This window comes from Dryobates pubescens, chromosome 31 (assembly GCF_014839835.1).
Source record: "Dryobates pubescens isolate bDryPub1 chromosome 31, bDryPub1.pri, whole genome shotgun sequence".
Classification (NCBI taxonomy): domain Eukaryota; kingdom Metazoa; phylum Chordata; class Aves; order Piciformes; family Picidae; genus Dryobates; species Dryobates pubescens.
In genome coordinates, this window is record NC_071642.1 from 1,768,574 (window position 1) to 1,903,204 (window position 134,631).

At 57.2% G+C, this 134,631-nt stretch overlaps 5 protein-coding genes across 9 annotated transcripts; 2 read left to right on the top strand and 3 right to left on the bottom strand.

Annotated features, from left to right (window-relative positions):
* Positions 1–324: 324 nt before the first annotated feature.
* DUS3L (dihydrouridine synthase 3 like) lies at positions 325–7,834 on the top strand. 2 transcript variants are annotated; one of them, XM_054175354.1, is made up of 13 exons: positions 325–383; positions 893–1,214; positions 1,843–2,427; positions 3,063–3,104; positions 3,212–3,364; positions 3,999–4,115; positions 4,474–4,539; positions 4,628–4,738; positions 5,242–5,338; positions 5,847–5,922; positions 6,671–6,859; positions 6,945–7,073; positions 7,683–7,834. In XM_054175354.1, exons 1-13 carry the CDS (start codon positions 334–336, stop codon positions 7,753–7,755), a joined length of 2,010 nt encoding a protein of 669 aa, XP_054031329.1. In that variant the 5' UTR covers positions 325–333; the 3' UTR covers positions 7,756–7,834. The 2 variants fall into 2 exon arrangements, with proteins under 2 accessions (XP_054031329.1, XP_054031330.1); XM_054175355.1 differs by having other exon boundaries at positions 353–424.
* A 5,080-nt stretch (positions 7,835–12,914) lies between these two features.
* Positions 12,915–15,042, bottom strand: LOC104309485 (la-related protein 6). The gene is made up of 3 exons (XM_054175435.1): positions 14,897–15,042; positions 14,439–14,649; positions 12,915–13,892 (listed from the first exon to the last, which is right to left on the bottom strand). Exons 1-3 carry the CDS (start codon positions 15,040–15,042, stop codon positions 12,999–13,001), a joined length of 1,251 nt encoding a protein of 416 aa, XP_054031410.1. The 3' UTR covers positions 12,915–12,998.
* A 3,649-nt stretch (positions 15,043–18,691) lies between these two features.
* On the bottom strand, positions 18,692–57,248 carry RFX2 (regulatory factor X2). 3 transcript variants are annotated; one of them, XM_054175304.1, is made up of 18 exons: positions 57,114–57,248; positions 38,865–38,977; positions 36,429–36,518; positions 35,779–35,858; positions 34,304–34,571; positions 30,107–30,181; positions 26,923–27,104; positions 26,309–26,428; positions 25,533–25,648; positions 25,073–25,191; positions 24,048–24,160; positions 23,576–23,727; positions 22,933–23,030; positions 21,754–21,903; positions 21,075–21,283; positions 20,048–20,201; positions 18,932–18,974; positions 18,692–18,801 (listed from the first exon to the last, which is right to left on the bottom strand). In XM_054175304.1, exons 2-18 carry the CDS (start codon positions 38,967–38,969, stop codon positions 18,692–18,694), a joined length of 2,184 nt encoding a protein of 727 aa, XP_054031279.1. In that variant the 5' UTR covers positions 38,970–38,977; positions 57,114–57,248. The 3 variants fall into 3 exon arrangements, with proteins under 3 accessions (XP_054031279.1, XP_054031277.1, XP_054031278.1); XM_054175302.1 differs by having other exon boundaries at positions 38,865–38,974; positions 57,114–57,206; XM_054175303.1 differs by lacking the exon at positions 30,107–30,181 and having other exon boundaries at positions 57,114–57,219.
* Positions 57,249–67,577: 10,329 nt separating this feature from the next.
* On the top strand, positions 67,578–82,076 carry ACSBG2 (acyl-CoA synthetase bubblegum family member 2). The gene is made up of 14 exons (XM_054175336.1): positions 67,578–67,719; positions 71,300–71,364; positions 72,185–72,426; positions 73,129–73,217; positions 73,573–73,693; positions 74,549–74,629; positions 75,105–75,254; positions 76,058–76,234; positions 76,911–77,092; positions 77,795–78,028; positions 78,589–78,806; positions 79,547–79,686; positions 80,386–80,632; positions 81,706–82,076. Exons 1-14 carry the CDS (start codon positions 67,616–67,618, stop codon positions 81,828–81,830), a joined length of 2,175 nt encoding a protein of 724 aa, XP_054031311.1. The 5' UTR covers positions 67,578–67,615; the 3' UTR covers positions 81,831–82,076.
* A 9,132-nt stretch (positions 82,077–91,208) lies between these two features.
* On the bottom strand, positions 91,209–126,602 carry MLLT1 (MLLT1 super elongation complex subunit). 2 transcript variants are annotated; one of them, XM_054175341.1, is made up of 12 exons: positions 126,537–126,602; positions 120,846–121,026; positions 115,831–115,913; positions 105,613–105,756; positions 103,556–103,681; positions 102,132–102,677; positions 97,372–97,459; positions 96,528–96,639; positions 95,162–95,261; positions 93,993–94,064; positions 92,776–92,847; positions 91,209–91,596 (listed from the first exon to the last, which is right to left on the bottom strand). In XM_054175341.1, the coding sequence occupies exons 1-12, from the start codon at positions 126,546–126,548 to the stop codon at positions 91,468–91,470; spliced, it is 1,665 nt and encodes a 554-aa protein (XP_054031316.1). In that variant the 5' UTR covers positions 126,549–126,602; the 3' UTR covers positions 91,209–91,467. The 2 variants fall into 2 exon arrangements, with proteins under 2 accessions (XP_054031316.1, XP_054031315.1); XM_054175340.1 differs by lacking the exon at positions 126,537–126,602 and adding an exon at positions 125,962–126,000.
* Positions 126,603–134,631: the final 8,029 nt, after the last annotated feature.

Below are 134,631 nucleotides of genomic sequence, written 5' to 3' on the forward strand. Positions count from 1 at the left end.
CCCTGAAGAGCCAGAGCAAAGGACGACAGCAGTGCCCCCTCCCCACTCAGACAGCCCCCAGCACGGGGCAGTCCTCGAACACCCCTGGGGCAGAGCTCTCGTTCTCCCCACACAAGCCCTGAGAGCTCAGGGTCTCCCGTAGCCGGACGGACACAGCTCAGCTGCGCCGCGGGGCTGCCGGCTGCGAGCAGCACAGCAGAGCCCTCGCGCCCAGCCCCACCGCCCGCCGCTGTGAGCCGGCCGGGCCGCGGCCGCGCCTTTTATACCCGCCCTCGGGCTCGCGCCCGTCACGTGGTCCCGCCCCGGCCTTGCGTCACCGCCGCGTGCGGCAGCATGGCGGCTCCGGCGGCGGCGGCGGCAGGCGTGGCGCCGGTCCGCGCCCGGTGAGTGCGGGCCAGGGCTGCCCGGCCCTCCCTGACCCCCGGTACGTGCCCAGGGTCTCCATACCCCCCCCCCCAACCCCTCTAGTGCGTGCCCAGGCCCCACCATAGCCATCCCTGTGCCCGGCACCTCCGTAAAAGCCTCCACCCCCGGTCCGTGCCTGCCCCCCCATCCCGCCGTTACACGTCTGGGGGCTTCCATCACCCCCACGGTACGAATCCGGCTCCTCCGTGACGCTTGGTGTGCGCCTGGGCTTTCAGAGCTGCCCCCGGGACGTGCCCAGCTCCTCCATAGCTGCCCCTGGTATCTCCCCGGGGCCTCTGTAACCAGCCCAGACATGTGCCTGGCCTCTCCGTAACCACCCTCCCAGTTTGGGCCCGGTTGCTCCATTCCCTCGTCTGCCCTGGTCCTGTGCCCACCCCTGCCATCCCCCCCCAGCAGCCCCCTCTCCCCTGGCACCTTACTCCAGCCATCACGGGCTGGGGATCACACAGGTGCTGTGTCTCCAAAGGTTCCTCGCCACCAAGGAGCAGTTCCATGCCTACCTGCGTGCCAGGGGTGAGCCTGATGGCCAAGCAGAGGCTGAGGGCGAAAAGGAGAAGGAGCAAGAGGCCAAGGAGAAGAGAGAAGAGGAGGTTGGCAGCTGCCAGAGCGAGCCCCCAGCCAAGCGGCTGAGGTCGGAGGACCCTGGTGAGGATGGGGAGAGCCAAGAGGATGGAGCAGAGGAGAAGGAACCTGTGGAGAGGAAGCGAGCCCGGGGGCAGAACAAGAGCAGGCCCTGTATGAAACCCAACCACTATGAGCAGAACAGGCTGTGCCCATCAGTAACACAGGTAGGGCATGGGGAGGGGGGGGCTGATCTCTTTCAGGGGGGAACTGGGGGCTCCTCCGGCTCCGGGGCTGTACTTGCTTTAAGCCTAGGAAAGCACATGGAAGATGGAGCCTCACTGGGACAAACTCACAGGAGGGAAGGTGTGCCAGGGTCAAACCCACCTCTGTTAGGTGTCTGTAAAGCAGGATGAGCTGAGAGGGACAAGTGAAGCATCAGCTTCCTGGGGCTGTTGAGCCTGGAGAAGAGCAGCCAGAGAGGCTGTGAAGTCTCCTGAGAAGAGCTTCCAACCCCCCCTGGCCATTGTGATGCTGGGCAGGCTGCTGTGGGCGCCCTGCTTTAGCAGGGGGTGTGGACTGGATGGCCTCCAGAGGTCCCTCCCATCCCCACCATGCTGGGATTCAGGGACTGCCTGAAGAGGAAGGGCTGAAAGGCCTCCTCGGTGGCCGTGCTGCTGCCCTTCGGCAGCACGCTCCTGGGATCGTTCCCTGGGGAGCGCTGGGTGCTGTGCAGAGCTCTGCCTCTCTCCTGGGACAGGCAGAACCAGGCTCACCTGAGCTGTGCTGGAAGGTGCAGGTGTGCCCAGGCAGGGGGGGGGCAGAGGCTCTCACCCCTTCTTTCCCCCCTTGCAGGGGTGTGCAGAGAAGTGCTCCTTCGGCCCCCGCTGCCGCTTCCTGCACGACGTCGCCGCCTACATGGCCACGAAGCCGGCAGACCTGGGCAGCAGCTGTGTGCTCTTCCAGACCTTTGGGCAGTGCAGCTTTGGGGTCACCTGCCGCTTCGCCCAGGCCCACCTCGGCCGCGGCTACCGGAACCTGGTCGACGCCGAGCTGGCCAGGCGCTGGGAAGGGAAGGTGCTGGTGAGGAACAGCCTCCCCAAGGAGCTCCAGCACCGGCTGCGCAAGAGGAGGTTTAGCTTCAGGAAGGCTGAGGAGTACCTCCGAGCTCTGGCCAAGCCCCCTGGGGGTGGTGAGAAGGGAGGCAAAGCCACAGGGAGCTCTGTGGAAGGGCAGGAGCTCTCCAACTGCACGGCGCCCCGGGAGAGCCTGGGAGATGGTCTCCGGTGTCCTGTGCTGGCAGAGCAGGGAGAAGATCCCGAGCCAGGTGGCTTGCAGAGCCCTGACCCCACGGGCAGTGAAGAGGTCTCCTCCATCAAAACAATAGGCCCAGTGACAGATGAAGATGTGATAAAGCTGAGGTCGTGTGAGAAGAGGAAGGTGAGGCCTTGGTTGCTGCTGCTGTCCCTCCTGTACCTGTTGAGTGGTTGAGATTGTGCCTGGGAAAGAGGCAGAGGCTTGGGCTGGGTGAGAAGCAGGCAGAGGACCGAGCTGCCTGGGGACCACATTGCTGTCATGAGGGGAAGGATGCAGGAAGGTGAATTTGTGGGGCTGTGGTGGTGTCCTTGGAGGGCTGAGGACCAAGAGGAGCTGCAGCCACTTGCAGATGAAGGAGGGTTGGAGCTGAGCTGTCAGTGAGAGTGGGAGTGCCCTGAGAGCAGAGTCGGGGCTGGGGCTGCCTGGTTCGTGTTGAGACCATTGCCTCCTTCCCCTCCTCCTTACCTCCTTCCTTGCACCCATCAGCCAGCTCCACCCCTTGATATCTGTACCTGCTTTGAGTGTTCTCCAAGCTGAGCAGGGAGCAGGGTTGGAGCAGGGTTGGAGCAGGGAGTCTCTGGTTCTTCAGTCCAGATGCTGCTCCTCGTGGGGTAGTTGAGGTTCTCCGCTGGTGGTTTCCTGCCTTCCCCCCTGGGTTTTACCCAAAGCAAGGGACAAAACTGCCAGCTGGACTGTCTTCCTGCTTAGCCACTGCTGGTTCAGCTCCTCTAACATGCTTCTCCATCCTTGTTTTCCAGTTGGAAATCCAAGGCAAGCTCTACCTGGCTCCACTGACCACGGTGGGTAGATAATTCTCTTCCCTTTTGCCAAAGCAATTTGGCCGTTGCCGCGCTGGGAAGGAAGCAAAACTCCTGACCAAAACCATCTCTGTGCTGCCCCTTCCAAGTGTGGGAACCTCCCTTTCCGAAGGGTCTGCAAAGGCTTTGGGGCTGATGTCACCTGTGGGGAGATGGCTGTGTGCACCAACCTGCTGCAGGGCCAGGCCTCCGAGTGGGCTCTCCTCAAAAGGCATCACACCGAGGACCTCTTCGGGGTGCAGGTGAGTGCTGGCAGCTTGGCAGCCAAGCAAGTGAGCACTCAGCCAGGAGTGGGGGCAGCTGCTGCTCACAGATTGTCAGGGTTGGAAGGGAGCTCAAGGCTCAGCCAGTTCCAACCCCCCTACCATGGGCAGGGACACCTCACACCACAGCAGGTTGCTCACAGCCACCTCCAGCCTGGCTGCAAACACCTCCAGGGATGAGGCTTCCACCACCTCCCTGGGCAGCCTGTGCCAGGCTCTCACCAACCTCATGGGGAACAACTTCCTCACATCCAATCTGAACTTCCCCATTTCTAGTTTTGCTCCACCCCCCCCAATCCTGTCCCTCCCTGACACCCTCAGAAGTCCCTCCCCAGCTTTCTTGGAGCCCCCTTCAGATCCTGGAAGGCCACAATTAGGTCTCCTGGGAGCCTTCTCCTCTCCAGCCTGCACAACCCCAACCCCCTCAGTCTGTCCTCACAGCAGAGCAGCTCCAGCCCTCTGCTCCTCCTCGTGGCCCTTCTCTGGACACCTTCCAGCACCTCCAGATCCTTCCTGTGGTAGAGGCTCCAGATCTGGATGCAGTACCCCAGGTGGGGTCTCAGCAGAGCAGAGGGGGAGGCTGCAGCTCATGCATCCTGTCCCTCTTTGGTAGCTGGAGGGAGCCTTTCCAGACACCATGACCAAGTGTGCAGAGCTCCTGAACCAGACAATTGAAGTGGACTTTGTGGACATCAACGTTGGGTGTCCAATCGACCTGGTCTACAAGAAGGTAAGGAGCAGGTTCTGCAGCCTGGTTTGCTTCCTTCAGGAGGTTTTCCTCCTTTGCTTCAGCCTGATCAGCTCCTGCCAGTCTGATCCAGAGCTCCCAGTTCATTCCTGGGCACTGAGCTTCAGCAGGCAGTGGTTTGCTGTCTCTGCCTGGCCGCAGGCAGAAGCTGGGAGGGCAAAGCTCTCTTGGGCTCTTTTGTTGTCAAAGCTCTTTGTCTGCAGCCCTTTTCCCTCCTGAGGTGCTCCCAAGTCTCACCTGCACCTCCTGGCTAGAGAGCTGCTGTTGAGCAGCTCTGAGGAGGCTCTTCACTCTGCATGGAAGCCAAAAGTCTTTGACTCTGCCACTTCTTGTCTGGCAGGGAGGAGGCTGTGCCCTCATGACCAGAGCCAACAAGTTCGAGCAGATCGTCCGAGGGATGAACTCGGTGAGTGAGAGAACCTGCCAGGCACCGAGAGAGGAGCTGATGGAGCCACCTCCTGCCTCAGCCTGGCCTCCCTCTCCTGTTCCTGCAGGTGCTGGACGTGCCACTGACCGTGAAGATCCGGACAGGGGTGCAGGAGAAGGTCAATGTGGCTCACAAAATCATCCCCAGGATCCGGGAGTGGGGAGCGGCCATGGTCACGGTACAGGGTGCTGCTGGCTGGGCAGCTCTGCTCTGCATGGCAGCCTGGAGCATGCTCACCTCCCTCCCCCACAGCTGAGCAGCTCTTCAAGAGACCTTTGACCAGCTGTGTTCTGTATTTTAAGTGTTTTCTGCTACTGCCAGAGAAAAAAATTCAGGAGAGGATTTTCCCAGGTGCTCCTGAGCCACATCTCAGCCTCCTCTTCCCCAGGCTGACCACCCCCAGCTCCCTCAGCTGCTCCTCCTCAGCCCTGTCCTCCAGACCCTTCCCCAGCTTTGTTGGCCCTCTCTGTCCCTGCTCCAGCTCCTCAATGTCCTCGTTGGAGTGAGCAGCCCAAAACTGAACCCAGTACTCCAAATGTGGCCTCCCCAGTGCTGAGTCCAGGGGCACAATCCCTGCTCCTGCTGGTCACACTCTTGCTCCTCCAGGCCAGGATGCTGCAGGACCTTCCTGCAGTGCTCCTGTTCTGCTTCTTCCTCCTCACTGTGCCTTCTCCTGCCCAGCTCCACGGCCGCTCCAGGGAGCAGAGGTACACCAGGAGTGCAGACTGGGAGTACATTGCTGAGTGTGCCAGGGCAGCAAGCCCCATGCCTCTCTTTGGTAGGTGTTGCTCTTGCTTTGCCCCTGGGACTGAAGGGGTCTCCTGTTTGTCTTCAAAACAGCTAAACCCCAGGCTCCCAGGGAGCTGGGGGAAGGCTTGGGGGGAAGCAGCAGCTCCTCTGCAGCCCACATCTGCCTCTGTGCTTGGGGCTGGGGGCGATGGGCACTGAGCACAGGAGGGGAAGGTGCAGGCTGGGCACAAACCACTTGGTTGACAGCAGGCAAGAAGTGCTGTCAGCACAGGGCCTTGGGCACCGTGGCACAGACAGCTCCCAGCTCAGCCTTCAGGGTAGGAGCTGGGAGTGGAGAAGAAGAGAGGAGAAAGTCTTCACTTCCCTTTCGAGTGGAGCATCCAGCAGAAACATCCCTGGGAGGCTCTAAACAGGAGCTCCAGAGCTTCCTGGGCCACTGTGTGCACTTGGAATGCTGTCCCATGCCTGCTTTAACTCATTTTGACTTGCCCTCATCTGTCACTTTGACCTCTGGCCTCTCCCTTCCTCCTGGCCAGGGAACGGAGATATTTTGTCCTACGAAGATGCTAACCGAGCCCTGGAGCTGGGGGTCTCAGGAGTTATGATTGCCAGGCAAGTGGCTGCAGTTCCCTTTCTCTTCTCAGCTCTCTCAGTGCAAGAGGGGGAAAAAAAAAGGAGGGATTTAACCCCCACCCAAACCCCTAAATAAAGCCAGAACAGGAGAAGCTTCATCTGCATCAGGCTGTGGCTGGGTGAGACACCAGAACAGGCTGCCCAGGGAGGCTGTGGATGCCTCCTCCCTGGAGGTGTTCAGGGCCTTGAGCAGCCTGGGCTGGGGGGAGGTGTCCCTGCTCAAGGCAGGGGAGTTGGAGCTGGATGATCTTGGAGGTCCCTTCCAACCCAACCCCTCCTGTGCTGCTCAGCTGAAATCAGTTTGTGTCTGTGGGAACTAACAGCAGCTTCCTGTTGGAGCCTGGAAACAAACCTTCCAGCAGCACTGGCTGGCAAAGAGGGGCTGGGAGCCTCTTAAATTAGCTGGCATCTTCAGGAGCATCAGGCATGGGAATCATGGAGTGGTTGGGCTTGGAAGGGACCTCCAGAGATCATCCAGGCCAACCCCCCTGCCAGAGCAGCATCACCCAGGGCAGGTCAGACAGGAACACAGCCAGCTGGGGCTTGAAAGTCTCCAGAGAAGGAGACTCCACAGCCTCTCTGGGCAGCCTGCTCCAGGGCTCTGCCCCCTCACAGCAGAGAAGCTTCTCCTCATGTTGAGGTGGAGCTTGGTGTCCATTGCCCTTTGTCCTGTTGAGGAGAGCCTGGCCCCTTCTGGAGTGACAGTGCAGCTGTTCTGTGCTTGCAGAGGGGCACTCATCAAGCCCTGGCTTTTCACTGAAATCAAGGAGCAGAGGCACTGGGACATCTCCTCCAGCCAGAGGTTTGATATCCTCAAAGACTTCACCAACTATGGCCTGGAGCACTGGGGGTCAGACACGCAGGGAGTGGAGAAGACCAGGAAGTTCCTGCTGGAGTGGCTCTCATTCCTCTGCAGGTGACTCTTGCTGGCTGAGAGGAGCTGGGCCAGGGCCAGGCTGCAGTGCTGGGGGCAGCAGCACAGCTCCTGCATTCCCTTGCAGGTACATCCCAGTTGGCTTGTTGGAGCACCTGCCTCAGAAGATCAACGAGAGGCCACCTTACTACCTGGGGAGGGACTACCTGGAGACCCTGATGGCCAGCCAGAACGTGGAGGATTGGATTAAAATAAGGTAATAAAGCCTTGGAAGTAACTGCAGCTGCCAGGAAGGGACATAGCAGAGCCCCCCAGAGTCCCTGTGCCTGCATGCAGCCTCCCAAGGAAGGGTAGAGAGAGGAATTGGTTGGGTTGGAGAAGCCCTCTGAGAGCATCCAGTCCAACCAGCAGCCCAACACCTCCATGGCCACCAAACCATGGCCCCAGGTTTCTTGGGGGCTGGGGACTCCACCACCTCCCTGGGCAGCCTCTGCCAATCCCTGACCACTCTTGCAGCAAACAAATTTTCCCTCATCTCCATCCTCCCCTGGCACAGTTTGAGGCCAGTTCCTCTCCTGGGGAGCAGAGCCCAACCCCCCCCTCACTGCAGCCTCCTCTCAGGGACTTGCAGAGAGCAATGAGGTCTCCCTCAGCCTCTCCTCCTCCAGACTAAACACAACCCAGGTCCCTCAGCTGCTCCTGCCCAGCCCTGCTCTCCAGGACACCTTCCCAGCAGCTTCACCAAATCCCAGCGTGGTTGGGGGCTGGAAGGGACCTCTGGAGGTCACCCAGTCCAGGTGTACTGAGCACAAACCTCTCCTGGGGTTGTGGTTCTGATCTTGGCTTTGTTCTTTTCTTTCTCTAGTGAACTGCTTCTGGGACCAGTTCCTGCAAACTTCACCTTCCTGCCTAAGCACAAAGCAAACTCCTACAGATAGGGCTGCTGAGGCCCTGCTCCCTGGCTGCAAGTCAAGAGGAGGCCTTGGGGCTGGGATGTGGCCAGGAGCTGCTCAGCAGCACCCCACAGCAAATAAAGTTGTGATGTTTTTAAGGCTGTGTTTGCCTTCACCCCTCCACCATCAACCCCTGCCACAAGTTCCACAGCAGCTGGCTGCAGTCTCACAGCCAGAGCTGCCTCACTGGCAGGGAGGGATCTGCTCAGGGCCAGGATGCAGGCCAGGACTGAGCTTTGGCCTCCATTTGTGGCAGGAGCTGTGCCAGCTCCTCCCCACCACACACAGCTCCTAGCAGGAGGCCTTGGTTCCTGCCAGGATGTCCCAGCCTGTCCAACCCCCCTGCAGCAAGAACTTCAGGGTGCCCCAGGGCAGGTTCAGGTTGGCCATGAGGAACAATTTCTACTCCAGGAGGGTTGTCCAGGCCTGGCCCAGGCTGCCCAGGGCAGTGCTGGAGTCTCCATCCCTGGAGGGGTTTCAAAGCCCTGGAGATGTGGTGCTGAGGGCCAGGGCTCAGTGGTGCCCTGGCAGTGCTGGGCTCAGGGCTGGGCTGGGTGGTCCTGGAGGTCTCCAAGCAGAAGGGTTCCCTGAGGCCATGGATCCATCCTCCTGTGACAGCATCCAGGTCACAATGGGCTGGAACAGAGCAGCCTCTATATTGCCTGCTGGGGGACCCCAGTCAGGCACAGAGGGAGTGGGCAATGGAGCAGCCACCACAGCAGCTCCCAACCCACAGCCTCAGGGCCCCCCTGGCCCCCCAGAGCCTTCAGGCTCCTGGGGTGCCCCAAATCCTCTGCCCCCAGGGTAGGAACCCAGCCCACCCCCAGCAGCCTGGGAGCACTCCTGGGGACCTGGGCAGAGGTGACCCCCAGCCCTGGCTCCTCTCTTTCAGGTGCAGCCAGCCTGTGCCCCCTGCCTGGGCAGCAGCAGCTCTGCCCTGCAGCAGGGCCATTCCTGGTGGAGGTGGCACTGCAGGCCCCCCAGGTCCCCCAAGCAGGTAGGACTCCCCCTGCCCCTCTGCCCCCCCAGCCCTGGCACCTTCCCCACAGCAGGCAGCAAGCCTGGGCCAGCATCTCTGCCCCCACCTGGGTGCTGTGTGCCCTGGACCCCACTGCCCAGAGAGCTTCCCAAGTCCCTGGTGCCATCTCTGCAGCTTCAGCTCCTAGCAGCACAGCTCCTCCCTGCCCTGCAGCCCTGTCCCCTGCCACAGCAGCCCCCCCAGGGACTGCCCTGGCCCCCAGCTCCCCACAAGCCTGGCGCAAACCTGGGGGCTGTTGGCCCTGGGGGCTGTTGGCCATGGGGGCTGGCTTGGGGGGGTGGCCCTGCAGGGTGCCCCCACCCAGCATGGCTCCTTCTTACCCCCACAGGTCTGCAGGTGGCTCCCTGTGGGCACATCTCTGCCTCCTGCTTCTGCCAGCTGCAGTGGGTCATGAACCTCCTGCCTGCTGTGGCCACCATCCAGCCTGTGGTGGCCACCTTCCAGCCCGTGGTGGCCATCTCTGTGCTCAGCTCTGCTGCCCCTCCTGTGCCAGCTGCTGCCCAGGGGGATGCTGGGGGCTGGGGGGACCTCTCAGCCTGGGCAGTGCCACTGACTCCCCAGGGCCAACTGCAGGAGCCCCAGAGGAAGAAGAGGAGAGTGAAGGCTCCAGCCCCCACAGAGCTGCCAAGAGCCCTCCCCAGGGCCAGGCCTGGGGAGGGGCTCCCTGCTCAGATGAGCAGCTCTGGCTCTGCCAGCTCCTTGGGCACAGCCAGCACCACCTCCCAAGGCTGTGATGTGCCCCCCAAGTCCTCTGCTGCTCCCTGTGAGCAAGACCCTGTGGCCTCAGGTGCCCAGGAGATGGATGACCTCTACTTGGAGTGGCTCCTCGAGGAGCTCCTGAGCCAGCAGGAGTTGAAGCCTCTCAAGCAGGAGCCCCAGGAGCTGAGGGCAGATGGGGAGGAGACCCTGCCCCAGACCCAGCCTCCAGTGGCAGAAAGCAGCAGCAGGGTCCCAGACCCTCCCCTGAAGCCCCAAGCCAGCAGAGACCTCTGGCAGCAGCCCTACCTCTGTCCCAGCCAGAGGGGTCAGAGCAGCAGCAGCAGAGACCCTCAAGAGGTCCCAGCAAGGAGAGGACAGCACAGAAGCAGCAGGGAGGGGATTGGAGACAGCAGAATGTTTTGAGTCCTTTTCTTTGTACCTTCCCTCTCGGTCCTCCCATTAAAACCTGCTTCTGCAGCACTGCTCTGTGTCTGGGGGGAGGGGAGGGGGGCTGGGGGGCACCAGCAAGCCATGCAGGCAGGGTGGGATCGTGGCAGGCAGGTCCTGCCTGACCTCCTGCTGTGCCAGGGGGACCCCCAGTGGGGGGAAGGCAGTGGGGGATGTGTCTGCCTCGACAAAAGCCTTTAACACCATTTCCCACAGCATCCTGGATGAACTGGGAGGGAGGGAGGGAGGGAGCTGGACTCTTCTCCCAAGTTACAAGAGATAGGAAGAGAGGAAAGGGCCTGAAGCTGTCCCAGGGAAGGGTTAGATGGGACATTAGGTCTCTCAGCCTGCCTCAGAGAGGTGCTGCAGCCCCCTCAGCACCCTCATAGCCCCCACTGGGCTCTCCCCAGCAGCTGTTCCTCTCCTAAAGCAGGGAGCCCAGAGCCACCCTGCACTCAGCTCCCACTCACAGACACCAACCCAGCTCAACAGACAGGAAACAGCCTCAGGTTGCCCCAGGGGAGGTTTAGGTTGGCCATGAGGAGCAATTTCTCCCCCAAAAGGGTTGCCAAGCCCTGGCCCAGGCTGCTCAGGGCAGTGGTGGAGCCTCCATCCCTGGAGGGGGTTCGAAGCTGATGTGGTGCTGAGGGCCAGGGCTTGGTGGTGCCCTGGCAGTGCTGGGCTCAGGGCTGGCCTTGGAGATCTCTTCCAGCCACACCACCTCTGTGACTCTCTGCTTCCATGCCTATGGCAACAGCCACATCACAATGGCACAGAGCAGGGAGGGACACAGGCAACCCTTATAGAGCCTCCTGGGAGACCCCAGAGAGACAGAGGACCACCACCCCCAGCTGCACCCCACCACTACCTCCCTGGGGACACAGCAAGCATGGCTGAGGTGCCTGAGGAGATGCTTCCCAAGGAAGCCTCCATGCTCCTCACTGACTTCCTGGGCACCACAGGGCTCAGTCCTGACAGCCTCCCTGGCAGCTCCATGCCTGCCAACGTTGGTGGCACAGAAAGAGAGGGGACAGACCCAGCCCCCCCAGGGCTGCCAGCATCCACCCCTGGCTCTGAGCCTATGCAGGGGCATCCTGCTCAGATGAACTCTGCCTCTGCCCTCTCCCTGGAGACAGCCTGCAGCAGCAACACCTCTCTAGGCTGTGATGTGCCTCCCAGCCCATCCACTGCCCCCTGTGACCAAGCCCCTGGGGACCTGGACAACTACCTTGAGAAGATGCTGCTTGGTGAGGAGGCATCCAAGTTTTTTGCCTGGTTGCTGGATGAGGTGGGGCAGAGCCAGGATGGTCCCAACAATGAGCACATGCCTGGGGAGGAGCCTGGTGGCAGCGGTGCAGCCATCCCTGGCTGTGATCTCACCTCACTGCTGCTGCTGGATGAGGTGGGGCAGAGCCAGGGTGGTCCCAGCAACCACCACATGCCTGGGGAGGAGCCTGGAGGCAGCGGTGCAGCCATCCCTGGCTGTGATCTCACCTCACTGCTGCCGCTGGATGAGGTGGGGCAGAGCCAGGGTGGTCCCAGCAACCACCACATGCCTGGGGAGGAGCCTGGTGGCAGCGGTGCAGCCATCCCTGGCTGTGATCTCACCTCACTGCTGCTGCTGGATGAGGTGGGGCAGAGCCAGGGTGGTCCCAGCAACTACCACCTGCCTGGGGAGGAGCCTGGTGGCAGCGGTGCAGCCATCCCTGGCTGTGATCTCACCTCACTGCTGCTGCCTGAGGACCCCCCCAGCTGGCTCCTTGATGACATCCTGAGCCTTGAAGAATTCAAGCCCCTCGAGCAGGAGCCCCAGGTGGAGAGGGAGGATGTGGAGAGGGAGCTGCCACCACCCCAACCTGAGGTGTCAGGAAAGCAGAATAATAGGAGGAAGAGGAAGACAAAGAGGAAGAGGAGGCAAAGGTCTTCATCACAGCCTCCCAGGAAGCGCAGGACTCCAAGGAACACCCCAGGGGCAGAGAGGAGGGATTAGAGCCATGGGAGGGCTGGGACAGAGATGGAAGGCAAAGGGAGGATTTGGGGGGTAGGCTCTGGGTGGTTGTGTTTGTACCTTTCCTCTTGTGCTCTCCATTAAAAGTTGCTCCTGCAGCACTGCTCTGTGTCTGGTGGGAGGGGAGGGAGCTTGGGGGGGCACCAGCAAAGGACTCCTCAGAGCTGCCAAAGCCCTGCTGAGCCCCAGAGCTGTGCTGGTGAGTACCAGCTGGAACCAAGGCTCACCAGGGCCAGGTCGCTGCCAGCCACTGGGGCAGGCAAGGGAGGGGTGAGGGACTTGCCCTGTCCCTTTTGACACCCCCAGCATCCTCTCCAGCAGGGACAGGGCTGGCTGCAAACCCTTCCAAGCCTCCCCACAGCCCTGCCCACCCTCAGCTCCCACCACACTCAGCTCCACAGCCTGGCTCTGCCTCCCTGCCACAGCCCAAGAGCCCCAAATCCCCCCAAGGAGCAGCCAGGGAGGGAGCTGCAGGCCAGGCAAGGATCCTCCTGCCCTGCTCAACCTTCATCTTGTGCAGCCCCAACACCAGCAACAGGGAGAAGGAAGAAGAAACAAAACCCTGCCCTAGCCAGAAGGTGCCTGAGAGCTTCATCTCTTTATTGGCCATTTCCCAGCCCAGCTCCACAACCTGGGGTCGGTGCAGCCACCGGATCCATAGGGAAGCAGCCGCAGCATCCCGGCTCCGGCTGCAGCAGGGCGAGGTTCGGGGCAGCACCCCGGTGCCAGGGGTCGTGGGGCTGAGCCCCTTCCTTAGGACAGTCCCAGTGACATTGCCGGGGCGGTGGGAGCCGCTCTGGCGCCCCCGGGCAGCTGCGGCTCCCTTGCCGCCGGCAGGATGCGGTGCAGCTCCCCTGCGCCCTGCCTTGGGCATCAGCCTTGCCCCAAAACAGTCCTGTCCCCGGAGCAGCTGCACCACCACCACCCCTACCCCTCAGGGCCACAGAGAATTATTCTGCTCACGAGAAGGAGGAAAACAAAAGAAAAGCAAAGAAACGAACGAACAACATCCTCAAAGCCAGCCGTCAAGGAGCCTCAGCGCCGCAGGGGGAGCCCTCCTCTCCCGAAGCTGCTGTAGAAGCCCATGGTGCCGTCGGGGCCGAGGGGTTCGGGCGCCTGCTTCACTGCCGGCGGTCTGCCAGGAGAAGGGTGGGCGGCGAGAGGGGAGCTGCTGCTCCAGGGGGCCCAGATGCTGCCGCTCTCAGCGCCGGAGCTGCTCGAGAGCTGGGGGAAGGCTTTGCTGAGCGATCCAGAGAAGCTTCTGGGCTTGAAATCATCGCCAGGCCAGGTGGGTGATGGGGGATCCCTGCTCAGGGTAGGAGGTGACAGCTGCAGGGCACTGTCTGACCCCAGGGAGCTGCAGAACAGGGAGTCGCTGCTGTCACAGGCGAAGGTCCTGCCCGCTTCAGGCATCCTCCCGCCCAGCCGCTCCTCCGCCGGCGTCTCCCTCTCGGCCCCAGGTTTCTTCTTGAAGCCCTTCCCGCAGAGCTGGACCACTCTGATGCTCTGCCCGCCGGGGTAGCCGTGGGGGCCGAGGTCCTCCAAGGCTCTGCGGGCGCTCTCCAGGCTCTCGTACTCCACCAGAGCGCAGCACTTGCTCAGCATCTCCGGGAAGAGCTCCAGCAGCTTCCGCACGTCGGAGGGCGGCTTGCGGCCCGGCCGCAGGATGCGGATGGAGGCGATGGGGCCGAAGGGGGTGAACACCCTGGTGATGGTCTCCAGGAATCTCCTCTGGAACAGCGGCAGCATGCCCTGATCCTGGAGCAGCAGGTCCCAGGCCAGCAGCAGTCTGCTAGGGGGGACGCTCAGCAGCGACTCGGGGATGGGGGTCCGGCGCCTGACTTTGGTGCCTGCCTCGTTCACCTCCAGCAGCTCCGAGAAGCGGAGGGCGTAGAGCGTGAGGCGCCAGTCCCGGGTCAGGTACTTCACCTGCGGGAGAGAGGGGCCACAGGGTCCCCATGAGCCTCCCTAGGCAGGGACCACCCTAAACCCACCCCCCAGGCAGGCTGCGACCCAGCAGGCTGGAGCCGCGGCAAGGCAACATCCTCCTTCCTTGTGAGCATCCCTGGGGTGGGCAGGAGAAGGTCCCTGGTGCCCCCTGGACGCTGTGGGTCTTCTCTGTGGGTCACAGGAGCCAGCAGTGCTTCCCTGCAGGGCTTTGGGTGAGCTCTCCCAAAGCAGCCCCGGGGGGCCATAGGCAGAGCAGGGGAATCCAGCCCTGAGGCTGCTTTGAGGACTTGTCCACCCCTTCCTCAAGCACCCTCCCTGCTTGGAGAAGTGCTGCAGCACATCAAAGGCAGGGAGCAGAGCCCAGCTCTGCACCACCAGCACTTCAGCAGGACACAGACAGCCTGAGCAGAGCCCTGGACCTTCCCATGCACCCCAGCAGGGAGCCAGAGCACACCCAGACCCCTGGGGAGCCTCTGCCTGAAGCCCACTTCCCACCCCAGCCGGCCAGCACTGCTGGCTCCCTACCTTCTTGAAGGAGGTCAGCAGCTTGATGCTGACAAATCCCATCTTGTTCTTCTGGACATGCTTCAGGAGGAAAGCATCCTTGGCCAGGTTTTCGTCGGACAGGTAGAACTCCACCTGGGACACGATATTCTGGACCAGCTGCAGGTCGGTGGTGGAGCATTTGCTGCTCTCAGCATCGGCTCCCCGAGCGCTGCCGCCGTCCCCAAAGCACCTGGGCAGAGCAGCAGGGACACAGCTGTCAGCTGGGGGCTCCCGGGATGTGGTTTCAGGCCCCAGCAGCGCAGGCACTGAGGAGACCCCAGGAGCATCAGCTCCGCCCTGGCGCCGGGGCAGCAGCCTGCGAGCCTGGCAGCGCCGGCGCTGGGCCGCGGCGCAGACCCCGTCTCGGGCAGGGGACACTTCCCCCTGGGGGCAGCGGCCAGGGCCCGGCCCCCGCTCGCACGGCGGCCGCCACGTACCTGCTGAGGCTCCGGCGGCGGTCGTGGCCGAGCAGGCGGCTCCGCGCCGGGAGCAGGTGCAGCGCCGGGACGGAGGGCACAGGGCTGCTGCGGCTGGGCTGGGAAGGAAGCTCTAAGGCCACCCGAGAGCTTTGTGATGGCAGCATCCTTCACGACACAGGACGAGGACGTTGCTGGGATACTTTCTGGCCGCGGCCAGCCCCCGGGGCAGAGTCCTGCTCTGGGCTGCAGCCCCCAGCCCAGGGATGGAGCAGTGAATGCAGCTTGTGGCTGTGTCCTTAACTGCTGGGAGGGTGAAAAAGTCTGACTCTACATCCTGGAGACCTGCAAGAGCAAGCTCCAAACTTCCCTACCTCCAAGCTAAGGCTCCTGGAAGACAAATTTGGGGGGGGGGGGGGGGAAGGGGGAAGAAAAGCTAAAAAAAAGGAAAAACAAAAAAGGGGTTAAAAAGAAAGAAAGAAAAGAAGAAAGGCAAAAGGCTCTGAGCCCATGCAGGCTGCTGGTTTATGAGAGCAGCCACCCAGAAAGAGCTTCAGGGGGTGGTTAAGGGCCTGCCCCCACCCACACCCACCAGGTGAAACCAGTCTGGGGGTTAAGTGGTCCCAGCTGAGGCCTGGGGGCAGCCCCCAGGCAGGGGCAGCAGTACCACTACCACCAGTACCCTGTGGTACCCCAGGGGGGGAGTGAGCTACTGCCATGAGGCATCTTGGCCTGTGCCTCAGTTTCTCTGTCTTGCACATGGGGTGCAGGGTTCAGCCCAGGGCACTGCTGGGGCTCCTGCTGCTGCCAGGGTGACAGGCAGAGGTTGTTCTTCCTGCAGAAGCATCCCACACCCCAAGGAGAGGCAGCAGAACCCCAAGATGAAGTCCAAGGTGAAGCCCAGGGCAGGGCATGAGCCCCTTGAGAGGGGCTGAGGCTGTGGGGCAGAAGCCCACAGCTTGAGTGGGAGAAGGAGGTCTGGGGGTGAAACTCAGCCCCACTGCTTGAACCATGGGACCAGGGAATTGTTTGGGTTGAAGAAGACCTTTAAGCTCATCGAGTCCAACCCTGGCAGCATCTCCTCCGTGGGCAGGCTGGTCCCTGGTGGCAGCTCTGCAGGTGTCCCCTGCCCCCAAACCTCCCCCCAGCCACACAGGGCTGCTCCTGGCGAGTGCCAGGCTGGGCCACACTGCCCAGTTTGGCTCTGGGTCACAGGCACGGTGCCAGACTGCCTCTGGAGGGTTGCACTCTCCTGGTTTGCCTGGGGCTGGTGTCAGCCCCCCTGGCCATCCCCACCCCCTGCCACCCCTCATCCTTCTCTGCTGGTTGGGAACCGTGTGGTGGGAGGGAGGGAAAGTGCTGGGCTGAGCCCCATGGGCTCCTGTGGGCAGCAGGCCAAGGCAGGTTCAGGAGTTCAGGAGGTTCAAGCCCCTCTGACCTGCCCTAGGGAGGCCACAGCTGCAGGACTGGGTCCAGTTCTGGGCTCCCTGGTTCAAGAGGGACAGGGGACTGCTGGAGAGAGCCCAGCAGAGGCCACAATGATGCTGAGGGCCCTGGAGCAGCTCTGTGAGGAAAAGCTGAGAGCCTCCTCCCGGGGCTGCTGAGCCTGGGGAGCAGCATTTTCACCCCTAACAAACTCCCCACTCTCTGTGCTGCTTCTGCCTTCTTCCAGCCCCTTGGCCACAACCTCTTGAGCTGGAGTGTGCTGGGCAGATCCTGCCCCTGCCCCCAAGGCTGCAGCATCCACCTGGCCTCCTGAGGAGAAGAAAAGGGACCACGACAAGTGGGGTGCAGGCCTGAGCATCAGGGACACGTTTATTGCTGTTCAGGTGTAGCTGGGAGCTGTGTGCACATGGGGAGGGGGCTTGGTGCTTATCCAGGCTCCTCCCAGGCTGCTGCAGAGCTCCAGAGCAGCTCCATGGCGAGGAGAAGGTGGCCAGGGTGGGCTGGCAGCAGCTGCAGGGAGCAGCCAAGGCAGCAGCTGAAGCTCAGCTCACACCGGGTGGGAGCAGGGGAGGTAAAGACTTGGTTGCTCAGTTGGGTTGGGGTCAGCAGGGTGTGAAGCGTGGGCTGTGCCCCAGGGAGGACTCTTTGTGGTTATTTACAGCCAAACCCAGCTCCAGCTTCCTCACTTGGCTCCTGCTGCCTGGGTAGGAGACACTGACAGACAGACATGGCCCTGACAGACAACAGCACAGGACAGGAAGGGGGCAGGAGGTGCCACTACACACACACACACACACACACACAGAGGCTTTTGACTTGCCATTAGCTACATGGAAGTGCCCCAGCTCCCTCAGTACCCTTGGGAAGGGGTCTCTGATGCCCTGGGACAGCAGATTCTCTGATCTGCAGCTGTCCAGGAGACCCCTGGAGGAGCTCACCCCAAATACTGCATCACCAGACAGCAGGAGGACAATCGAAGCTCTTTCTGCCCCGGCCTTTATTCACAGAGACATCTCTGCCCCAGGGCTTTGTGTTTGCAGTTCCCACCCCCCTCCTCCTCTGCCCCAGAGGCCACCCCAGCCCAGACCCCCCGGGGGGGGAGATCCAACCCAGCCAGGGCAGAAGCTGCCCCAGCTCAGCCTCGAAGCAGCCACCACTGCTGCCAGGAGGCTGTGGGAGGAGGTGAGCTGACAGCCAGGGAAAGGTCACCCTGGGCACAGCCAGGCCTGTGCCAGCCTCTCCCTGCTGCTTCTCCAGAGCCTGAGCTGTGCTGCCCTGCCTGGAGCTGGGGGGAAGTGGGCACCTTGCCCACCCTAAGGCACTGCAGTCGCACACCCTGGCTCCAGGTGCAGCCCTGTGGGCAGCTGCTGCCACCTGCAGCATTGCAGCAGGACAGAGCCAGGATTTCACAGATCCCAGGACCAGCTGCCCTCTGCCTGGGCACCCTGGTGAGGCTGGGGATGGCCCATGGGCAGCCATGGGCATCAGAGGGCAATGTGACCAGCTGCTGCTTCCCCAGGGTCCTTTGGTATCTCGAGTTGGCCTGACAGTGTCCTGGGAGCTTTTGTGGATGCACCACCAGGCTGGGAGACACTGGAGCAGGTGGGAACTGTGGTCAGGTAGCCCCAGAGCACGGAGGTGTCACTCCTGGAGCACACAGGTGTCACTCCCAGACACATGGATGGCACCTGGAGCGCAGAGGTGTCACTCCCAGAGACATGGATGGCACCTGGAGCACACACTGATGTCACCTGGAGCACACAGGTGTCACTCCCAGACACACAGCTGCCCTACTCTGCTGGGAGCAGATGGATGTGCAGCCTGGAGCCCCCTCCCCAGCTGGCTACAAGAGCCTGTCCTGTGCCCCCTGGTACAGATGATTTGGCAGGGTCAGAGCCAGGACAGGCTGCCTTGAGGGGCTGGAGGAGGGCCAGGTGTTTCTCTTTCTTCTTGGGCACTGCTTGGTTCAGGTTTGGATCACAGTGAAGTCTGAGAAGGTGGGGAAGGAACCCAAACCACCTTCCCTGGAATAAAAAAACAAAGCCCCCTTTGCCCACCCGGCTCAGGCTGGGGAGGAGGGCAGCCCCTGCCAGCCAGGCACACCCCCCCAGGGCTGCCCACGGAGGCTTCCACCCCTGGGCAGCAGATGTGCGACCTTCACTCTCCAGCCAGCGGAGCAAAGCAGGCAGCCAAGCTCACCCTGCCCCACCACCTGCCCGGGCTCCCCCCAGAGCCCATCCTCAGACACAAGTAAACATAAAAGAGAAGCTAAGAGGCACTAACGACGCACAGCCAGGAGGCTCAGGCTCGTCACCGCCAAACCCGGCCCCGGCCGTCCCCAGCCAGCCACGGGGGAGCAGAGTCGCCGGCTCAGATCTCCTGCAGCGAGTGCCCAGGGTCGCTGCGCTCTCGCTTCACCAGCGGCTGCCCCGCGGCCCGCGGCTGCACCTCCGCCTCGCTGCCCAGGTCGCTGATGTCATCTGCAAGGGACAGCGCTCAGCGTCACCGCCGGCCGCGGGGCCGCAGCTGCCTGTCCCCAGCCCCCCCGGCAGCAGCTTCCCCCTCCCGCCGCACCACCCCGCGGGACTTCCCCCGGGGGAGCAGAGCTACCTTTGTCCAGCAGCGCTGGGGACAGGGACGTGAGGTCACCGAACTGAAAGAGAGAGGAGTCACAATGAGTGAGGCTCCCTGGAGCCCCAAGGGGCCAGACCTGCACGCTGGCATCCACCTGAAACGGGAGCCAGGCTCTGCCCAGGGGTGCCCAGGGACGGGACAAGGGCACAAAGTGGAGCCCAGGAGATGCAGCTGAGCAGGAGGAGAAAGTTGTTTGGTGTGAGGCTGCTGGAGGCCTGCAGCAGGCTGCCCAGAGAGGCTGTGGAGTCTCCTCCTCTGCAGAGCTTCCAACCCCCCCTGGGCAATGAGCTCCTGGGCAAGCTGCTGTGGGAGCCCTGCTGGAGCAGGGGGTTGGAGTGGGTGAGCTCCAGAGGTCCCCTCCAGCCCCCAGCATTCTGTGACTGATTGTGTGATGGATTGTGACTGAGTGACTGATCGTGTAATTGATTGTGTGATTGATTGGTTGTGTGATAGTGTGACTGTGTGGCTGTGTGATTGTGTGATTGATTGGTTGGTTGTGTGGTTGATTCTGTGATTGTGTGACTGTGATTCTGTGATTGTGTGATTGGTTGGTTGTGTGATTGGTTGATTGATTCTGTGATTGTGTGATTGGTTGTATGATTGACTGATTGTGTGATTGATTGGTTGTATGATTGGGTGATTGATTCTGTGATTGTGTGATTGGTTGGTTGTGTGATTGGTTGATTGATTCTGTGATTGTGTGATTGGTTGTATGATTGACTGATTGTGTGATTGATTGGTTGTATGATTGGGTGATTGATTCTGTGATTGTGTGATTGGTTGGTTGTGTGATTGGTTGATTGATTCTGTGATTGTGTGATTGGTTGTATGATTGACTGATTGTGTGATTGATTGGTTGTATGATTGGGTGATTGATTCTGTGATTGTGTGATTGGTTGTATGATTGATTGATTGTGTGATTGATTGGTTGTGTGATTGGGTGATTGATTCTGTGATTGATTGATTGTGTGATTGGGTGATTGATTCTGTGATTGATTGGTTGTGTGATTGATTGGTCCGTCTGTGTGCCTGGCTGTGTGTCCGCGGCAGGCAGGGGCGGGGCCGGGGCGGGGCGGGGGCGGGGCCTCTCACCTCGCCCATGACGGCGATGGGGGTCTCGCCGGTGGCCCGCGCCACGCGGTGCTCCACCAGGTAGAACATGTACTCGTCGTAGAGCAGCCGGATCAGGTGGAAGGAGCCGAAGCTGGCGGCGCTGCGCAGGGTCAGGTCCCGGATCACCATCGAGCTGGGGGCGACAGAACCGCTGGGCTGAGCCCTGCGCCCGGGGCTGTGCCCGGGGCTGTGCCCTGCGCTGTGCCCTGCGCCCGGGGCTGTGCCCTGCGCCCGGGGCTGTGCCCTGCGCCCGGGGCTGAGCCCTGCGCCCGGGGCTGTGCCCTGCGCTGTGCCCTGTGCCTGGGGCTGAGCCCGGAGCAGGCCACGCAGCTGAGCCGAGGGCTGGAGCTCGGACCCCAGGGAGCTGGGGCTGTGCAGCCTGCAGAGGAGAAAGCTCCAGGGGGACCTCAGAGCTGCCTGCCAGGGCCTGGAGGCGTCCTGCAGGAAGGCTGCTCAGGGACTTTTGCTGAGGGGGTCTGGAGACAGGCCGAGGGGGAAGGGTTTGGAGCTGAGGCAGAGCAGGGTTAGTGTGGAGCTGAGGAAGAAGCTCCTCAGTATGAGGGTGGTGAAGACTCTGGCACAGGCTGCCAGGGAGGCTGTGGATGCCTCCTCCCTCCAAGGCCAGGTTGGATGAGGCCAGGAGCACCTGAGTCTAGTTGAGAGGTGTCCCTGCCCACAGCAGGGGGGTTGGAGTAGCTGAGCTCTGAGGTCCCCTCCAACCTGAGCCATTCTGGGGTTCTGATGGGATTTTGTCACCCTGAAGATGCTGTGGAACTCAGTGCTCTGCTCCTGCCCCTAACCCATGAGTATCAAAGCACTCCAAGAAGCTGATGGAGTATCCTCTCCCCATCCTGTAAGGATACAGGAGACACAGTGCTGCCTTCTCTACCTGGGCACAGCAGCAGTTAACCAGAGCTGCATGTGGGAGTGAAGACCTTGTCCTTGGCTTCTCCAGGAAGGCCTAAGCCCAGTGCAGAAGCACTTCCAGCTGGGAAAGGAACTGTACCTGTAGAAAGACCACTTCAGCAGGAACTGCCTGGCTGCCTTGGGGAAGCTGGGGCTGCCCTCGTGGTGCTTCAGGACCTGAGTGACGACGTTGTCCAGCCAGCTGGCCCACTGGTCCAGAGAGCTCTGCTGCTGCAGGGTGAGCTTGAAATCCTGCTCCAGCTTCTGCACCATGCCTTCCTCACACTGGCACACCCACGAGGCTTGCTCCTGCCCAGGGAGAAGGGTTGACAGTGACTCCTGCCACGCCTGTTGCATCCCAGCCCAGGGACTCAGCTTCATTTGGAGTCTACCAGAAGGGCTCCGGACCGGCTCCGAACCACAGAATGCAGCAGGTTGGAAGGGACCCCCCAAGGGCATCTTTGTCCAAGCCCCCTGCAGTCAGCAGGGACAGCTCCAACCACAGCAGGCTGCCCAGGGCCACATCAAGTTTGACCTTGAATGCCTCCAGGGATGGAGCCTCCACCACCTCCCTGGGCAACCTGTTCCAGGGTCTCCCAACCCTCACTGTGCAGAACTTCTTCCTGATGCCCAACCTAAACCTGCCCTGCTCCAGTTCCAAACCATTGCCCCTGGCCCTATCCCCACAGGCCCTTCTGAACAGCCCCTCCCCAGCCTTCCTGGAGTCCCCTTCAGATGCTGGAGCTGTGAGGTGCCCCAGCAGCAGGTCCCACAGCTACCTGCACGTTGGCGAAGTCGACGCGGTTGAGGTCGCTGAGCATCTGGTTGATCTGGGAGGTGTTCTGCAGCACGGCACGGGCAGCCTGGGCCAGGTGGTTGAGGGAGGTGTATCTCCTCAGGGTCTGTGCAAAGGCACTCACCACCCCCACCTGCAACACAGGACACCCTCAGCAGGAGGCCACCCACCTAGAAATGCTCCCTGGGTGCTGGGCTCAGGCACTCAGGGCTCAGCTCAGCTGGGGAAAAACCTTTCAGCTCCTCCAGCCCAACCACTCTCTGTCTGCCAAGGCTGGGGCTAAGCCATGGCCCTCAGCACCACAGCTCTGCAGCTCTGAAACCCCTTCAGGGATGGGGATTCGACCTCCTGCCTGGGCAGCCAGAGCCAGGCTTTGAGAACCCTTTCAGTGAAGAAGCTTCTTTGAATGTCCAACCTAAACCTCCCCTGGGGCAACCTGAGGCCATTTCCTCTCCTTCCTCTCCTCACCTGACACTAGTGAGAAGAGACCAACCTCCTCTCAGGGAGCTGTGGAGAGCAATGAGGTCTCCCTCAGCCTCCTCCAGGCTGAACACCCCCAGTTCCCAGTTCAGCTGCTCCTCCCCAGACCCTTTCCCAGCTTTGTTGCCCTTCTCTGGACCTGCTCCAACTCCTCAATGTCCTCCTTGGAGCGAGGACCCCAACACTGAACCCAGGATTCCAGGTGTGGCTTCCAGGTGTGTCCAGTCCAGGGGGACAATCCCTGCCCTCCTCCTGCTGCCCACAGCACTGCTGCTCCAGGCCAGGCTGCTGTTGGCCTTCTTGGCCACCTGGGCACCCCCTGGCTCACGTTCAGCTGCTGTCACCCAGCACCCCCAGGTCCTTTTCTGCTGGGCAGCTTTCCAGCCACTCTGCCCCAAACCTGGAACACTGCATGGGGCTAAGTTCATTCCACCCCTCAGCCTTCTAACCTGCTTTCAGAGCACTCCATCAGCTGCTTCTTCAGCTTACAAGTTTCCAGCTCCATCCTTCTGCCATCACTCCCACCCCTTCTGATGGGGGCTGATGCCACCCCACTAGCCCAGGGTAAGGTGGCCAGAGCCCAGCAGTGACCTCCAGTCCCTCAGGAAAGCTTCTCCATGCACAGACAGAGACTTCAGATCCCACCCCAGAGCATGCTGCTGCTGCTGCTGCTGCTGCTTACCTTGATCTGCACGACCTGGGGTGGGAATTCACTCATGGCATTCATCAGCCACCCCTCCAGGCTCTTGGCAAAGTTCCGGATGGCTTGGGTCAGGGTGCCTGCAAAGAGGCTGCAGGTGAGCAAAGCCTCTGCCACAGCACCCTGGGACATCCCCTCCCAGCTTGGGGCTGCTGTGCACAGAGCAGGGCTGGGCTGGCTGGCTCTGAGCAGGGAGGAAGCAGCTGGGCCCAGGCCTGTGCTCCAATCTTCCTTCTTTGCTAATGTTACTTAAACTGTCCTTGTTCTTTCTGTTCTTCTCCCAGCAGCCCAGCATGCTGCTGGGGGCTGGAAGGGACCTCTGGAACTCACCCACTCCAACCCCCCTGCTCCAGCAGGGCAGCCACAGCAGCTTGCCCAGGAGCACAGTGCCCAGGGGGGGTTGGAAGCTCTGCAGAGAAGGAGACTCCACAACCTCTCTGGGCAGCCTGCTGCAGGCCCCCAGCAGCCTCACACCAAAGGAGTTTCTCCTCCTGTTCAGATGGCACCTCCTGGGTGCCAGTTTGTGCCCACTGCCCCTTGCCCTGTCCCTGGGCACCACTGAGCAGAGTCTGGCCCCAGCCTCTTGCCCCACTCTCCCCAGGCCCTTCAGCTGCAGGACACTCACTGGGCACCGGCCTGAGCACGTCTGGGATGAGGATCTCCACCAGGGCCTGGTACAAGATGTGATCACAGCTTCTCATCCATTTGAGGATGGGTTCATACTTGCACAGAGCAATCAGCTTGCCTTTTGGGAGGGTCCCTTCATGTTCTTCTTCACTGCAGGAGGAGGAAGAGGAGGGAGGCAGTGTCAGCAGCAGGTTTGCCCTCAGTGCTTTCACTCTTCCTAACTCTTCTCAGCAGAAGTTTCTTTCATTCATGTTTGAAAGAGACATGAAAAGTTTCCTTCCAAAGGCAACATCTGATCCTCTGGACATGTCCTGTCTGACTCTGCCAGCACCTCTCCATCCATGGAGATGAGGTTGGACCTCTCTGGCTGCCACTTTCCCACCTCCTGAAGCCGAAAACGCTTCGTGGAGCTTTAAAATCTCACCCCCAACACCGAAGCCTTTGGAGGTGCCCAGGGCACAGCAGCTCACCTGGCTGCCAGGGCTGCAGAGCCATCACTAGATGGTGTTTTGGGATTCCAGAAGGACTGCCACAGCTTCTCAATGTAATGGAACTGGAGATTCATGACAACATCCAAAGTGGCCTGGCAATAAAGAGCAAGGTCTGGTTAGCTGCTCTGCTGCCACCCTGAGAGATGCCAGCTGCTGCCACTCTGCTTAAATAATGGAGCAGAAAGGGCCTAGAATCATGGAAATGTTTCAGTTGGAGAAGCCCTGTGAGATCACCCAGTCCAAGCAGCAACCCAACCCCACCATGGCCACCAAACCCTGGCCCCAAGTGCCATGGCCACAGGTTTCTTGAACCCCTCCAGGGCTGGGGACTCCACCACCTCCCTGGGCAGCCTGTGCCAACCCCTGACCACTCTTGCAGCAAGGAAATTGTTCCTCAGGTCCAACCTAAGCCTCCCCTGGCACAATTTCAGGCCATTTCCTCTCCTTCTATCACCTCATCCTAGGCTCCAGCCTCCTCTCAGGCAGCTGTAGAGGGCAATGAGGTCTCCCTCAGCCTCCTCTTCTGCACACTGAACCCCCCCAGCTCCCTCAGCTGCTCCTCCCCAGCCCTGTTCTCCAGACCCTTCCCCAGCTTCCCCACTGGGGATCTTGTCCTTGAAGTGAGGGGCTGAAGCAACTCCAGATGGGCACCAAGCTGTCTCCTCTTTTCCAGGGGACCTGCAACTCCACATCTCTGGTCTGCTTTAGTCTCTAGAATCAATGCAGGAGACTCCTGCAATGTTTCTTGAGGCACAAGATCAGCTCTGACCAACCTTCCCCTCCCCTGCTGCAACCTGAGGCCATTTCCTCTCCTTCTATCACCTGATCCTAGGGAGAGGAAACCAATCCCCACCTCACTCCGAGCTCCTGCTAATCAACAAGGCCTAAAAACCAGGTCACAGGATGCCCAAGTGACATTGAGTGCAACCTCTGAGCTGCAGCATGCAGCTGATGGTGCTGGGTGATGGCTCACAGCAAGTCCCAAAGCCAGGGGAGGTCCTCACCTCGCAGTGCCTCCGGTAAAGCAGCTGCAGAGTCTTCACGTCGTTCATGGTGACCCCTTCCTGGACCAGGACATTCCCCAGATCAGGGGCTGGGAACTCAGGGAAGACATGGGTTACATCTGGGCACCAAAACAAAGAAGATTGGGAGAGGTGGTGAGAGTGTGGAGCACTGAGGCAGGACTGGGGCTGGTGCAAGGGGATGCCGTGGTCGGGGCCACCTCGGGCACAGCGATCCTGGAGCCAGCGCTGCAGATGTGGCCTCAGGTTTCAAAAGCTGAGGAGAGCACAGGCAGCAGGGTCTAAACCACAACTCCAGCAGCTATGGATCATGCTGGAGAGCTGGCAGAACAGCAAACAAATGCAGGACAGCCAGGGCTGGCCTGCAGGGGGAATCCTTCCTTCCTCTTAAAGCTCCAAGCCTCGACACGAGCTCCCTGAGCCACCAAAGCAGCCTCCTCACCTATGAATTGCTGGTGGTGCTGACTCTGAGCAGCCACTGATTGCTCAGGGGTAGTGTGCAGGTTGCTGTTGGAGCCACTCTCTGCCACCCCATCCATCTTCTGAGCTGGTCTGTACCTGCATGGAGAGCATGGTTGGGATTTCCACAGGCACAAGCAAAGCATGGTGTCCAGCAGGGAATACAGCAGGGGCTGCATTCAGAGGGCTTCTTTCTGCCACTTACTCCAGCAGAGGGGAAAAGGAGAAGCTCCTCTTGCAAAGTGCTCCCCAAGGCAGGGGCTGCATTCAGAGGGCTTCTTTCTGCCACTTACTCCAGCAGAGGGGAAAAGGAGAAGTTCCTCTTGCAAAGTGCTCCCCAAGGCAGGGGCTGCATTTGGAGGGCTTCTTTCTGCCACTTACTCCAGCAGAGGGGAAAAGGAGAAGCTCCTCTTGCAAAGTGCTCCCCAAGGCAGAATTTAGGGTTGGGAAGTTTGCTCAAGGTGCCAGCACAAAAAGAGAAAATGGGAATCCCAGAATGGTAGAGGTTGGAAGGGACCTCTGGACATCACTGAGTCCAACCCTCCTGCCAAGGAAGGTCACACAGGAACACATCCAGGTGGGTCTGGAATCACCCCAGAGAAGGAGGCTCCACAACCTCCCTGGGCAGCCTGCTCCAGGGCTCTGCCACCCTCACAGTGAAGAAGTTTTCCCTTCTGTAGCATTCTTTGGGAAAGGTCCCCTGCCCAAGGCAGCCCTGGGGGCACCACTAGTGAGCTCCAAGGTGCTGGCAGCACCTACCTCTGCTTCTGGTGGATGGGCTGCTGCCTCATGGCCATGTACTGGGTGTCCTCCTGCAGGCGGTTCAGAGGCGACTCAGGCTTGAGGCGGATCCCATAGTAATGGTATTTGGAGTTCCCCCTGGAAGCATCACCACAGAACTGCTTCAGTGCACATTCCCCAGTGGAAAGGGCTGGGATGTGTGGCTCTGCAAGTGACTCTGGGCTTGCAGGGCACCCTGCTCCTCTCAGCACACCTGGGGCTGCTGCCAAGTGCTGCGTGAATCAAAGCATCATGGAATGGTGGTGGTTGGAAGGGAGCTCCAGAGCTCACCAGGGGCACCTCCCACCAGCCCAGCTGGCTCAAGGCCTCATCCAACCAGGCCTTGAACACCTGCAGGGAGAGGGCATCCACAACCTCCCTGGGCAGCCTGTTCTCCCCCACCCTCACTGTCAACAACTTCTTCCTCACCTCCAATTTAAACCTCCCCCTCCGCAAGCTTCAATCCTTTCCCTCTCACCTTATCACCTCAAACCCTTGTAAAAAGGCCCTCCCCAAGCTTCCCTGCAGGCCCCTCTCAGGCTCTCAGCAGGTGTGGCAGGAGGGGCAGGAGGGGGGTTTGTTTTGACCCCAACCTGGTTCCCAGGCGGCGAGTCCTCAGCCCCATGAACACCGAGCGGATCAGCTTGCCGAAGGAGGCAGCGTTCACTGGGTCCAGTTTGTGCTCCTGGCAGTGCCTCAGGTAATGGTTGTAGAGAGAGCTCCTGGGAAGGCTGACACCTTCTGCTGTCTCATAGTTGTCCAACAACCACTGGAGCTTTAAGGGTGGAAAAGACAAATAAACAGAGAGGAGAAAAGTCTAAAGAGGCTGGAAGGAGCTGCGGCCCAGCAGCCGGCGACGCTTCCGAGAGCTCATCTGACACTGAGAGGCCCAAGAGAACTGGAGGCTGGGTAATTAATTGGTAGAAGTTAATTTAGAGCACTCATCTGGGTTGGATTCCAAGCTCCCCCAAAAACTACTCAGCCAAACAAACCCACTCTCAGGTTCTTGCAGGAGCTTTCCAGCAGAGTCCCCCTGCTGGCTCCGAGTCCGCCGTGGGTGCAGCTGCAGCCTCAGAATCACAGAATCAATCAGGTTGGAAAAGGCCTCAGAGCTCAGCAAGTCCAGCCTGGCACCCAGCACCCCCTGACAACTCAACCATGGCTTCAAGTGCCACATCCAGTCCTTTCTTGAACACCTCCAGGGATGGGGACTCCACCACCTCCCTGGGCAGCACATTCCAGTGGACAATTACTCTCTCTGGGAAGAACTTTCTCCTCACCTCCAGCCTAAACCTCCCCTGGCACAGCTTGAGACTGTGTCCTCTTGTTCTGGTGCTGGTTGCCTGGGAGAAGAGCCCAACCCCCACCTGGCTACAACCTCCCTTCAGGGAGTTGCAGAGAGCAAGAAGGCCTCCCCTGAGCCTCCTCTTCTCCAGGCTAAGCAACCCCAGCTCCCTCAGCCTCTCCTCCCAGGGCTGAGCTCCAGACCCCTCCCCAGCTCTGTTGCCCTTCTCTGGACACCTTCCAGCAGCTTTCCTAAACTGAGGAGCCCAGAACTGGACACAGGACTCAAGGTGTGGCCTAAGCAGTGCTGAGCACAGGGCAGGATGACCTCCCTGCTCCTGCTGGCCACACTGTTCCTGATGCAGGCCAGGATGCCCTTGGCCCTGGGCACACTGCTCCTGCAGAGCCAAACTCCCAGCTGGAGGAACTTGTGGTTTTCCAAGAAGAAAGATGCTGAGACACTGCCTTAAAGAGGAAGAAAATGGAAAGGGAACCAACCAGGTTGCAAAGTCCTTATGGCTGAGAGGATTGGCATGGCTGCAGCCTTTCCCTTCCCAGGCCAGTGAAGGGTTACCAAAGCAACCTGGAAAACCAGAGGGGGTCCTTCCAGCTGTCAGGACTGGCTGCCTGAGCTGCTTCTGACATTTCTGTCGAGGCAGGTTTGCAATTAATATCAATTATTTATCCCCAGCTGGTTGGAAAGGGCAGGCCCAGCACACAACATCAGCACAGGAACTGACAGGCAAAGAGAGCAACCCCCCCAGTAACCTTCTTTTGTTGGCCAAATGACTTCAGTGCCAATCAAATAAAGACTGAAGAGAATCTTGGAAGGGAGGAGATGGACCAATGGACTCCAACCAATAGCCTGGGGAAGAGCACTTTGGTTGTTCTTAGGGAGGTTTGGGATGAGCATATTGCAGACCTCCCTCTCCATCCAGCCCTGCATGCACAGGAGGCACAGCTCCAGCAGCAGCAGCAGCTGCAGCCACACCAGATCAGTGGCAAGGCAGAAGTGGGGTTATGGATCCCACCAGCCACCAGCCCCAGCAGCTCCTCACAACAGAGTCCAAGCACAAACCTGGGCCTAGAAATCAGTGGGATCTAAGCAGGCACAAGGATGTAGAGGTTGGCACATGCCTGAGTGTCTTCCACTCCTGCTCCAGGATCTGCCTCTTTTCCCAGCCTCACAGACTGCAGCAGGTTGGAAGGGACCCTCCAAGGGCATCTTGTCCAACCTGCCTGCCCTCAGCAGGGACAGTTCCAGCTCCAGGCTGTCCAGGACCACAGCAAGTCCAATCCTGAACGTCTCCAGGGCCTCAACCACAGCCCTGGGCAACCTGTCCCAGGCTCTCACCACCCTCATAGTGCAGAACTTCCTCCTGATGTCCAACCTAACCCTGCCCTGCTCCAGTTTCAAACCAGTGCCCCTGGTCCTATCCCCACAGGCCCTTCTGAACAGTCCCTCCTGCAGGCCCCCTTCAGATACTGAAATGCAGCTCTAAGCTCTCCCTGGAGCCTTCTCCAGGCTCAACAGCCCCAGCTCTTTCAACCCCAAAGATTCACCACTTGCACCTGGAGAACTTCTGGGGTCCCAAATCCCCCACTCCATTACTTGAGCTCTGTCTCAGTAACTCTGAAAATACCTCCTGAGCTGTGCAGTGACACAGAAGCCCTCCTGACACCTGCAGTGACACAGAAGCCCTCCTGACCCCTGCAGTGACACAGAAGCCCTCCTGACCCCTGCAGTGACACAGGACTCCTCCTGACCCCTGCAGTGACACCTCTGGCACCTCTCTCCTTTGAGTCACTGTCAGTGCAGGGATTTCCTCTCTCTCAGCCCAAACCAAGACCAGCCTCACTCCAACCTCCTGCTGCTTCAACAGGGCTTGAATGAGACCCCTCAAACCTCCCCCCAAGCATGTGCTCACTGTTAAGTGTTACTGCATGGGAGCCACACAGCAGGCTGCAGAAGGCTCAGCAGGAGAGTGGGAACTGCACACAGAGCAGGGAAATCAGGGGCAGAGTGAGGAGACAGAGGGCTAGCAAATGGATTCAGCACAGCATTGCACCAGGTGTGGTCCTCCTTGAGGCATGGAAAGAGCAGGAAAGGCTTTCAGAGGAGCAAGGCTGTTGGGATGTGCTACCTATGGGCTCTGTGTCATAGAGTCACAGAATGGGAGGGGGTGGAAGGGACCTCTGGAGGTCATTCGGTCCAACCCCCCCTGCCAGAGCAGGGTCATGCAGGAATGCATCCAGGTGGGGGTGGAATCTCTGCAGGGAAGGAGGCTTCCACCACCTCTCTGGGCAGCCTGCTGCAGGGCTCACACCAAAGAAGTTTCTGCTGCTGTTGAGGGGGAAGCTGCTGCGCTCCAGGCTGCTCCTGGCGCTGGGCTCTGGATGCCACTGGGCAAAGCAGGGGGTGGGGAGGTGGGGAGGGGGGAAAAAAACACCCCAGAACTAGAGGAAAGGTTGTAAATGGTGCTGGTCACTTACATGGCTGTTGAGCAAACTGCTTTTGTGTGATGTAAGGCCTTCAGTTTTTTGGAGGTTTTCAATCGCCATTTCAAGCTACAGAGAAATGTGCAGAGGAAGGGGGGAGGGAACAAAAACAACAACCAAAGAGGGGGAAACAAAACAAAAAGAAAGGAAATCAGAGAGTTAGCAACAGCCAGGCTTGATTGTCTCTTTCATTAATAGTTGAATGATTAAATGCTTTCTGCCCACAGGCAGGGGAGAGAGGCAAACAGATGAGGCACAGCCCCCGGGGGGCGAAGCTGCGGAGGAGTTATTGGCTGGCATGCAAACATCGCAGCAAGGGGCACTGCCAGGGGGCAAGAGCCAGGCCAGGGGGCTTTGGGTCTTCCACTCCATGCAGTGCCCACTTCAGAGCATCACAGAATGGCTCAGGTTGGAAGGGACCTCAGGGATCAGCTACGCCAACCTCTCCCTGTCGCAGGCAGGGACAGCTCTCAACTAGACTCAGCTGCTCCAGGCCTCCTCCAGCCTGGCCTTGGGCACCCCCAGGCAGGAGGCAGCCACAGCCTCCCTGGGCAGCCTGGGCCAGAGTCTCACCACCCTGGTACTGCAGAACTTCTTCCTCAGCTCCACTCTAACCCTGCTCTGCCTCAGCTCCAAACCATTCCCCCTTGGCCTGGCTCAGACACCCTCAGGAGAAGTCTCTCTGCAACCTTCCTGCAGGATCCCTTCAGGCCCTGGCAGCAGCTCTGAGGTCCCCCTGGAGCCTTCTCCAGGCTGCACAGCCCCAGCTCCCTCAGCCTGTGCTCACAGCAGAGCTGCTCCAGCCCTTGGATCACCTTTGTGGCCTCCTCTGGGCTCTGTGTCCTTATGCTGGGGACACCAGAGCTGGAGGCAGGATTGGTGCTGGGGTCTCACTGGGTTGAGGAAACTGTTCAAGCAGGAGGTGCTGCACCATGAGGAACCAAAGGCTGCTTGCTGATGCAGCCTGCAGGAAATGAGTCAGGTGGTGGAGGGAGACATCAGCTTCCTTCCTGTGCTCAAGCAGCAGCACAGTGCCCCTCAAGCAATGCCTCTTCTACTGGCACAGCAACACTGCCTGGCCTCTGGGCACTTTGTCCCATGCAGAAGGGACAGAGCAGCCAGCCAGCCTCACACCTCCTGCACCAATACTCCAAGGGAAAGCTTCAGAGCAGCCCCCTGAGGATCCACTCATGGAAGGTCTCCAGAAGGCAGAGCCTAAGAGTGCTCTGCTGGCACTGCCACTGCATGGCTCTGCTCCAGGTGCTGTTTCAGCCCATTGGGAGGAGCAGGACAGGTCCAGCAGAGCTGGGAGCTGAGGTGCCTTAAACACTGGAAGGTTTTATTCTAGGCTTTACCAAACACCTTCAGCCTCCTGAGGCAGCTCTGACACCACTGCTAATCCTGAAGCTCTGCCTTGCTTCCAGCCTCCCCTGGAGACACTCTTCTTGCTTTCAAGGTCTCAGTGGCAGCTCTGCCTCAAGCCTTCCTCAGGAGACAGGACAAGGGGGAATGGTTTGAAGCTGAGGGAGAGCAGGGTTAGGCAGGAACTGAGGAAGAAGTGCTTCAGTACAAGGAGGGTGGGACACTGGAGCAGACACATCCCTGGACTGCCTTCAGGCCCTGCAGGCTTCACCCTCCTGAGCCTCTCCACAAGAGCCACAGACATTTTGTGTCACAACACCTGCAGAAAGTCCCTTCCTGCATGCAAGGGAATGAATTGATTCCAGAGGCATTCTCCTGCAGGTCACTTCCTGGGATCTTTCCTTGCTCCATCTCCTGTTAGACAGCTACAAACCAAATCTGTCTGTGGGACAAGACACAAATCCTCCCCAAGCTTTTCACCTTGTGCTCATCACCATGGAAATAAAAGCCACACACAAACCCCAAAGCCCAGAGTCAAGCTGTGCAGCTTTGCAAGGTGCAGTCCCACGCAGGGTGACAAGATCAGCAGCTCCTTCCTCCAGCAGAACCAGCTGGAGCAGAAATTCAGATGCTCTGATGCCAGCTTCCAGCCCTGGACAGTTCAAACTCTCTCACACACAACTCTCATAGCAGCAGTGAAGCTCAGCCAGCCCAGCTCCAGCTGGAATTTTCTCTTCCACCTCAAGCTAAGGACCCCTGCCCTGCTTCCACCTAAGGCAGAGCACGTTTACTCCAGGACCAAAGGCAACCCCAAGGCACAAAGATGCCAAAACCATCAAGGCAACCTCCTAAAAGTCTGGGGGAAAAGGAAGTCCAATCTAAGCAGCCCAGACCTCACAGATTCACAGACTGCACTGGGTTGGAAGGGATCCTCAAAGCTCATCTTGTCCAGGCAGCAGGGACAGCTCCAACAAGAGCAGGGTCACAGCCAGTCTGACCTTGAATGCCTCCAGGGATGAGGCCTCAACCACAGCCCTGGGCAACCTGTTCCAGTGTCCCCCCACCCTCCCTGTGCAGAGCTTCCTCCTGATGCCCAACCTAAATCTCTCCTGTTCCAAAGCAGTTTCAAACCACTGCCTCTCATCCTATTCCCACAGCCCCTTCTGAGCAGCCCCTCCCCAGCCTTCCTGGAGGTTCCCTTCAGATACTGAAATGCAGCTCTAAGCTCTCCCTGGAGCCTTCTCTTCTCCAGGCTGAACAGCCCCAACTCTCCCAGCCTGTCCCCAGAGCAGAGGTTCTCCAACCCTCTGATCATCTTGGTTTCTCTCTCTCTTGTGTTTGGGGCCCCAGAGCTGGACACAGTACTCAGGTTGAGGTCTCACCAGAAGATGTCACCTCCAAGAGTGCTGAGCAGGGAACTTGCTCCTGGTTTTCTCCCTGGGTGCTGCTGGTCCCATTTTCCCATCCAGCCACACACCCTGAGTTACACCCACAAGTATCTTTACACACACAAGTCAGCCAGGAAAGGGAGGGGAGCAGGGTCCCAGAGACTGAGCTGCAGGCAGCAGCTGCTCCAAAGGCCTGGTAGGTTCTCAGATCCAAGGCCTGGTAGGTTCTCAGATCCAAGGCCTGGTAGGTTCTCAGATCCAAGCCCTGGTAGGTTCTCAGATCCAAGGCCTGGTAGGTTCTCAGATCCAAGGCCTGGTAGGTTCTAGCTGCAGAAAGGCTTTTTTGGGTTAAGAGTTGGACCCCTCTACCTCCCCCCTCCCCAACACCCAGAGTTGCAGCCTGTGCTTCTGGCCACCTGGCACCTTGGTTGACAGGATTCAAACAATGCAGAGCTTGGAAACATTTCTGATTTGATCAACATCAGCCCTAAAATCCATTTTCTGTAACCTGGACAGAAGAGACAATGGTGTAGGAGATAGAGACAAAGGCTCCTTGGTTGCTGTTCACTTGGCACCACCATCCTGGCATAGATCCATGGAATGGGTTGGGTTGGAAGGGATCATTTCACTCCAACCCCCCTGCCACACCTTGGGTGCTCATCAGCCACTGTGGCAGTAATGCATTTTGCAGGGCTCTTCCCAATTAAAAAGCTGCTTCTGAGTTTCCTTCTTGCCAAGCCCAGTGCTCAGACCTTGCCCTCAGCAGGAAATGGAAGTGCAGACAATTGGTTGGAATTGGAAAAGTCAAAATGTGGCTCTTGGGGGGGGGGGGGGGGTATAAAACCCCCAAAGGCCTGGGGATTGGGGGATAAAACCCCCAAAGGCCTGGGGATGGGGGGAACAAAAACCCCAAAGCTTGGGGATGGGGGGAATAAAACCCCCCCAAAGCTTGGGGATGTTCTTATCTCCAGGGCAGTGAAATCTCAGTGATCCCCCAAAGAAATCCAGAGCATGGGTTGGGTTGGAAGGGAGCTCCAAAGGCCACCCAGCCCAACCCCCCTGCAGTCAGCAGGGACATCCTCCACTAGAGCAGGTTGCTCAGAGCCTTGTTGAGCCTCACCTTGACTACTTGGCAGGGATGGGGCCTCAACAACCTCCCTGAGCAACCTGCCCCAGCACCACCCTCTGACGGCGCAGAGCTCAACTCGCGACGAGCCTCTGCCCGCCAGCGAGAGAGAACAGCGCAGACCCCCCTGGGAGGGAGCAACCCACCCCCCTGCGGTACACCAGTGTCTGTTCTGTCCCTGCTGTTTGCCAGGCAAGTTACACAGAATCACACAGAGATAAAAGCCAGGGAGGTTCATTTGGGAAGGGTTGTCCCAGTTCCCCTGGGAGTCAAATGCTCGGCCCCCTGAGCCCCCAGGCCTGCAGGGCTACATACCGTTGCTGGAGAGGAGCGTGAAGTATGTGACAGAGAATGTCTAGTGTTTTCCATCCCCCCATGAATGAGATAGGCTCCTGAGCTGGAGAGGATCTGACTTCCCCCAATGTCCATGGTGATGCCCACCATGTTGTGAGAGGGAATGGCTGTAGGAGAGGATGTCGCTGTAGTCACCTGAGCTCCTCCACCTCCCTGGGCTTCGAAGTAGGAGGCGGCGCTGCTGGGGGCGTAGAGCCTCGCCTCGCTGCTGTACGAGTAGGTGGCTCGGCTGGAGGGGAACAGCAACAGGGCAGGAGTCAGAGCAGCACTCACAGCACCAGAGAATCACAGAATCATGGAATCAGAATCACAGAACCATGGAATCAGAATCACAGAATCATGGAATCATAGAGTCATGGGATCAGAGACTCAGAAGCATAATCATTGAGTCATAGAATCATAGACTCATGCAATCAGGGACTCACAGAATCATGGACTCATAGAATCATAGACTCAGAATCATAATCATTGAGTCATAGAATCATAGACTCATGCAATCAGGGACTCACAGAATCATGGACTCATAGAATCATAGACTCAGAATCATAATCATTGAGTCACAGAATCATAGACACATGCAATCAGGGACTCATAGAATCATGGACTCATAGAATCATAGAATCATAATCATTGAGTCATAGAATCATAGACTCATGCAATCAAGGGCAACGAGAATCAACCAGGTTGCAAGAGACCTCCAAGATCATCAAGCCCAACTGATCACCCAACCCTAACTAATTAATCAGACCAAGGCAGTGAGTGCCTCATCCAGGCTCTTCTTAAATACCTGCTGCCCAGGGAGGTGGTGGAGTCACCATCACTGGAAGGGTTTAAAAGGAGCCTGGATGAGGCCCTTGGTGCCATGGTTTAGTTGATCAGATAGTGCTGGGTGAGAGGTTGGACTTGATGATCTCAAAGGTCTTTTCCACCCTGGTTAATGCTGCATTCTGTACTCTGCTTTCACCTCCAGGGACATTGACCCCACCACCTCCCTGGGCAGCTCATTCCAAGGGGCAATCTCTCTTGCTGGGAAGAACTTTGGATCAGCTTCCCCCAAACCCAGACCCCCTCTCCGTGGCAGTAGGCTTTGCTCTGCTGCCCCCTGTGCTGACACAGATTTTCCTTCTCTTCTAATGCTGTTACTTAAACTTCCCTTATTATTTCTGTTCTTAGTACAGAATCCCCAAACCCCAGCATGCTGGGGGTGGGAAGGTCCCCTTCAGCTGTGGAAATGCAGCTCTAAGGTCTCCCTGGACTGGAGTCTGGCTGGAACTGCCCCCCATGCACACAGCCTAGCACAGGCAATGCTTGCTCCTCCTCTTCCTCCTGCTAACGTCGGGCAGTGCCAGCTGCAGTGCCAGGATGGAAGGAGCCTGGGAGGACCAAAGGTCTGGGGTGGGAGCAGGGCCCTGTTACAGCCAACAGGAGACTCTTACATGGTTCCATTGGTATAAACAGCTTCTCCTCCTTCCACATACTGGACCTGGGATGGATAAACGTGCTGCACCGACTGCACCTGCAATGAGCACCACAGCCTGCAGTTACTGCCTCAGAGAGCCATGGGATGGGCTGGCTTGGAAGGGACCCTCAGGATCAGCCAGTTCCAACCCCCTTGCCATGGGCAGGGACACCTCCCACTAGCCCAGGCTGCTCAAGGCCTCATCCAACCTGGCCTTGAACAGCCCCAGACAGGAGGCAGCCACAGCCTCCTGGGCAGCCTGTGCCAGGCTCTCCCCAGAGTCAAGAATTTCTTCCTCATCCCCAGTCTCAATCTCCCTTCCTCCAGCTTCAATCCATTCCCTCTCATCCTACCACTACAAGCCTCTGTCAAATTAAAAGCATCCATCAAATCTCCCAGACCAGGAAAGCCACAAAGGTCCTTCCTAAGCTTTAAATATGTTGAGAGGTTCTTTTGCCATCAGGCTAAGAAAGGGAGCAAGAGCTGGAGAAAGCTGCTTGCAGTGGTCTCCACTTCTCCAACTGCACAGAAGCCTTTAAGGGCCTGGGCTTCCCTAAGCAGCTCTCTGGCACACTCTCAACTGCCCTGTGGGGATCCCTGTGAGGTTTCTCACCCTGGAGATATTACCTGTTGTGGAACCTGCTGCACTCTGGGGACAGAGATCTGCTGCATCTGTGCTCCTTTGGGAGCAGAGCCTGCTGCTTGCACCAAAACCCTCTGAAAGAAGAAGAGACAGTGACACACTCACTTCCAGGCTGTGGCACAGGAGGCTTTCCCTCCCAGACCCTCATGGAAACCTTTGACACCTCCAGCAGCAGCAGCTGCACCCCTGAGCAACCCTGCAGCCCCCATCCTTCCAGTGGGACCTGCACAGGAGCCCAGCCTGAGCCCAGCACCCTCTGCTCTTGGTGCTACACTCAGCACTCTGAGGTTGGACACACATCTTGTAGAGTGCTCAGCACCTTGCAGATCATAGAATCCCAGCATGGCTCAGGTTGGAAGGGACCTCAGAGCTCAGCTATTCCAACCTCCCTGCCATGGGCAGGGACACTTCTCAACCAGACTTGGCTGCTTGAGCCCTCAACCAGCCTGGCCTTGAGCACCCCCAGGGAGGAGGCAGCCACAGCCCCCCTGGGCAGCCTGTGCCAGGGTCTCACCACTCCCATACTGAAGAACTTCTCCCCCAGCTCCAGTCTAACCCTGCTCTGCCTCAGCCTCAAACCACTGCCCCTTGGCCTGTCTCCAGACACCCTCAGGAAATGTCATCTCCTGCTTTGGCCCAGCTCAGCTCCTTGGGCACTTTGGCACCTCCTGCTCCTGCTGCCTCCCAACCAAAAGAATCACTCAGCCCCAACCTGCAAGGTGAAGCCATCCTGCTCACACAGCCTTTGCTCACACTGGAAGGCAGAGCAGAGACCAACACCACCAAAGCCTCCAGCCTCACACCAGTCATGCTGCCAGCAGCTCATCCCTAGTGCTCTCTTTGTCCTGCTGGTGAGAAGGGAAGGCTCTGGACACTCCTCCTCTTCAGCAATCTTCCACCATATTCTGGCTCTTCCTTAATCCATGGAGTTCCACCTAAACTTCCACCTCATGCCAACAGCACTGACAATGGCTGGAGGGAGAATTTCAGCATCCAAAGCTGCTGGATCTTCTGAGCTTCTTTCAGGATGTTGTCACAGCCACATTCCCACCAGTGACTGATGGTCCCCAAGCTCCTGGACACCAGTGACCAGCAGGGTCCACCCCATTCCAACACAAACAAGAGGAGTCCCCCAGGGAAACTGAAGATGGGAAGGGTGAGAGGTGACAGAGAGCTGGCCAAGCACAGAGCCAATCACACCATGGCCATGGCCACATCTCCTGGAGTGCTCCCACCAAGTCCTGGGGTTTTAACTGTTCCTTCCCCCCAGGCCTCCAATGGCAGCTGCTTCTGCTCCCTTGGGAGCTGGAGCAGGGTGTAGCTGAGCTGTCCCCAGCCACCCCTCCAGCTTCCTGCAACAGAAACTTCTTCTGCCAGTTCCCCAAAGGGGCTAAAAAGGAACCAGCTTTACTTAACCCTTCCTGTTTTGCACCAGGCACTTTCCATTCATCAGCTGAAGTTCTCTCCTCTCTCCTATCAGAAGAGCTCCCAAGTGCTTCAGATTGATGTCTATGAATTATGAATCCTCCTCCTCAATTGCAGATGTCAGGATCCACCTACCAAAGGAAGAGGCCAGCACGTGGCTCCTCCAACCCTCTTCTCTGCATTAGTTCTCCCTCCACCTCTTGCTTCTGCAGCTCTCTACCTCCTCTGCAGAGCTGCTTTGCAGGACTCCTTCCTTGCCTCCTGGCTTTTTTACTGCCACATCAAATAGTGACAAGAGAGGTTTGCAGTGAAGCAAGCATCCCAGAGGCATGGAGGGGCTTCCCTGGGTCACCAAGCTCCAGCCTCAGTCCTGTGTCTAGAGGAGATCCCCATGGCCTTCAGCAGCACACAGTCACAGCTTCACAGACTGCAGCAGGTTGCAAGGGACCCTCCAAGGGCATCTTGTTCAACCTCCCTGCACTCAGCAGGGACAGCTCCAACTAGAGCAGGCTGCCCAAGGCCACAGCAAGCCTGATCTTGAATATCTCCAGGGATGGGATCCCAACCTGTTCCAGGGTCTCCCCAGCCTCACTGCGCAGAGCTTCCTCCTGATGTCCAACCTAACTCTGCCCTGTTCCAGTTTCAAACCATTTCCCCTGGCCCTATCCCCATAGGCCCTTCTGAGCAGTCCCTCCCCAGCCTGCCTATAGGCCCCTTCCAGACACTGAAATGCAGCTCTGAGCCCTCCCTGGAGCCTTCTCTTCTCCAGACTGAACTCTCCCAGCCTGTCCCCATAGCAGAGCTTCTCCAGCCCTCTTTGTGGGTCCCCTGCAGCAGGTCCATCTCACTCTTGTGCTGGGGATCCCAGAGCTCACTACCTCAATGAGCTGATTACCAGCTCTCTCCCTCACATAAAGGCCTGGATGAAAATCCCTCTGGCAGGCAAGCAGGTCCCTTCTCCATGGCAACAGCATCCCCAGCTGCTGGCACCTTACCTGCTGCGAGGCTGGCACCGGCTGCACCACCGGAGCCTGGGCTGCTGCTGAGGTGTGAAGTGCCACAGAAGCTGCTGAGTCTGATCCTCCCTCTGAGCTCTGCATGCTCACTGCTGGAGGGGAGAGAGCAGAGGGGACAGATCAGCAGGGGGAAAGCAGAGCCACACACCCCAGAGGATGCCCCAGGAAGCAGAGTTTGACAGGAACAAAATCCCAGTGGAAGATGCAGGGGAAGTGTGAGGAAGGGAGGTAGCTGCCTTCCTACACCCAGGGCTCCTTTTAGGCTCTAGAGCTAATTTTAATACAAGGATTGTGTTAATAAAAAAAGAAAGTTGCACAATTGTTCCCCAGAAAGGAGAGGGAAGGAACAGAAAATGCACTTCTAAATATAACCAAAAAGCAGGGTTGGAAAATGATGGTGTCAGAGAGGGGACAGCTGGGAGGCTAAGAGCAGGTTTCAGAGGTGATTTGTTTCTCCCCCTCTGCCTTATCAGAGCACCATGGAATGGCTCAGGTTGGAAGAGACCTCAGATATCATCTGCCCCAACCTCTTTGGAGGTTCACAGAGTGGGCTGGGTTGGAAGGCACCCTCAAGATCAGCCAGTTCCAACCCCCCCTGCCACGGGCAGGGACCCCTCCCACCAGCACAGCTTGCTCAAGGCCTCATCCAGCCTGGCCCTGAACACCTGAAGGTTGGAGGCAGCCACAGCCTCCCTGGGCAGCCTGTTGTGTGGTGAGAAGGGCCCTGCTCCAGCAGCTGATGTTTCAGATAGGGCCAAGTTTAAGGCTCTGGTTGCTCGAGGTGGCAGCCGCTGGCAGCCGGAGCAGCGCCTCCGTGGAAGGCCTTGCAGAAACCTGCGTGCCAGGTTGCATCACCACTGAGTGAATCAGGCAGATAAGGAGGCTGCTGTGCCTCTGGAAACCTTCTGTTTACACACAGCTCTCTTGGTATCCAAGCAAACAGTAGTGACAGGAAAGGAAATACAGAAAAGAGTCAAAAAAAACCCACCCCAAACAACTCCTAGCTTCTGGGTGCTATTTCTGGCTCTGCCACCAGCTTGCTCCATGACCTTCAGCAGGATGCTTTAATTTCCCCACTCCTAAAAAAGCCACAATTGTCCCCCTAGGTGAAGAACTCCCTGCCTGATCTCAGAGGGCTGTCAAAGTCTGAATGCATTTGAGAAAGGCCAGGAGTAATCTTACAAGCCTGCAGGGCTGATAAAAACTCCACTTGTCACCGGTTCATTCAGAAGCCACCTTGCCTGCCATGTAAATAGCCTGGGCTTTGTTCATCCCTCCTGCTCAAAGCAGCTCCAAAACGCTGGGGAAACAGAGATAAGAGAGGGTTTGAAAACATCCTCCAGATTCAGCCTCCCAGGGAGAGGGAGGGGGGAGGGCTGGAGAAGAGAAAAGGAGAGGGCAGCACAAGAGCAGCACACAGCCAGCTCCCCGTGAGCAGCATCCTCTGCAAGGGGTCCCTGAGCTGCCAGACAGAGCAGGAGGGATGCAAGGGAGCCCCCTGGGAGTGAGAGGGGTGCCCCTGGGTGCTGGGCCCATGCCCACAGAGCTCTGCCATGCAGAGCAGAGGGAGCTGCAAGTGTTTTTCCACAGAATGTTTTAACGTAAACCCTGAGCTCCTGAGAGCTCAAACAGCAAAACGTTTGGGAGCTAAGCACCCAGCCCTCCAGCTGCAGCTGAGCCCAGCCAGAGCAGGGAGCCTGCTTCACTGATCCTGCCTTATTTGCCAGAAGGTCTAGGCAGCTTCTCCTGCCCCCTCTGCTCTGCCCTGGGGAGACCACCCCTGCAATACTGTGTCCAGTGTGTGGCTCAAGAGAGACAGAGATCTGCTGGAGAGAGTCCAGTGCAGGCTATGAGGATGACTGGGTGCAACTCCCCACTCCTGACCTAAAGGAGGGGTGGGACTGGCACCACCTTGGCTCTCATGAGGCATTGAGGTCTTGCATTTATACCTGAGGTCTGGTGTTTACCTCCCTTTACTCTTTGAAGGTGGGAAGAAGCAAAACAGATTAACAACCTTAACAGGAACAAATTCAGTGCACCAGAACCAGAGGGCTGGAAGCCATCCCCTGTGGGGACAGGCTGAGAGGCTTGGGGTGGTTCAGCCTGGAGAAGAGAAGGCTCCAGGGAGACCTTAGAGCAGCCTTCAGTACAGGGAGAAGTTGTTCAGGAGGAGGCTGGGGAGACTCTGGCACAGGCTGCCCCAGGGACAGGCAGGTTGGATGAGGCCTTGAGCAAGCTGGGCTGGTGGGAGGGGTCCCTGCCCATGGCAGGGAGGTTGGAACTGGATGGTGTTGAAGGTCCCTTCCAAGCCAACCCATCCCATGGAAACAATCAGGGCTCACAGCCAGCCACATTGCCACCTCCAGTTTGATGCCACAGCCATGGATTTTCCACAGGTACCTTGACATTCCCTGCAATCAGTGGGAAGCTTGGAGCTGAACTGATCCAAGGAAGCATCTCTGATCCACAGCATTGCTCTCCAGGCTCCAAATGCAAACCCAAGCTTTGTCTTTTCTCTCTTTCTCTCCCTTTGTGTGCTTGGGGTTTGTGCATTTCTTGCATGCCTTTGAGAGGAAGGTTCCCATATGCAAACAGTTATTTGGCTCCTGGAACCTTCGTTCAGGTTTGGCTGGCTGGGGGCTTAGATAAATAGCAAAAGCAGAACCAGCACTAAGTGAATTCAGGAGGAAGAAAAATGCAGTTTAAGCAGCACATTTTCTATGGGCTCTGAGTGGTATTTGCTGCCCTGACTACAGCAAAAAGAACTGGGGAGGGGTTTGGACATTGAATAGATTCACCACTGAGACTCAACACCCTCCAAAGTGCCTGCAAGTGACAAAAGGAATGCAGGGAAGAGTGGACTTGGGCTTTCTTTGCTAGCTGATGCTCACTATCCACCAGCTTCACCCACCACACTCTCTGCCACATTTATGTGACTGAAGAAACCCTCCTGAAATAGTTTCCATCTCATTCAACATTTTTAGCCCAGTGTTTATTTAACAGTTTGCCCTCAGCAGGCATTAGCTGTGCTTGGACCTGCAGTGGTTCATTCATGGAATGGTTTGGGTTGGAAGGGACCTTCAGCATCATCCAGTTCCAACCCCTAGCCATGCACAGGGACACCTCCACCAGCCCAGGCTGCTCCAGGCCTCCTCATCCAGCCTGGCCTTGAACACCTCCAGGCAGGAGGCAGCCACAGCCTCCCTGGGCAGCCTGTGCCAGGCTCTCCCCACCCTCACCCTCAAGAATTTCTTCCTCCTCCCCAGTCTCAATCTGCCTTCTTCCAGCTCAAAGCCATTGTCCCTCATCCTAGCACTCCTAGCTCTTACCAGAAGTCCCTCCCCAGCTCTCCTGCAGCCCCTTTCAGGTACTGGAAGGCTGCTCTGAGGTCTCCCTGGAGCCTTCTCTTCAATCCTCCATTAGCCTTGGATGCTGTCAACCAGAGATAGCTGAGAAGTAAACCTGAGGAGACAACTTCCTTATGGTGAGGGTGGCAGAGCCCAGGAGCAGGCTGCCCAGAGAAGCTATGGAGTCTCCTCTGGAGCCATTCCAAACCCACCTGGATGCATTCCTGGGTGACCCTTGCTCTGGCAGGGGGGGATGGCTTGGAGTGGATGATCTCTGGATCCACCTCTGCCACTCTGTTGGTTTCACTGCTTCAACAGGCAGAGAAGGCCCCACAGAGCCTGCCCCTGATTAGGTTCAATTAATTCCAACCAGAAGCTTGGCTAAGTGCTCCAGTTACCTGGAAACACAGATAAACCCCAAACACACGTTCCAAGGGCAGCAGCAGAGCTGGGCTTGGGTTGGTTGGATGCTGATTTATTTATCTTCTTTTATTTATCAGTTTTTTTCTCTCCCCTCCTCCCCCCCCCCCCCCCAGGAACCTGTTCCTCATGGAAAAATACCAATTTGGAAATGGCTTTTATTAGCAAGTTAATAATACACCAAAATACAAATAGACACCCAGCCTTGGGTTAGATTTCATGGAATCAAATCAAGTTTATATATAGAGGGAGAGACAAAGGATTGCTGGGGAACAGCAGCTCACTCGTCTTTGTTGGGTCTTTAAAGGTAGCTTTGAGACAGGCAGGAGTGAGCAGGGAGTGCTCCTCTGCTGCCTGCCTAAGCTGCAGTTTCCTCAGGAGCCAGCTGAGGTGGAAGAGCAGGAGCCAGGCTGGTTGGAATGTTGCTGGCAGCAGCCCCCAGTGGGTAAATCCCAGGTGTGAGGAGCTCAGATCTCACCAGGGGCAAATGAACGTTGGGAAGCTCTCTCCTGTTCCAAAACCTGTCCTGTTTTCTTGCAGGGTTAATAATGTGAGTGCTCTCCAGGGCTGGATCCCTCAGAGCTGGACACACAGTTATAGACTGCTTTGGGTTGGAAGGGACCTCCAGCATCATCCAGTTCCAACCCCCTGCCATGGGCAGGGACACCTCTCACCAGCCCAGGTTGCTCAAGGCCTCATCCAGCTTGGCCTTGAACACCTCCAGGGAGGAGGCAGCCACAGCCTCCCTGGGCAACCTGTGCCAGGGTCTCCCTACCCTCACTCTCAACAGTTTCTTCCTCATCTCCACTCTCAATCTCCCTCTCCCAGCTCAAAGCCATTGTCCCTCATCCTGTCACTCCCACCCTTGCCAAAAGCCCCTCCCCCCCTTGCCAAAAGCCCCTCCCCAGCTCCCCTGGAGCCTCTCTCAGCTACTGGCAGGCTGCTCTGAGCTCTCCCTGGAGCCTTCTCTTCTGCAGCCTGAACTCTCCCATCCTGACCCCCACAGGGGATATTCTCCACCTGGCTCTGCTCATCTTTGCAGCCTCCTCCGGACCCACTCCATCCTCTCCCCACGCTCCTTAGATCAGAATAGGATAGGATAGGATAGGATAGGATAGGATAGGATAGGATAGGATAGGATAGGATAGGATAGGATAGGACAGGACAGGACAGGACAGGACAGGACAGGATAGGATAGGATAGGATAGGATAGGATAGGATAGGACAGGACAGGACAGGACAGGACAGGATAGGATAGGATAGGATAGGATAGGATAGGATACAACAGACCAGGTTGGAAGAGACCTTCAAGATCATCGTGTCCAACCTCTCATCCAACACCACCTAATCAACTAACCCATGGCCCCAAGCACCCCATCAAGTCTCCTCCTGAGCACCTGCAGCGATGGTGACTCCACCACCTCCCCGGGCAGCCCATCCCCGTGGGCAATCACTCTCTCAGCGCCGCGGGGGAGCTCCGCTCCTCTCTGCCACCCTTGCCGGCCGCACTCCTCCGCCGCACGGCGGGGCAGGGCCGGCGCCGGGGGCTGCGGGCGCGGGGCGGCGGGGCCGGGCCGGCGCTGTTTGGGGAGCAGCAGCGGTTGCCGAGGCGACGCCGTGCGGTCCCCTCCCGGGTCCCGGAGCGTTGCCGGGCGACGCGGGGAGCGCTTCCCAAACCAAACAGCCCCATCCCCGCCGCCAGCCAGCACTAAATATGTCAGCGGGTATTTTCAGAAGCCCGGGAGGACTGACAAATAATTTCTTTGCTATAGTAACCAGGGGGAGGCAGGGGAGGGAGCTGTGCGCGGCTGCGGAGGGGAAAAGGGGGAGGGGGGGGGGGGAGGGACTGCAGGGTTCTGGGGGCTTTGTTTTGGTTTCGAGTTGGGTTTGTTAATTGTCACTGCAGAATAAACGGATTACAGAGGCTGTCTTCAAAGCAGATGCCCAGGAAGGGAGAGTTCTTTGTTGCTGTTGTTGGTTGGGGTTTGGAAAACAAAACATGACGAGGGAGTTGATCTCCCTTCGGAGAGGCCAGGAGCTGGCTGGGAGGCAGAGAGCTGTGCTCCCAGTTCTTCCCAGTTTGTAGCCCAGTGAAGCACCACAGAGCTAGCCACAAACATACTGATCCTGAGCATCCCCAGGCAGGAGGCAGCCACAGCCTCCCTGGGCAGCCTGTGCCAGGCTCTCACCACCCTCAGACTGAAGAACTTCTTCCCCAGCTCCAGTCCAACCCTGCTCTGCCTCAGCTTCAAACCATTCCCCCTTGGCCTGGCTCTAGACACCCTCAGCAAAAGTCTCTCTGCAGCCTTCCTGCAGGATCCCTTCAGGGATTGGAAGGCAGCTCTGAGGTCTCTTCTCCAGGCTGAACGACCCTGGGGACATTGAGCAACCAAGTCCAGCTGAGAGGTGTCCCTGCCCAAGCCCCATCCCTGGAGGTGTTCAAGGCCAGGTTGGATGAGGCCTTGAGCAACCTGCTCTCTGGTGGAGGTGTCCCTGCCCCTGGCAGGGGGTTGTGTTTGGATGATCTTGAAGGTCCCTTCCAACCCAACCCATTCCATGGCTCTGTGAAGAGGAGAAACACAGCAGAGAGATGCTCCACGGCCATGGGAAACTGCTTTAAGCTCTCTGCTTTGCTTTTGTTTTTTCCCCATTAAAACTGGAGGCAACTGATCAGAAGCAAAGATTTACAAACACCCAGGAGGATTTTGAGGGAAATAAAAGACTAGAGGGAGGCTTTTGTTGGGCTGGTGGCCACAGATCATTGTCCAGGGCACAGTGGTGTGATCCAAACCAGAAAGGTTCTGCTATGCTTGCTAATCACCACTAAGGCCACACGCTGTTGTCACAGGCTCTCCCAATTCAATAGGAGCAGACTTTGGTCAGGATTTGTCCCTCCAATGCTTAAATCTAAGCTTTGGGGTCCCATCAGTTCAGCCCCACAGTGAGCAAGGGCAGAGCTGCTCACTGAAGCCGCTGGCTTCCAAGAGTGAGCTGCTTTTAGTGCTTCCTTTGGTGCTCCCCTGGGGTTCATCTATGAATGGCACCAGGACAGAAGTGCAGCCACACAGCCAGGGCATGGCATGCAGAAATTACTCATCCACTGATGAAAAAAGTCACAGGCCAGGTTGGTTTGGGCTCTGAGCAACCTGATCTAGCAGGAGATATCCCTGGTCACTGCAGGGGGATGGACTAGATGGTCTTGAAAGTCCCTTCCAACCCAAGTCACAGAATCAGAGCAGTCTGAGTTGGAGAAGCCCTCTGAGATCCTCCAGTCCAAGCAGCAACCCAACCCCACCATGGCCACCAAACCCTGGCCCCAGCTGCCATGGCCACAGGTTTCCTGAACCCTTCCAGGGCTGGGGACTCCACCACCTCCCTGGGCAGCCTGTGCCAGTCCCTGACCACTCTTGCAGCAAAGAAATTGTTCCTCATCTCCAACCTAAGCCTCCCCTGGCACAATTAGAGGCCATTTCCTCTCCTATCATCTGAGACTAGGGAGAAGAGACCAAGCCCCACCCTGGCTCCAGCCTCCTCTCAGGGAGCTGCAGAGAGCAGTGAGGTCTCCCTCAGCCTCCTCTTCTCCAGGCTGAACGCCCCCAGGTCCTTCAGCTGCTCCTCCCCAGCCCTCTTCTCCAACCAGAGATGAACACAACCAACTTTTTGCTATCTCTGCTCTCACTCCAGTGCCAGCCTGCAGAGAAAGGCAAACTCACTTGCCCAGACCCTCTCACTCCTTGGTCACTCCACCACATTTCCTAGAGTGCTATCTTTGCTGGCTGTGACCCAACTCCTATCAGCTCGTTTCAGAGCTGCCCTGAGGCGCTGTTCCTTTCGCACTCCTCTTATTGCTTCTTAAGATGGGCACATTAAATCCAAGATTCCTCTCATTCCACTCCTCCCTGCTAAGTGCCCCCCACTCCTGCTTTAATATGCTAAAAAATGACTGCTGGGATGGAGAGGAGAGAGGAAAATGGAGAGCTGACCCCTCCCAAGTGGGGATGCTGGGGGGATGGGGGGCAGGGGTTCAGGGCTTTGGGTGCTGCAGTCCTGTGCTCTCAAAGAGCTGAGAAAAAGGCTCTCCAGCTCCCCAGCCTCTGCTGAGAGCACACTGCAAAGAAGAACCCGGATTCAGAAAGGCACCACTTCCACCCAGCCTCCTTGTTTCTATCTCCCAGGGGGCTTTCATCCAAGCTAAGGCTTTAGATGCAACCACAGAGCTGCTCAACCTCCTCCTTCCTTTCTTCTTTCTTTTCCTTTCACTTCTTTCTCCTTCCTCCCTCCTTTACTTCTTTTCTCCTTCCTTCCTCCATTTTCTTCATTTTTTCTCCTTCCTTCCTCCTTTTCCTTCATCTTTCTCCTTCCTTCCTCCTTTTTCTTTTCTTTCTCCTTCCTCCCTCCTTTTTCTTCACTTCTTTCTCCTCCCCTCCCCTTTCCCTCCCCAAGACTCCAACACCCATCCACTTGCAGCAGGAGCTAGGTGTGACTGCAGCAGCTCTTTCCAGCCCCCAGAGCAGCGGAGTGCAGAGGCCCTGCATGGCTAATGATCTCCAGACTGTGACAGATAAACTCCTCAAGAGAAGGAAAAAGTTGCTTGGAGAGATTTATTATTTCTTTTCCCCTCCTATTCCATCTCCAGAAATCACCCCCAAAAAAACACCCCAACCAACCAAAAACCCAACCCCCCCAAAACCTTTCAACACCTCCTCCCTGTGGCTACAGCTTTCCAAGTTGCATTTGAAAAGCCGAACAGGAAACCCAGATGGGGGTTGGAGGGGTGGGGAAATGGCTGGAGATGACCTGACAAGAGCTTAAGTGTCCATCAGTGGGGAAATTCCAACACCTCCTCCCTCCTCTCTCTTCCTCCCCCTCCTCCCTCCCCCCACCCCCCAAAAAAAAAGGCCTGCACCGGGTCAGATTCCACCAGCAGCCCAAGAACCCAGCTCCAACCACATTCACTCAGCTCTTTTGATTCTCTTGTCTAACTGGCTGCTAGGCAACCCAGGGAGCAGCACTGCTGCTCATATGCATTAAGTATTAACTATTATTTCATTCCTTGCCCCCCTCCCTCTCCTTCCCCAAAAAGGCAACAACCTCACTCCAGAGCAGCCTCTTCTCTCCCCTCCAGCCAACACTGCCTGCGCCCGAGCTGGAAACAGAGAGAGCCCTGCCAGGGTTTGGATACAGCCAGCCCAGCCTCAGGATGCTCTTGATGCAGGTGCTATGGGATGGGGACATCTCCAGCATGAGCCACCTACCCCAAGTGTCCTCATTAGGGGCTGGAGATCTCATTTTTGCCGTACCCAGCAGCTGCAGCTGCTCTGAGCCACCCTCTGGAGGTAACTGATTCTGTGCTGCCTACGCAGGGAGCCTCAGATCCTGACTGAAGTTTAGAGCCCAGAGTGAGCAATGGGAACACCAGAACTGCTCCTGCTGCCTCCAGCCCTCCAATGGTGAGAGCTGTCCCTTCCTAGAATCCCAGCATGGTGGAGGTTGGAAGAGACCTCTGGAGCTCACCCAGTCCCAGCCCCTGCTCCAGCAGGGCACCCACAGCAGCTTGTCCAGGAGCACAATGCCCAGGGAGGGTTGGAAGCTCTGCACACAAGGAGACTCCACAACCTCTCTGGGCAGCCTGCTGCAGGCCTCCAGCAGCCTCACAGCAAAGTTTCTCCTCCTGTTCAAGTGGAACCTCCTGGGTTTCACTGTGTGCCTATTGCCCCTTGGCCTGTCCCTGGGCACCACTCAGCAGAGTCTGGCTCCACAGCTCCTTCAGCTCTTGCTGAGCATTGCTCAGCTCCCCTCTGGGGCTGCTCTGCTCCAGGCTCTCAGCCCCAGGGCTCTCAGCCTTTGCTCCTCCCAGAGCTGCTCCAGGCCCCTCGGCAGCTTTGTAGCCTCCCCTGGACTCTCTCCAGCAGTTCTTTGTCTCCCTTGAACTGGGGAGTCCAGAACTGGACCCAGCGCTGCAGATGTGGCCTCATTAGGTCAGAGCAGAGGATGAGGAAGCTGTGAGCTCTCCTGGGATAGTGACTCTGCCAGGATGAGTCACACAGCTGGTGAGATGGACAGCAGGAAGGCTGCTAAGGGCAAGCTAAGGGCAAGCTAAGGCAGAACTTGAGAGCCCACACCGTGCAAGGCTTTCTGCTCCCCTCCCTCCAGTGAAGCAGTTCTGCCAGGAGCATCCCCATCATTGCCAGAGGCAACTCTTGCAGCAATTCCAGTCGGCAGTTTGCCTGAAGAAATGAAAAGCAAATCAAACTGGGGAGAGGACAGAAGCAAGCAGCACCTTTGGGGGGTTAGAAGTGGCAGGGATGCCATTTGGAAATGGCAACTTCAGCTCAGCACAGAAACTCGGTGACATATTGAGCTCCCCTCCAGAGCCTGCTCCCAGCCCCTGGGGACAACTCCTGAATCCAAAGCAATTAGCAGAACAAACCCTGGACACCGGAGGAGGAAGCTGCTGCTGAGGATGGCTGAGGCTCAGGACAAGGAATTTTTCACCTGCAGGAAGACTCCCCAAGGCTGGCTGGAGGAGGCAGTGGCTGCACAGCTGCTGCCCTGGGAGGAAAGGCTGCTGCCAGGCAGAGCCCAGCACTCTTCCAGCTCAGTGACATTTCTGAGTCATTACAGAACCTCAAGATCCATTCTGATGTTAATTTGCCGGCGAGCTGTTGTGGAGCACTGTAATTAGATGGTGTGGAGCTGCCGTGCAGACTGGGAGGAATGCTAAGAATGCCTCCACTTGCAAACTGCACCACAGCAGGAAGGCCAGGAGCTGGAGATGAGAGGAGCATCCACACACCTCTAGAGCCAGAGAAGGAAGCAGAGAATGGTGTGGGCTGGAAAGCCCTCTGAGACCATCCAGTCCAACCAGCAGCCCACCACCACCACGGCCATCGACCCACGGCCCCAGGTGCCATGGTCACACCTCCAGGGCTGGGGACTCCACCACCTCCCTGGGCAGCCTGTTCCAACCCCAGACCACTCTTGAAGCAAAGCAACTCTTCCTAATCTCCAACCTAAGCCTCCCCTGGCACCATTTCAGGCCATTTGAGGGGAAGATGTCAAAGCCTGCTTCCCACTTGTGGAACAGCAGCAGACAGAAGTGGTTTGGAATCCTACAGACAAGCAGGTGGTGCTCTAACAGCCCCTGGCCAACAGCAATATCACCACAGTTAGCTCAGAGCAACAGCAGCAGAGCTGCAAGGCAGCAGCAGGGTATTTCATTCTTAAATATTTCCAGGGAGGCTGGGGAGGCTCTGGCACAGGCTGCCCAGGGAGGCTGGGGAGGCTCTGGCACAGGCTGCCCAGGGAGGCTGGGGAGGCTCTGGCACAGGCTGCCCAGGGAGGCTGGGGCTGATCCCTCCCTGGAGGTGCTCAAGGCCAGGCTGGATGAGGCCTGGAGCAGCCTGGGCTGGTGGGAGGTGTCCCTGCCCATGGCAGGGGGTTGGGACTGGATGATGCTGAAGGTCCCTCCCAAGCCATCCTGCGATGCTGTGAGCTGTGGGGTGCTGGAGTGCAGGGGCACAAACGCTGCCCCCCCCCCCCCCCCCCAAACCTCATCTGCCTTGTTCTGCTGCTCAGGAATTGTGCAGCCCCCTGCTGCTGCCCTGGAGGGAAATGTGCTTTGTCTTCAGCGCCACAGGTCCCATCCCAGCTCCCTCTCTCTCTCTCTCACCGTATCTCAGGGCTGGTTTCAGTGACACTCCCTCCCTCAGCACATGTCAAGAGACAATTGCTGTTGTGGGTGGGATTTTTCCAGCTGCCTTCTAACCTCAGCTCCTCGAAACTCCAGCTTCATTCTTTAATGCCCCTAAATAACTGAACTACTACATCACCCAGTGCAGGTTTTATTCATGCTCCTTAGAGAATTACTTAATGCTTTGGTGCTGAGGCTCTTCTTAGGCTATCATGAAGGAATTTGGGGGGATGGCTTTCATTTTGGCAGAGACTTGGTCGAATCTCTCTGATGGGTTTGGACAACAAAACCACAGGGAAGGTTTGGAGAGCATCTCCTGCTTTCTAATTGCTTCCTCTGTGCATGAGGATGGAGTTCCATGATTAGCCACAGCATCCAGCCTTCATGATTCTAGGATCCTGTAATATTTCTGCTGGAGGAAGGTCAGCTGCCTGGGGATGAATTTCTGCTTTACCTCTGGTTTACAGCATCCAAGGCTAATGGTGGTGGAAGAGAAGGCTCCAGGGAGACCTCAGAGAGACCTCCCAGTAGCTGAAGGGGGCTCCAGGAGAGCTGAGGAGGGACTTGTGAGAAGGGCAGGGAGTGACAGGATGAGGGACCATGGATTTGAGAGGGGAGAGGGGAAACTGAGGCTGGAGATGAGGAAGAAATTCTTGAGAGTGAGGCTGGGGAGAGACTGGCACAGGCTGCCCAGGGACAGGCAGGTTGGATGAGGCCTTGAGCAAGCTGGGCTGGTGGGAGGTGTCCCTGCCCATGGCAGGGGGGTTGGAACTGGCTGATCTCGAAGATCTAAGCCAAGCCAAGCCATTCCATGAGCCCATGAATCTCCAGTCAGCCAAGGATCCTGCTGGAAGGCACAGGAGCTCTTCCCTAGTAACACACAGCTGTGGAGACAGCTTCCCAACAGCCCTGCCTGATGCAGCACCAGCTGATGAGGCACCACGCTGGAATGTCTTGGATGGGGACTGCAGAGGAGGTTTCTGTGATGATAAAACACACTGCCAGCACCAAAAAATTAACCCTCTTCTCTGTCAGCAGGCAGTCTCTGCTCTGCCTCTCCCATGAAGGGATTGTCCCCCTGTAGGGGGGGTACAACCCCCGCAGGAGTGAGGCCACACCTCGAACACCGGGGCTCAGGTTTGGGACCCTCTCTCCAAGGCGGTCATGGAGGGCCTGGAGCAGGTCCAGAGAAGGGCAACAAAGCTGGGGAAGGGTCTGGAGAACAGGGCTGGGGAGGAGCAGCTGAGGGGATTGGGGGTGTTTAGGCTGGAGAAAAGGAGGTTGAGCACAGCAAAGGCTTTGTTCAAATGCCAGCAGTAGCCCAGGTGCATTTATTCACTGCCCCTCGTTCCACAGCCCAGAGGTGGGGTTTAGGTTGGGTTTGTTCTGACTCTGCCACCCAAAAGGGGATTTTAAGTTGTTTCTCTGAGTCTGCTACCCCAGAGGTAGATTTGAAGTTGGTTTTCTCACTCTACCACCCAGAGGTGGATTTGAAGCTGCTTTCTTCTGACCCTACCACCCAGAGGTGGATTTGAAGCTGCTTTCTTCTGACCCTACCACCCAGAGGTGGATTTGAAGCTGCTTTCTTCTGACTCTACCATCCAAAAGTGGATTTGAAGTTGTTGTTTTCTGACTCTACCATCCAAAAGGGGATGTTAAGTGGTTTTATTTCTGACTCCCCCATCCAAGACAGCTCAGGAGAGGAGAAAAGGAGTGAAACATCCTTGCACAGAGCAGTGAGGTGATAACACTGCCAAACTGCACCTCCAGCACGCTGAGAGGTTGAGCTTATCTCGGAAGTGGCTTCCTCCAGCCCTCTGCCTCATCTTATCACAGGTTCTGCAGAAAGTCTCTTCACTGGCCAAATAAGAACACAGTCTGAGCAGGAGAAGATACAGAACTGCTGCCAGCTGGTGAGGCAGGTCTGGTTTAGCAAAGCCAAGCTGCCTTCTCCACTCTTCTCAGCACAGCCCTGCCTTGTCCACGTGGAGTCTCTGCCCTGTTCTTGGACTCTCTGCCAGCATGGCCATGGAGTGATGAGGGAGACCTTAGAGCTGCATTTCAGTATCTGCAGGGGACCTCCAGGAAGGCTGGGGAGGGACTGTTCAGAAGGGCTTGGGGTGGTAGGCTGAGGGGCAATGGTTTGGAACCGGAGCAGGAGAGATTTAGGTTGGACATCAGGAGGAAGTTCTGCCCAGTGAGGGTGGGGAGACACTGGAACAGGTTGCCCAGGGCTGTGGTTGAGGCTCCATCCCTGGAGACATTCTAGATCAGACTTGCTGTGGCCCTGGGCAGTCTGGTGCAGCCCAGGCTGCGATTTCCCCCCTACCTGGCACAGTTTGGGTGCTGATGAGCCCAGAAATAATCCCCTCTCTACTTTCTGTGCTCAGAAGTGGTAGGTAGAGCCCCATAAGGAAGGACTCCTCTTTGTTCAGTGCACCAAGCTTGAGCTGAATAAATGTTTGGTCATCTGTTTGTGTACTTATGACATCATTCACAGGCTCCTTCTCATCCATTTATGGATTTATGGCATAGTTCATGTGCCACTTAGGCAGAACCAGCCCAGTGCTAGCACATTCTTAGGCAAACACACAACTGGTTTGGGTTGGAAAGAAGCTTAACAATCACCCAGTTCCAACCCCCTGCCATGGGCAGGGACACCTTCCACCAGACCAGGTTGCTCCAAGCCCCATTCAACCTGGCTTTGAACACCTCCATGCTTGGAGCCTCCCCAGTAAGATGGATCTTCTCCCAAGTAACTCTGGATAGGATGAGAGGAAATGAGCTTAAGTTGTGCCAGGAGAGGTTTAGGTTGGAGAGGAGGGAAAATTTGTTTGCTGCAGGAGTGGTCAGGGATTGGCACAGGCTGCCCAGGGAGGTGGTGGAGTCCCCAGCCCTAGAGGTGTTCCAGAAGCTGGAGATGTGGTGCTTCAGGATGCAGTTCAGTGGCCATGGGAGTTGAGTTGGACTCAATGAGCTCCAAGGTCTTTTCCAGCCTTAATGTTTCCACGATTCCATGACCTGGGCCTGTTTGAGGGCAGGAATCAAGACCTGCCAGCCCAAGCAAGGAGGGCAGAGCACCAGAGCCCAGAGCACAGAATGGAACCCTGCACATGTTTCAAATATCAGAAACACAATCCAGGATCACCCAGGCACGAGTGCTGACCAAGCCTGGGGAGCAAGGGAGAGGGGGGAGGGAGTCTGGGGTGGCTCAGCAGCACCCACAGCAAGCCCTGGCACGCTGGGCTGGGCACAGCTTTGCTCCAGCTGGCTGGCAGCCAGGCAGTAACTGCACTGGCATTTGTTTTGGAGGGAGGGAGGGATAGAAGGGGGAAAAACTGAGTTTAAGCAGAACTCAGCTGCCTCCAGCAGAAGCTTTGGCTGAGCAGGGGAGAGCTGCTGGCTGAATCAGCAGCGCCCTGCCCGCGCCGTGACTCTGCACACCGTGGGACGCTTTCAGCTTTGGAGTGCTCAAAACTCAGCAGGGGAAAAAAAAACCCATCACCACCACCAACAAAAAAGAACCTGCTGCAGTCCCTGAAACCCAGCTCTGCTCACAGGCCCTCGTGGAAAGCAAAAAGAAAAGCCCCAAGAAACAACAAACCAGGTTGTGATCAAAGCCAGCAGCCGTCAGCGCTTCCGAGGTGTTACAAGCGTGAGACTATTTAAAGACAATGACTGGCGCCCGAGAATCTCTGCCACGGAGCTGCTAAAGCTGCAGTCCCTCACCAGCCAGCCAGGCTTGGCCCTGGAGAAGCTGGCACGGAGAGGGGAGCGAGCCTGGAGGTGGTTTTTAGAGGCAATGAAAGCTCTCGGCTGGAGGATTCACCCCAGCAGATAGCCCTGACCCAGGACAGCGCCGGCCTGGGCTGCTCCTGGCTTTAGCTGTGGCCTTAAATGACCACTTGGGGTTTACACAGCCCAGAGTATACAGAAAGTGCATTTGAAAGCGTGCCTTCATCTGCAAAACGTGATTTAACAGCCTCTCCAGACCATGCTCAGCCTCCAGAGGGACCACCCCATCCTCCCCTCCCACCTCTGCGGAGGGACATGTGGTGCCAAGTCCCTTGATGAAGATGAGCCTCCATTTCTGCACCAAACCTCCACTTTTCTGCACCAAACCTCCACTTTTCTGCACCAAACCCTCACTTTTCTGCACCCCCACTTTTCCACACCAAACCTCCTCCACTGTTCCACACCAAACCTCCACTTTTCTACACCAAACCTCCTCCACTTTTCCACAGCAACTCCCCATTTTTCTAAGCTCAACCTATAAAACAGCCTTTGAGAGGGCAGATCTGATGCTAAGGGATAATTTGCTGCACTGGCCCACGGCCCCTGGCCCATTGCCTGCACCTCTCACACCCTCTCCAGCTGCTGCAGCCCCGCGTTGGGATTCGGCGCTGGCTCGGACCCTCGCACAGCAAACAGAGCTGGCAGGAGGGGCCCCAGGACAGGGACACGGTGCTAGGAGAGGAATTCATGAGATGTAAATGGCACAGCAGGGAAATGCAAAGCAGGGACTGTCTGTGGGAGTCCCCTGTGAAGTCTGAGGGACCTGGCTGCTGCATTCCTCTCTGGTAGCTGCTGCTCCTCTCACCGTCCACGGCGGCACCGGGACGGTTCCCGTTTGGCAGGGAGCAAGCGTGGACAAAGACATTCCAGCTGTCAAGCCCTCACTTGCTTTTGTGTGGGCTTCTACCCTTAAGGCCAAGATCCTGCAGTTACCTGAGGACCCAGATTCTGCTTAAAAAGCTGAATATTTCCAAACCTCAGTGGAAGAGAACAGCTCTGAGAGAGTGAACTCCAAAGGGCTGACAAGAAGAAACCGGAGCATGCCCACGTCTGCGACGCGCCGAAAGGCAAATGCGAGCAACATCTTCTCACAGCCCTCAGAAGAAATTTCCCATCCCTTGGGACAGCAAAACTGAGGGGTGAGAAGCAGCTGCATGTGTTGGATTGGTTTAGCTAGGGACCACGAGTTTCAAAATGAAACACTGAGGAGCAGCGTTGGAGCTACCACATCCCCCGCAGCGTCACGGAGCCCCCCACGTCGTGTGGCAAAAGAAGTCCAACCCTGCTCATCCTCAGCTCCCTCAACGGCAAAAGATCGATCCAGGAACTGCCTGAACCCATCCTGAAACAGCTGACCACGGAGAGGGGCTTCCAAAGCACCTTCCCTTCCACCACCACCACCTTCCAGGAGAGGTGGAACTTTTCAGCCAGAACCTGAGACAAGTCTGAATTCAACTTAAACTGAAGCAAGCTCACAGCCAAAAAGTCCAACAGCAGAGGCAAAGAGAGAATCTCAGTCTGGGAGCTTCAGGTTTCTACCTTGAGGCTGATTTCCCCCCCCCCCCCCCACCTTAATCATCCTCAAACGATTTGCAACAGAGAGGAAGAGGTGGAAAAGTTTGGGCAGAAGTGGGTGAAGAAAAAGAAAAGCTTTTGACTGAGAAATGGATCTCAAGCTGAGAGTGGTCAGTTTAAGGATACACCAAGCCCTTAAAAGCAGATTTAACACAGAGAATATTTATTCCCCTTTATTCTTGAATTCCAAAGATCTCCTCCTTTCTACCCCAAACAGAAAAGAAACTACTTTAGAGTGGTATCTAAGGGGGGGGAGAAAGGATGGAAAGATTTAATCAGGCTGCAGGAACTCACGCTTGAAATAGGCACACGGACAAAATCCTGCTTTAACAGGAGAAGAGCCTCGTTTCACAACGTACTTTACTCCAAACAAACAGGAGAAACCAAGGCAAGAATAGATGGCAGATGCTTAAAAATAGGTCTTATTCCAGTTTTTGCTCGTCTCTAAGACCAATGAGAAAGCGAGCGCCGGGATTTCAGAGCTCTGGCAAACTCCAGGGATGAGCTGGAGTTGAAATCACCTCCCTCCGCCCCCAGAACGCCTGGGAGGAGTGCCCGGGGGAACACGGAGACAAGCACAAGCGGGATGCCAGCTCCTCCGGGAGAAGGCTGCTGCCCTGCGTCTCCTCTTCCCGACTCTCACCAAGCTCAGGGGGAGGGTGGAAAGCGGCGCGCCGGGGTCCGCGGCAGACCAAGTCGGTTCCTGAACGCTTGTTCCGAACCAAACCTGACGCTCCGAGCAGAGAGTTAAAGGAAACAAGGCAGCGAGCCAGGGAGAAGTTGGTTACCGCGGGAGGAAGGATGCTGGCCCCCCGCCGGGGCCACGCCGGAGGCGGGCGGGCGCTTCGGATTCCCCTTCCCCGGGCGGGGCGCGGAGCGGGGCCGGGCGCGCACCGGGCGGTGCCCGCGGGCAGCGGCACCGGACGGGGCGGGCAGGAGGAGGGGGGAAGGGTGTCACTTCTCCCGCTCCGCCCGAGCCCGACGCCGTTCCCAACTTTCCGAGGGCGGCGCGGGGGAAGTGCCTTTCGCTCCGGGCGGTAGCGAGAGCCGGCGGGTCCCGGGGAAACGCTCCTGCGGCCGGGACTGAGCCGAGAGACGGGGACGGGAGGAGACAGCGGGGCGCCGTGACCGCTGCCGCCCCCATATCACCGACCCCCTCCCTCCATCCTCCCCGCCGCGGGCTCTCTCAGCAGGTGGGACCCCCCTCAGCGGACGGGGACTCCCTAAGCGGGCAGGATCCCCCTCGGCGTCCCGGATCCCCCTCGGCGTCCCGGATCCCCCTCGGCGTCCCGTACCCCCGGTAGCGACCCGGACCCGTCTCAGCGGACGGGACGCCCTCTCTGCGTTCCGGACCCTCTTCAACTGGCCGGACCCGCTGCCCTCCCCCTCCCCGCTCACCTGTCCTCCCCGCCGGGCGCCGCGGGCTGCGCTGGGCTCCGGCCGCCGGGGCCGCGCGTTGCTCCCGTTGGCAAGTAACAGTCTCCAGGGCTACGGTCACTATGGCGCCTGGCGCCGGGTCTCGAGGCAACTGTTGCTACCCTCTCCCCTCACGTCACCACCCGGCACCGCCCCCTCCGCCGCGACGGGGTTGGGCGTGCCCCGCGCGGCACCGCCGGCCATTGGCTCAAGAGCTGTCTGTCATCGCAGGGGCGGGACGAGGCGAAGCGGGACCAATGGCGGCGGGGAAGGGGCGGGGCGGAGAGTTGGCGCGCGCTTTGGCGCTTCAGCGAGGGGCGGAGGAGGGCAGAGAGGGAGCGTGAAGGGGCGGGGCCAGTCCCGGAGGAGGAGGGGCTGGGGTAGGGGGCGGGGCCACGGGGCGAGGAGGAGGGGCGCGGAGCGGAGGCGGGGCCGTGGGAGGAGGCGGTGGCGCCGGGGAGGCGCCACGGGGAGCGATGGGCGCGGAGCGAGGATCCCGCCCCAAATCGACCAAAAAAGTTGGGTTTTCCTTTATTAAATCATCAAAATTCTCCAGTGGCGCCCGGAAAACGGCACCAATCCGACCCAGACACCCGCGCTAGGGGTTTCTCCCACTTGCTGCTGGTTTCTCCCCTACCTGAGCTCCCAGCTCTCCCACGACATCAAATGGTTTCCATAGCGACCGGCTCCGAAGTCTCCGCCAGTAAAGGGGGGGCTGGAGGGCAGCTGATGGAGACACAGGGGCCAGAGGTCCTGCTTCAGTGCAGGTTTTAGAAACCCTGGAATCACAGAATTGTTTTGGTTAGGAGAGACCTTAAGGTCCAGCTATTACCCCTGCACTGCCATGGCCCTCAGCACCACATCTCCATTGCTTTGAAACCCCTCCAGGGACTGGGACTTCAACACTGCCCTGGGCAGCCTGGGCCAGGCTTTGACAAACCTTTAGGGGAAGAAATTTTTCCTCATGTTCAATCTAAACCTTCCCTGGAGCAACTGGATGCTGTTTCCTCTGGTCCTATCACTTTTTCCTTGGGAGAAGAGACCAACCCCACCTGGCTCCAGCCTCCTTTCAGGGAGCTGTAGAGAGCAATGAGGTCTTCCTTCAGCCTCTTTGTCTCCAGACCCCAGCTCCCTCAGGGTCGTTGTGACTGATTCATCTCAGGAGCTTCTCAGCCTCTCACCTGACACATCCTTGCTGCCCAGACACACAGCTCTGGGATTTTAATCCTTGCAGGAATGTAGCAAAAGCAGGAATCCCAACCCCAAATCCACAGACAGACCAAAAGCCAACCAGCAACTCCAGTCCCTCCAGTTTACATGCACAGATTCACAGACTGCATTGGGTTGGAAGGGACACTCAAAGCTCACCTTGTCCAACCCCCCCTGCACTCAGCAGGGACTCAGCTCCAGCTAGAGCAGGCTGCCCAGGGCCACAGCCAGTCTGACCTTGATTGTCTCCAGGGATGAGGCTTCAACCACATCCCTGGGCAACCTGTTCCAGTATTTTACCACTCAGCCACTTTCTCCCCACCTCTCCCTTTTCCAGGATCTCCTTTCCTAGTGTGTTAGGTAAGGAAAGCACTAAGCCAGCAGCTGTGGAGCTGGTGGTGTTGTTGGGAGTCTCCATGGGTACACATTCCACACACTTCCTCGGCTCAGGCTGGCAAATACTTTTCACAAAGTGGTACAGAAAAAAACAAAACCAAAAAGGAAAGAAAATCCATGACAAAAAAAAAATCCATCACAAAAGCTGTTCCTTGCCTCTCAATAAGGTGCTCCAAGAAACCATCAAGTGCCTGGCAGGCATGCTGCAAAGCCACTTTGAAGTACAGGTGGTGATCCTGCTGGGTTTAACTGAGGGAAATAAACCCAAAGCACCACAGAGAAAAGGAGTCCATTAAAAGCTGCATAAAAAAACCCCTGCTGCTTTCCTTGGCAGCACCTGCCTGCAAAAGCCATGGAGAAGCACCAAGACCAACCTAGAGCATGTGCTGCTTTGCATTGTGCAGCCCTGACTGCTAGAGTTGAGAATGGGGAATGGAGAACCTTCCTCTCCTGGGATTAAAGGTACCTCAGAATCACAGAAGGGCCCAGGTTGGGAGGGACTCAGAGATCAGCTGCTCCAACCTCCCTGCCCCGGGCTGGGACACCTCTCAACCTCACTGGAATGTCTGATTTATGTCTGACCTGGCTGCTTGAGCCCTCATCCAGCCTGGCCTTGAACACCTCCAGGCAGGAGGCAGCCACAGCCTCCCTGGGCAGCCTGTGCCAGAGTCTCACCTCCCTCACTCTGAAGAACTTCTTCCTCAGCTCCACTCTAACCCTGCTCTGCCTCAGCTTCAAGTTGTAAGGAAAAATTCCCTCTCTATTTAGAAGTTGCTGTTCACAAGGGAGACAGAGGAGTTTGGCAAGGCTTTACTCCAACAAAGGGAGAGTCCCCAGGACAACTCCTGGTGGTATCTCTCCAACTGCTGGCAGACACAGCTCCCTTTCATCCTGATTTCCCGGCTGCAGATTTCCCTCTCCCTTTCCCTACAGGCTTCAGGTACTGAGGACTTGCAGTCTGTCCCCAAACAGCCTACTGCATGTCCCCCTTCACATCCACCCCCCCCTGCTGCAGGCACTGTATGTGCATTTAAATTAGGTTCTTCACGACTCTGGGTGGAGAAGTTAATATTCAGCAGTCTATTCAGCCTGCCCATCGGTCAGACAGTTGAAGAGTTTAGGCTGTGGTCAGTGTCTTGCCATCCCCTGACAGAGTCCCATTGATTTACCTTGAATTCCAGAGAAAGGTCTTTTGCAGCTGCTGCTTTGTTGTTTGTGCACATAGATAAGGGAAAGTGTCTGGTTCCCCTCCCTTCTTCTTCTAGCTCCCTTCAGACAATCCTTCCTTTGTAAAGACGCTGATTACTTTCAATCCCATCAGAACCATTCCCCCTGGGCCTGTCTCCAGACACCCTCAGGAAAAGTCTCTCTGCAGCCTTCCTGCAGGATCCCTTCAGCTATTGCAAGGCAGCCCTAAGGTTTCCCTTCTCCAGGCTGCACAGCCCCAGCTCCCTCAGCCTGTGCTCACAGCGGAGCTGCTCCAGCCCCTGGAGCATCTTTGTGGCTTCCTCTGGACTCACTCCAGCAGCTCCGTGTCCTTCTCGTGACGGGGGCACCAGAACTGGAGGCAGGATTGGAGGTGAGGAGCAGCCCCGCGCTGCTCAGCCAGGAGCAGGCTTGCTGCAGCTGTAGCAGACACCCACAGGAGGGCAGGTTCCTCACACAGATTGCAGCTCAGCTCAGCTCCCCTCCCCTTCTGCTCCCTTTCACTACAGGCGAGGTGCAGAAACACACAAACCCCTGCACACCCCAGCCCTTCGATGGACCCCAACAGCCTGCAGAGGCAGTGGGGGCCTCTGGAACGTCACTTTTTGGCCATGAAAAATGCTGTGGGTTTGGTTGCTGATGAGGAAACCCTCAGTGGAGCTCTTCCCATGAATTGTTTTATTGGAAAGGTGAGAAAATTCCCAGAGGATTCACACCCAAAGGAAAAACGACCTTGGGAGTTGGAGTTTTGGGTTGGTTAGGGTTTAGGGGGGATGGTTTTGAGGTGTTTTGGTGTTGTTTGAGGTGAAAAAGAATCATTTGCTTGTGTTCAGGCAGTTTGCATGTGCTGAGTGCCTGGGTTTCTACTGCTGCCAACAGCACCTTCCTACCTGGAAGCTTTCTGAGGCAGGTTCCTCCCCTGTCCATGCTGAACTTCACTGCTGGAGGATCCCACCTGGGGCAAAACAGAGAGAGTGTAAACTGTGGTAGGTAGAATATAGGACATAAAATATTCTGTCCCTCTGCTCTGGTGAGACCTCACCTGCAGAGCTGTGTCCACCTCTAGAGTCCCAACATAAGAGAGACAAAGACCTGCTGGAGGGGATCCAGAGGAGGCCACCAAGATGATCAGAGGGCTGGAGAACCTCTGCTCTGGGGACAGCCTGAGAGAGTTGGGGCTGTTCAACCTGGGGAAGAGAAGGCTCCAGGGAGAGCTTGGAGCTGCATTTCACTATCTGAAGGGGACCTCCAGGCAGGCTGGGGAGGGACTGTGGGGACAGTGGTTTGAAACTGGAGCAGGGCAGAGTTAGGTTGGACATCAGGAGGAAGTTCTGCACTATGAGGGTGGTGAGACCCTGGAACAGGCTGCCCAGGGAGGTGGTTGAGACCCCAAAACATCCAAGCTCAGACTCACTGTAGCCCTGAGCAGCCTGATCTAGTGGGAACTGTCCCTGCTGATTGCAGGGGGATTGGACAAGATGAGATGTGAGAGTCCCTTCCAGCCTGATGCAGTCTGTGAATACAAGACATGGAGTCTGACCCCAGCCTCTCGACACCTCCCTCCTGGCAGGGCAGCCTGGGCAGTCAGAGCAGCTTGTGTGCCCACTCTGCAGCCATGCCAAACTAGTCAGGAGCTCACACCACCTCTTTCTGGGGCTCCCACTGGGGCTGTTGGCCTCCCAGTCACAGACAGGCTGGTGGAAGATGACTGCCCCAGCTTGGCACCACCTTCTGTGCTTTGGAGGTGAATGCTGCCAGCAGCGAGGTTGAGAAATGATCCCTGGGAGGTGAACACTGAAACTGCTGTTGGGCAAAATCAGCCACCCTGATTTGGACACCTTATTGACAGGATTTGAATCCAGATCAGCTGCTTCTTGCCTGCAAGGATTTAGCAAACATTTGTGCAAGAGTAAATCTCCAGGGCTGATAACCAACTAGCTTGGGTGGCAGCTTGGGATGAGAACTTCACTCTTCATCTGCTGGTTCTATGACAGTGCTGGGATCTGCTGCTTAAGACACCTGATGGCACTCAGATAGGTGGGATGAGCTGGTGGGTCCCTCCACCAGTGGCCTTCTAAAAGAAGGATGGCAGCAAACAGCTTCAGATGTATTTAAGGGAGGTGTAGCTGAGTCTTCCAAGGTTTTGATGGACAGGCTGTAGAGAATTTCCATGTCTCTCCTCACTTTTCCATTCCTCACCATCAGTACAGACTGGGGGATGATTTATGGCTGGACATAGCTTTGAAAGCTCTCCAGGAGCTTGTCTGCACTGAGGAAAAGGTGACTCATACCCCAGCAATCAACCAGCTGTAACATCCCAGGCACAGACAACCAAGATGCTTCTGCCCTACTGTCAGATGTGCTGCTGAGGGCCAAGGTTTAGTGGTAACCTGGCTATGCTGGGTTAATGTTTGGGCTCGGTGAGCTTAAAGGTCTCTTGCAACCAAAATGATTGTGTGATTCCAAACACAGAGGCAGCAAAGCCAACACTTGACAAAGGGCCTGGTGGCTGTGGTGCATTTGTTGATTGAAGCTCAAGAGCTCCAAGTTTGTTTATCAAGGGCTGGGCTGTGCTATCACAATCAATAAGAAGGGCTCTTGTTACACCAAGGTATGAGCTGAGCCCTGCAGGCAGGGAGAAAAGGCCCTCTCCTCCCTGGGGCAGAGTTGCCTCAGAACCACCTTGCACTTACCTTTAAGTGCTGCTTCACCACCAGCCTGGTCCCCTTTGACCCCAGAAGTGGAGGGAGTTTGCCAAAACCCTTGGCTTCTGCCTTGGCAGTGATGCAACCTCAGCTTGATAGACAAGGACAGAAAAAGCAGCTCGGCCAAAGTAATTTGTTGGCTCAGAGCATGGCCAGAAATAGAAGTGGAGGCTTCTGCCACTTCAGTCAACCTTTGGGAGTGCCTTCAGTTAGCCTTTGGGCTGAGCCACTGGGTATTGGGGTCGGTTTTTTTTCAGTTCTCTGAGAATTTCCCTTGTCAGCAGAGCAGGAAGCAGCCAACGGCCAGGACATGGCCAGAGGGAGAGGGGTGAGTGGTCTGCTGAGTTTGCAGACCTCACCAACCTTCTGCCTGCTCTCTGGGGCATGGAGCAAGAGAACCGTTTGGCTTGGAAAAGCCTCCAAAGGTCATTGAGTCCAACCTCCAACCCAACACCACCACCAGGGCCACTAAACCATATCCCTCAGGTACCATGGCCACACACCTATGGATCACCTCCTGGCATGGGGACACCAAGAACCCAGCACTGAGTTTTTCCCCTGCAAAATCTTCTCTTCTTCAGCTTCCCCCACCCCAAGCTATTCCCTGCTACTCAGTGCGGGGGGGCGGGGGAAGGAGGGTACAGCTCAACTCACTCAGCCGATGAGCAAACCGGGCCCGGTACTTGGCCGAGAGGCAGCACCGCCAGGGCCAGCGCCGGGCTGCGGCTCGGCCGCGCCCGGCAGGGCAACGACCGCAGGTGCCCTCCGCGGCGGCGGAGGCGTGGCCTGCTCGCCTTCCGACCGCCGCCTCGACCAATGGCGTGGCCGCGCGAGCCTGAGGGGCGGGCCGCTCCCCTCGGCCCCGCCTCCCCTCCGCCACGAGCGCTCTAAAGGGCGGCCGCGTGGCCGCGCGCGGCATCTGCTTCTCGCGCCGCCTGGGGGTCGTCGCGCGCCTGCTGCTTCCTGAGGTAACGGCGCAGGCGCGGGCCGCGCGCCGTCCCGCCCTTCTGTGCTGGCGGCCGGCGGCGCGTGGCGGGAGGCGGGGGGTGTCGCGAGCCGGGCCGGCGGCGCGGGAAAACCGCCGCTGCCCGCGGGAGTCGTGACCGGGCTGGGGCTGGCGGGGTGCCAGCGGCGTACAGCAGGTCGTGCACCTCAGCCTGGCCGTGTCCATCCCGCATCCCTTCGGGGGGGCGGCTCCGTGTCCCGGGTGGGCGGCTCCGTGTCCGAGCCAGCGTCGCTCCCGGTGTCCCGGGTGGGCGGCTCCGTGTCCGAGCCAGCGCCCCTCCCGGTGTCCCGGGTGGGAGGCAGTGTTTCGCTGGGCTGGATGCTGAACTCGAGCCTGTGTGCTGCGGAGGGTTTCAGGCTTTTACACCGATACTTGTCGCAGCTGCTGAGCCAGCTTCTCCTGCCCACCCCTTTCACGAGTGGGCTGGGCTGGGCAGCAGAGCTGAAGCGCTTCGGCTTTCTGGTTGAATAACTCACAGTCGGTTTGGGGCTGACCCGTCCACCGTGGGCTGAGGCTGGTGAATGATGCCAGGAGGAGGCTCATCCCCTCTCCGTGGGTGGCTGTCACCAGCCCTGCCCTGCATGGTGGAATGACATGAGGTGACCTGAGCAACCAGGGATGCTCTGGCACTGACGGGTGGGCGTCAAGGGGAGATGAAGTCTTGGGTGGTGGGAGCTGGCAGGGACATGGGTGCTGTGTCTCTAGAAAGAACCCCCCCAGGCTTTGGGTACCCTGCAAGAGGGGATTTCCACCCGCGGGCAGCTGGGGATGTGTGGTGAAAGCAGAGCTGCAAAGAGGAACTCAAGAGGCTCCTCGTGAGTCACTGTGCTGGGGATTCACCTAAACCAGCCCCATGTCTGCTGAGGCAACTTGCATGACGTTCAGAATGAGTTGGGAGGCTGAGGGGGGAGCTGCGTGGTGCTGATGCCCTCAGCTCACAGTGCCTTGGTGCCTCCCAGCTCTTGGAGCTGGGCAAGCCCTTGCTCTGGATGATGCTCTGTGGTCAGCTCTGCTCAGCCACACTTTAGCTCTGCCTGTGGTGGAGACCAAGGTCCACCTGCACCGTTGTCCACTCAAGATCTCAGGTCCATGAGATGCCCAGGTGGCTGCTGAGCACACAATGGTCTGGTTTGAGCTGATGCTTTTGGAGCTCTCTGTGTCCCTCAAGCCTGGCCACATCCTGCTGTCTGTCACCAGCCTGCACCTCCTCAGACTTGGCCTTTGTTTTGTTGGTGAAGCTCTGCAGCTGTTTCAGTCTTTGTTCCACCACCTTCCAATTCTCCCAGGACATGACTCTCCCTCGGAGCAGCAGACACTTCGTATTTAAATGACTTCAGTTCTTCCACAGCCTTAATTAAAGGGAGGTTCCCCTCAGCAGCCTTTCCTTTGGGTGTGTTCTTTGTGTTCCTGAAGCTCCCTTGGTGCTCCACAGTCTCTTGACTCCTCTAGAGATAGGGCAGGGCAGGAGAGGATCATTTGTGCTCCTGTTCACTCCCCCGGGGGATCTAGCAGGAGGTTAAGCCTGGCTCTGAGTGTGCTACAAAATCTGTCCCCATCCTTCTCAGAGCTGTCATGAGGCTACCTCCAGCCTTTGTCTCCAAACCTTGCTGCAGTGAAGAGCAGGTGGCAGGAGGAATGCTCTGATTAGTGCAGAGGGAAAAGCAGGGGCACAGAGCAGCCTCCAGCTCCTTGTTGGGGCTCTGGGGAGGATTGGGGGTGCAGGATTGCACAAGGGGCTCAGGCTGCTGCAGTGAGCTCCTCCTCACCTAGTGCCTTGGACTGTCCTTGAGCAAGAGAGGTGATGGTGCCACCCCCAGCAGGCACCAGGCAGTCTGGTGACCTCTGTGTTCTTCTAGATGTGGGTTTGAGTGTCCCCAGGCTGGGGAGGGAACCAAACTCAGGTTTCACAGGTCTGGGTGGTTGCTCCTAGCACTGTGCTGCTCTGGAGAGATGATGTCCCTTTCATGGCAACCCAGCATGCTGGGGATGGGAAGGGACCTCTGGAGCTCCTCCACTCCACCCCCCCTGCTCCATCAGGGCTCCCACAGCAGCCTGCCCAGGAGCACAATGGCCAGGGGGGGTTGGAAGCTCTGCACAGAAGGAGACTCCACAACCTCTCTGAGCAGCCTGCTGCAGGCCTCCAGCAGCCTCACACCAAAGAAGTTTCTCCTCCTGTTCAGATGGAACCTCCTGGGTTCCACTTTGTGCCCCTTGCTCTTTGTCCTGTCCTTGGGCACCACTGAGCAGAGTCTGGCCCCAGCCTCTTGCCCCCCACAGCTCCTTTAGCTCTTGCTGAGCATTGCTCAGCTGCCCTCTGGGGCTGCTCTGCTGCAGGCTCTCAGCCCCAGGGCTCTCAGCCTTTGCTGCTCCCAGAGCTGCTCCAGGCCCCTCAGCATCCTTGTGACCCTCTGCTGGACTCCCTGCAGCAGCTCTCTGTCTCTCCTGAACTGGGGAGCCCAGGACTGGACCCAGCCCTGCAGCTGGGACCTCAGCAGAGCAGGGTGGGAGGAGAACCTCTCTCGGTTTCCTCACCTGGCTTCTTAAAAACCCAACCCCAGGACCAGCCCCTGTGGCCTGCCGGCTCCTCCCGAGCTGGGCATTTCTGGAGCCATCCCTTCCTCTCTCGGCTGCTGCTCCTGGGTTAACTCTTTGCTGTGCTGGGAGCTGCAGCCCCGTGGCAGAGCCTGGGGGAGCAGTGAGGTGTGGATGAGGCAGGGGAGGGGGGGGATGCTCTCCTGAGCTGCTGCTGCGAGCTGGGGCTGGTTGTGGCTTTTCCCCCAGCCCTCAGAGGACAGCAGGGTTGTAGTTACAGGATGGAAGGGTTGCTTTTAGCTTTCTTTAGCTGCTCTCTGGCGTCAGCCAGGCTTCTCACGTTGCCTGCTTCAAATGACGTCTGTGTGATGCAGGTGCGGGGGGGGGGGGGGGGGGGGGGCGGGGAGAGAGCCCAGCCCCTAAAATCCACCTCCTGAAAGGATGAGAGCCAAGCTCCATCAGCCAGAAACCCTCTGGAGCAATTAAAGCTCAGCCTGCCCCAAAACCAACTGAGCACCAAAAGCTTTGGGTGGGAGAGACCCTTACATGAAATCCCCTTTGGAAAGCACCTGGGTGGCAAAATCCCTTCAGGATGAGGTCTGGGAGCCCCCCAGACCCCAACAGGACTGTGTGTGTGTGGGGGTGGTACCCATGGCTGTGTGTCTGTCCCCCCCTCCCCAGGCTGTGACGTGTCAGAGGCAGGCATGGGGCCAGGGCTGCCTTAAGAGGCAGGCGTGTGGGGTGAGGAGCTGCTTCCAATTGCGAGGCGGCAGCACATGACATAAGAGCGCTTCAGAGCTGCCTCCTGGGCGCTAGTTTAAACGTGAAAGGGCTTCAGAGAGCGGTGCGGAGCTGCCGGTGCCGAGCCGGAGCTGCCGGTGCCGAGCCGGAGCTGCCGGTGCCGAGCCGGAGCTGCCGGTGCCGAGCCGGAGCTGCCGGTGCCGAGCCGGAGCTGCCGGTGCCGAGCCGGAGCTGCCGGTGCCGAGCCGGAGCCGCCGCAGCCGCCGGGGGGTGAGGGCTGAAGCTGGACCCGCAGCCCGCACCGGTGGGTTCCGGGGCAGGGGGAGAAGGTGCTGTGGGAGCCGAGCTGGGAGCGGTGTTTGGGCGGGGATAAAAAGGAGGTGCAGTGATGCTCGTTTGGGTTTGTGGAGCTCTTCCTGAGCTGGGGTTGGGCTTTTCGGCTGTGGATTGCTGCAGCTGCTGAGCGTTCGGGGCAGGATCCTGCTCCCCCCTTAGCAGGCTGCAGCCCAGCCGGAGCGGGCTGGGGGTGGTGCCGCTTTGGGGCAGCCTCACTCGGAGCTCCCTCAGCAGCTCCAGGTTGATTTCCTTCTCTCTTTGTGTGTTTTTTTTCACCCCCTCTGTGCCTGGCTGGCTTTGCCTCTGCAGCTCCTCTGCTCCCAGGGCCGAGGCTGGGCGAGGTGGGGGCAGGGATGGCGCTGGTGGAACCGGTCCCCACGGCTTACTTCCACCCAGCTCCTCCGGGGAAGCTCGGGGAGGTGTCACTGGAGGATGTGCTGCTTGGATCTCCAGCCAGGTTTGTCTCCTTTAAGGTTCTCTTTTCCTCTCTGTGGTGTCTGCATTTCCTCTGCCCTCCGAGCACAGGATGTGGTTGGTGTTGCCCTGGTTACTGCTGATGCTTTGGGGCTTGGGTGAAGCTTCAAACATCCATTCGGGGAGTGGGTTGGGTGGGAAGGGACCCCTGGAGCTCATCCAGTCCCAACCCCCCCTGCAGGCAGCAGGGACACCACCTCTGTGCAGCTGCCCTCCCTTGGCCTGAGGGCTTCATCCTGCCCGTGCCACAATCCATCCCACCAGCTGCCTGGCTGGGGCTGGCCCTCAGGCTGGCCCCTGGGCAGCTCCCCTGGGTGCTAGGTACCTCCACACCCACCCAACAGATCCTCAGTGCAGGCTGGGAGGGTCCCAGTGGCTCTGATGAGCCACACTGCTCTGCCTGGCGAGGCAGCAAACCTGAGCCACAGAAGCCCAGCACAAGGGGGATCAGGAGGGGGATTTGGAGGTCACCCAGGACACCCCCACTGCTAAAACACTCCCTCAGGCTGGCTCCTGGGCAGATGTCCTCCTGTGTCTTCCCTCCCCCTCTGTTGGGCTCTGGAGGAGCTGAGTTTGCAGCCACAGCTCTTGGTCAGTGGTGCAGGGAGTGCTGTGGAGCTGGGGATGTCCAGGAAGCCAGGCTGGAGCTGTGGAGCATCCTACTGGAATGGAGAGGCCTTTCCCCCCCCAGCTGTGAGGGATGGAGAGGAGACAGAGTGAGACCTGAGCATGGTGACAGTGGCAGAGAGCCTGCAGGCACTGCAGGGTTTGGATCACCTCCTTGTAGCTGCTTACATCTGGGGCTGAATCCCAGCATCCCAGCAGGGTGGAGGTTGGAAGGGAGCTCTGGAGCTCACCCAGTCCCAGCCCCTGCTCCAGCAGGGCTCCCACAGCAGCCTGCCCAGCAGCACAGTGGCCAGGGGAGGTTGGAAGCTCTGCAGAGAAGGAGACTCCACAGCCTCTCTGGGCAGCCTGCCCCAGCCCTCCAGCAGCCTTACACCAAAGGAGTTTCTCCTCCTGCTCAGATGGAGCCTCCTGGCTTCCACTTTGTGCCCCCTGCCCCTTGTGCTGTCCCTGGGCACCACTGAGCTGAGCCTGGCCCCAGCCTCTTGCCTCCTACCCTCTAGCTCTTGGTGAGCATTGCTCAGCTCCCCTCTGGGGCTGCTCTCTCCAGGCTGGGGTCAGCTCTCCTCCAGTGCTGCTGATCAAACACTGTGCAGCACTGGACAGAGAGCCACTGCTGCAGAGGAGACACTTGGTGTGCTGAGCTCCACAGCCCCCCTGGGACCCTCTCTGCCAGCCCAAGCAGCCTCTTGCTGAGGAGCAGGTCGCTGCTCCAGGCTCTGTCCCACCACAGCCCTGGCACAGAGCTCCTTCCCTCATTTGTTTTGCAGGCTGCATTTGAAGTCTGTGTCATAAGAGGAAGGAAGAGATGATTCAGGTCAGGGGAAGGGGAATTGCTGGGGAATTTCTGCTGCTCTTCCTGGGCTCTTTGCCTGCTCTGATCATGAAAAGCTGCTGGGGAAGCAGTGCAGGGCTGAGGACTGGGCTGTGCTGGGAAATGCTCTCCATCCTCAGGAGGGACTGTGTGGTGGGGAACATCTTGTAAGCCCCTGATGGGGGGGGAATAAAGCAGCCTTGACTCATCTCTGCTTCTGCACAGTGCATGGGAGTGGTCACAGCAGATCCTCTCTGTGCCTTAAACCTTCAGCTGCCCAAGGAAGCAGGAGCTGACTGCCCCTGGAGACTGAGAGCATCAGCCAGAAGGCAGCCACTGAGCCCTGCCCAGGCTGCCTGCTGCTGCCTTGGCTCCTCTCTGCTAGAAAGGCAGAAAAAAGGAGCCTGGGGGTGGGTGGACCCTGCCTGCTTCAGGCTGGGGGCTTTCCATGGGCCCCCTGGCAGCTCCTGCCTGTGGTCTGGTCCTGCCAGGCAGAGATCTGGGGGCTGAATCTTGCCCCTGAGCTGCCCCTGCAGAGGGTTGGGGCTGTTGTGATGTCAGAGCCCTGCAGCCCTTCTAGAAGCACCAGGGGGTGGTGCCAGGGGCAGAGCTGCCCCCAGGCATGGCCCTGGGGAAGGGTCAGCACCTGGCACTGGCCTGAAGAACAGAGCCCCAGGTGGTGGCCTGCAGCAGGGGACCCCAGGGGGGCTCTTGGAGAAGGCAAGATGGAAGCTTTGGTTCTCTGCCATGCAGTCTTGGGCTGACTAAAGGCTGGGCCAGTGGCCATGGGGGGGCCTTGCCCAGGGCAAGGGAGCAAACCTCTCCTGCCTGGGGCTTGGGGGTGGGATGGGGGAGCAGAGCACAGGGGCTTGGGTGCCAGATCTCCCAGGGTCTGGCTCCCAAGTCGTGGTCTGGGGTGGGCTGTGTGGCTTGGCTGATCCTCATCCTCATCACTTAGGGCTGTGAGGTGGCCTCTTGGAGAGGGATGGAGGCAGAGCTCTGCAGCTGTGGGCAGCTTTCACCACCTCACCAGGGCTGCAGAGGGCAACTTGCAGCTGGCAGTGCAGGGCAGGCTCCTGGTGGGCAGCAGGGCTGGGGCAGATGATGGCCTTGCCTCCAGCCCCTCACAAGCACTGGGTGGGAGCCTCTTGTGCTCCCTCCCTCAGGAGCCTCCAAGGGAAAGGCTTCCTGTGAGCTCAGCTTCCTGCTCCCCAGCTGGCCTGGCCTCCTGCAGGATGTTCTGCAGGACACCCCTGGGGCTGTCCCCACGGGGGGCTGAGCTGTGGGACTGCCCCCTCCCCCTTCAGGAGTACTGGAGACAGGAGGTAAGCACCAGAGCCAAGTGTCCCCTCCTGCCCCCTCCTCCTCCCCACTGCAAGGCTCTGCTTCAGGCACCTGCAGCAGGGCTCTGGCTTCAGCTGCTGTTTTCTGGGTGGCTTTTATGGATCCCTCTGAAAGGGCAGCTCCAGTCAGGCTCTGTCTGGGCTCTGGGGAGGCCACAGCTTGAGCACTGGGCTCAGTTCTGGGTCCCTCACTCTGAGGGGCTGGAGCAGGTCCAGAGGAGGGCAAGAAAGCTGGGGAAGGGTCTGGAGAACAGGGCTGGGGAGGAGATGCTGAGGGAGACCTCATTGCTCTCCCTGAGGGGAGGCTGGAGCCAGCTGGGGGTTGGGCTCTTCTCTCTAGTGACAGGATGAGAGGAAATGGCTCCAAGTTGCCCCAGGGGAGGTTTAGGTTGGCCATGAGGAACAATTTCTTCCCCCAAAAGGTTGTCCAGGCCTGGCCCAGCCTGCCCAGGGCTGTGGTGGATCTCCATCCCTGGTGCTGAGGGCCAGGGTTCAGTGGTGCCCTGGCAGTGCTGAGCTGATGGCTGGAGTGGATGATCTGCAAGGTCTCTGCCAAGCAGAAGGCTTCCCTGACCCTCTGCAGGGGCTTGGAGGCAGCCCAGGCCAAGCCTGTGCAGGCTGCCAGGGGAAGCAGCTCCATTGCTGTGACCTTGGAGGAGGGGAAAAGGAACAAACTCCCCTGCAGAAGGCCAGGAGCCACTCTGGGATCCCAGGGTGGCTTCCAGTGATGGAGCAAGCCCAGGGTGCTCTCCAGCCCAGGGCTGATGGCTGTTGTCTTGCAGAGCTGCTGGAGCAGATGAAGACAGCAAGGCAGAGGGGGTGCAGATGGCCACAGCTGGGTGCAAAGGTAAGTGGCAAGAACTGGGAGTCACTGCTGGACCTAAACTGGTTCTGGAAGTGGGAGAGGAGCTGAGCAAACCACAGCAAGGGAAGAGGAAACTCAGCTGGCAGCATGGGCTCTCCAGGAGGCTCTTGGGGTTTGGCCTGGAAGCCTAGAGGTGCTCCAAGGGGTAGGCTGGGTGGTGCCACTGGCCCAGGTGGTGCCAGGCTGCTCTCAGGCCTCCTTCACACACAGACACAGCTCAGGGGATGTGGTGGTGGCAGGAAGCTGGCTCCAGTGCAAGAGGCTGAGGGCAGCAAAGCAGCTTAGAGGTTGGTGCAGAACTGGCTGAGGGACAGAGGAGGCCACAAGGATGATCCAGGGGCTAAGAGGGGGAGCTGGGGGTGTTCAGCCTGGAGAAGAGAAGGCTCCAGGGGGACCTCAGAGCTGCCTGCCAGTCCCTGAAGGGATCCTGCAGGGAGGCTGCAGAGAGGCTTTTCCTGAGGCTGTCTAGAGACAGGCCAAGGGGGAATGGGTTGGAGCTGAGGGGGTTGGACTTGGATGATCTCCAGAGGTCCCTTCCAGCCATCCCTCCCCATGCTGGGATCCTGGGGTAGATGGGAAGCTGTTTGACAGCCTTTGGGATGTGCTGGAGAGGTTGCATCGCTCAGTCCTGCTCCAAGAGCCTGGGAGCTGCTTGGCAAAGCTGCCAGGAATAAAAGGGTCAGAGAAGGGGGGTGGGAGGAGGCAGCCCAAGGCTTGCTTTGAGGTGTGATGCTGGCATTTCTAGCTGGGGGGTGGCAGCAAGCCAGCTCCAGCTCCTCAGCACTTCTCTGCTTCCCCCCAGCCTCCTCAGCACCTCCCTGCAGCCTGTGGACAACACAAGCAGATGGAGAAGTCAGGCTGAGGCTGGAGGAGCAGGGCATAGGCAGTGAGGCACCAAGGACTGTTCCTGAGCTCTTCCAGGAGGCTGCTGCCAAGTATGGGGACTACTATGCCCTTGCATCCAAGAAGGGTGGCCAGTGGACCAAGCTCACCTACAGGAGGTACTATGAGGAGTGCTGGAAGGCAGCAAAAAGCTTTCTGAAGGTGAGCTCTGGTGGAGTTCTTCTCCTGGATCCAGTTGCTTCCATGCTCAATGGTCAGAGGGCACAAGGGAGTGGTTGAAGCCAAGTGGCATCGTGGGAGGGGTTGGAAGGGCCCTCTGGAGAGAAGTCCAAGCCCCCTGCCAGGGCAGGGCATACAGGAACACAGCCAGGGCTTGGAAGTCCCCAGAGACTGCCCAACCTCCCTGGGCAGCCTGCTGCAGGCTGCTGCTGACTCCCTGGGCTGCAGCTCTGCAGCAGTGTCCCAGAGCTGGGGGCAGAGCTGAGCAGATCCTTTGCTCCCTGCTGCTCCTGAAGCTGGGCAGTGTCTGGTGAGAAACTGAGCTGGCTCTGCACTGGCTGTGGGGAAGCACAGCCATATCCAGCAGGATGAACCTTTGCCTGCAGCAGAGCTCTCTGAGGGACTCTTGAGAGGAATTCAGAGGCTTGAAGCTGCAGGAGAGGAGACTCAGCCTGGGGATGAGGAAGAAACCCTGGAGAGTGAGGCTGGGGAGGCTCTGCCCAGGGAGGCTGTGGATGTCCCCTGCCTGGACGAGGCCTGGAGCAGCCTGGGCTGGTGGGAGGTGTCCCTGTGCATGGCAGGGGGTTGGAACTGGCTGCTCTTGGAGGTCCCTTCCCCCCCACCCCCCCTGTGTGCTTCCCTGAGGCCGGGAGCCAAGCTGGCTGTGCCCTCTCTCCTCGGCAGCTGGGGCTGGAGCGCTTCCACGGCGTCTGCATCCTGGGCTTCAACTCTGCAGAGTGGTTCATTGCTGACATTGCAGCCATCCTGGCAGGGTAAGAGAGGGCTGCTGCCTCTTGCTGGGCACTTTGCTGCAGCACTCAGCTCGTGGCAGGAGCACTGTGGGGTACAAATGCCAACCCCCCCCCGACCCCAACCGCATAAGCCAAGGCTCAGCCCCTGTGGCCAGGGGCAGGCTGAGCCAGGTGGTGGTGACCCTGCTGCCTGCAGGGGGGTTGCACAGGATGCCCTTTGAGGCTCCCTTTCCAACCCAGTGCCTGCTGGGACTCTTTCCTTCCCCAGGCTTCTCCTCCCTGAGCAGCTGCAGTGGCTGGAGGTCCCCAGGGGCTTTGCTTGGGCTCTCATCCTGTCTCTTGCTGTTGTTTGGGGCTGGGTTTGTCTCTCTTGCAGCGGATTTGCTGTTGGGATCTACACCACAAACTCTCCTGAGGCCTGCCACTACGTAGCAGAGAACTGCAGTGCCAACATTCTGGTGGTGGAAAACCACAAACAGCTGCAGAAGATCTTGGAAGTAAATACCCTGCCTGGGGGCTTGGGGTTCCAGCAGCCCCCTGCCAGCTGGGGGAGGGGAAAGCCCTCAGGGCAGTGCTGAGGTCCTCAGGGCAGTGCTGAGGTCCTCAGGGTGAACAGAGAGGTCTTCAAGGCCAGGCTGGATGAGGCCTTGGGTCAGTGGGAGGTGTCCCTGCCCATGGCAGGGGGTTGGAACTGGCTGAGCCTTAAGGTTCCTTCCAACCCAAAGCATTTTATGCTGCTGTGAGGGAGCCTGCTCCATGTGCTCTCTGGTCAAGCCAGCTGAAGAGTCAGTGGTGCTCAGCCTCATGAGAGGCTCAGTGGTGGTTCCACACCTCAGCAGAGCCTCAGAGGCAAGAGGGAGAGCTGAGCACCCCCAGGGCTGGCTGGCAGCATCCCAGGCCCAAGGGTTGCTGTGTCCAGGGAGGCTTCCCCCTCCCCAGTGAGGCAGGTGGGACCTGACAGGAGGCTGTGGAGAGGCTGCTCTGGTCTCTTCTCACAGGTAATTAGTGGCAGAACAAGAGGGAATGGCCTCCAGCTGCCCCTGGGGAGGCTTAGGCTGCACATGAGGAAAATCTCTTCCCCAGCAAGAGTGGTCAGGGATGGGAATGTGCTGCCCAGGGAGGTGGAGGAGCCACCAACCCTGCAGGTGTTTAAAGGTGGTTGGGGTTTAGGGGTGAGCCTTGTAGAGAGAAGGGTTCTGGGCTGGCCCTGGTGGTCCTGAGGGGCTTCTCCACCCTGAGTGCTGCTGTGATTCTCGTGGCAAGCAGCAGCAGATGTCACCTGCTGGGGTCCATGGGCTGCAGAGGGCCAAGCAGAGTTGGCTTCTCCTCACACATCTCCACTCTTCACCCAGATTCAGCATAAGCTACCTCACCTGAAAGCCATTGTCCAGTATGGAGAGGAGCTGAAAGAGAAGAGACCCAACCTCTACTCTGTAAGTCCTTGGCCACCTTTGTGGCCTGTCCTGTGTTCAGCTGGTGGCTTGCAAGTGACCCTCACCTCCCACAGGGCTCTCAGCACCTTGACTTCCCTGAGGCCCTGCTTGCCTCACTGCAGCAGCAGTTGCTGCTGGAGCCTTGCTGATCCCTGCTGCAGGGCAGGGTGGCAGCAGGGCAGGGTGGCACCAGGCTGACCTCTGCCAGGCAGCCTCAGGCCCCAGGTAATCCACTTTGCCAATCCCAGTGGCCTCCCAGGGTTGCACCAGGGCCAGGAACCTTCCTCAGGCTTGGCTCCAGCTCCTTCCCTGCTTCTCCCCACAGAGCTTCTGAGGCCGAGCCTGCGATGTCCAACCCCTTCTAGGCGCCGGCTGGGGGTGGGAGGCAGCTTCCCTCTCGTCCCCTGTAGCAGAGGTTTGCTTGCCCACCTGGGTGGTGGTCCCCAGGGTGACTGAGGTGCTCTTCTGTGCACAGTGGGAGGAGTTCCTGGAGCTTGGCAGGGGGCTTGCAGACGCTCAGCTGCAGGCGGTCATCGCGGCGCAGAAGCCCAACCAGTGCTGCACTCTGATCTACACCTCGGGCACCACGGGGCAGCCAAAGGGAGTGATGCTCAGCCATGACAATGTGAGTCCCTGCTCCCACTGCTGGCCTCTCTCTGCCCTCAGCTGCCTGCTGAGGGAGGGCACAGAGCAGCTGAGGAGTGTGGATTTCCTCCAGGGGAAGTGGCCTCGGGTTGGGCCAGGGGTGGTTTAGGATCCGATCATGGAGTGGGGTGGAAGGGACCTTCAAGCTCAGCCAGTTCCAACCCCCTGCCCTGGGCAGGGACCCCTCCCACCAGCCCAGGCTGCTCCAGGCCTCATCCAGCCTGGCCTTGAGCACCTCCAGGCAGGGGACATCCACAGCCTCCCTGGGCAGCCTGTGCCAGGCTCTCCCCACCCTCGCTGCAAAGAATTTCTTCCTCCTCTCCGGTCTCCATCTGCCCTCTCCCAGCTCCCAGCCATTGTTCCTCATCCTGGCACTCCCAGCCCTTGTCAAGAGTCCCTCCCCAGCTCTCCTCTAGCCCCCTTCAGGTACTGAAAGGCTGCTCTGAGGTCTCCCCAGAACCTTCAGGTTGGCCATGAGGAACAATCTTTCTCCCAAAGGGATGTCCAGGCCTGGCCCAGGCTGCCCAGGGCAGAGGTGGAGTCTCCAGCCCTGCAGGGCTCTCAAAGCCAGGTGGAGATGTGGTGCTGAGGGCCATGGTTTAGTGGTGCCCTGGCAGTGCTGGGTTAAGGGTTGGACTCCATGATCTCCAAGGCCCCTTCCAAGCCAAACCAACTCTGTGCCTGAAGGCCTCAGGGTGTTGCAGTCCTGCTGTGGGAGCTGTGCCCTGAGCCCTGCTGCTCGGAGGGGCAGTGGCTGAGCGCTGCTGTGGGTTCCTCTTGCAGCTGACGTGGACAGCAGCAGCTGCAGGCCGTTTCCTCATGCTGACAGATGCCAAGGAGAAGCAGGAGGTGGTGATCAGCTACCTGCCCCTCAGCCACATTGCTGCCCAGATGACAGACATCTGGTCGGCCATGGCCTTCGGGGCACAAGTCTTCTTCGCCCAGCCAGATGCACTGAAGGTAAAACACAGGAGGTGGAGGTGCTGCACCCACCCCAGCCTGGCCTGCTTCAAAGTCTGCCTTGAGCCCAGCCTCTTGGGCTTGGCTTGACCCCCAGCCCAACCCCAGCCTCTCAGGCCTGGCTTGATCAACCTCCTGGGTCAGGGAGCTGTGATAACTGTTTGTGTAGTCACCGACAGCTCCTCTTTAAGGCTCTGTTGGCTCTGGCCTGAGCTTTGCCTTTTGTCTCCCTGCTGCAAGCTCCAGTGAGCTGGCCAAGCACTTCACAGCTTCTTGGTGCCTCACCTGACCCCCAGCTCTCTGCCCCAGCAGCCTGCTTGAGCAGTGGCTTTGTTTGCTCTGCCCCCGCTGCACAATGTCACCGCCGCCAGCGCTGCTGAATCTGTGTCCTCAGAACAGTTCTGCTGGTGCTGTGCCAGCCTTGGCACTGAAGGCACCAACCTTTTGCTGCCTTCTCAAAGCCACTGCTGCCTTGTTCACTGTGGTGCCCCAGAGGTTCCTTGCCCTTGTGGGAGGGAGCTGGCACGGCCCAGTGCTGCTCTGGTGGCAGCCAGCAGCGGTGGCTTTGCAGTTCCTCACAGCCGATCACCGAGTCCTGGGTCTCGGTGACCACTGCTGCCCTGAAGCCTCCAGTGAAGCACTTCTGAGAGCTGCCTTTTGCTTCTCCCTCCCTCAGGGCAGCTTGGTGGACACCCTGAAGGAAGTGAGGCCAACTGCTTTCATAGCAGTTCCTCGGGTCTGGGAGAAGATAGAGGAGAAAATGAAGTCCATAGGAGCGAAGTCCTCGACGCTGCAGAGGAGAGTGGCCTCCTGGGCCAAGGGGGTTGGGCTGCAGACAAACCTGAAGTGGATGAATGGGTAGGTGTGGGCCTGAGGGGTGCCAGGAGGGTCAGCAGAGCCTCACTGCCAGCTCAGGGATTGCATCCTGTGTCACAGGGCAGATTGGTGGACAGGAAAAGCCAGGGGGGGTTGGACCAGAGGGTGAGCAGCAGGGGCTGGGGGTGGGAATAGAAGCACAGAAGCCTTGGGGTTGGGGAAGACCTTTAGGATTCATAGAATGGGTTGGAAGGGATCTTAAAGATCCTCCAGCTCCAACCCCCCTCCCATTAGAGCAGATGGCTCAAGGCCTCATCCAGCCTGGCCTTGAGCACCTCCAAGGAGGAGGCAGCCACAGCCTCCCTGGGCAGCCTGTGCCAGAGTCTCCCCACCCTCACCCTCAAGAGTTTCTTCCTCACCTCCAGTCCCAGTCTGCCCTGCTCAAGCTCCTCTGCCCCTGATCCTGGCCCTCCCAGCCCTTGTCACAAGTCCCCTCCTAGCCCAGACCACAGGATTAACCAGGCTGGAGGAGCTCCTCCAGGGCAGCCAGGCTCTCCCCCTGCCCAGGCTGCTGCCGAGTGCCTCAGCACCGCACCTCTGTGGCCTTCCTGCCCCTGCAGGGCTGGGGATTGCTTCACCCAGGCAGCCCCAGTTCTGCCTTGACTGGCTGGCCAAGCTGAGGCAGGGTGAAGCTGAGGAGAGGGAGGGAGCTGAGCGTGGTGACCGAGGCCTCTGTCCCCGCAGCTCTCCGCAGGTGCCGCTGAACTTCCGCCTGGCCAAGCACTTGGTGTACAGGAAGGTGCGGAGGGCCCTGGGGCTGGACAGGTGCACCAAGTGCTACACAGGGGCTGCCCCCATCACCAGGGAGACCCTGGAGTTCTTCCTCAGCCTGGACATCCCTGTCCTGGAGCTCTATGGCATGAGTGAGAGCTCTGGGCCCCACACCATCTCCCTGCCCCACGCCTTCAGGCTCACCAGGTAAGGGCCTCGCTGGGAGGAGCTGCTGGGAGGTTTCTCCTCCCTCTGCCATCTCCATCTCCCCTGAGGCTGCTCAGCCCCAGAGTCTTTGCTGCCAGGAAGCTGTTGAGAGGGAGCCAGTTCCCCTGGCAGCATCTTGCAGCTGAAGAGCTCTGCTGGGGGTTGGGACTGGATGACCTTTAAGGCTCCTTCCAACCCAAACCGCTCCGAGTTCTGTGTCCTTGGCCTGGGTCTGTGCAGTAAGCAGCACCAGCAGCCAACCCTTGCTGCCAGGGGCACCCCCAGCTCCCAGTTCCAAGCTGAGGTGATGGAGAGCACTGGGTGGAAGGCTCCAGATGTGTGAGCATTGGTCTCTGCAGCCACAGCTGCTTCTGGAGCTCCCTTTCCATGAGCCTCTGAAGCTTTGCCCTTGCTTGCTGGAGCAGCTGTGTGCAGAGCTGCCTGGCTCCCCTCAGCCCCTGCAGCCTGAGGGCTTCTGCTCTAACCTCATCTGCTCCTCAGCTTGGTGGGAGGCTGGGGTCCTGAATGCCCTGGGGGCTGTCTCTCTGCTCTCTTGGAAGCTGTGGGAAGGAGGTGACAGGCTGCAGGACCCTGATTGATAAACCAGACCAAGATGGCAATGGGGAGATCTGCTTCTCAGGGAGGCACATCTTCATGGGCTACCTCAACATGGAGGAGAAGACCAAGGAGGCCATAGATGAAGAGGGCTGGCTGCACTCAGGGGACATTGGCAGGCATGACAAGGATGGGTTCCTCTACATCACAGGCAGGATTAAAGGTACTCACTTCTTCAGCCTCCTGGGCTGGTTGCCCTGGGCTTGCACAGCAGCAGGACATGAAGCCTCCAGCCCCTTCAGAAGAGTGTTTGAATGCTGCTCCTGAGTGTGGCTGCAGAGTGGCCTGTGGCAGGGCTTGTGCTGGGACCTGACCTCTGAAACCTCTGCTTGCAGAGGGAGGGAGAGAGCCTCTGCAGGCTGCTTTCAGAAGCAGCTGCTAATGCTCTGTTTGGTGGTGCTGGACCTGCCCAGGCTGTCCTGCCAGGTCCCTCCAGCTTCAGCCAGCTCTGCTGGTTCCCCTCTGAGACACAGCAGCAGCTCAGCACTGCTGTGAGAAGGGCTTGCAGCAGCCTTGTTCTTGGGACACCTCTCTGACCAAGCCCAGCCAAATCCAGCTTAGTGCAAGGCTTCAGCCAGCTCAAAGGGCAGCAGAGAGCTGCTGCAGGACATCTCTGAGAGCCAGCTGGGAGGGGCAGGTTCTCCTCTGCCCTGCAGCAGGCTGGGGGATGGCACAATCACCCAGTGCCAGCATGGGAGGGGCTGGCTGGGGCCTTTGGGGCCCATCCAGGCCTTCTCCAGGCTGAGCAGCCCCAGCCTTTGGTGCCTGTCCCCACAGGTGCTGGGGCACAGCCTTACCATTTGGCCTGGCAGACCCAAAGGAGCTCTGAACTCCTTTCAGGCTGTGAAGGGGCTGAGGGTAAAGCTCTCAAATGTTAACCAAGATCTGACTTTCCCCCCCCAGAGCTGATCATCACTGCTGGGGGTGAGAATGTTCCTCCTGTGCCCATTGAGGAAGCTGTGAAGGATGCTGTGCCCATCATCAGCAATGCCATGCTGGTGGGAGACAAGGCCAAATTCCTTTCTATGCTGCTAACCTTGAAGGTAAAGGGGATGGGAATGCAGCTGTGGTGTGAAGGGCTTTGGTTCCCCTGAGGAAGGGAATTGCTGCTCTTCTGTAGTGCCTGCTAGAGCCTGGAGGCAGTGTGGAGTAGGAGCTGCTGTAGCTGAGTTGTAGCTGGACAGAACAAGGAGCAGGGAAGGGCCAGGAGGATGAGCAGGGGGCTGGAGCACCTCTCCTGTGGGGGCAGAGTTGGGGCTGGACAGCCTGGAGCAGAGAAGGCTCCAGAGAGACCTCAGAGCTGCCTTGCAGGAGCTGAAGGGGCTCCAGGAGAGCTGGGGAGGGACTCTGGACAAGGGCTGGGAGTGACAGAATGAGGGACAAGGGCTTGGAGCCTGGAAGAAGGTAGAGACTGGAGAGGAGGAAGAAATTCTTTGCAGTGAGGGTAGGGAGAGACTGGAAGAGGTTGCCCAGGAAGGGGCAGCAAAAGGAGTGATCATCTTGGGGTAGAAAAGCAGAGGTTTGGGAGATGAGCTCTGGAGCCAGCTTGCTCCTTGGTGTTGAGTAAGGAGAGATCTGAAGGGGTTCCCCTGCAGGAAGCTCTGGTGTGGAGTGGTGGCTGGCATCAAGAGGATGAACACTGCTGGGGTGGGGAGGGGCTGGGGGGGCTTCCCCTGGCTGTGAGGCTCCTTGCTGTGAAGTCCTCAGCAGCTGGAAGTGACCTCTGGGGCTTTGCCTTGCAGTGCACTGTGGACAGAGACACTGGGGAGCCAGGAGATGACCTCACCCCAGAGGCCATTGAGTACTGCCAGAAACTGGGCAGCAAGGCCACCAAGGTCTCTGAGATCCTCAGCAGCAAGGACAAAGCCATCTATGGAGCCATCCAGAAGGGGATTGCAGCTGTCAATGAGAGAGCTGTCTCCAATGCCCAGAAAGTCCAGAAGTGGATCCTGCTGGAGAAGGACTTCTCTCTCTTTGGTGGAGAGCTTGGTGAGTGGTGGGCAGGGAGGGGACTGGGGGCTCCCTTGGCAGCCCTCAAAGCCTCTGCTCTGCCCTGGGGGGAGCCCCCCTGCAGCACTGTGTCCAGCTCTGGGGACAGGCTGGGGGAGCTGGGGCTGTTTGGCCTGGAGGAGGCTCCAGGGAGGCCTTAGAGCTGCATTTCAGTATCTGCAGGGGACCTCCAGGCAGGCTGGGAAGGGGCTGTGCAGAAGGGGCTGTGGGGACAGGATGAGAGGCAGTGGTTTGGAGCTGGAGCAGGGCAGAGTTAGGTTGAACATCAGGAGGAAGCTCTGCACAGTGAGGCTGGGGAGAGCCTGGAACAGGCTGCCCAGGGAGGTGGTGGAGGCCCCAGAACATCCAAGCACAGCCTTGCTGTAGCCCTGGGCAGCCTGATCTGGTGGGAACTGTCCCTGCTGAGTGCAGGGGGGTTGGACAAGGTGAGATGTGAGAGTCCCTTCCAGCCTGGCCTGGCAAAGGCTGCAGGGAGGCCTTAGAGCTGCATTTGAGGCCTTGGGCCAGCTGAGTGGTTGGGAGGTGTCCCTGTCCATGCTGGGGAGCTTGGAGCAGGTCTCTGAGGTCCCTTCCAACCTGAGCCATTCCAGGGTTCAGCATCTGAAGAGGAGCTCCAGGCAGGCTGGGGAGGGACTGCTTAGGAGGGCCTGTGGTGACAGGGTGAGGGGCAAGGCTTTGAAACTCTCTGACCTCAAAAGGTTGGAGCAGATCATAGACTCAATAAGGTTGGAAGAGACCTCAGAGATCATCAAGTCCAAGCTGTCACCCAGCACCTCCTGGCAACTAAACCCTGGCTCCAAGGGCCACATCCAGTTCCCCCTTGAACACCTCCAGGGATGGGGACTCCATCACCTGGGCAGCACATCCCAGTGGCCAATCTCTCTTGCTGGGAAGAACTTTCTCCTCCTCTCCAGCCTAAACCTCCCCTGGCACAGCTTGAGACTGTGTCCTCTTGTTCTGGTGCTGGCTGCCTGGGAGAAGAGACCAATCCTTGAGGTCCCTTCCAAGCTGGCATTCTGTGACTCTACCAACCCCCTTCTTTCCCTCCCCAGGCCCCACCATGAAGCTGAAGAGGTCAGTGGTGGCACAGAAGTACAGAGACCAAATAGCTCAGTTCTACGCCGAGCTGGAGACCCCCACGGGCACGGAGAACCCCCTCCAGCAGCAGCAGCACTGAGGTCAAGGCCCTGCTGCCACCAGGGCTCCCCACAGGAAGGAGAAAGGAAACCTTCTGCCTTCTCCTGAAATAAATGGAGGCTGAGGCAGCAGCAGCAGCCCTTCCCCAGCCACCCAGCTGGCCGTGGTGTGGCCTGCAGCCTGGGGACTGTTTGTGCCCTGTGCTTCCTGTGGCTGTGCTCTGAGAGGCTCCTGGGGGGCTCCACTCGATGGCTTTTGGTCTTGCAGGGCTGTGTTTGGGTTGGGTTTGTTTTGTCTGGTGTGTTTTTTATACCATCTTTACCTCTTCTGTTCTGAACCAAAGTTTTCTCCTCCCCAGCTGAAGGGCAAAGCAAGCAGCAGCTGCACCTCCCTGCTGAGGGAGGAGGACAGAGGTCTTGTTCCAGTGGTGGTCTTCAGCCCTTCCCACCCCATCCCTCCCTCAAGTGCATGTTCAGCTGCATGCTGCTGACTTCAGAGCTCTTCTGAGTCTCTTTGACCTCCCCCCAGACTGTGTCCAAGCTGAGAGCTCCTGAGTGCCTGCCCAGCCTGGCTCCTGGCTGTGGGCAGCCTCTTCCTTGCTGGCTTTGTGCAATATTTTGGGGTCTGGTTTAGCTCTTGTTTTGTTGTTCCAGTGGTTCTGAAGCCAAAACTGGAGGCCTTCAACCAGCATCTCCCTGGCCTGTCTGGTGGGAAGGGTTTTCCACACAGGGACTCTTTTGTTTGGCTGGAGTCTGTACCCCCCAGAGCCATGGTGGCTGTGGAGCTCCAGAGCTGGGAGGGTTGGGGTTGCTTGAAGCTCTGTGGCTGTGCTGGTAGAGAGGAGGTGTGGTAGGAGCCCAGGAGCTCAGAGGCTGCTGCTTCTGAGGGCCAATGAGCAACCACTCCAGCAGAGGTGAAGCTGCTTTGCACTGAATGTTGGGCACAGGGCAGAGCTCCCAGGGCTGGGCTGGGGAGGGGGCAGAGCTCCCAGGGCTGGGCTGGGGAGGGGGCAGAGCTCCCAGGGCTGGGGGCTCTTGAAGGTCTCTTCTAAATGGTTCTGCAGGGAGGATTCCTTCATCCCAACACCTAATGAAGGACTTTGCTTTCAGCCTGGCTTGGTTCAAAGCAGGACCCATGGGGCTGAAAAAGGAGAATCCCTTGGTTTGGAGAAGACCTTCAGCAGCCTCCAGCCCAACCATTCTCTAAGCCCCAGCCTTGGGAGAGTGAACCATGGCCCTCAGCACCACAGCTGTGAAGCACCTGCAGGGCTGGGGATTCAGCCACCTCCCTGGGCAGCCTCTGCCAGTGTCTGAGGACCCTTGCAGTGAAGAAGTTTCTTCTGCTGTCCAACCTCAACCTCCCCTGGGGCGGCTTGAGGCCATTTCCTCCCATGGAGCAGCTGCATCCCTGGCTTCTGAGTAATGGTTCTCAGAGGAAGAGGAGCAGGAGCTGGGGGTGGGTGCAGGTCAGAGCAGCTCTGTCCCTCCACCCCTGCTTGCTGGTGGAACCTTGCTGTGGGTGGGCAGCAGCAGCAGCACCTGGCCCTGGGCACCTGGGGGAGGGTTAAAGCTAAAAACCTTCTCTCTGCTCAGGGCTGAGTGAAATTCCCCTTGCAGGAGTGGCCTCAGCACCTGCCTGAAGGGAGGACAAAGCTCCTTGGTACCTGCTGCTGGGCTGCTGCCCAGGGTTGTGTTCTGAGCTGTGTGGAGCTGGGAGGGTTCCAGGGCCCAGGAGAATGCTGAATAAAGAAACTCTGCAGTTTGTGTCCCAACACTTCAGTGACTCCTGCTGAGTACCTTGGAGCTGAGGGCAGGCTCCAGGGGGAGCAGGAAGGTTCAGTTCTCTCAGCACAGGCAGCTCCTTGAGCACCACTGCTCCACGGAAGGGACCTTCAAGATCATTCAGTTCCAACCTGCCTGCCAGGGGCAGGGTCACCTCCCACCAGCCCAGGCTCCTCAAGGCCTTGAAACCTCTGGGGAGGAGGCAGCCACAGCCTCCCTGGGCAACCTCTGCCAGTGTCTCCCCACCCTCACTGCAAAGAATTTCTTCCTCCTCTCAGTCTCCCCATCCCAGCTCCAAGCCCTTGTCCAGAGTCCCTCCCCAGCTCTCCTGGAGCCCCTTCAGCTCCTGCAAGGCAGCTCTGAGGTCTCCCTGGAGCCTTCTCTGCTCCAGGCTGTCCAGCCCCAACTCTGCCCCCACAGGAGAGGTGCTCCAGCCCCCTGCTCATCCTCCTGGCCCTTCCCTGCTCCTTGTCCTGTCCAGCTACAACTCAGCTACAGCAGCTCCTACTCCACACTGCCTCCAGGCTCTAGCAGGCACTACAGAAGTGCAGCAATTCCCTTCCTCAGGGGAACCAAAGCCCTTCAGCACCACAGCTGCATTCCCATCCCCTTTACCTTCAAGGTTAGCAGCAGAGGAGAGGCTTTGGCTTTGCCTCCCACCAGCTACCTCTCCCCACAAATCTTTGTGAAGTGGAAAAAGTGAAGCAATTCATAGACTCAGTCAAGGTTGGAAGGGACTACAAGGATCATCCAGTTCCAACCCCCCCTGCCCTGGGCAGGGACACCCCACACTAGATCAGGCTGGCCAGAGCCTCATCCAGCCTGGGCTTAAACACCTCCAGGGCTGGGGCCTCAACCCCCTCCCTGGACAACCCCTTCCAGGGCTTCACCACTCTCATGGGGAAGAACTGCCTCTGAATCTCCCCACCTCGAGCTGCCTTCCATTCCCCCCAGTCCTATCACTGCCTGAGCAGTCCCTCCCCAGCCTTCTTGGAGCCCCCTTCAGAGCCTGGAAGGCCACAATGAGGTCTCCTGGGAGCCTTCTCCTCTCCAGCCTGCACAACCCCTTGGGGGGGGCAGGGGGAGGAACCCAAACCCAATTCCCTTCCCCTCCCTTTTTGCTTTTCCCTCTTAGCCACAGCCACAAGCAGCTCCCTGGGGGGGAAGCAGCAGCACAGCAGCATCACCACAAGCCCAAACCCCCACAAGCCCAAACCCCCACAAGCCCAAACCCCCACTTCCCCCTTCCTTGTTTTGGTGGTTTTTTTTTTTTTTTCCTTTCCCAGCTTTATTTCACTTTTTTTTTTTTTTTTTCCCCTTCCTAGAAAATTCCTCCAAGAGTTCCAAAACAAAAAGGGGGGGAAAAAAATAGAGGAAAAAAGAAGATTAAAAAGAAAATAAAAGGAGGGGGAGGAAAAAAAAAAAAACCCAGCTTTAAAATTCAGGACAAACAATCCTGGGAGTTACTTTTTTATTATTATTATTATTACAAAGGGGTTTTTTTGTTTTTCTTTTTTTTTCTCTCTTCCCTTGAAGTTATTCAAAGCCTTGGGCCCAGCTGAAAGTTTTAGTTCTTTCTTTCTCCAGTTCTTTCCTTTTTTACCTTTCCTCTCCTCTCAACCACAGCTGAGGGAAGAATTCCTGCTCCCAGCACCAGCTCTGTTTCAACCCCCTCCCCCGAGGCAGGAGGTATTTAATACCTCAGGCCCCAGGCAGCAATGCAGTTAAAAACCAGCTAGGAGTTGAAGAAGTCCTTGAATGGGTCTTTAAGGAGTGCAAACTCAGCTGAAGTCAGGTTGTGATGGCTCCTTTCAGGCCCACCCCCCCCCCCCCCCAAGAAAGCAACACCAACAGGGTTGGGGGTTTTAGCATTAATACTTGAGTCAAAAAGGTGCTCAGGGCTTGGCTCCAGCAGCAACACACAGCAGGCACCTGGGGGAGGAACACTCAGGAGGTTCAGCAGGGAGTTGGAAGGGATCCTCCAGTTCCAACCCCTCCACACCTCCCACTAGAGAAGATCTCCACTCAGCCAAGGTGCTCAGGGCTTGGCTCAACGTTCAGGAGGTTCAGCAATGGGTTGGGGTGGAAGGGACCTCAGAGATCAGCCAGTTCCAACCCCCCCTGCCACAGAGCACCTCGCATTGGAGCAGACCTGCACTCACCCAAGGTGCTGAGGGCTTGGCTAAAGCATCACCACCAGCAGGCACCTGGAGGAGGAACATTCAGGAGGTTCAGCAATGGGTTGGGGTCGAAGGGACCTTAAAGATCAGCCAATTCCAACCCCTCCACACCTCCCACTAGAGAAGCTCTCTACTCATCCAAGGTGCTCAGGGCTTGGCTAAAGCAGCAACACAACAGCAGGCACCTGGAGGAAGAACACTCAAGAGGTTCCTCAAGGGGTTGGGTTGGAAAGGGCCTTAAAGATGATGCAGCTCCAACTCTTCTACAGCTCCTACTAGAGCAGATCTCCACTTGTCCAAGGTGCTCAGGGGTTGTCTAAAACAGCAACACAGCACCAGGCACCTTCTGGATCTCTGCCTCAGGCCCTTTGCTGCTCCTGCTGCTACCACTGCAGGCAGCAGCAGAGGCAGCAGCTGGTGGCCACCAACCAGTGCAGGGCCAGCAGCTCAGCCTGCCCACAGCAGGGCCAGCAGCTCAGCCTGCCCAGGGCCAGGGTCTCAGCCTGCCCACAGCAGGGCCAGGGGCTCAGCCTGCCCAGGGCCAGGGGCTCAGCCTGCCCACAGCAGGGCCAGGAGATGAAGCTGCCCACAGCAGGGCCAGCAGCTCAGCCTGCCCAGGGCCAGCTGCTTCCCTCCCTGTCCAGTGGTCCCCAGCTGGAGCTCTGGAGCCAGCCTGCCTCTGGTTTCTCTTTTGCTTCTCCTTTTAACAGCAGCTGGCAGCAACCAAAGCCCTGAGGCTGCCCCCAAGGCGCAGGCCAAGACATCACCAAGCTCCTCCTGACCCCTCCTGCTCCTCACCCCCCAGCCCCAGCCCCAGCCCCAGCCCCAGCCCCAGGCCGAAGCTGTCTCCTGAGCTCAGGCTCAGGCTCCTCCACCTCCACTCCACTCCCAAGCAGCTCTGAAAGCCTTCAGCCTGGTAGGGCTTGGAAGGGACCCTCCAGAGGCCATGGAAGTCAAAGCAGGGCCCCTCAGGGCAGGTCACTGAGGAGCAAGAGAGACTTAAACCCCAAACCACCCTGGGCTACAAGAAGTCAAAGTTTGGGTTTCCCTTTTTTTTTTTGCCTGTTTTTTTTTGGCCTTTTTTTTTTTCTTTCCTTTTTTCCCTTTTTTTTTTTTCCTTTCCTTTTTTCCCTCTTTTTTTTCTTTCCTTTTTTCCCCTCTATTTTTTTCTTTCCTTTTTTTCCTTTTTTTTTCTTTTTTTCCTTTTTTCCCTTTTTTTTCTTTCCTTTTTTTCCCTTTTTTTTTCTTTCCTTTTTTCCCTCTTTTTTTTTCTTTCCTTTTTCCCCTCTTTTTTTTCTTTCCTTTTTTCCCCTCTTTTTTTTCTTTCCTTTTCTTTTTTCCCTCTTTTTTTTTCTTTCCTTTTCTTTTTTCCCTCTTTTTTTTTCTTTCCTTTTTTCCCTTTTTTTTTCTTTCCTTTTTTCCCTTTTTTTTTCTTTCTTTTTTTCCCTCTTTTTTTTTCTTTCCTTTTTTCCCCTCTTTTTTTTTCTTTCCTTTTTTCCCCCTCTTTTTTTTTTTTCTTTCCTTTTTCACCCCCTCTTTTTTTTTTTTCTTTTTTCCACCATTTTTTTGGGGCCTTTTTTTTTTGTTGTTGTTGTTGCTTTTATTACATTTTTCCTTCAAACACTGCAAGCTACTACACATCCTGAAGACCTTTTCCTAGAGTACAACAAATCCATCCATGCTCTCCAGAGTGACACCAGAAATAAAAAAAAAAACAGCCACAAAAAAAAAAAATTATGAAATAAAAATATATATATATATCTCTATATATCCCCCCCCCAAAAAAGCCCCAACCCCCCCCTGCACAGGAGGAGCAGCTCCAGCAGAGCACTCAGCCAACCTCTAGAGAGAGCCTACAGCACAGGGAACGTTGGACAGGGACCTAAAAAGGAAGGGGGGGAGGGAGGGGAAAAGGGGGAGGGGGAGAGGGGGGAAGGAAGAGGGGGGGAGGGGGGGGGACAGACACAACACAAAGATTGAGGGCCCCCAAAATGGGACCAAACCTTTTTGTTTGGTTGCTTCCTCCTGCGGCCTCCCCTCCCCACATCCTCCCCCCCCCCCTTCCCCAAGCCCTCTCCCCACCCCCCTCCTCCCCACCCCCCCCCCCAAGCCCTCCCCCTGCTACCACCACATCAAGGCCAAAGAACAACAACTCTAAGTACTTGCAAGAAACCTTTTTTTTTGTCTTTTAAGTAACAAATCAGCAATGGTGCACACGAGGGGGGGGAGGGGAACTATTGCTGGGGACAAGAGGAACAAGGGACAATCCTATTTCAAGGGGGGGTTTTATCCCCCCATCTCCCTTCCCCTCCCCCCCCCCCCCCCCCCCCCCCCCGCTTTTCCCTCCCCTCCCCTCCCTCCCCAAGGAGATTATAAACAGTCTAAAAAAATCTGTCTGGAAAATACTTCTTATAAAAAGGGGGGAAAAAAAAAAAAACCCACCCCAAGCAAGCCCCAAAATTCTCAGCGATGCTCAGCAGACCTCAAAGGCAGGGCCAGGCCCGAGCCCCCCCCAGCAGGAGCCCCCCCCTCCCCCAGCACACCGCTGGGGTCATTCCCCCCTGAGGGGCTGCAGGACGCAAGGGGAAGGGGGAAGGAAGGAGGTGGCAGCTCCAGAGCCTCCCGAGGCTGCTGCTGGTCCCGGGACGAAAGCTGGGGGTGGATGGGATGGCTGTGGGAGGAGGCTGAGGGTGGTAAAGGGAAGGCTGAAGGCCCTCTGGGGATACCACCAGGCTGGCTGCAGCGTTGCTGCTCCTCTGGCTTGGGGGAGCAGAGGAGCATCCCCCACCCCCCCCTTCAGCTGGGGGCACCGCAGGAAGGAGGCTGCTGGCAGCTGCTCCTCACCCCCAGCCTCAGGCCAGGGCCCCAACCTCCCCTCCCCCACCAGCCAGAGCTCCCCTCAGCACCCACCCTGCCCCCGGGAGGAGCAGGGGGGTGAGGGGGGGGTGCTGGGCTCACCCTGCTGCCAGCCCCCTGCCCACCTCCTCCTCTTCCAGCCTCCTGGGGGTGGGGGCTGCAGGGTTCCTACTCCAGGTTTGGCATCACCCAGCAAGAAAGGGGAGGGGGGAAAAAAAAGGGGGGGGGGGGGGGGGAGGGAAAAAAAAGGGGGGTAAGAAAAGAGCTGAGATCACTGTGGTGACCACAGGGTTTGCACCTGGCATGAGCTTGGTTTGGTTTTATATATATATACACACAGAGACACACAGAGGAGAGACACAGGGAAGGGGGTGCTACAAGGGGGGGGGGGAGGGGAAGGGGGGGGGTGGGGAGAAGAGAGGGAGGGGGAAGGGATAAAAATTCATGGGAATCAGGTCAACATGACCCAACTCAAACAAGCTTATCATCATATTGCCACTTTCACTTGATTAGTTGCAACATTTCCATGATAAAAAAAGAGGGGGGGGGGGAGGGGGAGGGGGGAGGGGATAAAAAAAATCCCAAACCCAACCCAAAACCCCAAAACCCCAACCCCCAACCCCAGGGATTTGCAATTTCAATCCCAGAGGAAGGAGGACAGAAGCAAAAGCCCTGGGGGGAGGGAGGTGCAGCCCACCCCCCCCGCTCCAAGCCAGGCTCACCCTCACCACCACAGCTACAGGAGGTGGCAATGGTGGAGGTCCTCTGCTGCTCCTCCTCCTCCTCCTCCTCACTTAACATTTGGCAAGAAGCTTCCACACTGCTTGGGATACCTCAAAAACAAACACTTGGAGCAACTCCTCCAGCAAAATACTGCCTGTAGGGAACCAGGGGAGGGGAGGGAGGGGGAGGGAGGCTCGAGGAGAGCTCCCAGGCTTCCCTCACCAACCCCCCTCCCCAAGAAAAGCCCTGGGCACAGCCCCTGGAAGTCAACACTAGTTTCACTAGGAATAGGAGAGAAGGGTCTGGGGTTAGTGTTTTACTCTTCCTCTTGAGAGAGAAAAAAAAACCTCAACAAATAAAAAGGCAGGAGGGAAAAGGGAGGAAGAACCAAACCTGACTTCAGCTGGGTTTGAGCTCAGCCAGGTGGATCTCCCCCTCCAAAGTTCTGCCCCTCCAAGCACAGCCACTACTGTAGAGGCCACTGCAGGGGTGAGGGGGGGAAAGATTCCTCTTGGAGAGCACAGAACAAACCCAATCAAAAGTCAGATGAGGAAGGGGGTGGGGGTGGGGGTGCTGAACCCCTGAGGGGTGCTTTTCGTGGGGGGGGGAGCACAGAAGCTTGCTCTTCAGCCTCCATCCACTAAACACCAAGAGAGCCACAGCTGTCCACGAGAGGGCATTTTGGAACCACAGTGGGGGGAAGAAAAAAAGCCCCTCAAGCCCTACAGGAAGCAAATCTGAAGCTCCCTTCCACAACCATTAACAAAAAAAAAACACCATCAAAACAAGGAGGGAGAGGAGAAGGGGGGGGTGGGGGGGAGGGGGGAAAAAAAACCAACCCAAACCCCTACACAAAACAAATCCACACCCTTAAGATCATCAAGAGCCAACCAGGCCCTTCTTATACATACAGTACATACATATATATAATATATATATATAAAATATACAGCTTACAGGCTTGGAGTCCCTCTTACAGTTTAAAGCAGGCTGGAGAGAGAAAAAAAGATAACCAACAAACCCTAAAAAAAGAAATCCAAAGCAGGAGGGAGACCTTTGGGGGGGGGTTTGTTTTGTTGTGTTGTGTTCTGTTTCTCTTTCTTTCTTTCCTTATTGGTTTGCTGTTGTTGTTGTTTCTTTTTAGGAGCTCAGATCATTAAAAACCAGCTCCAAACAGCCCTCCCCCCCCATGACCTTGCCCCTCTCCACCACCCCTCAGGCAGGAGGGGGACAGCAGAGGCTAGAGGCCTCTCTTCCAAGAGCAACAGGAACTGGCTCCCTGCAGGGGGAAGCCTGCAGGAACTGGGGGGGGAGCCAGGAGTGAGAGCAGAGCTTTGAGACTTGCAAGTTGGTCCAGAGTGGAATCTGCTCACTTGTTGCAGGCTCTCCCCTTATCCCCTATTTCTTCTTTTTTCCCCCCTGGGAAGCCTCCTCTGGCAGCAGTCTCTCTCTGTCTGGCTTTGTAAAAGCCAATCTTACCTACCCAGCACCAACACAGCAGAGCTCGGGGGGTAGGGGTGGGGGTCAGAGCTCTCTGTGGGCAGGCTGGTCCCTAGATTTTGGTGAAGACAATTAGAACCCACGATCCAACACTTCTTCAGATCTCACAGAAGCCTGAAAACATCCTCTGGGGGTGGGGGAAACCCCAAACACAACCAAACCACAGTTCCTTGGGAGTCAAAATCCAAACCAAGCCAGAAGGAAGGCGGAGGCCGAGGCTGCCACTGCCGGGCGGCCAAGCGCAGCACATCTTCTGCTCCGCTCAGGACCTCTGCCCCAAGCGTGCTCAGGAAGCTTCTGAGGGAGGACAAACCTCAGCAACTGAAGGGTTGGTGCTTGGAGGGAGGTGGGTGGGGGCTTGAAGGAGGAGGAGGAGGAGGGGGGTTGAAGCCTACAAGAAAAGTGCAGCTGGCTGTGCATTCCTAGAGCGTTGGCTGGTCTCTAAGGCAGTGCTTCGGGTGAGTCAAAGAGGATTAAAGAAAGGCCTAGTCCCGTGGTGGGAGGTGGTGGTGGTGGTAAGGTGGTAGGTGGTGGTAGTAGGGGGTGGTGGTGGTGGTGGTTTGAATTTCCTGGTACCAATCAAAAAGGGAGGAGGAGGTTGGGTTTCCAAAGCAGCCCTGCTCGCGGCGGCCAAGCGTCATGTGGCGACGGCCTCCAGGTAGCTCTGCAGCTTCCGGACGGTTGTCTCGTCCAGGGAGAAGAGGTCAAAGTCAAAGGTTGTGTTGGTGACATTGAAATGCCCAGTCTCCTCAATCAGGTTGACAATCTGCACAGAAAGGAGACAGCCAAGGATGGAGAGACCCCACACCCCCCCATCCCTCCCCCCAAGAATCGAGGGGGAAGGTCACAGGGCAGCGCTACAGGCTGGGGTCGGAGTGGCTGAGAGCAGCCAGGCAGAGAGGGACCTGGGGGTGCTGGGGGACAGCAGCTGAACAAGCAGCCAGCAGTGTGCCCAGGTGGCCAAGAAGGCAAATGGCATCCTGGCCTGCATCAGGAATAATGTGGCCAGCAGGAGCATGGAGGTCATTCTGCCCTGGGCTCAGCACTGCTGAGGCCACACCTGGAGTCCTGTGTCCACTTCTGGGCTCCTCAGTTTAAGAAGGACATTGAGAGATTTGAAGGTGTCCAGAGAAGGGCAACAAAGCTGGGGAGGGGTCTGGAGCACAGCCCTGGGAGGAGAGGCTGAGGGAGCTGGGGTTGCTTAGGCTGGAGAAGAGGAGGCTCAGGGGAGACCTTTTTGCTCTCTCCAACTCCCTGAAGGGAGGTTGTAGCCAGGAGAGGGTTGGGCTCTTCTCCCAGGCACCCAACGCCAGAACAAGAGGACACAGTCTTGAGCTGTACCAGGGGAAGTTTAGGTTGGAAGTGAGGAGAAAGTTCTTCCCAGAAATTTGGAATGTGCTGCCCAGGGAGGTGGTGGAGTCCCCATCCCTGGAGGTGTTCAAGAAGCTGGAGATGTGGTGCTTCAGGATACAGTTTAGTGGTCATGGGAGCTGGGTTATGGTTGGACTGGATGATCTTAAAGGTCTTTTCCAACCCTGGTCTAGGAGTCTGTGAGAAGGTCTCAGAATGCAAAGGGAATCCTCTCTCCAAAAGGCAAACCAGCTCCTCCTGTGTGCCTGACTGGCTCAGGCTGGCAAGGGACCTGGGCACAGACTGGGAAGGGACCTGGGCACACTTCTTTCCTTTGCCATTAGCACCAAAGAGCTCAGCTCTGGGAGCACTGCTGGGATGTGCCAGAGGGGAGCTGCCCAAACCACACCTCTGCGTCTTTGCCTCCCTGCACACACCTCTGAGTTCATTTGACCTACACAAGTGACCCAGACCCTCTGGCTGAAGGGGAGGAGAGTGAAAGCTCTCAAGCATCACAGGGGTCCAGCTGAGACCCTTGGACACAAAGCTTAGCAGAGGACAAGAGCTTGCCAGAGAGCAGAGAGCTGATCTCTACCTGCTGCAGCACGTTGCGCTCTCGTAGTGCCATCAGCCGCCTGTGGAGCTCCACTAATTCATCAGTGTAGGCCTGCAGGGGAGGCAGGAACAGCACCAGTGACACACGTGGCCAAAGTCAGCTTCCCAGGGAGCAGCACAACCACCTGAGGCTCTTTCAGGCATGGCTCTAAGTCCTAGTTCTTTTCCCCCTCATTTTTTACTGCCTCCTTCCATTCTAATCAGGTACTGGAGATGAAGTTTCCATCAGTATGGATGGGCTGAAGGCCTGGAGACCTTTTCCTCCCCAACCTTTCTTTCTTCCCAGCCTCCACTTTTCCTTCCTAAACTCTTTCTTCTTCCAACCTTTTGCTTTCCCAACCTCCACTTTTCTTCCAACCTCTTTTCCCAACTTTGTTTTCTTCCCAGCCTTTTTCTCTTCCCAACCTCCCCTTCTCCTCCCAAGCTCTTTTCTGATTCCCAACCTCCTTTTTTTTCCTCCCAACTTCCTTTTTTTCTCTCCCAACCTTTTCTCTTCCCAACTTCCACTTTTCCTTCCAACCTTTTTTCTCCCAACCTCTTTTTTCCTTCCTAACCCTTTTTCCTTTCCATCTCCTTTTTCCTTTCCAACCTTTTCTCTTCCCAACTTCCACTTTTCTTTCCCCATTTTCTCCTCCTCACAGCCTCCTTTTTTATGTCCCCTCCCAACCTCTTTTTTGCCTTCCCAACCTCCCTTTTTTCCCCCTCCCACCATCCTTTTTCTCTTCCCAACCTTTCTTCCTCCCAACTTCCTTTTTCCTCCCAGCCCTCATTTTTCTCCTTCATCATTTGGCTCTCAGCCCCAACCTTGCTCTTTTCCCTTCTTTCCTTTCTGAAGCTCTTCAGCCCCATCCCTATTCATGCAAACTCTTGAGGATCATTTCCTGACACAGCCAGGTGCCAACAACCCTTTAACCCACACCCCTGGGGCAGCAAAAGGGGCAACCACCAAACCCATTTTAATGCCCTGTTGTGGGGGGGGTTGAGTCCATCCTATTTGCTATCCACCACTCCCTGCAGTGTGACTCCCCCTAAATCTGTCCTTTCAGTCTCTCTTACTTCATTCCCCTCCAGTTTGGAACCTGCTGAGACAGAGCAATGTGACCACCCCTGGGCTGTTTCAAGTGGGGTTTTTCTTTCCCACCCAGAGACCCTGGGGAGGATCCCACAGGTGTGTGACAAACCAACCCTCAAACCAACCTTGTCATAGGTTCCCTTCTTCAGGATCTTCTCTGGCTTGTTACAGGACTCTGGGCTTTTCCTTCCAGATGCCTGCAGGTTAAAGAAAAAGCAATCAATCAATCAATCAACATCAGGGGCCAAAATTAGCTCAGACAAGGTGGTGGCTTAATGGTTTGCATGCCCAGCACTGACCAGAGAAATCAGTTGTCTGCTGGAGATGGTGAAACAGGGAAGACCTGGTGCAAGGCTGCACTAACAGCAGGGATGGAGCTGCAGAAACCCCAAGTGCTGGGAAGCAGCATTGCAGGCCAGGGAAGATTGAATGCACCCTCAGTGGGTCTGCAGGTGGCATCAAGCTGGGTGGCTGTGTCCATCTGCTGGAGGGCAGGGAAGCTTTCCAGAGGGATCTGGGCAGGTGAGAGCCACGGGCCAGGGCTCACTGGGTGAAGTGCAACAAGGCCAAGGCCCTTGCTGCACCTGGGTCACAACCACCCCATGGGGCACTTGGGGATGTGTGGTTGGAAAGCTGCAGCTGTGAGAGGGACCTGGGGGTGTTGGTTGACAGTCACTGAACATGAGCCAGCAGTGCCCAGGGGGCCAAGGAAGCCAATGGCATCCTGGCTTGGGTCAGAAGCAGGGTGGGCAGCAGGGACAGGAGGTGACCATCCCCCTGTGCTCAGCACTGGGGAGGCCACACCTTGAGTGCTGTGTTCAGCTCTGGGCCACTCACTCCAGGAAGGACATTGAGGGGCTGGAGCCTGTGCAGAGCAGGGCAGCAAGGCTGGAGAAGGGCCTGAGGGAGTTGGGGGTGTTCAGGCTGGAGAGAAGGAGGCTGAGGGAGACCTCATTGCTCTCTCCAGCTCCCTGAAAGGAGGTCGGAGCAAGGAGGGGCTCAGCCTCTTCTCCTTGATGACAAGCAACAGGACCAGAGGAAACAGTTCCAAGCTGTGCCAGGGGAGGTCCAGGCTGGATCTCAGGAAATACTTCTTCACTGGAAGGGTTCCCAAACACTGGAACAGGCTGCCCAGGGCAGTGCTGGAGTCACCACCCCTGGGGGTGTTCAAGCACCAGGCGGAGCTGGCGCTTAGGGACGCGGTTCAGTGTTGACCCTTCAAGCGCTGGGTCAGGGCTTGGACTGGGTGAGCTTGGAGGTCTCCTCCAAGCAGGCACACTCTGTCATGCCTCACCTTGTTGTTTGCAGGGGGCAGCTTCTGCCCAGGAGGAGGCTCTCGACTGGGCAGGCAGGAATCGGCGCTGTTGTCGCTGTCGCTGTCGCTAAGGCTCAGCCTGCAAAGCCAACAGCAGGGAATGAGCACCCCCAGGGCACCAGGGAGCTGCTCAGCTGGCAGCTGCAGCAGACAGGGTGAAGTGACAACTCTCTCCTTGAACCTGGACTGTGAACTTGTCTGGGAGAAGTGCTCTCCCTCCCAGGATTCTGTTTTCCCTTGCCACCTTCCATTCCCTGAGCAAGCAGAGCGGGGACCTGCAGTTTACACACTGGAGCAGCTCAGCCCTCTCAAGACACAAATCCCCTGGGGGCCACTGAGTAAAGTGCCACCTGATGTGCACACACAGCAGCTGCCCAGCTGGGGGGATCCATTGCAAGACCCCCCAGGTACCTGCCTGGGAGATCTGTCAACACCTCCACTGAGACCACAGCCAAAGCCAGAAGCATTTGGTGCTTCTGCTGCCACCTTTGAGACCTCCTATTTATTCTCTTCCTCCCTGTGGCCCTGCAGCTGGATTACAGCAGGTATCCTGCTGTTGATGAGCTTGACAAACTCTTTATTACCTCTCCTTTAAACAAAGCCAACCAACCCACCCCCAGAATCCAATCAATCTCTTGCTTGCCTCTCCCTCCCTGCTCTCTTGGTCCTGGGGCACCCTGGGCAAACAACGGAGGCTTTGTTGGTTTTGGTGAGCAGAAGCAGCTGGGCCAAGCAGTTGGGTTTCAAATCCTCAGCCTGAGACACCAAGCTGTGGCTACAAGAGCATTTCCTGAGGGCTGCAAGATGAAATCCAACCATCTCCAAGGCCCACAGCAGGAAGCAGCTGTCAGCCACGGCCCACGGGAGTCGAGTAACCAACTGGCAGCCTGAACTCGGGGTGCAGGCCAAGAGTGCTCAGTGCTGGGAGCTGCTGGGTGTGCTGTGCCAGCCCTGAGCAGCAGCTGGCAGCCTCCACAGCACCCCTCTAATCTCTGCAGATCAAAGGTGTCCCCCACCAGCCAGCCCAGCAGAGAGCTGAAGGTGGCAGGTGCTTGAAGGAGCTCCCTCACAGACACCTGCAAGCTCAGCACACACCACCTGCCCCTGGCCTCCCTTTGAGCTCTGCTGCTCTCTCCTCATCCAGTTCTGTTCTCACCCTGCCTGTTTTCATCTGCTCCACGTCCTCAGCCCTCCACACATCTGCCCTTTCTCCTCCTCTCACACTTTCCTCTCAGCTGGAGCCCCTTTGCTTTGGTTCCTCCCTCCAAATGGAGGCAACACGACCCCCCCTCACCCCCCAGGGCAGCAAGACAAACCAACATCTTTCTTCTGTGGTTGTTACCACCTGGAATCCCGGCTGACTGGGTTTGCTTTGACTGCTGCCTCTTCTCCAGAGGAGCTGTCATCATCATCTGACTCCTCTGACTGCAGATCTTCCACCATGGAGCGCAGAGGGCCTGGGATCAGAGGGGAGAAAGCAGTTCAGCACCCCCAGGAGACGTGCAGCAGAACTCCATCCCCCCACTGCTGGGCCAAGCTGGACTAAGCTGCTAAGCCCCCTCAGGATTCCCCACTGCCCTTCTCATGCTGTGCAGAGACTCTGCTGAAGGACCTTCCATCATGCACAGCTTTCAGAACCACAAAGAGAGCTGACAAACTGCACAGCTGCCATAAGGCCACCCCCAGCTCCCCTCAGTCCCTCCTCACTCCCTTCTGAAATGAGAACAACAGGACCCATTTTTCATCTCTTTGAGGCTTAGCTGGCACTCAGGGGACAGCACTGGCAGCAACCCAGCAGCTGCTAAGCCTTCACCACTGCCACACTTTGGGTCACTGGGTGGAGGAACCTCCAAGAGAAGTAAGGAGCTGACTGTCCCATTTCTCCTTGTCAATAAAACAAGCAGGAGCTTTGGAGCAGAAACATTCTGCTGCCACTGGAGACCAAGCAGCAGCAACCACATTTAGAAAGTGAAGCCAAAAACCCCAAAGCCACCAGAGGGAAAGAACCAAATCCAGAGAGATGCTCAAGTGTCCCAACAAGCAAAACTCTTGCTCATGAGTAGGCTGTGCCACTACTGCCTGCACAGCTTCAGCAGGCAAGAAAACTGTGTAGAATGGCTCAGAGAGGAGATCAGAGGTCTGATTCTTCAAGGAGGAGCTGAGGGAATGTGGATGTCTTTGCAACACACCTTGGCTGTGGTTCTGAGATGGCTCAAAATCGGAGTCAGAGCTGGAGTCGGAGCTGGAGCTGGAGTTGGAAGGGCTGGACTGGACAGACTTAACCCCCCATAAAAGGGGAAAATAAACACACACACACAAAAAACAAGAGAAGGAAAAAGAATCTTAACCTTTCCAATCCAGAACAGCAGCACAAAGCAGAGTGAGACAGTTCCCCACCCCTGAGTGCAGCTCAGAAGCAGCACAACCAAACCCCAGGGCGATCCAAAGGCTTCCCGGAGCCTCCGCAGCTTCCACCAAACCCCTCCACAGCACCAGCCACAAAGAGCCCCAGGGAGGGAACACTGCAGCTGGGAACTGCCCAGGTGGGAAACCCTCACCATGAAATGTGAACAACCCAGGGCAACCAGCAGAGCCTCCTTGGGAAGGGTTTATGGTAACCCACAGCCACGAGGGTGCTGAGACACTGCAGCAGGCTGTCCAGAGAAGCTGTGGTGGCTCCAAGCCTGGAGGTGCTCAAGGCCAGGCTGGATGAGGCCTTGAGGAACCTGGGCTGGTGGGAGGTGTCCCTGCCCATGGCAGGGGGGTTGCAACTGGATGGTCTTGAAGATCCCTTCCAACCCAACCCATTCCATGAACTTTCTCCCTCCCTCCTCCTGCAGGAGATTCAGGTTGGACATCAGGAGGAAGCTCTGCACAGTGAGGGTGGGGAGACCCTGCAACAGGTTGCCCAAGGATGTGGTTGAGGCCCCATCCCTGGAGACATTCAAGATCAGACTGGATGCAGCCCTGGGCAGCCTGATGGAGTTGGAGGTGTCCCTGCTGAGTGCAGGGGGTTGGCCAAGATGCCCTTCGATGATCCCTCTCAGCCGATGCTCTCTGTGCCCTGCTTTAGCTGCAAGCCCCACGAGGTGGCAGTGAAGGCCAAAGGAACCATTCCAGCCCCAGGAGCTGCAGTGGCTTCTGCAATCACCTTCGAGGGATGGCTTTTGTTGCTCAGTAGGATCCAGATCAAAGGTTCTCACTGCTCTGTACCCTCACACTACCCTTCTCACAGCAGTTTAGCATTGCAGCCTCATTCTGCCATCCAGAATGCACTGACTGCTTCCCACCACCTGACGCTGGAAACTTCACACAGTGATCAACTTTCTGTAACGAAGAGGTAAGGGACTGCCCCCTGTGCTCAAGCAATGTGTGGCCATGGCTCCTGGGGCCATGGTTTGGTGGCCATGGTGGGGCTGGGTTGCTGGTTGGACTCAATGCTCTCAGAGACCTTTTCCACCCTTAATGATTCTATGACTCAAGGAATCTTTCCCAGATCAGGGAGCGCAGCTCTTGTGTCCCCCCGAGGGAGCCCATCCTAACCTCCTTCCTTCCCCACAACCCAGCAGGTCTCCCCTGAAAATGACTCCACAGCACCCAAGCAGCAGAAGTTTGAAGCTGTGCAGGCCTCCATCCCTCCCTCTGGGCTGAAGCCTCTGCTCTGCTGCAGCTGGACACGCTCTGCAGGCTCTGTCACCCCCAGGGGACAAAAGCAGAAGCCGACAAAGGAGCAAAGGGATCCTGCCCTCACAGCTCAGCCTCTCCCTTTTGTCACCACCAGCCTCCAGGCAGCCAAGCATGAGGCCAGCTCGGGGAAATGGGCTGGAGGGGGGAAGGAAAAGAAGAGAGGGAGGAAAGGGGGCAAGGGGGAGGAAAGGGGGCAGGGAAAAGAAGGGAGAAAGGGAGGCAAGGAAAAGGGGGAGAAAGGGGGGCAAGGAAAAGGGGGGGAGAAAGGAAAAGGGGGAGAAAGGGGAGCAAGGAAAAAAGAGAAGAGAAAGGGAAAGAAAAAAGAGAAGGGAAAAGGAAAAAAGAGGGGAAAGGGAAAAGAAAAATAGAGAAAGGGGAAGAAAAATAGAGAGAGAAGAGGGGAAGGAAAAAAGAGAGAGAAGAGGGGAAGGAAAAAAGAGAGAGAAGAGGGGAAGGAAAAAGACAAAGGGAAAGAGAAAAAGAGAGAGAAAGGGGAAGAAAAGAACAAGCAACATTCAGCAGGAGCAGAAATGGAAGAGAAGCTCCTCCAGCCCACTGCAGTCACAGCAGCCCTGGTGCCAGCAGCACAAAGCAGAGCAAGACTGTTCCTTTCAACAGCAGCCTGCAAAGATGTCAGCTGGAAGCCGTGGTGGAGCTGCAGCCCCAGAGCCTGTTGCACAACACTGTTGGCTGCAGCGGCAGAGCTGATTTAAGAGTTTCCGGGCCCCGCTCCACCTCCAGCTGCTCCTTCGCTCCAGTGATGTGGCTTTACCACACAGATCCACACAGCTGCACCAGCAGGGCCCAGGCAGCAGCGAGCTGCAGTGCTGGCAGCACAGGAAGAAGAACAAGAAACCCCCTCCAAGGGTGGGAAAGCAACTCAACCAACCTCCTCTGCTGCCTTCCGCGCTCAGATCCCTCAGCGTCGAGGGCCAGGGGAAGCTGAGCTGAGCGGCAGCTGCCAGGGTTCCCCCTTCATCACACTGAGCACTGCCTACCCTCCTCCTGGGCTAGCACTCAAATCCCTCTGTCAAGCATCCAAGAGACACAAGAGCTGGTGCAAGAGAGGACACAGCAGCACAGCAAGCTTGGGGTGGGGGGTGGGGGGCAGGACAGGGCTGCAGCCGACGCTGTGGACACAGCAGCAGTGCCTGAACTCAGGGCCTCATCCAGCCTGGCCTTGAACACCTCCAGGGAGGGGACATCCACAGCCTGCTTTGGGTTGGAAGGGACCTTAAGGATCATCCAGTTCCAACCCCCTGCCCTGGGCAGGGACCCCTCCCACCAGCCCAGGCTGCTCCAGGCCTCATCCAGCCTGGCCTTGAACAGCTCCAGGCAGGAGGCAGCCACAGCCTCCCTGGGCAGCCTGTGCCAGAGTCTCCCCAGCCTCACTCTCAAGAATTTCTCCCTCCTCTCCAGCCTCAATCTCCCCTCTCCCAGCTCAAAGCCATTGTCCCTCATCCTGGCACTCCCACCCTTGTCACAAGTCCCTCCCCAGCTCTCCTGCAGCCCCTTTCAGCTACTGGAAGGCTGCTCTTCAGCTCCTCCTGGAGCCTTCTCCTCTCCAGGCTGAACAACCCCAGCTCTCCCAGCCTGTCCCCACACAGGGGAGCTTCTCCAGCCCTCTGATCATCCTCATGACCCTCCTTTGAACCCAAGAGGTTGCTCAAGGCCTCATCCAGCCTGACCCTTGCACACCTCTGGTGGGGGGCATCCACAACCTCCCTGGGCCACCTGTGCCAGGGTCTCCCCAGCCTCGCTGGCAAGAAGGGAAACATCTTCCCAGCACACACAGAAGACACGAGCCAAGAGCTGTCAGAGTCTGGGTTTCAGTTGTGTCTTTCTCCTCCTGCTTTGTTTTGTTGCCTTCTTTTGGAAAAAGCTTTTCAGAAGACAGAGGGTGAGGAATGTTCTTAGTTGTTAAAAAATGCAAAGGGGGGAAAAAAAGAAGGAGAAATATTTAGACAGCTCTTAAAAATAGTAGCAGAGGAACATCCTTTGGTTTATGTTTCACAACACAGCCTGGGGAAGGCTTTTCAGGGGCAGGAGGTTGGATTCTGAGCTGTAGCCAGCAGCAGATTTCTTCCAGGCCAGGTCAGGAGTGGGGGCTGGGTTGCTGGGGTGGGGGTTTTGGTTTTGTTCCATTTCAACACTGGGTTTGGGGGTTGGTTGGTTGGTTTGTTTGTTTGCTTTTCAGAACCAAAACTGAAACCATTTCCTCCTCCTCTGCACTAAGGTCAGGGTCACCAATGTGTTAGCACAAGTGGGTACAGAGTGTGCCCGTGCCTGGGGCTGGCTGCTTCTGAATCACAGCATGGGAAGGGACCTCCAGAGATCATCCATCCCAACCCCCCTGCAGAGCAGGACCACTCAGGAACACATCCAGCCGGGTTTGGAAGCTCTCCAGAGCAGGAGACTCCACAGCCTCTCTGGGCAGCCTGCTGCAGGCCTCCAGCAGCCTCACACCAAGCAAGTTCCTCCTCGTGCTGAGGTGGAATTTCCTGTGATTGAGTTCAGCCCATTGCCTCTCCTCCTGCCCCTGGGTGTCACTGCACAGAGCCTGGCTCCATCCTCCTCACCCCCACCCCTCAGACATTCACAAGATCCCCTCCCAGCCCTCTCCTCTGCAGACCAAACAGCCCCAGGGCTCTGAGCCTTTCCTCCTCACACAGATGTTGCAGTCCCTTCACCATCCTCATAGCCTCTGCTGGCCTCTCTCCAGCAGTTCCCTGTCCCTCCTGAACTGGGGAGCCCAGAAGTGGACACACTGCTGCAGGTGTAGCCTCACCAGTGCAGAGCAGAGGGGCAGGAGAACTTCCCTGGACCTGGCCACACTCCTCTTGATGCACCCCAGGATACCAGTGGCCTTCTTGGCCACCAGGGCACATTGCAGCCCCGTGGGCACCTTCTTAGCAACCAGGACTCTCAAGGTCCTTCCCTGCAAGGGATGAACCAGAGGCCATAACCTCAAGCTCTGCCTTTCAGCTAAGTCTCCCTGCAGCTAAACCTGACCAAGAAGTGCCCATCTGAGACAGGAGGTGCCCCAGGGAGCAGGAACAGTTAATAGCCAGGGGATTTGAGGTAATACTGAGGTATTAATTAAAGGATTAACACTGAAGGTTTCAAAGAGGACTTGAGGGACAAGCCTAACCCTTCCCCAGGCTGGTCCTGCACCTCTGATGGACTGTTTGTGATCAGCTTTCTGCAGGCAGAGATTTAAACAGCACCAAACCTCTGGCAAAGGCCAGATGCCCTAACTCACCTCTGACTTGAAGGAAGTTTCATCCTCTGAGTTGGACTCCTCCATCTCCACAGGCTTTTTGATCTCCTTGGCCTCGCTCTCGGGCTTCACCTTCTCCACTTTGGCATTCATCTTCTCCTTGGTTTGCTTCTTCTCTGGGTATGAGGAAGACGAGGTCCTGGGAGAGGTCCCCAGGATGTTCTTCACCCCTTTGGAGCTGCTCTTCTTCTGCTTTTTGGCACTGGGCTTTGGTGACTCCACGTTGGAAGGCCTCTTGCTGGAAGACTTCAGCTCCGGCTGGGGGCCGCCCTTCGGGGAAGTGTTCTCCAGTTTGGTCTCCTTCACCGCCAGTTTTGGTTCCTTGAAAGCAGCTTTGGGAGGTGCCTTCTCCTCCTTAGGCAGTTTATTCTCAGTTGGTTTCCTGGAGGAGTCCTTCAAGGGCTTGTTTTGTTCTCTTTCCAGGTCTTTGGAGGAGTTTTTGCTCTCCGAGTCTTTCCTGGGCCTCTCCCTGTGCTCCTTGGTGACTTTGTGCGGCTTGGAGGCTTTGCTGCTCTCCTTGTTTGCATCCTGGAATTCAGCAAGAGACAGAGGCAAGGCAGGGATCAGCCTGGGGCCCTGCAGAGCATCACAAAGCACCTGCTCACAAATCGGCCTGAAAGCCTTTTGGTTGAGGCAGACATCCACCCACGGATGCCTCATGCCCTGACCTGCCCCTGAGGTCAGCTCCAAGCTCTCCCTAAGGCTGATGGACAGAAACTGACAGCAGGCACCTAAACATCCACAGCAGGACAGGATGAAACAGGTCTCACCAAGGCCTCTTCCTTCCCCCAGGCTCTATAAAAGGAGGTCTATAAATATCTGGAGATGTTTAGTCCAGGTTCAATTTCCAGGGTTAACAACTGAAGCTAGAGGCTGCTAAACAATCAGGAAGAGGCCTCCTGAATGATGCCAACTTCCAGACCAACAGCTGCTGGGCTCCAGACTACAAGGAAGAGGCTTCCAGGATTGGAAGCTGCCACAACCCAGCTGCTGAACAATCAGGAAGAGGCCTCCTGAGTGATGCCAACTTCCAGACCAACAGCTGCTGGGCTCCAGACTACAAGGAAGAGGCTTCCAGGATTGGAAGCTGCCACAACCCAGCTGCTGAACAATCAGGAAGAGGCCTCCTGAATGATGCCAACTTCCAGACCATCAGCTGCTGGGCTCCAGACTACAAGGAAGAGGCTTCCAGGATTGGCAGCAGCCACAACCCAGCTGCTGAACAATCAGGGAGAAGCCTCCTGAATGATGCCAACTTCCAGACCAACAGCTGCTGGGCTCCAGACTACAAGGAGGAGGCTTTCAGGATTGGAAGCTGCCAGAACCCAGCTGCTGAACAAGCTCTTAGCAGGAAGTCCTGAATGACTTCTTCACCTCAGGCTGACCTAAAAGTGTGCTTGACTGACCTTTGACCCATGGGATGGTTTGGTCTTCTTGGGGTCAGAGAAGGCAGAGAGTGGGATTGTAGGTAACATTGGATAGTCAGGGCTTGGTCTTGAGACAGCTTCTGCTCCCTCTGGCATTACCATCACCTAGCAATAAAGGGGAGAGAAATGATGGATGAGTAAAGCCTCCTGGAGTGTTAACACAGGAGCAGGCTAAGCCACTTGCTCCATTAACACACAGCCAGAACCACAGAATGGTTTGGCTTGGAAGGGACCTCCAAAGGTCATCCAGTCCAACCCCCCCTGCACTCAGCAGGGACATCCTCAACTAGAGCAGCTTGCTCAGAGCCTTGTCCAGCCTGACCTTGATGGGCCCTCAACCCCTGAGCAAGCTGCTGCAGGGTTCCACCACCCTCCTGGTGCAGAACTTGTTCCTCACATCCAATCTAAATCTGCTCTGCTCTCCTTTCAGTAAAAGAAAAACAGGGGAAGAGCAAACCTGGGAGCTCTCCCTTGCCAAGATCCTACCTGAAGGGATCCTCCAGGAAGGCTGCCCAGGGACCTTTGCTGAGGGTGTCCAGAGCCAGGCCAAGGGGGAATGGTTTGAAGCTGAGGCAGAGCAGGGTTGGACTGGAGCTGGGGAAGAAGTTCTTCAGTGTGAGGGTGGTGAGAGTCTGGCCCAGGCTGCCCAGGGAGGCTGTGGCTGCCTCCTGCCTGGGGGTGTTCCAGGCCAGGCTGGATGAGGATCACTCCTTCAGCCAATCACTGCATCTGACATCTCCAGAAGTTAAGATTCCATCCACTGCACCAACCCATCCCTTGCTGAGCCTTCAGGAGTCGCTTTTCCCCTCCCACACCCACTTCCACTCTATATTCCAACACTTCCCCTGAAGTTCTTTGTGTTCCCTAAGCCATAAGCAGCCAACCTCAGCTTGAGAGGACACCTGAGTGTCTGGGAAGCACTAAGGATTAAGCTTTCCTGAGGCAAAAATGAATAAGGAATAGAGTGGAAAGCTCTTCCTTCTCTTAAAGCAGGTCACAGATAACTGGAACTGCCTGCTGGACACTTTGCAGCAGCCACACATCTCCATTTCCTGGGGGGGGGAGGGAGGGAGTTAGTGCTTTGATATTGCTGGTGACATTTAAATGGCAAATGAAGCACCACCAATCACATCAGCAATGCTTCAGTTCTGCTTCAGGTGCTGCAGCTGCACACACACACAGGAGTGAAGGGAAAAAACCTGCCTGGGTCAGCCTTCAGAGGAAGGTGGAGAGCTGTGGCCTGCTGGGCTGGGGTCAGAGTGGCTGAGAGCAGCCAGGCAGAAAGGGACCTGGGGATGCTGGGGGACAGCAGCTGAACAGGAGCCAGCAGTGTGCCCAGGTGGCCAAGAAGACCAAGGGCATCCTGGCCTGCATCAGCAGGAGCAGGGAGGTCATTCTGCCCTGGGCTCAGCACTGCTGAGGCCACACCTGGAGTCCTGTGTCCACTTCTGGGCTCCTCAGTTTAAGAAGGACATTGAGAGACTTGAAGGTGTCCAGAGAAGGGCAACAAAGCTGGGGAGGGGTCTGGAGCACAGCCCTGGGAGGAGAGGCTGAGGGAGCTGGGGTTGCTTAGCCTGGAGAAGAGGAGGCTCAGGGGAGACCTTCTTGCTCTCTGCAGCTCCCTGAAGGGAGGTTGTAGCTAGGTAGGGGTTGGTCTCTTCTCCCAGGCAAGCAGCACCAGAACAAGAGGACACAGTCTCAAGCTGTGCCAGGGGAAGTTTAGGCTGGAGGTGAGGAGAAAGTTCTTCCCAGAAAGAGAGATTGGCCACTGGAATGTGCTGCCCAGGGAGGTGGTGGAGTCCCCATCCCTGGAGGTGTTCAAGAGGGGCTTGGATGTGGCACCTGGAGCCATGGCTTAGCAGTCAGGAGGTGCTGGGTGACAGCTTGGACTTGATGAGCTCTGAGGTCTTTTCCAACCTCATTGATTCTGTGATTGTAAAGAAGAAACACCAAAGCAAAGCCAAGCCTGGAGCAAGAGGAGATCCCTGCAGGCTTGAGCAGCAGCTCTGCAGCTCTCCAGAGCCTCTGGCACTTACCCCTCCGGCCTTGATCAGCTTGCGCCTGAACTCCTTGGTGGGGTTGTTGAAGGTCAGCTTCTCGCAGCGCAGGTGGTTCACAGGGGGGTTGCCCTCCAAGTTTAAGAAGAGGTCATACGTGAAACAAACCTTCTTGGGCTCCTCCTGCAAAGAGAAGGGAAAAATAAAGCCTGCTGGGGAGAGGGAAGAGGTTTGGCAAGGCCAGGGAGCCAGGGGCCCCTGAGAAGCCCGAGCCAGCCGTGGGAGTCCTGCAGGCAGAGAGGCTTTTCAGCACCAGAGCAGAGGGCTGGAAGTTAAAAGTCTCTGTGCCTGAAGGGCTGGAGGGAGCAGAGTGAGGAGCTCAGATGTGGCTTTTTACTGCAAAGGGGCAAAGGCACAACTCCTGATTCACAGAAGGTCTGGGGCTGGAAGGGACCCTCCAAGGGCATCTTGTCCAACCCCCTTGCAGGCAGCAGGGACAGCTCCAACTGGAGCAGGCTGCCCAGGGCCACAGCCAGTCTGGTCCTGAATGTCTCCAGGGATGAGGCCTCAACCATAGCCCTGGGCAACCTGTCCAGTGTCTCATCCTCATTGTGAAGAACTTCCTCCTGATGCCCAACCTACATCTGCCCTGCTCCAGTTCCAAAGCATTGCCCCTTCTCCTATCCCCACAGGCCCCTCTGAGCAGCCCCTGCCCAGCTCTCCTGTAGGTCCCCTTCAGATATTGAAATGCAGCTCTGAGGTCTCCCTGGAGCTTCCTCTTCTCCAGGCTCCACAACCCCAAGACTTTCAGCCTCTCTTGTCTGTTGAAAGCCCTTCAAGCCCTGCAAGGAAAGCAGCTTGCCCAGCTTTATCCACTGCTCTGTTCTCCCTGAAATTCAGATCCCTTCTCCTTGGGGAAGCAACTGAACTCTTCAGCATCAATATTAAGAGAAGCAAAATCCTTTCTTTAGAGAAGCAGCAACTTCTGAACTGGCAGCAGGCTCTGAGGCTACTGAGAGAAGATTAAGTGGCAGGGCAGGAGGCAGCCCTGGGTTTGCAAAGCCCCTGTTCAATATGCAGATTGCAGAGGCTGAATGGGAAGAGATAGCCCAGGCCTTTTTGTTGTGAACTTTCCAAGGGCACTTTGGCTGAAGGAACCCCTGCACACTGAGGGGGAGATCATCTGTGCCTCACTGCTTCCCTTCCACCTGCAGACACCCAGCACAGAGGGGGAGACATCTCCTCCTGCTGCTGCTCTTTTAACTCCCCCACCTGCAAACACTGCTTACTACAGACAGCATCACCACAGCTCCTGGGCTGCCCTCTTGCTGGGCATTTCCAGCTGAAAACTCAAAATAGAATCAGAGAAAGCCAGCTTGGAAGGGACCTGAAGGAGTCATAGAGGCATGGAATGGGTTGGGTTGGAAGCGGCCTTCAAGATCAGCCAGTTCCAACCTCCCTGCCATGGGCACTTTCCACCAGCCCAGGTTGCTCAAGGCCTCATCCAAACTGGCCTTGAACACCTCCAGGGAGGGGACAGCCACAGCCTCCCTGGGCAGCCTGTGCCAGAGGCTCCCCAGCCTCACTGCAGAGAATTTCTTCCTCACCTCCAGTCTCAATCTGCCCTCTTCCATTTCCCCCTTCCCCTGTCACCCCCAGCCTTTGTCAGGAGTCCCTCCCCAGCTCTCCTGGAGCCCCTTCAGGCACTGGGAGGCTGCTCCGAGCTCTCCCTGGAGCCTTCTCCAGGCTGAGCAGCCCTGACTCTCTCAACCTGTGCCCACAGGGGAGGTTCTCCAGGCTCTGATCCCAGCCAGGCAGGTGCCAAAGCAGAGCTCTGAGCGTCAGAGGGCTGCAGCCTGCTTTTGCTGGCACCTCCCAGATCAATTTATTCCATGTTGGAAACCAGGGAAAGCATTTCAGAGACAATTCTTAGGCCACATTCAGCTTCCCTCTTCATCCTTCATTTAAGTTTATTGGACTTTGAGGGACCCTCTGCAGCTGCTGCTGGCGCTCCAGTCGCCAGCACTCGCAGGCAGAGCTCACTAATGAGTTGGTTAATGGCAACGCAGGGGGGGAGGGGAGGGAAGGGTCTGCTGGGAGGGGTCCCTGCCCGTGGCAGGGGGGGGTTGCAACTGGATGATCTTGAAGGTCTCTCCCAAGCCAACCCATTCCATGAAGACTCTTTTATCTTGGCTATCCCACCCCCTCCACCCCCCTTGTCTTTTAGAGAGAGAGAGACTCCAAAGCATCAAAGCAGCTCCCACATATTTATTGTACCTCTGGTGAGGAGCTTCCACTTGCTGTAAAATTAAGACAGTTTCTCACTGTGAGCTTTCTCCAACTCAGAGATCACAACCACCCTGGGAACCAAGCCCCAGCCCAGTCCCATCACCATTAAAACCTCCTTTGTATCAGCTCAGGCCATCAGGAGCATTCTCCCCCCCGCCCCCCAAGTGAACAGTTAAGATTACAGCACTGCTAAAAGATCTCAGCACACACACAAGAGAGAACTCCCAGCAAAAAGCTGCAAATAAACATTCTTGGCTTTACTGCCTTCCCCAACAGCTAAAGGATTGCAGCTCAAGACACTCCAAACCTTCACCCATCTGGCCCTCCCTCAGAGCTTCTTCCCTCCAAACAACCTTCAAGGGGTGGAGGGGAGAAAGGGGGGGGAAAGGAGAGGGAGACCAGGGAGGGGGGAAAGAAGAGGGGGAAAAGGAGGGGGGGCAATTGGGGGGGGAAAAGGAGGGGGAGAACTTGGGGGGGGAAAAGGAGGGGGAGAACTTGGGGGGAGGAAAAGGAGGGGGAGAACTTGGGGGGAGGAAAAGGAGGGGGAGAACTTGGGGGGAGGAAAAGGAGGGGGAGAACTTGGGGGGAGGAAAAGGAGGGGGAGAACTTGGGGGGGGGAAGGAGAGGGAGAAATTGGGGGGGGGAAAGGAGAGGGAGAACTTGGGGGGGGGAAAGGAGAGGGAGAACTTGGGGGGGGGAAAGGAGAGGGAGAACTTGGGGGGGGAAAGGAGGGGGAGAACTTGGGGGGGGGAAAGGAGGGGGAGAACTTGGGGGGGGGGGGAAAGGAGAGGGAGAACTTGGGGGGGGGGGAAAGGAGAGGGAGAACAGGAGAAAGAATGAAAACAAACCAACAAACCACCAAAAAAAAGAGAGAGAAAGCCAAGGAGAAAGAACAAAATCTCTCTCCATTAGCCTGGACCTCCACATCCTGCAGCTGTGAAGGGGAAGCCAGACCCAATCCACACTTCAAAGCCTTTCCAAACCACACCTTGGGATCTCCTCCTGCTTGGAGCTGCAAGAGTGGAGGAGCTTTTGCAAGGCACAACATCAGTCTGTGAGGGGCTGCACCACCACTGAGGTCCATGGCATGGGCTGGGCTGGAAGGCACCTTCAAGCTCAGCCAGTTCCAAGCCCCTGCCATGGGCAGGGACACCTCCCCCCAGCCCAGGCTGCTCAAGGCCTCATCCAGCCTGGCCCTGAACACCTCCAGTGGGGGCATCCCTGACTGCCCCCTGAGCAGCAGCTCTGTGTGCAGGCTGAGCTTTAGGCTGAGCTCTACTCTTAGGCTGATTCTGTGATTCCACCTTCTGATACTCAGCTCCTGCTGTCAGCAAGGCCAAGTGAAGGGCAGGGGCTGGAAGGGGCCTCTGGAGATCAAGTCCAACACCCAGAGCAGGGGCACACAGGGGCACACCCAGGTGGGGCTGGGATGCCTCCAGAGATGGAGGCTGCACAACCTCCCTGGGCAGCCTGCTCCAGGCCTCCAGCAGCCTGACAAAAGCTCCTCCTCCTGTTCAGCAGGGATTTCTGATGGCCAAGCTTGTGCCCACTGCCCCTTGGCCTCTGTGGAGATTTTGGTGAGCTCCAAGCCCAAAAGGTTTTTCTGGAGGGCCTTGCCCCCAAGAAGGGAAGGTTTGGGGTGGAGGATTTGGATCACCTCCATTTCTAACTGGGAGGCTCCAGCAGAACTCCAGAAGAGAATCTGTCAGCAAGAGACCAGTTGGGCATTGGAACCCTCTCCCACCAGGGGAAGCAGTGGAGTCCCCTCCATTGGGCAGTGTGAAGCTTGCCAGGGTGCTGGGCCAGCTCATTCCAACTCCCCTGTGACCTAGCAAGGTTGCACCAGGTGATCCTTGGGGTCCTTTCCAGCCTGGCCTTCAGACCCCCCCAGCAGGTTAACCATTACAATTCAGTGGTCAGTTTGTACAGGAAATGGTTAACCTCTCAGCAAGCCAGCCCAGAACATTGCTTTATCTGTCCCTCAGATCTCACCATGCCAGAGAAGTAAACTCCAAGGGTGTACCACAGAGCCAGGGCCAAGCTTTTATCTGCAGCTGCTGTAAATTGCCCTCAGCCAGTGGATCTCCACCTCCAGCTCCCCAGGCTGAGGCCATCTCACTTTATTGTTACTGCCTCCCAGCTTCCTGTCTGCACCTCTGCTGGGACAGACACCCAAGCTGCTTTCTTCTTCCTCTTCTGATCTTCAAAAGTCCTTCTCTGATGAGGGGACTGCAACAGCTCTGAGAGACCTGGGGCTTTCTTAGGCTGGGGAAGAGCAGACTGAGAGTGGGGGTCTCCCCCATGCTGAGCAATGCTTCAAGGGTGGGTGGGAGGGAGGAGGATTCAGAAGTTGCAGTAAACTGGAAGGGACCTTCAAAGGTCATCCTGCCCAACCCCCCCTGCAGTCAGCAGGGACACCTCCAACTGGAGCAGGCTGCCCAGAGCCACATCCCATGGGACCAGCCTTTTGCCAGGGTGCCCAGGGACAGGCCAAGGGGCAAGGGGCACAAAGTGGAAGCCAGGAGGCTCCATCTGAACAGCAGGAGAAACTTTGGTGTGAGGCTGCTGGAGGCCTGCAGCAGGCTGCCCAGAGAGGCTGTGGAGTCTCCTTCTGTGCAGAGCTTCCAACCCCCCCTGGGCATTGAGCTCCTGGGCAGGCTGCTGTGGGAGCCCTGCTGGATGACTTCTGGAGGTCTCTCCCAACCCCTGGTAGGAAGTTTCACCTAAACAGGAGGCTGAAGGAGCCCTGGAGCAGGCTGCCCAGAGAGGCTGGGGAGCCTCCATCTCTGGAGACATTCCCAGCCCACCTGGTTGCAGTCCTGTGTGACCTCCCCAGGGTGCCCCTGCCTTGGCATAGGGCTGGGGGGGGTCAGCCTCACTCTCCAGAGGTCTCTGCCCCTCTGGGACCGTGTGTGGCTGCAGGCTGAGCAGGGCAGGATGGGGTTAAAGTTCTTTTTGGCACTTTGCACTCAGAGGAGGGGCTTTCATTTTCTTTTTTCCCTCTTCCCCCCACCCCCCCTCCCCAAGTCTTTTGTTCCAGTTTCCTCGTGGTGGTGTTTTGGAGGCAGGGTGTGCCCTCTGCCACTTACCACAAATCCGAGAGCACCTCACTCGGTGGCGTGCTGCAGGGAGCTGTAAATCACTTGGGAGAGAAAGCCATAAACCCAACTTATCTGGGGAGAAAATCTAGCACACCAAGGAGGCAGCCTCATGGTTATTCAGTAACTCCCAGCACTGCTTCCCCTCCACCACAGAGCCCCAGCCTGACACACTCATTTAGCCCTCACAGGTCCATAAATGAACAACCCCCCCCCCCTGCCCCCCACCCCCTTTATTCCAGGCTGGTCCAACTGGTTTGACTGGTCCTCAGCCCTGCTGCCAGACAGGAGGTTTCCAACTGAGCAGCCCAAGAGCCATTTCTGGAAGCACCTCCAGTCCTGCCTCCAGTTTTGGTGCCCCCCAGTCCCAGGAAGGACACAGAGGTGTTGGAGGGAGGCCAGAGGAGGCCACAGGGATGCTCCAAGGGCTGGAGCAGCTCTGAGCACAGGCTGAGGGAGCTGGGGCTGTGCAGCCTGGGGAGGAGAAGGCTCCAGGGGGACCTCAGAGCTGCCTGCCAGGGCCTGAAGGGATCCTGCAGGAAGGCTGCAGAGAGACTTTTGCTGAGGGGGTCTGGAGCCAGGCCCAAGGGGAATGGTTTGGAGCTGAGGCAGAGCAGGGTTGGAGTGGAGCTGAGGAGTTCTCACATCCACAAAAACTGAAGAAGAGGTCAAAATATTTGGGTTTATTTTGACCCTAAACCCTACACACACAACCCCCAACCCAATTCCAGCTGATTCCTCTGCTTTCTTTGCTTCTCCTCCTTGCCCCTGATGGAAGCAGCCCAAGTTACACAGATCCATTATGTAAATACCAGAGGCCTTTTATCTCCAGCACTGAAATTGGGAGGTAGGAGCTTTAAAGAGACTTTAATACAACATCTTAGCCATGCTGCATTAATATCAGCTGCCTGACATCAGAACAGCACCAAAGTACAACCAGGCCTTCAGCTTCTGGGGGGGTGGGCAGGAATTGATCTCATTTGATTAGGATGCAAACCAAAAAGCTGTTAAAGGGCTGAATCCCAAAGCCCTACCTGTCCTGACAGCATCCACCACCAGCCAGAGATGGATCTGGAGACAAAGAGGCTGTGAACAAAGTCTCAAGATTGTTGAAATGGAGTGGGGGGGGTAGGGGTGGGGGAGAGGGAAGGGAAGAGCAGCAGAGAAACAGCAACCCATTTATTGTAGCCTGGGTTGTATTGATTGGAGCTCCATGGAGCTGCTAGCAGCAGCCCTCCCTACAGGAAGGAACACAAAGGACTGGGAAATAAAAATAGCACACTAACACTTGCAGCCCAAGAAGCCCAAATCAGCCACTGGCATGAGGCAACAGGGCTTGCAGAAGCTGCAGCATTCCACCTCCTGAGCCCCCAGCAGCGGCTCCTCGGCTTCACTTACAGAGGAGAAGGCTCCAGCAGGCCACCAGCATCCCAGTGGGGCTAGGAAGGCAGGCTGAAGGAATTGGGGGTGTTGAGCCTGCAGGAGTGAAGGCTCCAGGGAGACCTTGGAGCTGCACTTCAGTATCTGAAGGGGAGACCTACAGGAAGGCTGGGGAGGGACTGCTTAGAAGGGTCTGTGGTGGCAGGATGAGAGGCAATGGCTTTGGGCTGCAAGAGAAGGCTGCCCAGGGAGGTGCTGGAGTCCCCATCCCTGGAGGTGATTGGATGTGGCACTTGGAGCCATGGGTTAGCTGTCAGGGGGTGTTGGGTGACAGGTTGGACTTGGTGATCTCTGAGGTCTTTTCCAACCTTGTTGATTCTATGAGAGGAGATTGAGACTGGAGATGAGGAAGAAATTCTTGACAGTGAGGGTGGGGAGACACTGGAAGGCCACTCCAAGGTCTCCCCAGAGCTTTTAGGTTGGCCATGAGGGACAATTTCTTCCCTCAGAAGGGTTGCCAAGGCCTGGCCCAGGCTGCTCAGGGCAGTGCTGGAGTCTCCATCCCTGGAGGGGTTTCAAAGCTGTGGAGATGTGGTGCTGAGGTTTGGTGGTGCCCTTGGCAGTGCTGGGGTAAGGGCTGGACTGGATGATCCAGAAGGTCTCTTCCAACCCCAGACTCTATTCTGTGTTCAAAGAACAGCCTCTTGCCTCGTGTTTAACCCTCTGCAGACACATCCCTGTCTGCCAGAAGGGCACCAAAAGCCCCAGCAGGGCCCACAGCACCAACTGTGCTTCTCCAAACAGCCAGCAGCAGGAAGAGGCTGCCCCAGCACCAGGGGTTAATGGGCAGCTGGCTGCCAAGCTGCCTAAGAAAATAGCCCTGCTGAAGTTCATTAAAACCATTCTTAGGCCACTCTCAGGCAAACTCCTGCTAGCAGTGCACAGCCCTGTGGTTCCTCAGCCAAAGCAAAGAGTACCCTGGCTCTGGCCACTGCTATTTATCATCCTGCTAACAAATTAGAGCAGGGAAAGGAAACAGCTCAGAAAGGAGGCTTCAGCTGTGGAAAAAACAATTTTCAGCCAACCATGGCAGAGCTCAGCCCCTACAGCTTAGTTCACTCTTTAAATCCCTTTCTCTTCTCACCTAAACATGCAGCAATGAAAAAACCACCATAATCCCAAAGCCTCTGCAACTCTTGGCTTCAACTCAGAGGCTCAGCAAAAGAGCTGCTGGAATGTGGGGAGCCAAGAGGAGCCACCCAGCTCCCCACAAACAGCATTTGCCTCCCAACCCCAGAATCAATCTGTTCAGATGGAACCTGCTGAGTCCCAGCTTGTGTCCCCTGCCCCTTGTGCTGTCCCTGGGCACCACTGAGCAGAGTCTGGCCCCAGCCTCTTGCCCCCTACCCTTTAGCTCTTGCTGAGCATTGCTCAGCTGCCCTCTGGGGCTGCTCTGCTCCAGGCTCTCAGCCCCAGGGCTCTCAGCCTTTGCTGCTCCCAGAGCTGCTCCAGGCCCCTCAGCAGCTTTGCAGCCTCTGCTGGACTCTCCTCCTTCCACTCCACCTCCTGGCAACAATCACAGCTCACTTCAAGGCAACACTGAGCAGGCAATAGCAGGCAGAGGAGCCAAGCTCCTCGTGTCAGGCACCTTCTAAGCTTCCAGCACTCCTAAGCACCAAGCTTAACTTCCAACCACGCAGAGAGGGAGACCTTAGAGCTGCATTTCCATATCTGAAGGGGACCTCCAGGAAGGCTGGGGAGGGCCTGTGGGGATAGGATGAGAGGCAATGGTTTGGAACTGGAGCAGGGCAGGTTTAGGTTGGACATCAGGAGGAAGTTCTGCACAGTGAGGGTTGGGAGACCCTGGAACAGGTTGCCCAGGGAGGTGGTGGAGGCTCCATCCCTGGAGACATTCAAGATCAGGCTTGCTGAGCCCCAGGGCAGCCTGCTGTGGTTGGAGCTGTCCCTGCTGAGTGCAGGGGGGTTGGACAAGATGCCCTTGGAAGATCCCCTCCTAGCTGCTGCAAGCTGTGGCTCTGTGACAGGTGATGCTGGGAGGACTGAAGGGGCTGAGCTGGACACCACATCCACAGTGCCAGCTTCAGCTTCCCCAGGTTCCCTCTCCAGCATAAGCAGCAGAATGGGATCTTCTCCTTTTTCCCCCCTTATTTAAGCAGTAATCCAAACCACAAAGATTCAATGCTCCACAAAACCCAAGCTCAGAGGCCCAGGAGTGCCCAGGGCCCCTGTGTTCATAACCTTCAGCCAGCCATGCAGCCTGTGACCCCTGGGGGAAGGCTTCAAACAAGCAAGCAAGCCCCAACCCTGCCTTGCAGGAGGCCTCCAAACACAACCAACCAACCACTCAGTTTGAAGAGGACTGAAGCAGAACCACAAACAGCACTCTGCACACAGCTGCTGGATGCTCTCTGGTTTGGGCCTGGATAGATTTGAGCCCTCCCCCCCAAAACCTGAATAGATTTGAGCCCCCTCCCCCAAAACCTGAATAGATTTGAGCCCCCTCCCCAAACCCTGAATAGATTTGAGCCCCTTCCCCCCAAAACCTGAATAGATTTGAGCCCCCTCCCCAAAACCTGAATAGATTTGAGACTCCCCCCCAAAACCTGAATAGATTTGAGCCCCCTCTCCAAACCCTGAATAGATTTGAGCCCCCTCCCCAAACCCTGAATAGATTTGAGCCCCCTCCCCAAACCCTGAATAGATTTGAGACTCCCCCCCAAACCCTGAATAGATTTGAGCCCCGTCCCCAAACCCTGAATAGATTTGAGCCCCCTCCCCAAAACCTGAATAGATTTGAGCCCCCTCCCCCAAACCCTGAATAGATTTGAGCCCCCTCCCCCAAAACCTGAATAGATTTGAGCCCCCTCCCCCAAAACCTGAATAGATTTGAGACACCCCAACCTGGATAAATTTGATCCCACCCCCAAAGTAGGACAAATTTGAGACACCCCCCCCCCTTTCCCCCACCCCCAGACCTGGATAAATTTGATCCCCCCCCCCCCCCAAACCCTGACTAAATTTGATCCCTGCCTAGCTAATTTGCTTGCAAGTACAAAGATTTCTTTCCCCCTCCCTTCCACCTCTTGCCAGGCAGAGGATTTTACAAACCTTCCTCAACATCACCCTTGCCATTTATCTGCTTCTCAGTGTGTGCAAACTCCTCCTGGGTTCCCCAACCTCTGTTGGGATCTCCAGGCCACATCACCCTGTCCTGGGATCACCTTTCAACACAGTTCCCATTTCTGCCAGACAGCAAAAAAAAAAAACCAAAGGGAAAAACACCAAACCCCAACAGCTTCCTTTTGAAGTCCTGGCAGGAGCTTCCAGCTCCCCAGTTCCATTTCTCTTTATTGGGCTAATAAAAACCACACACACAAAGCAGTCACAGCATCTCAAGTCCTTCTGTCAGGCACTTCCAGGCTCTGGCACAGCTCAAAAACAATTAGAAAGAGCAGAAAGCAGATTCTACCTTATTTTTGAAGTGCACTTCAATGGGCATGATGAAGCCTGCATAGCCAGACTCCTCCACTTTGTAGGGGGGCTCCTTGCACACTGAAAAGAGAACACAAGAGAGGTTAAAGTCGGCCCAGAGCTCAGCCAAGGAGGAGCTGCGAGGGGGAGAGCCGTGCCTCTGACGGCTCAGGATGCACTTGAGGCATTGTGGGGAAAGCAGAGGAGGGCGGTGGTGCCAGGCTCAGTTGTGAAGGTGGAAATCTCTTCTGAGCTGCTGCCATGGAAAGGAAACAGAAAGCACTGCAGGCCAGAGGCTCCGTGAGGCTCTTGGGCAGCCAGGGAGAGAGCCCAGCGCCGGGCGGCCGCCGGGAGCCCAGTGCCGGGCGGAGGGAGCCCACTGCTGGGCGGCCGCCGCCGGGACGGGGAGGGAGGGAGGGAGCCCAGCGCCGGGTGGCCAGGCAGGGAGGGAGGGAGGGAGGGAGGGGGGGAGGGAGGGAGGGAGGGGGGGGAGGGAGGGAGGGAGGGAGGGAGGGAGGGAGGGAGGGGGGGGGGGGGGAGCCCAGCGCCGGGCAGAGGGAGCCCACTGCTGGGCGGCCGCAGCCGGGGAGGGAGGGAGGGAGGGAGGGAGCCCAGGGCCAGGGAGGGGGGGAGGGAGGGAGCCCAGGGCCAGGGAGGGAGGGAGGGAGGGAGGGAGGGAGACCAGCGCCGGGCGGCCGGGCCGGGGAGGGAGGGAGGGAGGGAGGGAGGGAGGGAGCCCAGGGCCAGGCAGGGAGGGAGGGAGGGAGCCCACTGCTGGGCACCGCTGTGCTGTTCCACAAACTGCCACCCACAGCTGCCTGCAAAAACCAGGGTGGGAACTGCAACAGGACAGGAAGGTAAACTTCACCTTGATGGCCACCAAAGACCATTCCAGGTGAGTGGAGCTTGGTTTCGTAGGAACAAGGAATGGGTTGGGTTGGAAGGGAGCTCAGAGCTCATCTCCTCCAACCTCCCTGCCATGGGCAGGGACAGCTCTCACCTAGGCTCAGCTGCTCAAGGCCTCATCCAGCCTGGCCTTGAACACCCCCAGGGAGGAGGTGTCCAGAGTCTCACCACCCTCCTCCTGGAGGACTTCATCCTAAGATCCACTCCCTTGAAACTCTGCTGCAATGCTCAAGCTTCAGCATGAGCCAAGGGCCACACCAGAGGCTGCTTCACCTGGGTGCTGAAGCAGAGCTGAAGGGCAGCTCCCTGCTGCTGTTCATTGCATGCAGAAGGAAGCAGAGGGAGGTGAAGCTGCTGCTGAGGGCAGGGTGCTGCTAGCTGCAGACACATCCAAAGTTCATTGCTTCTAAGAAATGAGTCTGCGTGCTTCCTGCCTCAGCTCCTCCTGTCCCACTCCCTCTGGTGTCTGCATGCTGCTGAGTCCTTCCTGTCACCTGCCACCACGCCTCAGGATGGTGACAGCCCACTCAGAGGGCTCCAGGGCCCTTCCTTTGGCCATGCCATAGCTCTACAGACCAACACAGGTACTTGACCAGCAGGAGGAGGGAGGTGGTTCTGCCCCTCTGCTCTGCTGAGACCCCACCTGGAGTGCAGTTCTGGTGCTCCCAACACAAGAGGGGCATGGAACTGTGGAGAGGGACCAGAGGAGGTCACAAAGATGATCAGAGGGCTGGAGAACCTCCCCTGTGTGGACAGGCTGGGAGAACTGGGGCTGCTCAGCCTGGAGAAGAGAAGGCTGCAGGGAGACCTTGGGGCTGCATTTTGGTATCTGAAGAGGACCCACAGGAAGGCTGGGGAGGGGCTGTGGGGCAATGGCTTTGAGCTGGGAGAGGGGAGATTGAGACTGGAGATGGGGAAGAAATTCTTGAGTGAGGGTGGGGAGAGTGAGGCTGTGGCTGCCTCCTGCCTGGAGCTGTTCAAGGCCAGGCTGGATGAGGCCCTGAGCAAGCAGGGCTGGTGGGAGCTGTCCCTGCCCAGGGCAAGGGTTTGGAACTGGATGATCCTTAAGGTCTCCCTTCCAACCCAACCCATTCCATGAGTCTAATACTCTCCCTCCTGGGAGCCAGATGCTCTTGTGTGTCACTTCTGCCCTACAATCTATGTAAATAAAGCCAATTAAGTAATTAAGGGGAATTCAGTGCAGATCTTTCTGCTTTCTCTGAAGAATTCTGAGTGATTCCAATGAGGAAACAGTTCCTCACACCTAAGAAAGCAGACACATTAATTCCCTTTCATGCAGGTGCATTATCTGCAGCCCCAGACAATTCTCCCACCATTAAGGTGTTAGGAAGCAGCACTCCAAATCCAGCTGGGGAAAAGAAAAAGTCTCTAAAACTAAGCAAAATCTTTAGACCTGCTTCAGTTTCCCCTGGATGGAAGAAGCCTTTCACCCAGGGGGGAAAGCCCCAAGGCAAAGCACAGTCCCAACCTGGCAGCAAGAACCTGAGGCCTTTCTCCAAGTGGCTTTGGTTCCTCTGCTGCTTCCTTCAGGCAGCTCAAATCACCACATAGGCAACCTGCCCAGCACCACACCATGGGCTTCACCAGGAGGTTCTGCCCCAAGGAGGAGCAAAGCAGATGAGGAAAGCCTCCAGAGCAACCTGGAACTGGTCTGCAAGTGCCACACTGCTCATGTACAGCCCAGGCACCTGGGTCAAACCAAGCTGCCTGAGGCAACTGGGGTGGTTCAGCCTGGAGTAAAGGAGGCTGAGGGGAGACTTCCTGGCTCTCCACAGCTCCCTAACAGGAGGCTGGAGCCAGGTGGGGGTTGGACTCTTCTCCCAAGGAAGAAGCAACAGGGAATGGCCTGAGGGATCCTACAGGAAGGCTGCAGAGAGACTTTTCCTGAGGCTGTCTGGAGCCAGGCCAAGGGGGAATGGTTTGAAGCTGAGGGAGAGCAGGGTTGGACTGGAGCTGAGGAAGAAGTTCTTCAGTACAAGGGTGGTGAGACTCTGGCACAGGCTGCTCAGGGAGGTTGTGGAGGCCTCCTCCTTCCAAGGCCAGGCTGGGTGAGGCCTGGAGCAGCTGAGAGGTGTCCCTGCCCATGGTGGGGAGGTTGGAGCAGCTGATCTCTGAGGTCCCCTCCAGCCTGAGCCATTCTAGGAGGCTATGAAACACAGTGCAGTGCAGTGGGTAAGCCTCCAGCACTCTGTGTGCCCAGCAGCCTTCCAAGGCAGTATTTCAAAGGATGCACATTCAGGAGTCCCTGCCAGCAGCGTTCCTCAGCAGCCAGCCTCAACCCTAGCACCACAGAAGAGGAAGCCTGCAGATGCAGTTCCACCATCTGAAAGAGATCTAAGCCTGAGCTGCTTCTGAACAGGGCAATTCCTGCTCCTCCACCTCAACCATGTGTCCTGCTCCCTCTGCCAACAATAAGGTTCCTGTTGCTGCACAGGCAGAAAGAGCAAAGAACAGATCCAGCAGAAAATAACCTTCCAACTGGGAAGCTCTCCCCAGCTGTGCCTGCAGCTGCAGGCACAGCTGGAACACACAGCCAGGGGCACCATGGTGTCTGCTGGGTCTAATGCCACCTGAGCTGGCACTTGAGGCTGGAATGCTTTAGGCTGAAGGGACCTCTAAAGCTTACCCAGCCCAACCCCCCTGCACTCAGCAGGGACATCCCCAACCAGAGCAGGCTGCTCAGAGCCCCAGACAACCTCAGCTAGAATGGTGCCAGGGATGGGGCAGCTCCAACCCCTCTGGGCAACCTGGGCCAGGCTCTCCCCACCCTCAGTGTCAAACATTTCTCCTTTCTTTCCAGCCTGAATCTCCCTCCTCCAGTTTCAAACCATCCTCCTCTTGTCCTGTCCCAAGAGGCCCTGCTCAAAGTCTGTCCCCAGCTTTCTTCTCTGCCCCTTCAAGCACTGAAAAGCCACCAGAAGGTCTCCCTGGAGCCTTCTCTTCTCCAGGCTCCCAACTCTCTCAGCCTGGCCTGACAGCAGAGGGCTTCCAGCCCTGCCAGCATTGCTGTGGCCTCCTTTGGGCCTGCTCCAACAGGTCCCTGTCATGCTCATGCACCTCCCACCTTTCCAGGCAAGCTGGGTCAGTGTCTCCCCAGCCTTGCAGGCATCCTGATGGCTACTCAATGACCAATGCAAAGCCTACAAGCTCCAGCTCATCAGCCCTGCTGGTACCCCAGCAGCTCTCCCTGATCACAGAGCCCCAGCTTGCCTTGCTGAACACCAACAAATCCAACCCAGGTTTCCCCTTTTGTAACCTGAATTATCTTCTGCTGTCAGTGTCCTGACAAGCTAAATGCTGCTAATGCTTAAATGAGAGGAGAAAGCACTTCACCTCCAGCCCTTTCATCAGAAGCAAGGTCCCCTTCTCCCTGACCTTCCTCAAACACAGACAGTGAAGGTCAGAGCTGAAGTGCAGGCAATGGAGGTTTTGCTTCTCTTTAAGAAGGTATTTCACAGGAAAGTGGCAGTGGAAGACAACCCTGACTCCCACAAAGCTCTTCCATACCAGAAGACCTCAGTCTGAAGAGGGTACAGAAAGCTCCTAACCTGGAAAGGGTTCAGCAGAGGGCTACAAAGGTGCTGAGGGGATTGGAACATCTCCCTTGGGAGTTAACAGTGAGGGAATTTGGGCTTTTGGGGCTGGGGAAGAGCAGCCTGAGGGATCTCATCTCTTCAAGGGTGGGTTACAGGAGGATTCACAGGTTGGAAAGGACCCTCAAAGGTCATCTTGTCCAACCCCCCTGCAGGCAGCAGGGACACCTCCAACTGGATCAGGCTGCCCAAGGCCACATCTCGTGGGGACAGCCTTTTGTCAGCAGTGCCCAGTGACAGGACAAGGGGGAAGGGGCACAAACTTGACCATCAGAAGCTCCATCTAAGCATGAGGAGGAACTTCCTTAGCTGAAGGGTGCTGGAGCCCTGGAGCAGGCTGCCCAGAGAGGTGGGGGGGTCTCCATCTCTGGAGACATCCAAACCCCACCTGGACATGACCTTCTCTAGGGGACCCTGCTTTGGCAAGGGGGAGGTTGGACTCGATCTCCAGAGGTCCCTTCTGGGATAACTGCTCCTTCCAAAGCCCACTCACCTCTCTTGGGCTTTGGGAAGCTCTCATGCAGCCTGAAGACCACCCTCTCCACGAAGTGCTGGATGTCACACTGCTCCGGGCCGCGGACGAACACCATCCAGTCATGAGTGAAGCCCTCAGTGGTTGGCTTCTTCCTCAGTTGGGCTCGGTGCCCCAGCTCCAGTTTGACTTGAACTGTGCACTGTGGTAAGACAGAGGGGAAACCATCAGGAAAAACAGAAAATGAAATCAAACTGAGTCCCCACCACCACCACCAAACTCATCCCTGCGCCCCAGGCAGCTTCCCTGCGCAGCCGCACACACCCCGGCACCAACCCTGCCTTGTTCTTCCCTCCCAGGGGAGGGACTCAGCCATTCAGATTCCCTTCCACAGCTACCTGAACCCCAGGATAAGAGTTTGCACCAAAAAACCCCAATGAACACCCAGCAAGATGCTGCTGCCTTGGCTTTGAGAGGCTTGTCCCAGAGTGAGTGTGTCGGGTTGGAAGGGAACCTCAGAGCTGCCTTCCAGGAGCTGAAGAGATCCTCCAGGAAGGCTGCAGAGGGATTTGAGAGCAATGAAAGGAGTGGGGGGATGGAAAAGAAATAGAAATGGGGAGATTGAGATTGGATGTTAGGAAGAAGTTGTTGCCCAGGAGGGTGGTGAGAGCCTGGCACAGGTTGCCCAGGGAGGTTGGTGGAAGCCTCATCCCTGGAGGTGTTTGCAGCCAGGCTGGAGGTGGCTGTGAGCAACCTGCTGTGGTGTGAGGAATCCCTGCCCATGGCAGGGGGCTTGGAACTGGCTGAGCCTTGAGGTCCCTTTCCAACCCTAACAATTCCATGATAGAAGCTGCAGGATCTCAGTAGGGGAGGAACACAAGAGCCTCCTTAGAGAGAGGAGTTTCATCCTGCAAACTCTGTGCTGACAGCAGAAAAGGTGCAATAAAAATAGCTCCTAGCACCATTCCATACCTATTTTCTCCCTGATAGTAGCAGAGGAAAGAGCTTTGGAAAGAGGGCTAAGGTTTATCTGCCTGGCTTCTCATCCCAATTGTCAGCAAAGTCCTAATTGTGGAATCTTTATTTCTAGAAAGCGTCAGAGGCAGAACTTGCTGTTCACAGCTTCCAGGATTCACAGCACTGACAGAAAACTGATCTTAAAGTAAGAAAAATCACAGCAGGAACTGGTGGGTTACCATCTTTTCAGCTCCAAGGGAGGGTCATGGAGATGATCAGAGGGTTGGAACAAGTCTCCTACAGGGACAGGGCTGGGAGAGTCAGGGCTGTTCAGCCTGGAGGAGAGAAGGCTCCAGGGAGACCTCGGAGCAGCCTTCCAGTGCCTGAAGGGGGCTACAGGAGAGCTGGGCAGGGACTTTGGACAAGGGCTGGGAGTGACAGGACAATGGCTGTGAGCTGCAAGAGGGGAGATGGAGACTGGAGATGAGGAAGAAATTCTTGACAGTGAAGGTGGAGAAACGCTGGAATGGGCTGCCCAGGGAGGCTGTGGATGTCCCCTCCCTAGAGGTGTTCAGAACCAGGCTGGATGAGGCCTGGAGCAACCTGGGCTGGTGGGAGGTGTCCCTGCCCATGGCAGGGGGGTTGGAACTGGATGATCACTAAGGTCCCTTTCAAGCCAACCCATTCCACAAATCTATGAGATTCCTAGAAGCAGCCTTTGCTCCCCCAGCACTTCCCAGCTCTGAGCAGCTTCCAGCTGGAGGACTGATGGAGCTCACCCCCACCCAAAGCAAATCACAGCCAAGGGTAGAATCCAGTCTACAAATCTATGAATATGTAAATCACTGGAACAAAACTGGGATGCTCTTCCTATTCTTTTAGATGTATTCCATTAACACACTTCCAAAGCTCAGCTTAACACAGAGCATTCCTGCACAACACCCAGCCCTACAATGACCCAAATCCTGCTTTGCACTTCTGAATCCTCCTCTAATCACCGAGTAGCAGGGGAAGGTGCATTCAATGCCTCACTCAAAGCCCCCCAAATCCCATTAAATGTCTTCAAAACCCAGCTTAAATTAACTGTGAGGATCCAGATATGGTGGGGGCTTCACAGCCAGGAGGAAGCAAATGGCTTGAGCAGATGTAAGAGAGGAAAGGCAAACGTGATTCAGGCACGAGCTGGAGCAGGAAAACCTTCGGGCAGGGTTTGCAAAGGAGGAGTAAGGCTGAAGGATTCAGGCTGCTCACTGCTTTGGTGCACAGATGTTACACAAACCACCCCAGCAGCAATCTCAAACCCATCAAATTCCAGCTTTGGCCACAGGAAGCTCATACAAAAGGGGGCAGTTTGTAGTCCTTACCCTCAGCTTCACCTAAGACCTGAAAATGAAGCATGTGGTTTTTCCCTGGCAGCTCTCAGTTACCCTTGGGAGAGGAAATGGTTTGTCATTATCAGTAGTGCAGGTGGCCACAGAGCTAAGCTGAGGGCATGATCCAGTACCTGAAAGGGCACTAAGAGAAAGCCAGGAAGGGACTTTTGACAAGGGCTCGTAGTGCTAGGATGAGGGGCAACGGCTTTGAGCTGGGAGTGGGGAGAAGAGGAAGAAATTCTTTCCAGTGAGGGTGGGGAGACGCTGGAACAGGTTGCCCAGGGAGGCTGTGGATGCCTCCTCCCTGGGGGGTGTTCAGGGTTCTGAGCAACCTGGGCTAGCAGAAGGTCCCTGCCCATGGCAGGGGGTTGGAACCAGATGATCTTTAAGGTCCCTTTCCAATCCAAACCCTTCCATGAATGCAAGATGTCAGACAATGAACATGGGCAAGAGCAAGCTTCCTGAGCTCTAGGCAAAGCATTATCCTCCTTTTCCCACCGTGGCTGGGGCTTGGGGGAAAAAAAACCCAGGCATGTTTTGCACACCCCACCTGGCCCTGGGTGGGAAGAGGATTTTCAGAGCGTGGTTAATGCTCTCTGAGGCAGCCTAAGTCACTCCAGCTCAGGATTCTTTCCTTTGTAAAAAGATCACACAGGAGGTCTGCAGAGCACCAGGCATCAAAGCTCGACCTCCCAAACTGCAGTCCGGTTCTAATTTCCACTCTGAGCCTCAGCTCACTCTCTCAGGCACTTCATCTGCACAGCAAAATACCTTCAGCTGCCATCCAGCACCCAGGCCCAGGGACAAGCTCATCCCACGGCACCACATGGCCGTGGTGGTCTCAGGTTGAAGGTTGGACTTGAGGACCTTAAAGGTCTCTTCCAATCCAAACAATTCTCTGATTCCTTACTTGCCTCACCAGTGCTACAGCATTTCTTCAGGTCACCTTCCCCTGCACCATTCTCCTGGCAGGCCATTTTTTACCTCACTCTGTGCTTTTTTAGGGCTTAGCTGCACCAGCTCCATGTGGCTTCTGAGCAAAGAAGGAAGGGTCACAGCCTGTCTGCTCCTTCATCTCACGTTAAGGAGTGAGGGCTTGGGCTGCTTCCTTCAGAGCACAGCATCTCTCCTTCAAGGCAAGAGCATTTGGCACATGGCTTCATGGCCGTGGTGGGGTTAGGTTGATGGTTGGACTCGAGGATCTTGGAGATCATTTCCAACCAAAACAGTTGCAGGAGTTTATGATGCCGTGGAGAGCAGCTGCCTGAACCCTGAGCTCACTGCAGAGCATCTGCCTGAACCCCAAGCTCACTGAAGAGCTTGAACCATAACTCACAGAAGAGCATCCATCCAAACCCTAAGCTCACAGAACAGCATCTGCCTGAATCCCAAACTCACAGAAGAGCTTGAACCCCGAGCTCACTGCAGAGCATCCATCCAAACCCTAAGCTCACTGAGGAGCTTGAGCCATGAGCATCTGCCTGAACCCCAAGCTCACTGCAGAGCATCCATCCAAACCCTAAGCTCACTGAGGAGCTTGAGCCATGAGCATCTGCCTGAACCCCGAGCTCACTGCAGAGCATCTGCCTGAACCCCAAGCTCACTGCAGAGCATCTGCCTGAACCCCGAGCTCACTGCAGAGCATCCATCCAAACCCTAAGCTTACAGAAGAGCTTGAACCATAAGATGAGCATCTGCCTGAACCCTGAGCTCACACAGGAGCCTGCACCCCGAGCTCACTGAAGAGCATCTGCCTGAGCCCCGAGCTCACTGAGGAAGAGCCTGAGCCCCGAGCTCACTGAGGAAGAGCCTGAGCCCCGAGCTCAGCCAGGAGGGTGCTCCCAGCCCTGCTCCAGCCGGGATCCTTCCCGCCGCGTTCACAGCAGCGCTGCCATCCCGCCAGGCAGCCTGCTCGGCAGCCTCACGTTATCGATTCCATCATTACCCTTTTAAATCCTGCTACTGTTGCCAGTTACTGCCCCTCTCCAGAGCAGCACAAACGACTCTCAAGTCGACAGAATTATATATATATAAATTTTTTTTTTTTTTGCCTTTGGAGTTGGAAACGGCTGAGAAATTTTAGCTGAGGAACAGATGGGGACTGTGTGGATGAGAAGAAAATCCAACAGAAGAGGAAAGGGGGGGGGGGGGGGGGGCGGAGAGAGAGAGAGAGAAGTGTTTGAACTGAGAGGGAAAGTTGTGCTTTGCTACACTCCTCACATACCGCTCCAATTAACAATCGCTACAAATTAAGCCAGAAGTTGAAACACATTTGAAAATAAACCTCTCCCAACATCACCAGCATCCAAAAGTCGCTCTGCCGAAAAGGGAAGGCTTTGGCTTTTCCTTAATTTTAGTATTTTGTTTTTAACCTCTCTCCTTTCCCTCCCCCCCCACTCCTTCCACCTCCCCCCCACTTCCATCTCATCTCCCCCCCCCCCCAACCCCAAGCGTGTCTCTCAACAAAGGGAAATCAGGATCCTATTCAAACAATTTGTAGCAATACAAAGGAGTCTGCTTTTCAACTTCTCAATAAACATTCTGAAGGCTGCTCTGCTTTTTTTTTTCCCTCCCTTGCCTTTTTTTCCCCCCCCCCTTCCCCCCCCCCCCCGCCTCCTTTCCCTCCCCGTTTGATGTGCTAATTGCCTCCAAAGCCAGAAGCGGTTTCCATCCGCTCTGCCCTTCGGCCGATTATTCACACGGAGGCTAGCGGGGCTCAGCCTCCCGCACCTCGCAGCCTCGGAGCTAACCTGTTAGCAGCCCTCCCTCGCACACAAAAGGCCTGAGCCAGCCCCGCTCCGGATCACCTCAGGTAAACTTCCAGCATCCATCCCCGCCCGCTGCAGCACCGCAGACGCCCGGCCGCCGAGCAGGAGGCTTCCCACCGCCTCCCCGGAGCGGTAATAACTCTCCCGGTGGCATTAACCCTTTACGCGGCGGCCGACGGTGGCGGAAGGGGGGGCAAGGAACGTAGGCACCACCCCTCCCCGTAAATAAGCCCGGGCAGGAATTTGCGGGAAATGCTGCTGCCACCCCCCGCCGCGGGCGAGGCTGCAGCGCGGCCGCCCATGAAGGGGCGAGGACGGAGAAACCTCCCCCCACGCCCCCCCAAAAAGGGGGTATGGGGAGGGGGTGTTGCCTCCGCGACTGGGGAGGCGATGCCTCCAACCCCGCCGGCAGGAATCAAACCCTCCCTCCTCCAGGAGTGGGGTGGCCTCCTCCTCCGGTGCAGGATCCCCCTCCTCCGGTGCAGGATCCCCCCCTCCGGTGCAGCGGGAGGGGATTGGGGGGGCGCAGCACCCCCACGCGTGTCCCCCTGACTACAGGGCTTGCACCGAGGGATCCCACCCCCACGGCGATGCGGAGGGGCCGCTCCCCTCACCTGATTGTCCATGGCTGGGCGCAGTGCCGCGGGCCCCGCTCGCTCGCTCGCTCCCGCCGCGGCGGTTTCGCTGGCCGGTCGGCGGGGGGGGATCTCTTCCCTCCCCTTTCTCTTCCCCCCCACCCCTCTAGGAGCGAAGTCGCTCTCTGGTCCCCCCCCACCCCCCTCCCCGCCGCCTCGGCCGCCGCCGCCGCCTCCTCGGTCGCGGCCCCTTACGGCCCCGCCGCCGCTGCTCGCCTCATTGTGTGTCACTCACAGGCAGCAGCCCCGCCACCCCCCCGGCGCCCGCCCCGCGGAACCGGAAACCGACGCCAGCAGAGAGGCACCCGCCCGCCGCCAATAGCGGCGCCGCCTCACGCCTGGAGGCGGGGCTTCCGCCCGGGCGCCGAAGGCTCGCCCCGCCTCCTTCTGATGGACAGCGACTGCTCCCAATAGACGGCGGGCGGGCTGCCGAGGGGGCGGGAGCAGGGGCGGAGCCCACGCTGGGTCAAGCGGGGAGTGGGAGGGAGCGGGGCTTCGCTACCTCCCCTCTTCTCCCCCCTCGTTCGCCACGGCGGGCGCGGTGCTGCGCAGCGCCGGGCTCCGGCCTTGCGGCGTGGCCGGGCTCGGGGCCTGCGCTCGGTTTCCCGGTGCCCTTCTTGGGCCTTGCCTCGCCTCGCCTCACCAGTCGCCGGCCCCCCCGGGTTGGCGCAGCACGGCTGCCTAAGCGGCACCGGGATCGGGCGCTTGGGCCTTGTTATGCGCTCCGGCCGCGCCAACCCGCCCCTTTTCCCTCCTTCGGCCCACGCTTCCCCGCCGCTGGCGGCAGCGAATCTCACCCGTTTATTAATCTCTTACACAAATGAGCTGAGAACGAGGGAAACCGCAGCTCCCAGTACCGCGGACACGGCAGTCCGGGCTGGCTGGGCAGGGCTGAGGCTTGGCTGGCGAGGAAGCTGCCGGCTCTGCTCGCCCGCGGCTCTCCTTGTTCTCTCTGAGCCTCTCCCCTTCACATTTTCCCTCCATCTCTTCCCCCATCGGTTTACCTTCGTCTCTTCCCCCATCGGTTTACCTCCATCTCTTCCCCCATCGGTTTTCTTCGATGTTACTTTTCCCCTCAAGATTTTCCATTTTCCCTCGATGCTCTCTGCTTCTCCCTCTTTATCCCTAATTTCCTCTCAGTTTATTTTCTCCACTTCTCCCTCATTTATTTTCCTTGCTCTCCCGCATTTCTTCTCGCCTTCTCCTCAGTTTCCCGTTTTCCCCTCAGTCTCCCACATTTTTCTCTCCCGTTTCTCATTTCTCCCATGGTCACCCACATGCCCCTTAGCTTCTCTCCTTTTCCCTTTGGCCTCCCTTAGTTCTTCCTCATTTTCTCATTGCCCACTTCGGTCTCCAACCTTTCCCCCGCCCCGGCCCCAGTTTCTCTCCTTTCCCCCCGCAGGTTTCTCTCCTTCACCCCCTCCCCCAGGTTCTCTCCTTTTCCCCTCTGTGTCCCACATTTTCTCTCCCAATTTCCCCCTCGCTCTCCCCTCTCCCGCACCCTCTCTCCCCGCAACCCCTGCGGCCGCCGCGCTCCCTCCGGCCGGGGCTCTGCCGGCTCCATCCCTGCCCCAGCGCCCGGGCTTCCGCGAGTGCTTGTCGGCGGCAGGGCAAACAATATCTCTGGTTCTCCGGTCTGTAGCGAGGGTTTATTTGCAATGCAAATAGACCCAGGGATTCCTTCAGTGAAGCGGTGGTTATCAGCCGCAGGCTCAGCTGGGTGACGAGCCCGGAGGTCACTGTCCTGGCTGAGAAAGGAGCTGCCGGCTGCGGCTGAGGCATCATTAAAAGCCTCCCGCCCTCCGAACGCGGTTTTCTCAGCCCTGCTGCTGACTCCGAGCGTGACATTTGCATCTGAAAAGTGGGGTTTTGTTTACCTTTTCTTAAGAGCTCTAAATGACAACTTCTTGGGCCGGGTTTTGGGAGCGGGACCGGTCGCTGCAAGTGCAGCTTGCGCCTGTTTTCTCAGCGGGTTGTGGCCGCAAGCAAGGAGGCATTTTATTGATCGATTGGCTGATCGATTTCTTCGTGCAACCTTCTTGTTCGGAATAGTTTTCATCTCTCGTTAAGGCTGCAAGGGGGAAAAAAAAATCGCCCTGTTAGCCAATAACGCTGTGTGTGTTTCTAACCCATAGCCACAGGCAAGGATTAATCGGTTCCCAAATGGTTCTAAAGAGCCACTTTACCTCATCAACCTGATAGAGGATATTAGTGAAGCAAAATGCTTAATCGCTTCACTTAACAACAACAACAACAACAACAAAAGAGCCTGATTTGGATTCTTTTAAGTGCTCTGCTTTTAATTTTCTGTGTTTCTGTCTGATGCAGTCCCAAGACACATCTCCTCCGGACAGCCTTTTCATCCCTCTTCAGACAGGGCCTCTTTCTCTGGGGGTTCTCATTGATATCTTTAATTGTGGACATTATTCCCGTTTCTCCCATTATTCCCTGTTATTTAGACTCTGAGGTCTCCAGCTTTTTATTTCCTAACTCCCAGTGCTGGCCATTCACTCACAGCCTCATCACACTCCTTGCTCCTTCTTGTGCTTCCAGGTCTGAATCCTTGCCTGGAAACGTCTTCATCTCTCCCAGGCTTGGCTCTGCTCTTGCTCTGTTGGATTTCATACATTCATAGAATGGTTTAGGTTGGAAGGGACCTCCGAGATCATCCAGTTCCAACCCTCCTGCCACAGGCAGGGACACCTCCCACCAGCCCAGGTTGCTCCAGGCCTCATCCAGCCTGGCTTTGAACACCTCCGGGGAGAGGGCATCCCCAGCCTCCCTGGGCAGCGCGGTCTCATGGAAGGAGCCCGTGGCAGGAGGCTTGGACTACATCATCTTGAAGGTCCCTTCCAACCTAAGCCACTCCATGAATGTGTGAAATTCCTACAAGCAGCCTTTGCTCCTCCAACCCTTCCCAGTTCTAAGCAGTTTCCAGCTTGGGGACTGATCAAGCTCCCCCCCAACTCTCTTTTATTTTCCGGCTCCGTTCCCCAAAATAAATCACAACCAAGGGCAGAAATTCTGCCAGGCTCCACGGGAGGGCTTGGGGAGCTTCAGGTGCACGGCAGAGCTAGGCAAGGTGGAGCCAGCAGCCAGCAGGGCTCCTCCGAAGTCCCATTCTTGCAGGGCTATCTGAAGCGCAGGAGCTGTCAGCCGAGCGCCTTCACACCCAAGGCAGCCGGGGGCTGAGCTCCTCTTGCTTTCGCTCTCTTCCAGCAACTTCTGGGTTTTGCAATCAGCGTCTGCAAATCCAATTAGCGGCTTTCTTTGTGGCGCTGGGTGCTGGCAGAGCTCTGCTGTGCTGCTGCCATCTACAGTAGGGCCGCTGCCAATGGAGAAGAAACGGCGCTCATTTGCATATTTGAATATGCAAATGACGCATGACAACTCTCCCTAATTTTTCGATGGGGGCTTGTTATTTCCCCCGCCTCGAGGTCTCCCTGGAGCCTTCTCTTCTCCCGGCTGAACAACCCCAACTCTCTCAGCCTGGCCTCTCAGCAGAGGGCTTCCAGCCCTCCCAGTTTTACTGTGGTCTCTTCTGGCCCCAGTCCAACAGCAGGACTCCAGAGCTGCCCCAGCAGTGCAGGGGGGCTCTCAGCAGAGCACAGAGAGGGGCAGAATCCCCTCCCTGCCCACACTGCTGGGGGTCAGCCCAGCACAGGGCTGGGAGCTCACCCAGTGGGCCAGGATGGATGTCAGGAAGGTTGGGCCAGGCTTTGTTCAGTGGTTCCCAGTGACAGGACAAGGGGTAAGGGGCACAAACTTGACCACCAGAAGTTCCATCTAAACATGAAGAGGAATTTCTTTAATCGAAGGGTGCTGGAGCCCTGGAGCAGGCTGCCCAGAGAGGTGGTGGAGTCTCCATCTCTGGAGACAATCAAAGCCCTCCTGGACATGTTCCTGTGTGACCTTCCTGAGGTGCCCCTGCCTTGGCAAGGAGCTTGGACACGATGCTCTCCAGAGGTCCTTCCCCACCCTTGCCATGCTGTGAGAGCTTGCATTCAGCTCTTCATCCAGCAGCATTTATCCTGCTCCAAACCATTTGGCTTTTGCCCATTCTCTGCCTTCCCCTCACTTCTCCAGTTCACACTCTGGGATTCACAGCACATATTTAGCACCAGGCTAGTGCAGAGAAGGTCCAGATTGTTAATAGCCCAAAACTCTGATTGCCAAAAAGATACTGCTAGCAACTACCAGGCTGCAGCTGGGAGAAATTGGAGACAGCTTGGAAATTCTTCAGCTCCCTATTAATGAAGGACTTAGCAGAAGAGAAAATCCCCCTCCCTGTCATACAGTTTAGCTTAACTAGGTCCTTTTGTGCCTGAGGAAAACCTAAATTATAGCAGAGTGGAGCTCCTGAAAAATGCAAAAGGCTTTTCTTTTTCTTTTTCTTAACCTCCAAAGCTGAGGAGGGAGGAGGGGAAAAAAAATTAAAGAGGGGATTTTTTTTTCTTCAGAGAAAGTGAGGAAGACAATGAGAATTTATTCTGTTCTTCTCTGGCTCTTCAGCACTGGAGCAAAGAGCCTCAGCTGGACGGTCACAGCCACGGGGTGGCCCTTGCAAGATGCAGTGAGGGCAGAGCAGGCATCCTCCAGCTGCCCTGAATGAGGAGCCCTGGCCTCCTGGAGCACAGGATGCTAGGGCTTGGAAGGGACCTCTGGAGATCATCCAGTCCAAGCCCCCTGCCAGAGCAGGGCCATGGAATCCAGCTCAGGTCACACAGAGTCTCCAGAGCAGGAGACTCCACAACCTCTCTGGGCAGCCTGCTCCAGGGCTCTGTGAGCCTCACAGTGCAGAAGTTCCTCCTCATGTTGAGGTGGAGCCTCCTGTGCTGGGGTTTCCATCCATTGCCCCTGGTCCTGTCACAGGGTGCAGCTGAGCAGAGCCTGTCCCTGTCCCCTCCCTCCTGGCCCCCAGCCCTCAGATATTGATAAACATTTATCAAATCCCCTCTCAGTCTTCTCCTCTCCAGGCTGACCACCCCCAGGCCCCTCAGCCTCTCCTCAGGGCAGTGCTCCAGTCCCTTCAGCATCCTCAGAGACCTCCTTTGGACTCTCCCTGTCCTTCTTTTGGGGAACCCAAAACTGGATGCAATATTCCAGGTGGAGTCTCACCAGGGCAGAGTAGAGGGAGAGGAGAACCTCTTGTCTCTTTCCAGCCCCTGACCCCTCTGCTGGAGGCTGCTAATGAAGAAGCCTCATTAACACCCAAGGAGAGGCTGCCATTGCAGTGGAGCTACTGGTCCACCCCAGGCTGAATTCATAGAATGGGTTGGGTTGGAAAGGACCTTCAAGGTCATCGAGTTCCAACCCCCCTGGTGTGCAAGGCCAGGTTGGATGAAGCTTTGAGCAACCTGGGCTGGTGGGAGGTGTCCCTGCCCATGGCAGGGGGGTTGGAGCTGGATGTTGGGTAGTGATAGGACTGGGGGGGATGGAGATAAACTAGAAATGGGGAGATTGAGATTGGATGTTAGGAAGAAGTTGTTCCCCATGAGGGTGGTGAGAGCCTGGCACAGGTTGCCCAGGGAGGTGGTGGAAGCCTCATCCCTGGAGGTGTTGAAGGCCAGGCTGGAGGTGGCTCTGGTGTGAGGGGTCCCTGCCCATGGCAGGGGTATGGAACTGGCTGAGCCTTGAGGTCCCTTCCAGCCCTGACAGTTCTGTGATTCTCTGACTGGATGATCTTGAAGGCCCTTCCCAACCAGAAACCATCCTGTGAATCTGGGCCCCACCTTGTGTTCCCCTGTGCTGTTATCACCCCAGAAGCAGCTATAAATCCACATTTCAGTGCTTGCTGGTTTCAAGCTGTTCCTGAGCGACCTCATCCACTGCCCAGACGGCACAGGAATATGTTCTCCACATATGTCAGATGTTTCATGACACATTTCACACAGAGATTGGAAATAGACTTGAGAGCATCTAAAAATGCACAGGCAAGGGACAAAAAAACCCCACCAAAAAAACCCCTCACCCTCAAACCCCCCCCCCCCCCCAAAAAAAGGGCTTGCAGCTGCAGTGTTCACAGAGTGCATCTCCAAACTGCACAAAATGCCTCCAGACCCTGCACCTATCCTCATCTCCCTCAGACACTGATGGCAGATAAGAGGTTTGTGTGGTGGATTCCCTCCCCAGCCCGTGCCCCATGCCTGCTCTGGGTGCCTGAGTGACAAGATGTCAAGGCTGATGCTGTGCTGTTTGCTCCAAGAGGCACCTGAGGTGCCTGTGCCCCATCTCCTCCAGCCTGTGCCCCTGCCAGCAGCTTGCATTTGGTGCTGGACAAACCCAGCCTGGGAAGAGCTCTTGCTCATGGCCAACCCAAAGCTGCCCTGGTGCAACTTGAGGCCATTTCCTTGGCAGAAGAGAGCAGACCTCACCTTGCTTCAGTCTCTGTGATGTTTTGCTCACTGAAAGCCAGCTTTGCTCAAGGCAGTTTGCTGCTGCCCAGAGCAAGTCCTCTTCTCCCTTTCAAGCCCTTACTCCAGACTGGACCAGCTCCCTGGGCTGAGCAGTTAGCAGACACTGGGGGTGGTGCAGATGGGGTCAGAGCCTGTCTCTAATCTATACATATGTCTTGCTGCAAGGCTGGGAAATGTGTTTTGAAGCCTGATGGCTGATTCATGCTGAATAACAAACTCAACTTGTTGCCATTTTTGTTCTTCTTTCACAGATTTGGGGTTGATTTCACTTGGCAGGGCTCTGCTGGGTGTTAATACTTGGCAGTAGTGGGATAGTAAACAGCAAAGTCTCACTTGCAGGGATTTGTGCAGCTTCACATTGCAGCTCTTCATTGATTCAGTTTTACAATGATCCCAGGAAGCACTTCAGAGCAACCCTGCAGTTTGCACTGTGCTGGCATTTCGTGGCCCTAGTCTGGCTCCAGCCCAGAGCTTGCTCTTTGAGTGCAGGCAAGAGGCATTGATGTGCAGCAGGGTCAGGGAGGTGATTGCCCCTCGGTTCTGGCCACTGCTGAGGCCACAGCTCGAATGTTGGGTTCAGTTTTGGAGCCCTCACTCCAAGGAGGGCATTGAGGAGCTGGAGCAGGTCCAGAGGAGGACAACAGAGCTGGGGAAGGGTCTGGAGAACAGGGCTGGTGAAGACAGGCTGAGGGAGCTGGGGGTGTTCAACCTGGAGAAGAGGAAGCTGGGGGGAAGACCTCATTGCTCTCTACAGCTCCCTGAGAGGAGGCTGGAGCCAGGTGGGGGTTGGTCTCTGCTCCCAAGTAACAAATGACAGGACAAGAGGAATTGTTGACTTGAAGGGTCCCAGATCCCTGCAGCAGGCTGCCCAGAGAGGTTGTGGAGTCCCCTCTGCAGAGCTTCCAGCCCCTCCTGGCCACTGTGCCCCTGGGCAAGCTGCTGTGGGTGCCCTGCTGGAGCAGGGGGGTTGGACTGGGTGAGCTCCAGAGGTCCCTTCCAACCTCCACCATGCTGGGACTGGGAGATTTCCTGGCAGTTGTGAGCTGTGTGTAACAGAGCTGCCAGGCCCCGGGCTGCAGATCCTGTGTCACACCTCTGAAGGAGCACTTGGAGCCGAAAGGACAAGATTTGGAGGCACAATAATCCTTGGAGCTTATCTCTTTCCTCCCTGGGTTTCTCAGCCCTTTGTGTTGGTGGTTTCCAACTTCTTGGCTGCAAACCCAGGAGATTAAAATGACAAGAAAAATCAAAGCTGCATCCAGGTTGGTTTAACACAGACTCCAGCAGAGGGTTCTTGAAATTCATCTTAAAGGTCACCAGGCTGGCAATAAAAACCCCAGGACCCAGCAACATCCCTTCTGTGTTTCCAAGCCCATTCCTCCTCCTCCCTGAGACAGCCAACAAACAAAAAAAGATCTCTAGCAGAAGGCATCAGAGCCACACTCCAGTGAAGCAATTTCTCCTCCTGGCATTGTTCAGGGCAGGGACAGGGCTGTTATTAGTAATTGCTTTGGCATTATTCATGCAGGTCTGTGAATGTCTCTTACTTACAAATCACTCTGCCTCCAGAAGTTCCCAGCCTGTGAGCCACCTCCTGCAGCCTGAGCCTCTAGCAGCAGGAGGCAATTGGGTGCAGCAGAAGAGCTAAATGCTCATCC

What these genes read in the sequence shown, in the direction of transcription:
- DUS3L (XM_054175354.1), top strand. Translation starts at nt 334, where the DNA reads ATGGCGGCTCCGGCGGCGGCGGCGGCAGGCGTGGCGCCGGTCCGCGCC. An exon ending in ACCTGGCTCCACTGACCACG is followed by an intron (nt 3,105 to 3,211) that starts GTGGGTAGATAA and finishes GCCCCTTCCAAG; the next exon opens with TGTGGGAACCTCCCTTTCCG. An exon ending in TCGACCTGGTCTACAAGAAG is followed by an intron (nt 4,116 to 4,473) that starts GTAAGGAGCAGG and finishes CTTGTCTGGCAG; the next exon opens with GGAGGAGGCTGTGCCCTCAT.
- LOC104309485 (XM_054175435.1), bottom strand. Translation starts at nt 15,042, where the DNA reads ATGCTGCCATCACAAAGCTCTCGGGTGGCCTTAGAGCTTCCTTCCCAG. An exon ending in CGCCGCCGGAGCCTCAGCAG is followed by an intron (nt 14,650 to 14,896) that starts GTACGTGGCGGC and finishes TGCTCTGCCCAG; the next exon opens with GTGCTTTGGGGACGGCGGCA. An exon ending in TGCTGACCTCCTTCAAGAAG is followed by an intron (nt 13,893 to 14,438) that starts GTAGGGAGCCAG and finishes TCTCTCCCGCAG; the next exon opens with GTGAAGTACCTGACCCGGGA.
- RFX2 (XM_054175304.1), bottom strand. Translation starts at nt 38,969, where the DNA reads ATGCAGAGCTCAGAGGGAGGATCAGACTCAGCAGCTTCTGTGGCACTT. An exon ending in CGGTGCCAGCCTCGCAGCAG is followed by an intron (nt 36,519 to 38,864) that starts GTAAGGTGCCAG and finishes TTCTTCTTTCAG; the next exon opens with AGGGTTTTGGTGCAAGCAGC. An exon ending in ACTCGCCGCCTGGGAACCAG is followed by an intron (nt 26,429 to 26,922) that starts GTTGGGGTCAAA and finishes TGATGCTTCCAG; the next exon opens with GGGGAACTCCAAATACCATT.
- ACSBG2 (XM_054175336.1), top strand. Translation starts at nt 67,616, where the DNA reads ATGGCGCTGGTGGAACCGGTCCCCACGGCTTACTTCCACCCAGCTCCT. An exon ending in CTGCTTGGATCTCCAGCCAG is followed by an intron (nt 67,720 to 71,299) that starts GTTTGTCTCCTT and finishes GTTGTCTTGCAG; the next exon opens with AGCTGCTGGAGCAGATGAAG. An exon ending in TCTCTTTGGTGGAGAGCTTG is followed by an intron (nt 80,633 to 81,705) that starts GTGAGTGGTGGG and finishes TTCCCTCCCCAG; the next exon opens with GCCCCACCATGAAGCTGAAG.
- MLLT1 (XM_054175340.1), bottom strand. Translation starts at nt 125,985, where the DNA reads ATGGATGCTGGAAGTTTACCTGAG. An exon ending in AGCTGATCAAGGCCGGAGGG is followed by an intron (nt 103,682 to 105,612) that starts GTAAGTGCCAGA and finishes CTTTATTGCTAG; the next exon opens with GTGATGGTAATGCCAGAGGG. An exon ending in ATCTCAGAACCACAGCCAAG is followed by an intron (nt 96,640 to 97,371) that starts GTGTGTTGCAAA and finishes CTCTGATCCCAG; the next exon opens with GCCCTCTGCGCTCCATGGTG.